This window comes from Octopus bimaculoides, chromosome 24, assembly GCF_046866305.1.
Source record: "Octopus bimaculoides isolate indiv1 chromosome 24, ASM4686630v1, whole genome shotgun sequence".
Taxonomy (NCBI): domain Eukaryota; kingdom Metazoa; phylum Mollusca; class Cephalopoda; order Octopoda; family Octopodidae; genus Octopus; species Octopus bimaculoides.
Window position 1 is genome coordinate 5834096 of NC_142951.1, and position 117193 is coordinate 5951288.

At 36.6% G+C, this 117193-nt stretch overlaps 4 protein-coding genes and 1 long non-coding RNA gene across 6 annotated transcripts; 2 read left to right on the forward strand and 3 right to left on the reverse strand.

The window, feature by feature from the left end:
* Positions 1-1358: 1358 nt before the first annotated feature.
* On the reverse strand, positions 1359-61627 carry LOC106879255 (ubiquitin-conjugating enzyme E2-17 kDa). The gene is made up of 6 exons (XM_014928752.3): positions 61391-61627; positions 36926-36989; positions 18113-18144; positions 15838-15915; positions 5023-5128; positions 1359-2595 (listed from the first exon to the last, which is right to left on the reverse strand). The coding sequence occupies exons 1-6, from the start codon at positions 61412-61414 to the stop codon at positions 2456-2458; spliced, it is 444 nt and encodes a 147-aa protein (XP_014784238.2). The 5' UTR covers positions 61415-61627; the 3' UTR covers positions 1359-2455.
* An 8631-nt stretch (positions 61628-70258) lies between these two features.
* Positions 70259-77563, reverse strand: LOC149131174 (uncharacterized). Its single transcript, XR_016238208.1, has 2 exons — positions 77415-77563; positions 70259-73470 (listed from the first exon to the last, which is right to left on the reverse strand). It is a non-coding gene; the product is annotated as an uncharacterized LOC149131174 (long non-coding RNA).
* Positions 76296-86995, forward strand: LOC106879260 (CDGSH iron-sulfur domain-containing protein 2 homolog B). 2 transcript variants are annotated; one of them, XM_089341079.1, is made up of 3 exons: positions 76296-76556; positions 79555-79784; positions 81376-86995. In XM_089341079.1, the coding sequence occupies exons 1-3, from the start codon at positions 76460-76462 to the stop codon at positions 81469-81471; spliced, it is 423 nt and encodes a 140-aa protein (XP_089197205.1). In that variant the 5' UTR covers positions 76296-76459; the 3' UTR covers positions 81472-86995. The 2 variants fall into 2 exon arrangements, with proteins under 2 accessions (XP_089197205.1, XP_014784244.3); XM_014928758.3 differs by lacking the exon at positions 76296-76556 and adding an exon at positions 77562-78159.
* Positions 86996-87990: 995 nt separating this feature from the next.
* Positions 87991-105831, forward strand: LOC106879256 (alpha-2-macroglobulin receptor-associated protein). Its single transcript, XM_089341078.1, has 7 exons — positions 87991-88675; positions 97322-97463; positions 98307-98453; positions 100834-100929; positions 101550-101788; positions 102518-102676; positions 103579-105831. The coding sequence occupies exons 1-7, from the start codon at positions 88493-88495 to the stop codon at positions 103645-103647; spliced, it is 1035 nt and encodes a 344-aa protein (XP_089197204.1). The 5' UTR covers positions 87991-88492; the 3' UTR covers positions 103648-105831.
* Positions 105832-107809: 1978 nt separating this feature from the next.
* Positions 107810-115521, reverse strand: LOC106879262 (NFU1 iron-sulfur cluster scaffold homolog, mitochondrial). The gene is made up of 8 exons (XM_014928760.3): positions 115367-115521; positions 113552-113673; positions 112887-113022; positions 111731-111797; positions 110508-110619; positions 109859-109962; positions 108677-108811; positions 107810-108006 (listed from the first exon to the last, which is right to left on the reverse strand). Exons 1-8 carry the CDS (start codon positions 115438-115440, stop codon positions 107935-107937), a joined length of 822 nt encoding a protein of 273 aa, XP_014784246.1. The 5' UTR covers positions 115441-115521; the 3' UTR covers positions 107810-107934.
* Positions 115522-117193: the final 1672 nt, after the last annotated feature.

Here is a 117193-nt window from a genome sequence, read left to right on the forward strand (position 1 = left end):
TGAAAGAAATGCCACAAAGCATTTTGTCCAGTTTGGTAAATAATTCTGCCAGCTAACCACCTCAATGATAAGGGTTTCAAATTTTGGCACAAGGCGAACCATTTTAAGGGGTAGGAGATAAGTTTGATTACATTGATCTCCATGCTTAAACGGTATCAATTTACTGACCTCCAAAGGGACAAAAAGTCAGAGTCAACTATATCAGCGTCTGAACTCAGAACATAAAGGAGACAAAATAAACATTTTGTCTGATGCATAAACAATTCTGCCATCTCTCTATCTTAATAATAATAACCCTTTCTACTGGAAGCACATGGCCTCAAATTTGGGGGAAGGGATTAAGTCAATTACATCGACCCCAGTGCGTAACTGCTACTTATTTGATCAACCATGAAAGGATGAAAGGCAAAGTCAACCTCAGCAGAATTTGAACTCAGAACATAAGGACGGATGAACAACCAATAAGCATTTCGCCTGGTGTGCTAACGATTCTGTCAGCTCATCGCCTTAATAATAATAATAATGGGGGGGAGGGGGGGAATTTTTGGCACAAAGCCAGCAATTTAGGAGAGGAGTCTAGTCGATTACATCGACCCCAGTGTTCAACTGGTACTTATTTTATTGATCCCAAAAAGATGAAAGGCAAAGTCGACCTCAGCAGAATTTGAACTCAGAACGTAAAGAGAGATGACTTTATAATAATACGGCTACAGTTAAATTCTATTCAGAGTGAAGCCCCCGCCCCATTAAAATAATGAAAAAAAAAAAAAATTTTTTTAATGTATATAATTCAAAACTACAGAATATAGAAATATAAAGAAAATAATATTATTAACGTCAGAGGTAGAACTTAAAATCTTAGACTGAAATCCCACTCAGCCTGTGGAAATTGTTGAAGGCCTCAACATGTTTCAGACAAATTCTATAAGGGGTAGCACCAAGCCTAATGCCAAGTGCACAACGGCAGACCTGAGACTTTGCTAAAAACAAAAAAATTAAAATACAGGATTCACATCCATTAGCACACACACTGAACATGTTAACACTTCACCCGTGTCATTTGCTCACTATTATTCTTCACCTTCACCTGTTTAAATCTTAATTTCTTTCTGAAAGTTGTGAACCCTCCACAAAGCAATTTGTAAAGATATAGGAGAGAGAAAAGAGAGACAGAGAGGCAGAGTATGTAGTGAGTGCGTGCACGCATGTGTGTGTGTGTGTGTGTGTGTGTGATGAATAAATAAATATATATTCCAAGTGGTCACCCATTTTCTGCTGGATGCAAACATTATAAATCAAATGAAATAAAATGGAAAAAAAAAAAAAAAAAAAAGCCTCAATAATTAAAAATAACCTAATTAAATGTGAGGAAGTCATTTATTTCACAATACAGCCTTTCTTACTGAATCTGATATTTTTTTGAAATTTTTTTTTTTTTGCCATTTTTTTTTTTTCAAACTGAAGTTTACAATTTTTCAGGAATATTCCTGGGACTTTTAACAGCATCTGGTGGGATGAAGAAAACGTGAAGAAGAAGAAGAACTAGGCAATTTAGAAAGGAAGGAAGCAAGAGAAAGAAAGAAAAAGAGAATGACAGAGAAAGAGAGAGAGAGAGAGAGAGAGAGAAAGAAGGTCTATCCAGTTTGGTGTGCCAATTACATTTAGGAAAGAATTCTTTGGTTGTTTTTCTTTTTTCTTTTTCTTTGGATATTAACCCCCTGATACTTTGAAACACTTGTTGGTTTTTGTTTCTTTTTTTTTTTTTGTTAGTTCACCCCTCCAATCCTTTTTTTTTTTTTTTTTTTTTGTTATCCTTCAGAAATACAACAGCTGGACATGTAATGAAAGCAAACAAAGGTCAACAAAAGACAGAATTAAGTGTTTATTGCAGCAATACAACTGTTGGGGTAAACAGGTTTTACTGACAAAAGATGGCTTTTGTAACCATGCACATTTTTTTGTTTTTTCCTTACCAAGATGAGAATTGAAAGTCAAAGAGAGCCATCAACAGTGCACTACATTCTTAACAGAAGTAACCGTGGTTGCATGAGACATCAGTGGAATCAATGCCAGAACTAAGGGGGGGTGAAAATGGCCAACCAAATTACACGATATCTCAAGAAACCACGGCCAAAGACACCAAGACGCTACGCAGTTTTTCTTTTTATTATTTCAAGAAACTTTAGACATGGCTATTCATTCTACTTTACAAAAATTGGATAGTTTTACTCGAGTGAGGCATGTTTGAGAAATATAGATTTGTGTTGAAATGCCACCCAGCCCAACCCTGCGCGTATCTCCGCTGTCAAACAAGCTAGTTCTGAAAGCATTCATGCCTCCTTTGGCTCATTATCAATGTTGCACGATTTTTCAAATATTTTTTTTTTTCATTAAATTTTTTTTTTTTTTGTGTTTTGTTTTGTTTTAGATCCCTAAAAAGCGAAGTTTATAAATGTCACATCGCATACTTGGCTGTCCACTCTTTTGCAAGCCTTTCATATTTTTCCTTGTCTGTCTTATAAATTCTGGCTATTTCTGGTACTAGAGGATCATCTGGATTTGGGTCACACAACAGAGAACAGATTGACAACAGTACTGCAAGAGAAGAGAGAAACAAAAACATTTAGGAAACAATACAGAGGGGGAGAATAACAGAACAAAAAAAGGGGGGGGGGCAGTGACAATGAGAAAAAAAGGTGGGGAGAGAGAGAGAGAGAGAGAGAGAGAGAGAGAAAGAGAGGGATGCAATTTTAATAAACAATCGTCCTGAAACTACAATCGATACAAATTAAGAGAACTTCTATATGGCCACTAGATTTGCTAAAAATAATAGCCAATTCATACGCTACTTTTTTAGTATGGCAGTTTTTCTTTCCCCTACAGGCTTGCTCAATCTGCTCGGTATGGCAGCCAAATAATCCTCAAATTCCACACAATCTTTAACCCTTTCGTTACCATATTTCTAACCAAATTACACCCCTTATGTGTTTCAATTAATTTCTAACATAATCATAAATTTAGGCTGGTTTCATTAAACAACTCTAACTTTTTTATTTATCAACATATTAATGTGATTTTTGGAAGATAAATTAACGAAAGGTTCTCAACCAATTCTATACCAAAATTTTTGTCACAAAGTGACTTTAATTACAGGTAAATACAGGTAAATTCAACAAAATATAAAATTATTAAAATTTTTGTTCAAACATCGCTACAGAAAATGGGTTATTAGCTAATATACAATTGGGTATACAACAAAATATTATTATAGAAGAGTTGTGCACATTACTGGATTTATTACTGTCTCTTTTGCCAGTATAAAATTAAAATCCAGAGCAGTACCCAGTATTTGATTCACAAATCTTTTCCAAACTTTGATCCCCCATTTTGTGCGCTTTCCTGGCATATACTGTTGAAAACGCACTCGGCCTTTATAGCCCACCATATCCTTATCTATAAACTGTTTTATATGTGCTTTGAACACAGTCAATGAGGGGTCTTATTTTAAATAAGGGATCAAAGTCTGGTTTTCCACGTACTGGTGTACTGCTCGTGTCTCTTACATGTAGATATTGAGTCAATTTTAAAAACCGTATCCTCGTCATTATACTTGAGACATATTTGTCTCCAAAGCGTTCATCACTACTCCAGTAATTTGTTATTCTAGGTAACTTTCTAATGCCCATAATAATATTTATGGCAAAATATGCTTTAATTTCATTCAAGTTTATGGGAAACCACAAACTATCCTTTTTTATGCTTTGTTTACATTTAGCGTAACGGTTTGTTTCCGCCGTAATCAATTCAAATAGGCACATCGGAAAAAGCAAAAAGAAATAGTCGAAAGCTTTACTCTCCTGGGTAAGACTGTGACTTGGTCCAGTTTCTTCAGAAAAATCACTGAAAGAAGGAGTTTTTAAATTTTCACTCCATTCAGGTACTAATTCATTCTCTTTATGGCTATCATCGGAGCTCTCGGATTCACTGCTTTCATTTTCGGAAAATGAAACCTCAGATTCATTATCAAATACCACGTGCTTTTTTTTTTTTTGTTACAGTTAGATTTATCAAGGTCTTCAACGGAAAATCCTTCGATTCGTATCCATTTTTTTGTCAGGATTACAAATTTTGAAAACACAACAGGAACAAATTTGGAAAAAAATCTCCCAAAATTCACAAAATTAAAAAAACACGTCGATTGTTGTACAAAACTATAGCTGAACTGTTTACACAAATAATCACGTGTTTTCACGAATGTACTAACGAGATTTGCTCAGATATTCTCATTTAAATATGAATAGGTGATTACGGGCGGTTTTGGGCGGCTTGGTCACATGAACCAAAATTTTTTTCGGGCGGCTTTGGGCGGTTTGGTAACGAAAGGGTTAAGGGAGGGGTGGATGCTGGATAATGTTGCCCTAAATGTTTATCTTCATCTTAAGATTGGACAAGATGATCACAGTTGATGCTGATTTGGAGCTCACCAACAATGGGCAGGAAAATCTTTCGACCAATTTGGCCAGTTTAAATGCTAAAGGGGTTAACAAGACACAAAGTGAATATTCTGCATTGTTAAGTGGCTTTCATCACTTTCCTGTACTCATATGATCAGAAGATGGAGTTGGATTAAATCTCTCCTAATTCACCATGTCTTATATTTTCTCACAAAAAAAAGTGAAACCCACAATTTAAAAAATACAAAGAGAGGTGAAGCCAAATGTGAAATATTTAGTCCAATAGTCACCAACTTTTAATTAAGTTTTAGTGATTTCTACTTTCTGACCAGTTCAACACAACCACCTGATACTTCAGTACTTCAAGTGGAATTCTCTCTGCTGCTACGACATAGACCAGGCCTTTGAGTTGAGGTCAAACATGTATTAGCTCCAGTCCTGCCATACATTAACACTACCTTTTATGCTTCGATTAGATCATGGAGAGAATACGTGATGCGGGGAGTTAAATAGCAAGTTACTTTACACACGAGGACTTAGAGACAAATAAATAAATATAAAACTTCACCTTTTGAGATAGTCAATGCTGGTGACCACTGTGAACGTAGTATATCCAAACAGATACTGCCATTACTATTGATATTTGGATGATATATTCTCGTTGTAAAATTTATCTTAAAAAGAAAAAAAAAGAGAAAAGAAATTACAGCATGAGCAACATGATCAAAAACAAACAATTCAGATCAGATTGTTAAAAAACAGAAACTTTAGACATCAGATTTCTTACCAACACTTTACATAAGGTACAGCTGAAGGTTGTACATTATCTTTACATCTACTTTTCCAGGGTTGCATGGGTCAGACAAGTCTCCTCCTGCTCAGCATCTCACCAGGTCACAAAACATGTAATTTTTGCAAGATCAAGCATCTTCAGATCAGTTCTCAGACTTTCTGCTCTCTCTCTCTCTCTCTCTCTCTCTCGCTCTCTCTCTCTCTTCTTCCAACATGTTCTTTCCATTTGGTACTCTCTTTTTTTTCTTCTTTTCTACCAAGCTATTAACCATATGCATCACATGTCCATAACACACCGTTTTCTCTCTTCCACTATATATTCATCTTGACTCGGACTGTCATTTATGCTCTCTGACACTAACAACACATCCAGTAGAAGATGCTGGTCTCTTTCGCACATCTTCTGCCTCCAATGTCCACATTTTCTTACTATTTTGATAGCTATGCTTTCAGGAGCACATACCTTCCCTGCTAATTAATTCCCCAAAATCGCAGAAGCTATCAATTTCCCTTATGGAGTCTTCATAGTATTTGAAGGAATCCCTTTCATGGGTGCTCTTGCAGTTGACAATCGTGCAAGTTTACACAAGGTACACCATTTGCAATTATTACTTATCAAGAAACCTACCAACTGTAGACATTGTTTCCAGGTTTAGACATTTTCTTCTCTAAATTTGCAAAAGATTCAGTTAAGTGGATTATCAAGATACAGAAGACCCCACCCCAAGCCACTCTCAAGGCCCTTTACTATGGCCTGAATCAGCATAGCCTGTTAGAAATGTCTTTGCACACAACCTCCATCTCATACCTGTCAAAACCAGCCTGGAACCACTCTTGGTTCTACAATGCAAATTTACTGTTTTAAGCTATCTAAATTAAACCCCTCAAAAATTTCATGTTGAATTTATGGTCCAAACACTAGATTAATAATAAAATTTTACTGAATTCAACATATTTTCAAAATTAATTAAAACGAAAAGCACCCACTACACTCTTGGAGTGGTTGGCGTTAGGAAGGGCATCCAGCTGTAGAAACTGCCAAATCGGATTGGAGCCTGGTGTAGCCATCTGGTTTCACCAGTCCTCAGTCAAATCGTCCAACCCATGCTAGCATGGAAAGCGGACGTTAAACGACAACGACGATGATGAAAGTAGTGCGTTTCAACAGAAATGTTGTAACAAAAGAGTGAAACTGTTCCGAGTTAATGACTGCAGTAAAAGACATGCAAGGAAAGAATTTCAGAGGGGCAATGTCTTGTGAACTGGGTATAAGTGATCAGCACAGAGATGGGCGAGGAGTTGGTGAATGCAATACGGGTGACAGAACAAGGAAGCGAGACAAGTAGATCAAAAGTACCAAGTGAAGTGACAGGAGAGAACCAGTTTAGGGTAGTACCATCTCAGAGGTAGGAGCAGTGCTCTAGCAAGAATTAGTGTCTGTAAGGGACTGGTGGTTTTTTGAGGTGTGAAGAGAAAGGGCCCATTGTCTGTCTTTCTTTGTGATGTAGTCTTTGCCAGGAGGTCCTTAGACAAAGCCAGTATTTGAAATAATCAGCCTCTAGTTTTTTTTGCTTTTTTTTCTGAAGACCAGCCTGGCCCTACTAGGAATTTTTGAAGGTTTCCATTCATTAGAGGCAGTGAATATCTGGCATGAAATATCTGAAAAAGGAAGGATGTACTCAATAACTGAGTAGTTTGGCCATGGCTTAAACACTTTTAACCAGAGATCTATCTGGGCAGGGATTGCTGTGTTAGGAAACTCACTTTGCAGCCACATGGTTTTTGGGTTCTATCCTACTAAGCAACACCTTGGGCAAGTGCCTTCTGCTACAGCCCCAGGCTAATCAATGCTTTGCAGATAAAATTGAAACTGTACGGAAGCCCCCTTGAAAATATATAAAATGTAGGTGTGTGTGTGTGTCCATGTCTTGACATGATAATTGCAAATGGGTGTCACAGTCACACAAGCAGTGTCATTTATGTTTAACTATTCTGTGTAAAGATGTCTGGCAATGGAGAAATATTAATCTTGCTTGAAAACAGATGACAGTTACAGCCAGGAAAGGCACCTGGCCATAGAAAATCTGCCTCAATAAACTCCATTCAAGCAAGGAAAAGAGGACATTAAATGTTGGGTGGCCACATTTAACCCTCTAGCAATCAGATTTGTCAAATGTATTGCTTATTTGTTCACCTTGTTTTGAATTGATCAGCCATTATTTTGTAGCCTCAAGATTTCAATGGTATTCTATTCTTTTATTTGTTCCAGTCATTTGACTGCAGTCATGCTGGAGCACTGCCTTTAGTTGAGTAAATCGACCCCAGGACTTATTCTTTGTAAGCCTAGTACTTATTCTATTGGCCCTCTTTTGCCGAAATGCTTAGTTACGGGGACGTAAACACACCAGCATTGGTTGTCAAGCGATGTTGGGTGGGGACAAGCACAGACACACACAAACATATACATACATTTTAGAATGACATTGCAGGGTAGGTGTGAGAGGTTGGATCTGGTCAGTTTGAACATAAACAGATAGAATATTTGGGTTGGATATCGTTGGATTAAATGCTAAATGGTGAAGTTAACTGCCACCTGACAAGGTTGCATTTCAAAAAACGTTTCAGTTGCTAAATCTATTATTTTATAAAATGTTTCTAAAATCTCAAACAAAGAATAGTTTCAGAATTAATACCCCCATAGTAATGTCCACCGCCACCCAATATTTCTTGTGTTTAAACGCAAATCATAATTAAACAAGTAATTACAAGTGTAAATAAGAAAATCTAAATGTTTCTAAAATTCACAAAAAGTTGAGGGGGGGGGGGGAGCTTTAATTCTTTAGTATTTAAACCACCTATATCTGGCTAAAAGATTTTGTTTTATGTTCAAACTGGCTGGATTTGGGCTCTTACAATGTCATCTCAAAACTAAACAACCACATAATGAAAATCTTGTCGCTTTGCAATATTGCATGATTAATGTAAAACCATGTGAATAAATAAGCATTGCTTTTGACAGTAATCTGAATGCTAAAAGGTTAACCCTTTTGAAACCATATTTCTATTGAAATAGTCCCCACTTCCCAATTAATTATGAAAATAGTCAAGACTATATAGTAAAATTACTGTCATTGTTAAGCTGATGTCTGGAACACTAATATTAAATTTTAATGGGAAGATTCAATTTAGATCACTTTAAAACAAGTAGCTTGTATTATAAAATCACAAGGGCAGTCCCAAGCGGTTTGATATCAAAAGGTTAAATAAAAACAAAACTGCACTAAGCCCTTAGTCACAACCCCGAACCATCTGTTTTAGAGTTCTCTCACTTGGTTTGGCGGACATAAATTTCTTCAGTGGAAAATTAAGTTAGCCCAACAGCAAATAGAGAGAAGCATGTAATGGTATTTTGCTTCACAGACACATTTAGGTTACTGATAGCATGTAATATAGTTTCTGTGTCTCTCGCATTGAAATTTTTTGTGAATTTCCAACATTTGCTGATGAGAATTGTTGTTTAATGATCAAATGAATTACCTGCCCCTGAATTAATATGTAAATGACGGAGCATTCCATAGACGTGTACCCTCTAACAGGATTCTCAGGCAGAATAAACAATGACAATATGCGGTAAGGCAGTACCCTTTAAATCATAGCTACAATCCGTCCACATGTATAAGTCAGGTTGTTTGAGAGGAGGGTTACTGTTAACGTAATCTTTGCATGGCCAGCAACCAAACTGGCAACCTCAGCAAACTTGCTAGGTGAAAAAGAGTGATTTTAGCCACCCTACAGGATGAAAAACAAGACCTGTAAAAAAAGCAGATGAACTCCAGGAAGTCAGTGGCCATCCAATATGTACACATTCACGTTAAATGTGTATGTGTGTATTTAGTGGCATGTTCACATTTTGTTGAAATGAGGCATGGGAAAAATAAGCATCACCTGAACAACTCTAAAGTTTGCAGCAGTAGGCCAAGAGGAGTAACTAGTGCAGATGGTGACATACTGTCATGCTGGCTGGGGGAGCAATGTTGTAGGGTAGATATCATCTGGAACTAAGTTTTATAGCAGGGAATGCAAAATTTGGAAATTGTTCAACCACTTTGCATTCTCAGTTGTCTTGGTTTTGTTCTTGCAATTGAGAAAATTAATGCATGAGAATGGATCTGATGTGCAGTTCATTAACACTTTAATGCAGAATAATCAGCTATAAATCTTCATTGATTCACGATGGCTGAAACTTGTTGGCACTACATGCAGCAGTGGCGGGGGGGAGGGGGGTATCACACACCTGCAACAATAAATAAGTATAACTTCAGTTAGATGGAGGAAGATGTAAGTATATAAGTGGGGACAGTTGTGATCCTCTTGTCCCCTTCATAGGTGCATCCTCTGTTGAAGTGAAAGGTGTTCATCCTTATCGGCCATCATCTTTCTGTCTTTGGCAGCATTAACCCTTCAGCATTCAGATTAGTCAAATATAATGCTTCTTTATTCACATTGTTTTGAAATGCTCGCGCATTATTGTGTAGCTTTGAGGAGGCCAAATCTGGCTGATTTAAATATAAAACAAGAAAACTATTGGGCCAGACATGGCCAGTTTAAAATTAATTCTTCCAAGACAATTATTTGGTTTGTTAACCAAACACCATCTTCAGAGCCAAAAGATTTAATATTCACCCCTTTCACAACATTTCAATTAATCTAATCTTCAATCATCAAAATCACTACAGTCTTATTCCTAAATGTCTACATTGAAACAATAGACTGGATTTAAAAAAGAAAAAAAAAATTCATTTTCTAAACGAAGCAGGTTACTATTGTTACTTTGGAAATAAATGCTCCTCGTTTAAATTCAGTCTGCTGGTATGTAACACCTCCAGGAATTAAAACACCTGACAATGACCAGAGACTGAACCAATTAATTCTAAGTGTACATAACTTTTTTACTTTTCCTTTTTACACACCTAAAATGAGTCAACAAAATAATTACAATAGGCACAGGTGTGGCTGTGGTAATAAGTTTATTTCCCAACCACATAGTTTTAGTTTCAGTTCCACTGCATGGCACCTTCAGCAAGTGTCTTCTACTATAGCTCTGGGACCAGTCTTGTGACCAAAGCACACACGTCTGTGTGTTTTCTTGCTTTGGCCACGTAATACTGAGAAGAAACTTCATCCTATGCAAGCATAGAAAAGTGGGCATTAAAAATGATCTTAATTTACCCCAGACATTTAGGCCCTTCTCCATCTGTTGTTTCCTTTAGTTCTTCAATTAGTTTTATCAGTAATTGTTTGTACTACTGAACATGAATACCACCAAGTAGCTAAAACATTCTTTGCTGGTTCACTAATTTTATGTTACCCCCACCCCAAAAAAAACCACGTCTAATTCTCATTTTTCTATGAGTCATAAATGTAAATATCTCTTAAACATCACTTCCTGTTTTTATTTTTGCTTTTGCTCTTAGCCACATCACAACAATTTGTCTTTATAACTCCAGGACACACCACACACACAGCTATATTCAAGATATTTAAGAATTAAGCAAACATTCAGTACCGTATGTTATTCTACAACAGCCTACATATGTAACATACAATTGAGTTAGACAACTAATAAACTAAGGAACACCCTGCTTAAGAAGTCCCCTTTGCAACTGTGGGATTTAGGGTTCAGCACCATTGCCTGCCACCTTGGACAGCCCTGGGTAGATTCATGCTTTAGCCAGTTGATTTGTTGGGTGGAAACTGGGTGAAAGTTATTTACATGTGTGTAAAAGTGTCCATCTGTCGTCTACCACTTGACAACCTGCACTTGTTGAAGTCCCTATAACTTAGCGGCTGGGTAAAAGAACTGATAGGAATAAGTACCAAACATAACACTAGGGATGATTTGAACTACTAAACCCTTCAGGTGAGTGCTCCAGCATGACCACACGAATGACTAAAACAAGCAAAAAAAAAATAAATAAATAAATAAATAACGGTGATATGCCGTGCTTGAGAAGACCCATGAAGCATAGTGAAATCATAGCTGAGGTCGTCACATAAAAAGCACCTTTCAAGTGTTGGGCCTCACGGAGGCAATGTGGCCAATGCTGATGTCGCGTAACTGGCACCCATGTCGGTGGCACGTAAAAAGCACCTTCTGTACGCTGGGCCTCATGGAGGCAATGACAAATGATGTGTTTGAGAAGAAGATCCACCAAACCAAGTGAAATCCTAGTCATGGCAGAGATTGGTGGCATGTAAGCTGGCACCCATGCCGGTGGCACATAAACGCACCCATTACACTGAGTGGTTGGCATTAGGAAGGGCATTGAGCCATAGAAAACCATTCCAAATCAGACTTGGGTCTGGTGCAGCCCCTCGGCTTACCAGCCCTGATCAAACCATCCAACCCATGCCAGTATGGACAACGGATGTTAAATGATGATGATGATGCATTTGACATTCAATAAAAATCCACAACTCATTAGGACAACATACTTCTGGAGGGCATCTCTCTATGCCTTGGATAGATGTAGAAATATTGCAAGGGGTAACGTGACTCAGAAAATGTGGAGAATAGAATTAAACCAGCACTAAATTCAATTTTCAAACCTGCAATCTTATATTCAAGTAAAACTGTAAACAGCAATTACAGCATGGAAGACACACATAAACCATACAAAAACACACAAAGATGTTAATTTAAACACTATTTGATGTCAAAATTTATGTTGCGCCAATTGTGACCTGATCAAGGACAAGATGCAGTGGGATTGCATCACTGATTAGGTCACAGTTGGTGAGAAGAAAATTTTGATGCCAAATAATATGTTTAAGTTAAAAGTCTTTGCGTGTATTTTTGAATGGTTAATATGTGTTTTCGATGCTGTAATTGTTTTTAGTTACAAACACAGAGAGCAAATCACTTTGCCTGGCAAGTACATCTCTGTAGCTGTAGAGTTCGCTCCCTTCTCTCCTGAACAAGTGCAGACACAGCAGACATAGCAGAATGAAGATAGAGTGATTATAAAAGGGGGAAATCTCAACTACCAGACATTGTATTTATGTCCAAGAAACTTAACAGCAGAGTCAACCTAGATCTAGGAATTCCACACAGGGTATAGAATCCACTACAAAATTAGCAGGGAGTGGAGTTCAATAATCTCATGCACAAAAGAAAAGAAAAAAAAAAAAACCAGCTTGGGAGTTTATTCACATTTACTTAATTCTAGGGGGAGAAAATAAAACAGAAACTCAGAGGACTGCAGGTAACTCTGGAGGGACATATTGTCTACAACTGATAAGTCATTCGCTGGTTTTACAATTGTGAGCGAAAATTGTACATTGATCAGTTTAGATTAATCTTGCTAGAGAAGGTTAATAGAGGCAACTCAGTATAAGTGACATAAATAAGGATATTTTGTAGCAAATAGCTTGATGCTTTCAGCATATCTGCAACACACCATTTCATTGCCACCTGTCAGCATATACAAAAAAAGGGGGGGGGGCACAGTCCGTTGCATTATTTTGGCAACTGTCAACTGATGCAAAAAAAAAAAAAAAAATTGGCAGACTCACTACTTTTAAATGGCTTTAATTATTTCATGTAACCCTACTGGAGCATTCAATGAGTGGAATCGGCCAACTAGAACTGAAGAAATCATAAGTCGTTCAGGACGCCAGTAGAATGTCATTGAAAGACAAATCATGATTTCTATTTTAAGACTTAGACCATTAGAGACCAATACCATGAAATTTTGCAAAACATTGTAGCAAAAACTGCAACAGCACTGCACCATGCAAAAACGTACTCACTCACAACACTGCATTAACTACAAGTTGCAGCGATATCAACCAGACTGTATTACATACAACATCACCAAAACAATGGAATAGGCAAAACTGAAGCATAATTTTCATATCGTGTGTACACACACACACAAATAAATAACAGGCTTTTTTCAGTTTCCATCTATCAAATCTGCTCATAAGGCGTTTGTTAGTTAGGAGCTATAGAGGATATTTGCCCAAGGAACCCTGCAATGGGATGAACTCAAAACCACACGGTTAGGAAGCAAACAGCTATGTCTGCACTCATACACGTGTGTGTGTGTGGTTAAAAACGAAGCTATTACAGTAACCCTTTTTCGTTATTCTATTTCTATGGAGATAGATTACCTTTATTTCAGTCGGTTTTTAAAATAAGGAAAAAAGGAAAAAAATTAACGAAAATAAATGCCATTATTAAGATGGAGTTTGGAAAAATAAACATGAAATTTTGATGGGAGGTGTTTATTTAGATTACTTTGGAACAGGAAATCTGTATAACTGCATCAGAGCCAGTTTCAAGCAGGTTGGTTATAGGAAGAGCTACTGTCTGCATTACAAAACCAAGCTATTTACTTAATTGTGTTAATTAAAGATACCAATCATCTGAGCCAGATATTTTGCCCCTTGTTCATTGGTTCTTTATAAATCCTTTACATGTGAAATATTTCTTATCTGAAAAGCACTAATTATATAACACAACGTCTGCAAATTAACAAATTATTTTACTGCCAAAATTGTGCAATTACAGTTCTTTCAACCAACACAAGACTGGTTGCAACTGAAATGTGACATTTCACTTCATTTTCTTTCTTTCGATAATTTTTTGGTTTCAATTCAACTGTTAGCTAGCACTAAGTCACTAGTGTCATGTATGTAGCAAAAAGTGCTGGCGTCACATAAGAAACGCCCAATATTCACTGTACAGTGGCTGGTATTATGAAGGGCATCCAACTGTTGAAATGAAGCCAAAAACAGACCATGGAACCTGGTGTAGTTCCTCCTGCTAAACCATCCAAACCCATGTCAGTATGGAAATCAAAAAAATGATGACGTAAAAGCAAGCTAATGTTTTAGTGTGCTAATTAGGTCTAGGTATGAGATATTTTGTCATCATCATCATTTAACGTCCACTTTCCATGCTGGCATGGGCTGGACAGTTTGACAGAGGACTGGCAAGCTAGGAGGCTGCACCAGACTCCAATTTGATCTGGCAAGGTTTCTACAGTTGGATGCCCTTCCTAATGCCGACTACTCCAGGAGTGTAGCAGGTGCTTTTTACATGCCGCTGGCACGGGGGCCAGTCAGGTGGCACTGGCCTCGACCACGCTCAAATGGTGCTTTTTATCTCTCTAACCACCTCCCTCAATATTATTCTCCATTCAGTTGAGGGGTCTTGTCTTGCAAGTCACTTGGCAACTGTACTGGTGCCAAGTAAAAAGCACCCTACTTCCTGTCAAACCATCCAGCGAGAAAAATGGGTGTTAAATGATGATGATAATCGTTATTTTCCATCCATTATTTTTCTCTACTGGTATCAAGCTGGACAAGATTTCTTGAAATATTCTTTGGCTGACTGCCCTTCTTGGCACCAACCCTTGTTTCTAAGTAAGGTAATATTGTCCCACATCTTTGCAGGTCAAACTACTACCAGAAATTTCGTTTATGGGAGAAACAAAAAACATGTGGAGACACACACACACACACAATGGACTCCCTTACAATTTCCATCTACAAAATTTCACACATGTAAAATCAAATGCTTCTTTCAAACATTTGATTACCACTGCACTGAGATAATTCATACAAAACGGCATGTATGAGCAGCTACACACACACACACGCACTAAATAGGGATAATAGCAGATACTTAAAGTTACCCTAAATACCCTTTAACCAAAAAGCTCAAATGTGCCACTTTAATAAATTGTTGACTAAATACAAGAGCCCCGTGTGAAGGCCAGCAAATCTTGTTTGGTTGAAAGTGTAGTACTTAACTAAATGAACTATTTAGAAGATGAATAAAAGGTTGGTTTAACTGCATCCGTCTGCATCTGACTGTGTTTCCTTGCTAGCATGAGGCAGACAGTTCAATAAGATCCAACAAGTTAAAGAACTGATGTGCTTCAACGTCTACTTTGGCATGGTTTCTACAACTTGATGCCCTTCTTTACACCAAGCACTTTATACAGTGTACGGATGGGGGTGGTGGTGCTGGTTTTATGGCACCAGCAACTCGTGAGGTTTTCATGTAACTGGCAAGACTGGAGAACTTTCTCAAAGGAGTGTGGTTCTTTATGTTGGATGTCGATAGGATAAAATACAAAAAACAGGACAGGAACAGGAAAGACATGACTATTTTACAAGCTTACTCCTCCTACTGTTCTCTGAAACCACTACCATTTCCCTAACATTTCACATCTCAATACCCTACAAAAGGAAAACCTTCAACAATAGCAGCTTCAGAACTCTGCTAACGGAATAGACTTCATTCTTTTATGCCTGTAGATTCTATGGCTATTACTCTGATTAAACCAAGATGTATACTGCTTTAAATCCATTGTTAAAAACTGCAATTGTTTTTGCACCAATGTTACATTAAAAAATGCATACGCTCTAAGTCGTTTCTAATCCATCTAAATAAACAAGCACAAGATTCCAATCGTGATTCCATCAACTTGTTCACCAGAGCCTGAAACTAATCCTGTCAGAGTCTACATAAACCAGCAAAGGCAAAAAGCGCTTCCATTAAGTCTTAAGTACTCACCTTTGGAGGCTTGAATGGGTAATCCGAAGGAAAATGAATTGTCAAAAAAAATACCCCACCTTGGTACGGACTATCTGGCTGCAAAAGAAAAAAATTACAGTTGGTCACATTATTTGGCATTGAACAGAACTAGCTCTCAAGCACACACACGACTATCTAACTTAGATATCATTCCACAGAGGGAGAAGTAATCTAAGTAGCAATGATAAAGGGGGAAAATCTTCTGAAATGAAAAGAATAAATTAAAAAGATTAGAGATAGTCTTTCAGCTGTCAAAATTAAGAAATCTTTGGTTCTTTGATCCCCCATTACCTTCCACAGAACAATGTTTGAATTCGTCTGTTCCTAAAACTATATTTCAGATGGAACTTACAGTGCTACTAACCACAAACTATGCAGATTGTAACTGGGTAGAGACAACCCCAACTTTTAATGGAAAAGCTTCTAAACAGTTGTTCATCTTGAAAAATATGGTGAAATTTCCAAACTTGTTATTCTCTAATATCACAATGAAGTTCACAATTCCTAAACATTAATAAAAGTCAGAATAACAGAATTACTTCCTTTCACCAATTACCTCAGAGATCATCAGAGCCACTCAACATGGCCTCCTCTAGATTAACAAGACAAAAAGTCTGGGGTCAGGCAAGTTGCGACAGAAATTATCAGATGACAACTGAGGAGATGGTAATAAGCATGACTGTGTGGGCTCAATAAGTTCACTCTACAACTTCATGGCTTTGAGTTCAAGCCTACTATACATCCTTAATGTTAGTAAAAAAAATTGTATAGAGAACTTCCATGGAAACCCGCCATAGAGGCCCCTGTTCTTCTAAGTTGGTAGGCTTCTCCTGTCTCGGTCCTTGTGGTGCCTTTAACAGACTCCACCCTGTTGTAGGAATTTAGGTCAAGTCTGCAGTCTGAGAATAACTTCTTTCCATCAGTCTCAGCCGTTCTGAATAGGATTGTGGAAACTACCCTTCCTTATCTGCCCAAACCATTAAAAAAAAATAATAAATAAAAATGGACCCAAGTGTTACTTGCAAAGGCAAAATTGCAAATTTAGATGAGGGCTGTTACTTCCATTCTATAAATGAATCTTAGTATTAGAAGCAGAACTGAGGCTGTAGCAGAGCAAATATCTTAAACAGTTTGCTTGAACATCATTATATTCAGTTTCAAGTCCCACTGAGGTCTTGAACTTGCCCTTTCATCCAGCCCAGTGTTAAAATATAAGAGACCAATCCAATCTATTATAAACCACCACCCATGAATTTGAAGCATTCTGTCAACCCTTCTCTTATATTTCTAATGAGTAGATGGCTGCTTTGTTGATTCAGTTAATTTTCAACATAAAGTAGGTTTTGGAAGGGTTTCATTAAAATTTCTCTTACTTTATACATTTTAAGTTAAGTTGACAACTGAAATCTCTTTGATATCACAATATCATCCAGGTTTTAATTTAACTAACATTTTAGTTTGGGTAGTCACGGGTGGATTGCTATTAAAAGAGTTAATTTAAAAACCATAATTAACAACATATATATATACATATACATATATATATATATCTCAATTTCTTATACTTCTTATGTTCAGTTTCAAACTACATAAAAATCAAACTCCTGAAATCCAAAAAGCTTCATCATAAACAGGTTTCCTCCTTAATGACGTTTACCTGTAATCCAGTGCACCTTTTATTAGTCTATGCAGTTCACATAAAACCCATGTCAGTCACAGTACTTTCAAGCAAAGACATGCCTGATACCGCTGCAGTTACACTTCACACCATCATACAGACTGCAATGTGAGAGGATAAATGAAAGGTAAGACAGCTGAAGTGAGGTGTGACACTGAGACCCAACAGATAATCACTCCTAATCCTCATCAACTTACAGTAATGAGTTACTAAGTGGAGTTTGTGATAATGACTAGAGTGTAAAGGAAGACAACATGCCATACAGACCTCTAAACTTAAGCAATCTTTCACAAGTATGTCTCACTGTTCAGCCACTTGAGAGGTTGACGTAGCAACAATAGCTTACCTTTCTACCAGCGGGTTATGTGTATCTAAGGTGTCAAGAAAGCCATCTCCACATGGTGAGCTAGAGTCTATTAAACAGTAGTTTACAGGGGATTCCAAACTTTGAAACACTCTGCAATCTGAAACAAGCATTTTAAATAAGGAATGCTCAACCTATTTTCACAAAACTCAACATCAGAAAGCAACAATGGTACAAAAATGTTCAGAGAAAAAAAGAGTAAAGGTACTTACTGGACCCATAATGGTAGCCTGCCAGTGAAATACTGCAAGAAAAAAATTATTTCAATTAATAAAAAAAAATTTTAAATGCTTATTTGCCAACTGTTTATTATCAAAAATGTAACCTTAAATATAATTAATATAATGCTATTTGAACAAAATTATACAGAAAACATTTCAAGTTTATACAAAACAGAATTCGCTACACATTCCGAAGATCGAACAGTAATGCAATTGTTTATAGAGAGACTTCTATTGAATCAAAATAGGAATTGTTAGCTTATCTCATGACCAACCGAGGAATTGTATTGCTGACTGTAAATGATTATGCAAATGTTTTATCAGCATCATAAACATGAAATATCTTTGAAGATTTTTTTTCCACAGCCATGTTGTCAGTACAGTTGTTGTATAAAGAAAAACTGGAATTTACTGGTCAAAAAATTTACAGGTCAACTGTCTCACATTCCACTGTATATAAAAATTTTCAAACTGCTTTCAAAATCAAAGGTTCTCTTATCATTTGTAGAAAGGGGATCAAGGGATCAGCTATGCAGATGCCAAAATATCTCCCTCCCACCAACACATAACAAGCTGACAAAATAATGATTATAATTTTGGCACAAGACCACCAAGTTTGAGGTAAGGGAACAAGTTGATAACATCAACTCCAGTATCTGACAGATATTTTTTCCAGTCTTGAAAAAAACTTTAGTTGAATTTGAACTCAGAGCATCAAGAGCTGGAAGAAATGACACTAAGCATTTCGTCCTACACACTAAGGATTCTGCAAGCTCACCACTTTATTACTACTACTACTAATAATAATAATAATAATCTTTTCTACTCTAGGCGCAAGGCCTGAAATTTGAGGTGGAAGGTGGGACAGTACACAACTGGTACTTAATTTATCAAGCCTGAGAGGATGAACAGCAAAGTCGACCTCAGCGGAATTTGAACTCAGAATGTTAAGACAGACAAAATACCGCTAAGCATTTCGCCCGCCATGCTAACGTTTCTGGCAGATCTGCCTAACTTTCTCTTGATTTCATCTAAACTTCATATCATATCATTATTGTGCTGTTGTTCCAACTACCAATCGCTGTTGTTCCATTTCATTTGCACACCTGTACCACCACACGACCCAGGGTCACTTACTAAAACTAATCTGTGCCACCAGGTATCAAAAAAAAAAACAGCAAATGTTAAAACAAGTAATACTATAGTATAAAGCTGCTCAACGAAGCACTTCGGAGCAACCCTTTAATTAACTCTCACACCTTTAATCAGAGAGCATGTTGTACACTCCATTAAGCTCATCGTATGGCACACTGTTGCAGCAAAAACAAACAAAAACATGGCATTTGTGTCTGGTCTGTTTGTAGATTAACAAAATTTATGTTGGTGGCGACAGTAGAAGGGGGATAGTCAAAGTAGTCCTCAGACAGGAAGTGGGAGGTTCATGAACTACAGATTTGGGGGTCTCGTGTGCTAAAAGTATTTTGCAGTTATTTAAGTGTTTGTCAAGATTAAATACAAGAAAGTTATATAAATAAAGAGTTCCCGTATCTTTGTCGTATGTTGTTTGAACATTTAGTTAAAGTTTGTAGGTGACTGGGTATGCAAATTCTAGAAGCTACGAGGATAGATGGTGCAACAATATAACTGTCACTTGTCGAGTTAAAAATATTAACCTCAAGTGGTTTTAATTTAGGAGTAATAATCTTAAGCAAAAGGTCAGATCAATGTTAAATTACACTAGAGATTGTACAAGACTGGATGAGACAGAAACAACATTCTGAAAAGATTTGAGAATGAAAACCAGAGAAAAGAAAAAAAAAGTGCTTTAAGATTTTATGTTAGTAAACCAAACTGATGAAGGACATTAGGTAGAATAGCAAAAATAATTATAATTATGTAGAATAAGAGAAAAAAGTGATGATATAGGCATAGGAGTGGCTGTGTGGTAAGTAGCTTGCTTACCAACCACATGGTTTCGGGTTCATTCCCATTGCGTGGCATCTTGGGCAAGTGTCTTCTACTATAGCCTCGGGCCAATCAAAGCCTTGTGAGTGGATTTAGTAGACGGAAACTGAAAGAAGCCTGTCGTGTGTGTGTGTGTGTGTGTGTTTGTCCCCCCAACATCGCTTGACAACCAATGGTGGTGTGTCTACGTCCCCGTAACTTAGCAGTTCGGCAAAATAGACCGATAGAATAAGTACTAGGCTTACAAAGAATAAGTCCTGGGGTCGATTTGTTCGACTAAAGGCGGTGCTCCAGCATGGCTGCAGTCAAATGACTGAAACAAGTAAAAGAGTATATCAATTAGATTTTAAAGTTTCTTCATAAACAGGTGTCTTTTACTTGAAAATCAACCGACAAACTTTGTAAAACAATTAGGTTTAGAATGTTACAGAAAAGAACTGCTTAATGGATTCTTCAAACTCAGCCAACGGGTAGGACCTAAGGGTAGACCAAGAACAAAATGGTTGGATATTAGTCCATAGACGCAGTTGGTCATTTTTGGGAATTGAGCTGAAAACTGTAATGATGGCGGCTGCTTATTGGATCCTATGGAGGATGAGTCTGAGGACTAGCCCCACAACCAACCCACCCCTGGAATAGTGGGTGGGGATAGATGAAAGAAGCAGCAGCATAAGTTTGAAATTTGATTCTACAGGAGATAATACAAGATGGTACTGTGTTGGTGGTACTAATAATATCTTTCATTCAATACACCAAAGCACTTTGAGTTACATGAATAAAGAATAAAGTTATTGGTGCTACATCAAGCATTTTTAATGAATTCTAGGAGCAGATATTTTACAAGTGGACATCAACTGATTACTGGTTATTGAACAGTGAATTTCTAACCTATTTTCAAATACGCAAACACGTCGCAAGTAAATGCAACATCAAAAAAAAGTCATCCAGGAGTGAATTATTTACAATAAAAAGTTTTAAAATAATCATGCAGAAACCTATAAGGAACCCTCTATGTAATCTAAAATAGCCAGATGCCCTCAAATCACATCCTACCATCTTTAAAAAAAGAAAAAAAAAGGAGACAGGTTTTGAAAAGTTCCTGACTTTAAGGGTATCACAAAAGGCCTGGTTGGAGGCCCAACCTTTGAGTTCTTTTACAGGGCTTAGAAAATCTGAAGGACTGCTGTATCGAGAGTGTGAATCTAAGAGAATGTGTTGCCTAAAATTATAACGGACTGATCCTCCTGTATTTTCTTTTACCCAAAGCCAGGAACTTTTCAGCACACCCATGTACATTAGCCTATGTTGACCTAGATATACAACAACATGGCCATGACCAAAATAACTTTAAAATAACATTGTTTAGATTTTAATGACAATGCTGCTAATTAAATGTTACTTTCTGTTTATCTAATCAATTATGATTCAAAAGAGTATGACATAATGCAATTTTTGGCAGTGCCCTATTAAGGTCACACAATGAAAAGTCACTTCATTGCGTGACCATTTTAGAATAGAGTATTTTAATTTTCATGTTATCTCCCCTACAGCAAAATCCATATTCCTGTCCCCCTCAACACCTGGCACAAAGCTACCTCTCCCACTACTGCACACACGCCACCGTCAAGGGCTCGTTTTGCAAGCTACTGGTAATCTCACTAGTGCCGGTACCATGAAAAAAAAGCACCCAGTACACTTTCTAAAATGGTTGGCATTAGGAAGGATGTCCAGCCAAAGAAGACCCAAATCTCAACGCAGTCCTCTGGCTCCCTGGATCCTATCAAACTGTTCAACCCAAGCCAGCATGGAATACAGATGCTAAATAATGATAATACTATACTTATAATGAAATAGTTGTTAATAGTTTGTCTATCATCTTTTGTGAGGAGTAAACAAAAATGTTCAGTGATATCAAGAATTGTCCAACAGCAGAAACTTTAAATGGATTTTCCACTTTAAAGACTTAGAAACTGATGCTCACTTTGCTGTGAAGACCTTTGATAAAACCGGCAGCAATATATGGTGACCTTTTTTTCTGTCAAACTAACCGTGGAAAAACTACTGAAAGGGCAAATCAATACATCCACCATTTGTTGATGAAGATCAGGAAAATGACTACCACTGACATTTTCATAAGATGTCCAACAAAAATACTACTATCGGCAAGTTGGTGTCACTACCAATCAACAATCAAGCAAAATGGTTTAGGCTGGTAAGACAGGTTACGTGGGGAGAAAAAAAATCCTCTACAAAAAGGAGACGTCCATAATTAGTTCCCTCAACAGCACAAGAATTGGACATTATCAAACTGGTCACAAATCTTGTAAGATTAATCAAAATTTAATTTGTTCACTTTCATGTCTCACAGGAGAATTTCACCCAGGATGCATAAAATCTGACAGTTAGGCGTGGCAGTGGAAAGGTTATGGTTTTCAGGCTGTTTGTCAAAAGAAGGGGGCCAGCCTCATACATCAAATCAAGAACACCATAAACAATCCAACTTAGAGGGAGGCCTTGGAAAAGTCAATTTCAATTGCCGAAAGTTATTTGGGCCACACATTGATTTTTATTTTAGCATGATGACAACTAGAAACATATTGCAGGAATAAATGAAGGAATTCATCACAGAAACAGTCCAAATATTGTAGGGGTCAATTGATAATCTCAATATTTAAATCTGTACAATGGAAACAAGTTGCTATGAGCATCGAAAAAGGAAATCCAAAAACTGAGTTAACAGAATGATTATATTTAGCAAAAAAAAAAGGGGGAGGGGGCCAGTCGATTAAATCAACCCAGTACGCAACTGGTACTTAATTTATCAATCCCGAAAGGATGAAAGGCAAAGTCGACCTTGGCGGAATTTAAACTCAGAACATAAAGACAGACGAAATACCGGTAAACATTTCGCCTGACTTGCTAACTTTTCTGCCAGCTTGCTACCTTAGGCAATTCTCAATAATGTAATCAAACATGATTTCAATGCCTAGGAGACGCAATTCCATTTTCAGAAATTTTAATTACCTGACCAACTGTCGATGCTACACAATTATATTTTTCACCATCTTTAACATACACGATTATATTTTATTGAAGGGGGGAGAAAAAAGAAAAGAAAAAAAGGTTTTAAATGTTCCAAAATTAAGACCCAATTTGCAATGCTGTTGACACTATCAGTATTCATATTAGGCTAAATAAAAAATTTTATATTTAAACGTGAAGTTATTTAAAAGACTTTCTATTCATATGTAAATAGGATTAATATTTAATTACCAGTACAACACCAACCTTCTGGACAATGATGGTGCAGATTACTTCATTAACCACATTAACTTACAAACAGGAACTTCAAATTCCTGTGGCTACCAAACTAGTTTACTAATTACCTTACACAGTACAGTACTAACAAACTTGTATCACTTATACAAACGTAAAGGTGCCTGTATTTCATTTCAGGAATGATCAGTTATTTCGGAAAGCCCTCAGAACCAAATGTTACAGAAAACTGATGTTGTATGCGTATTAGTCTTTAAGTGATGTCAATGTGTGTCTGCTCAACCAGGGATAATCTGTGACAAAATAACTATTTAATCAACAGAGGCAAAGCAGAAGTGACTTCGATTTTAGCTTCCTTATCAAATATCAGGCTCCATAGAATTTGTTCTTAATAGCATGAGGCCATGGATTGAACATATGCAATACAATAGCTCTCCGAGTATTTTTTTTTCTACACTCGGCACAAAGCCTGAAATTTTAGGGGAGGGGCCCAGTCGATTAGATCGACCCCAGTACACAACTGGTACTTAATTTATCGACCCTGAAAGGTTGAAAGGCAAAGTTGACCTTGGCAGAATTTGAACTCAGAACGTAAAAACAGATGAAATACTGCTAAGCATTTTGCTCAGCATGCTAACGTTTCTTATTTCTTTATTGCCCACAAGGGGCTAAACATAGAAGGGACAAACAAGGACAGACAAAGGGACTAAGTCGATTACATCAACCCCAGTACATAACTGGTACTTAATTTATCGACCCCGAAAGGATGAAAGGTAAAGTCGACCTCGGCGGAATTTGAACTCAGAACGTCACGGCAGACGAAATACTGCTAAGCATTTCGCCTGGCGGGGTAACGTTTCTGCCAGCTCACCAAGTATTATTTCATCTACGATGTTCCACACTTTCAAATCTGTTCAATGTGTGTGTATTTGTTCTGCTACGAAAGCCAGGCATGGTTCAGCTGAACAGACAGTGGCTATCCAAATCCCACCAATTTGTGGTCACATGGAGATAGTTATTGCTGTATTACAATTAGGCCAATAAGGACTGAAGAAAGAGGTGGTTGTTCATCCCCAAATTAGCCCTGATCAAGTAGATTGTGATCATGGCCTTTCCAGCTGTGACCATCCAGTATCTCCTTTCATCATCTGCTTGTTTCAGTCATTGGACTGCAACCATGCTGAGGCACTTATTTTTCTAAATTCTGGTATTTATTCTAACAGTCTCTTTTGCCAAACCGCTATCTTACGAGAGACATGAACAAACCAACACTGGTTGTTAAGTGGTGGGGAAAGAAACACACACACACACACACACACACACATTTTGTCTACCAAATTCACTCACAAGACATTGGTTGGCTCAGGGCTGCACCTATGAAGTTTCTAGAACTATATTACACAATGCTATTCTTTCTAAAAACTGCTGAGTGTAACAGGAGGAAACTTTAACTGCTATTCTGAGCAGATTGAGCAACAATCAAGAATGACCAACTTAGGAAAAGGTAGAACTAACAAAAGAAATGCTTGTGTGATGCAAGAATGCCACAATAGTATAAAAGCTCTTTTGAAAGCAATAATTTCTCCTTGTTAAAGAGGACACCTGGGTTTGAATCAAAAGGTTACTTTTAAAACATTATTCAGACCCAATGAAGACAATTACATTGTAAATCTAAAGAGAAACCAGAGCAATGCCAAAACTTTAAGCAAACAATTAGAAATATTAGCATAAAGTTAATTTGCTTAAGATTTATTAAGGAAAAGCCCACCACTGAAATTTAGCATGGAGAGAGCAAGAAGTAACAACATTAATTAACCATCAGATAATGTCCCAGCAAATTCAAAATACTAGTTTCCGAGCAGCTAATGAGGAAGCCTTTTTGTAATCACTTGATTCACTAGAAACAGCATCCAATAGAAGAGAATACGTTCTGTATACACACTCTGGAAAGGGGCAAAGATAGGCAAGACAGTCACACCCGGAATGTTTCAGAACCAATGTTGACAGGGATCAAAAGCAACACGTACTAGGGTTCAAAATTATCGGCTATTTCCTTTACTAGAACTAGACATAGTTCCTTTACCAATGGTGGTATGGAAGTAAAAGTAAATAACATTCCATTAGTTTAAAAAAAAAAAGTCACAAATTGTGATTACAGTCAGTAGCGTAACTAAAGGGGGCAAGGGGGGAATGTGCCACAGGTGTTGATGGGGGGGAGGGCACCTCATCAAAAGCAAGAAAGATAAGATTTTAAACAATTCTACCTTGCCACCATCTATATTTCTCTTTTCCTTTACTCAACCATTCCATTTATATTCTGATCCCCCGTCCCTTGTGAATATGCCCGGCACTTGGCCACCATCTCTATCCTGTTGTCTCCCACTCTCTCTCCTTCTCCTGCATTTCCATCAGGTTGGGTAACCATGTTTTTCCTTTGTGGCAGCGCACCTGTTTCTGTCTTCATTCCTGATCTCTCTCTCTCTCCCTCTCTCACCAGGTAACCTTGTACCTCCTCTACAGCAAGACACTGTCTCTCTGTCTCATAACCTTTCATCATCTGACACAAAATCACCTCTGCCAATGACCCCTCCTCTCTCAAATGGAATTTTTTTTTTTTGTCTTCCAAGTACTTTGTGATCCTGTCAGTGCAGATGCCACTTAAAAGTACCCAGTCCACACTGTAAAATGGTTGGCGTTTGGAAGGGTGTCCAGTTGTAAAAACCTTACCAAAACTGACCTTGCCTGAGCCTGTGTCACATAAAAAGCACTGAGTGGTTCGTGTTAGGAAGGGCATTCAGCTGTGAAAATCCTGCCAAAACGGTCACAGAAGACTGGTGCAGGCTTCTGCCTGGCTGGCTCTTGTCAAACCGTCCCACCCATGCCAGCATAGAAGGCAGACATTAAATGATGATGATAAATACGACCCAAATTCAAGCTTAAATAAAGAACTCACCCACTACACAATACATAAATTATTAAAGAATACAACAGAACATTCAACCTCCTTTAAGTTTGCTAAATAAATCAATAATCAAGTATTTCCAGTGACTAATAGAGGTGATAGGCATGGAGACACTACTACTGAAAATATCTCCCTCTGGGAACAAAGAACGGGAGCCAAAAGTGTTACTAAAATTAAGATTTGGTGAGCCCTACTCCACCAAATTAACTGTTTTCCCCTAAATATGTTGGGCATTATGATTGTTTTGTTTTGTTTAAAAAGGATCAGGAGATGCCAACTGGAAAATAGCATCTAAAAGAAAAAGACAAAAAGAAATTATCAGAGTCTCACTTGTAGTAGAGACTGAATCAAGAACTGTATTTATAAATAGAATACCATTCCAACGGTGTTTTGCACAATTCATTGTTTTAGGGAATTTCTCACTTCAACACAAACTGAGCTTTCTGTTAATGCGGACAGCCGAGGAAGTGCCAGTTAGAGAAAATAGTTCTTTCAGACCCCAAAACAATGTCTGAAGAGGCAATGTCCACATTGGGAAATACAAAGAGGTTAACACAAGAATTGATTAGTTTTCACTAAAAGCTAATTACGATGCTCTACAAAGGCACATATTCAACGGAACAATCTCGAGATGGCAATACAAATTTCTTTGAAACTGTGGCAAAAGTTCCACAAGACAACACTTAACACCCTATATCTTCATTCGCTTGGATTATTCTCAGAACTTCTGTCGGTACCATTAAAGACAATGGATTCACACCACATCCACAAAGGACCAAAATCACAGATGCAGATTATGCCGATGATTTTGTGCTTGACAAAGGGACAAGCATATATGTCAATTTTATTTTGAAGAGGGGGTAATAAGAGAAATGGAAAAGTAGCACGTTTCATTAAGGGGCTTTCTTTTCTGAAAAATAAAAAAAACCATGCCACCCATTCACTGTAACAGACAGACTAGCAATCCAATGATCTTTTCAACAGAAATGCCTTTAGATTTCGGTTGGGATCTTCCTAAGAGTTACTCCATACAATGATGTCATTGTGAATTCAAGCTTATTCAAGGAGATAATACAGTTCATCATTTGTTGAAAACATACCAGAATATTCATAAAAGGCCAAATGGGAGTTTTGTATACTGAGAGAATAGTTCCAAGGTTTGAAAAGCAGTATAAGGACAGTCTTTAATAATCACCAGTGGTTGTTTCATGCTGACCTTGCCAAAATAGGAAGACATGTTGTTGCATTATAGCATATATATTAAATCGTCAATGATAGACACTGGAACAGCATCAAGAAGAACAAGAATGTCGATAGTGGTTGAGAAATCAATGAAAAGCTATCATTTACAACTTCCATTTCTCTTCTTTTTTATTATGACCTAAGCTCTCCACGAGTTACTGGATTCTAGGATGCCTTCTTTGGCTAAATAATTTATTTTTTGCTTTATAATTTCACAATCATTCACAGAGTACCTTCAAGTTGATATGGCAACAGACAATCACATTTCGTAAAGAGTATAACTGGTGAAATTTTTAGGAAAGCAATGTTTGCCAGCACTAAGGAGGACAGGAGGGCTTCTGGGCCATTAAATTTAAATACAACAGAAGAATGCTTGATCATGAAACTGTCCCAGGATTTGATCTGAGCAGAGAGACAGAGAGAGAGAGAGGGCAAAACTAATATCAACTTCAAATACTCCCATAATTCAAGAACAAAGCTGTGTAGAACACATCAAGTTGCCTTTGAATAGTTTAATGACTAAATCATTCCACTTTGCAATGTCAACCAAAAACTGATTGATTAATGGTTAATTACAACATCAGTGAGTGCACAAAACAGAAGAAATTAATAAAGCAGAAAAAATAAATACATATAGTCCAACTGGTTTATATTGGTGGCCTAAATATTTAGTACAGGATTTACAAAGCATAGGAAAAAGAGTTTTCCTTTCAAATGGGGGTAGGGAGTTTCCACCCATCAAATACTTCTGGGAAGCAGCCGCTGAAAGAGGTTCCCATTTATTGTGTAGCTGTGTAACTATAGTAATGGTTATGAAGACATCTTGACTATAAATGCTGGCATTAATTAAAAGTCCAACGCTATGGCTTCTAAAACTGCTTTCCAAATCTAGCGTTGTTTTACTATTAAATAGTCCAAGTCTTAGACCTGTTGAGGTTATTCCAGAAATAAAAACGTCCTTTATTGAAATGTTTTGTTAATAGTTCCACAAAAACTACCTTTAAGTTACATTCTTTAGCCAGTGAGTTTCTTGGCTTGAAGAAAGAGATCCTGGGGTTTAATTGCCTGTTTGTCTGCAAGTGGCAAACAGGTGTTTTGCAAAAACCTTGTTCATCGGTTTAATGTGGACACCAATTAAGAAATCTAAGATAACTCAGTAGTGGTTACAATCAGGAGCAAATTTGAGTATTTTGTGGGAAACCAAGTTAACAAGGAAGTATTCACTGGGGAGATCAAGAAAACTTGCAAAAAAATTTCTAGACAGTTGTAAGCAGTGTTTGAATTCCAGAGAGGGTAGTAAAGACTGTTTGCCAACATAACATGGCAGTCCTGGTTTAGGACTAATGTTGCTGTAATTTAGCCCCAGGAGACAATCTTTACTACAAAGTACTGTTGCTGAATATCTCACGAATAGTAATTTTTTAATTTATAAATCAGTGACTAGTAGTCACTTTGAAAACAATATATTTCGAATGGGAAACACATGGTAGGCGTCTTTCAACAAACTTTGTCAACCAAATCCACTCACAAGGCTTTGGTCAACCCGGAACCGTAGTAGAAGACACTTGTCCCAGGTGCCTCGCAGTGGGACCGAGACCATGTGAGTGAGAAACAAACTTCATACCACACAACCACACCCATACCTATTAACCATAATTATGAGCCACCATTCACAGCGATATTTGTTTTTTTACTGTCAGCAAATTTACATTGATTATCAATCAGATCGGGACTGAGCTGTATTGATCACTCAGCACCAGTACAAGACTGGTACCGAACCCTTAACACTTGCAATTCAGTAGCAGTTACTCTCACTTCATCAGGCAGCCACATAGCAAAATAATTTTGCTTTTTTTTTTTTTTTTTTTTATCTATAAATGAATTGTGTGAAAGTATTTATTTATATATTTGTCAATTTAATCATGATAATTGAGCTGCTGAAGCACGGAAGATGAAGTACTGTAACCATCACTTACAAATTACTAAACAGCTGCTAGCAACAACACTGTTTCCCCAGAAGAGTAACAATGAGACTCAACAAACAGCCAAAGAAAGGAAATATAGTCCATTAAACAACTGGAGCAGTGTTACATTGTCGTCAGCCCAGGACAAAGTCTTTTGTAGCATGCTATGATGGCAACATTGTGTTGTCATTGATACAAGACAATAGAAAGAATAGAGGTAGGGTTCAGACAGAGACAAGTATGGTGTGAACAAATTAATAGAATAATGGATAGTGTGAGTAGTCCCAACAGTCATTCAATAGTATTCGAGAGTGAGAAGCATCACAAAACCTTATGGGATCCGAGAGTAAATCTTTAGAGAGATTTTTTAAAATCCAGTTGTTGTTGTGTGAAGGAAAAAAAGCAAAAACAGAAATATTAGAGACTATTATTTGAATTATGCAACATGTATTTGTTGCTCACATGGTTGTTTCTGGGGCAATTTCGTTCTGTCTAGCTTTGAAGTATTTTTAACACGGCAAGTCTAATCAGGAATTTTTCCTGACCGAAAACCCCAGCTTCTGGAATTTCAATTATATAAATACATTAAGTGTGTTATATAGAGAGAGTTTTTACTGGATACTTTGACATCACCACTGGAGATTCACCAGGGGTACATCTTATCACCATTCTTCTTTCTACTAATCATGGATTTCGTCAGAAAAATGACAGAACACAATCACCAAAGAGGAATGCAGCATCCAGTAGAGAGATCAGAGACAACTGCCTTGATATTACACTGTCGGCAGCACCCAGAGTCAATATAAAAAGATCTAACTCACCACCTGAGAGTAGTGGCATAGAAAACCGGGACTAAAAATATATACAAAGACAAAAGCATGGAGATCAGCCAGATGTGGGGGCACCAACTCACTGGTAAAGACCTGAACCAATTTGTATACTGTATTTTCCTGCATACAAGTCAAATTTTTCAGACAAAAATGGTAGGTCAACTTTCACACCAAGACAATTGTGGAAGACCAAAAATTCCATGTGAAATGCAACAGGATTTGGAAAGATAGCAAAGTTTAAATGTTAACACAATATACATCAGCTTGTATGCTGGAAAATGCTAAAGCACCATTCTCTGTGTGGTGGCAGAGACACTGAAACTAATGTTAAAAGCAGAATTGGGAAGATGGCAAGAGCATTTCAATGAATGTATAAAATCTAGCCCGGAAAGAGGTCAACCACTTGTACAATACCACTGTACTACCCTATGGTGGACGCTACATGCAAGTGAAACAAGAACAAAAACTAGGAAAAAGATGGTAGTCTTCCAAAAGTTTTTGAGGAAAATCTGGAGAATGCCATACCATCAGAAAGAAAAAAGTCTTAAGAAGAATGTCATGATAAGGTCTCCAAGTGACAGTAACACAACAACCATGTGAATGGTTGCCACAAGAAAAAAGACAGAGAAAACCAAGGGTCACAAGACCGAAAGGCTGTCAACAGATGCTGGGAAAAAAACTGATGCAACCAATCGAGAATAGCAGAGAGTTGTCTCTTCATGTAGATATGCGCAGGATGGACTAATTTTGTTACTCTAATTACGAAATTTAATACTGTTTAGCCATAGGTTGTCCTAGGTAAAGACAGTACTATGATCAAAAGACATTCCAACATGACCATCTAATCCCGTTTTTCCAAACAGAATAGGCTACATTATTTAATGCATGTATGTGTTAGTAGTCATTGAAGTGAATGCTATTTCCAGCAGGTCCAGCAACCATGAGATGTAATATTAAATATCCTTTACATATGGAAGAAACTGAATCACATTCCAAAATACAAGCAGAGATGACAGGTAGTAATGGGTTAATAGCTAAATTCTTCTAAGTGGTGCCCCAGCATGGCAGCAGTCTGATGACTGAAACAAGTAAAAATTTAAATAAAATCTAAGCAAGTAATTATAAATGTAGATAACAAAAAGTTTCAAAAACTTGCAATTAACTGAACACCCACTTTTCAATGATTGCACACAGGTCAGATGAAATTTGTTGGGGGAAGATTTTTCAACAGCTGGATGCCCTTCCTCACTTGTTTTCCAAGTATGGCAATATTTCCCCCCTGACCAGACATGTTTCCATAGAATATTAGGCATAAAGGACACCACTTGCATGATGGTGACATTTGTTTACAACTACCCTGCAAGGTCAAAGCTTCTTTTCATTTTCTGTCTGTCACAAGGCTTTGGTCAGCCTGGGTCCACAATAGAAGACATGTCCAAGGTGCCACATCGTGAGACTGAACTGAAAACTATGTGGTTGGGAAGCAAACTTCTTACCACACAGCCTCAAATCAACAAAAATATATCCCAGTTTCATGATTTTTTTTTTTGTCACTTTCAGATGGCCACAGCTTTCTCCATCTCAATGCTAAATATCACAGCAGGGTCGTTGGTGTTAGGAAGGGCATCCAGCTGTAAAAACCATGCTAAAACAGACACAGTAGTAGCCTGGTGTAGTCTTCTAACTGGCCAGTTCCTGTCAAACCACCCAACCCAAGCGAGCACAGGAGGAAGACGTCAAATAATAATGATAGTCCAACCCCTTTCACCTCAAGCTTTGCTCAAAATGGGAAATGCTCTTAAACAAAAAGTAACATTTAGGACAAACTGCTATAGGGAACCTTTACATTGACAGCATAAAATAGCAGCCAGATCTCTTTCAGAAATACCCTATCATCTTACTAAAAGAAAGACATTTGATAATGTTGTTCAAGATACAAACTGTAAAATGGTAAAGAAAAAAAATGGTATGGTCACAGCTGGAAGGCTTTTGATCAGAGGTCTCCAGGATAAATATGCAGTAGCAGTTTGCTCTTCACAAAGTACACTCAGACATAGAAACAGGGATTAATTACAGAAGGATATGTTAACACCAGATCAGGGTTCATTTAAGTCACCCTCAACAAAGCTGGCATTGAAATTAAAGCAGTTTCAGATTTCTGGAGAGGTGGATGTAACCCGTCACCCATTTGGCCCTTAACTGTAACTGAATCCATGGTTTTATATTATGAAACTATATGAACTCATTTTCGTTTATGATGGCAAGACATAGGGAAAGACACTCATAATCACTCAGTCACTCAACTAAGAGTAAAACCGGCTTTTACTTTCATGAAGCAAACTAGAACAGTTGAAGCTATACATTTCACATAGAAAAGGGGAAAGTCAGGTTTCTGAAATTAAGGATTAAATTTGTGAACATTATTTACATTTGACGGATATTTGTCCTCATCTTGTTTGTTGTTAACGTTTCAGCTGATATACCCTCCAGCCTTCATCAGGTGTCTTAGGGAAATTTCGAACCTGGGTTCTCATTCCTAAGGTATTTTTCGATATTATTATTATTCAGGTCACTGCCTGGATTCAAACTTGAAATCTTGGGCTTAGTAGCCCGCGTGCTTAACCACTACACCATATACCCATGGTGGTTAAGAGCACGGGCTACTAACCCCAAGATTCTGAGCTCAATTCCCGGCAATGACCTGAATAATAATAATGATAATAATATCGAAAAATACCTTAAGAATGAGAACCCAGGTTCGAAATTTCCCCAAGACACCTCATGAAGGCTGGAAGGTATATCAGCTGAAACATTAACAACAAACAAGATGAGGACAAATATCCGTCAAATGTAAATAATGTACATAATTATTCATCTCTTAAATATAGAACTAAATTTGTGAAGACAAAAAGGGATCTGGGTTTTCACAAGAAATTGAAGAAATTTAGATAATATAGTGTTAAAACCCTCACAAAAATTCAAACGTTTCCTTCAGTAATATAACAGTTCAAAAGTACAAATTTGTGGAGAAAATAAAAATTTTAGAGGAATATTATGTATTTTTATTTTCAAAACAGTTGCAACATTCCTCATCCAATGTGCCACTCACCATCTCATCGAGGAAATTCCAAGTATTATTCTCCTTAACATAAAGAATTTAGATCTCACTTGATCACAGACCCTTCTTTCTATGCATTAGTGAGTGAGGATAAAAGCCACCTGGCTATTTAGTCTGAAGCATTCTAAAATAATATTCCAATGTCTAAAAACCAAAACTAACCCATTCAGAAACAACCTATTCAATCTGCATATAAACCAATTTTTATAAACACACACACACACACACACACACACACACACACACACACACACACACACACACATACACGACCATATAACCACTGAAACAATTGTATATAGATTCAAAAATCTATTATGGCAACCAGCTGGAGCAACAACCTCTCATGAAGAGTCCAAAAGAAATGTTTCAAGTAAAAGAATAAGTGGAACTAGCAAACATAGTAAACACGATTACACAGAATATCACAGCAGTAAACTCAACAGAAGTATCTAGAAGAAATATATTTGTTATAATGAATTATAGGTGATAGACCTACTTACAGATGGTAAGGTAGTCAGGAATGAAATATAACTAAAATGTTGTATGGAAAGTCAATTGTCAGAACTATCCCTATTTCGGGATGGTAGAACTAATCCATGGAACAGTTTAATACCACCACCAGGCCCACTGGTAACTGTAATATAACCCCAGTCTCCTGCTGAGGATGTATAAGAGACACAGAATGAAGTCATAGGGATGTCCTTTCCTATGAAAATATTTTTAAGGTGCAGGCCTGGCAACCATGTGGTTAAGCAGCTCGCTTTGCAATCAAATGATTTTGAGCTCAGTCCACTACAGCACATTGGACAAGTGCCTTCTACTATAGCCCCAGGCAGACCAATGCCTTGCAAATGGATTTGGTAGGCACAAACTGTGCTGAAGCATGTAATGCATGTGTGTATTTATCCTTGGGTCAGACTCCATGTGTCAGATGAAATTTGTTGAAGGAGGTTTTCCACAGCTTGATGCTGTCACCGACCCTCAACCATTTCTAAACATATATCCCCCTAATTCTTCAATTATGGACACCTTTGTGGAAGATTGCAAACAAAAAACACTTCCAGGCCATTTACAATTAGTGTATGAAAACAAAAAGAAACAAACACACACACACACACAAATGCTTATACAACAGATGTCTAAGTTTCTGATTAACAAATTCACTCACAAGCCTCTGGCTGACCTAAAGATATAGAAGACACTTGCCCCCCAAGTTGCAAGGCAGTGGAACCAAACCAAAAATCATAGTTGCAAAGTGAATTTCCTCAACACACAACCATGCTTGAAACCACTTCATACAAAAAAAAAAAAAAAAAAAAAAGCTTAACCCCAATTAGTACAGGCCTATGATCAATGGTATCCCTTTTGTAAATTTATTTCTGTTGAAATACAGATTTTGTTTCAGTTTGAAAATCAGGAAGAATTTAGTAAAATTATTCATTATTAAGTTGTTGTTTGGAAGATAAACCTAAAAGGATTAAATTAAGATCCTTTAAAACAGAAAGCTCATATCATAGAACAGTTTCAGGTGGGTTTGTATTAAAATGGTTAAGACAGTTGAGTATGATCTGAGAGAGATACAGCTGCCATTTTTGGCAAGTGGAGCAACCACATAGAGACCTCCTCATGTATTTGAGGCAGATTGCATTGATTGTATACTTCTGTTGTCATTCACCTTTTGAGCCGACTCCAATCAATGAATCCATATCAATGCACACAGAAAACAACCACACCCAATGATCACAAATCATCAACCAGTCGTGCTTCCAACAGCAGACACCATACATGCAAGGACCAGAGATCCAATGAAGATCCAACTTAATCATACCAATTCACATTTTCAGCTACCTATCTTACTGTTTCTACCAACCAAGAAGGAGTTCTAGAACAACTGCGTCATGGATGAATCACCCCCCATGGATGACAAATTATACGATTAACCAATAAAGACACCCTTTCGGCAAAAGGCGTGAGAAGGAATTAATCCAGCAGTAGTGAAAGTCTTTGTCCAAAGCACAAACACAAAAACTGTGCCACGGCAAAAGTGGCCAAATAATTCCAGCCTGCGTGAGTCTACCACTCCTATTGGCCATGTCTTACAGCTGTAGAGCAGAATGGGGTGAATGATCAGTTAGAAGATGCAAATTTTGGTAACTATGTGGATCTCTGATTTCAATCAAAGTCACCTTTGGCAATAACCCACACACTCGGCTGATGTAGACATCTGGCTCATCTTTACCATAAATAACGGCAGAGAAAGTAACATCAAAATACCAAGGTACAAAATATTTTTGATTAGTTTCTTCCAGAATTTCTCTACTGAGTACAATTGGAGACCCTTTTCAGAGAATACGGTCTTTGTCATGGCTGGATTTGACTTTCATGCAGCCAGTAGACACTACAATACTCAATGGCGGAGTGTAGTTATTGCTAATTACTGCTAGGGCATAAAAAGAGACAATTGTTAACCAGGACCAGATCCCTACAAAGTGAATTCATACCGGATAATGTATAAGCGAAGGGGAAGAACAATGCTCAGAGCCCATTTACAGGCCACCACCACACCTCTTAAAACAAAGATAATACGGTAACTAATGTTCAGTTTATACAGGGGTAGATGAGTAACTGAAGAGAAAAGATGGCTAGAAGAGTTCTAGTGGAAGAGAGATTACATGAAAATAGAGGAGAGAGAGAGAAAGACAGTAATGCTTACAAGAGAAGCAAGGACACTGTAGAAATGTAAGTTGAGGATAGCAGAGAGAGAGAGAGAGAAGAGCCAAGATCATTTCAGTAAACAAATGATAGAAAAGTGAGGTCCTCCTAACAGGCAACTAGCCAGGCCTTACATTAGATACAATCAGAATGTGTATGAGAGTAGAAGAGTGCCTGGTGGGTTATGTGCAAGTTGTATTAGTGGTGTATGGACACTATAAAGTTAAGCAGCTGTTCTGGGCTATCAGTATATATATAGAGAGAGAGGTTTTTATATAATGTTAAAAAGATATCTACAATTTTATTGAGCATTTCTTGTCTATTTTTGCCCAGCTAAGAATATACTTTCTAATATATAAAATAAGAAAAAGTATTTCTTCATTCTGCACATTTTGCACCACCCAATGTTATTACAGAAATTTTTTTATATTGGGCGGGTGGGGAAATCATCTACCATTTTTAAATGTTCAATCAAATTATTCACATGTTTAGTAAAATATAAAGACAAAACATAGTATGATTGTATGTACATATGACTTCGACCAATTAGAACTAGCAGATTCACAAAAGATGTTGAGTTTAATCTTGAACGTTGGCACACTTCCACTGTGCAAATTAAAATAAGATTAAAGAAATTAAATTTGCTTTCTATTTCAAGAGTTTTTCACTAAGCTAAGCTGACATCTATTGATTAGTTTAGAGTTTCAATAAAAACCACTGACAGATACGTACAATCATCGCCAACGGGCCCAGCAGAACACTGAGCTGGAGGATCTCGACCTAAATCCTGCAGTTCCTGCAAAAAGAGAAAAGTGAAGAAATTTAATAGAGTTAAATAACAAACATTAAATCTAAAAGACATTACTTAAAGAAACTTCTTATATTCTATAAAGAAATAAAACAATACCCCAAAAAAGTATCTTTTAAAATGTCAAAGAAAGGTAATAACACATTTTATTGTTTTATATCTTTTATTAAGAAAATGCTTTTTTTTTAAATTTTTTCTTTGTCTTTATTTTACCATAGAGAGAAGTGCAACATACTATAATATAGGAAAGACACTACAAACGTCTGTAATACAAGAACCCCATTAAATTAATCACACACAAATTAAAACACTCCATTATCAGTGACCTTGTTATGGTTGCAGCTGTAATGGTTAAATTACTAGTCTGATATTCCTTGGTAGCATTAGAATGCAATAGGGCTTTGGTGATCTCGTTGCTTCTCAGACCAGGAAATCAACAGGCCATATTGACTGCTAAAATAACTATTTGTACATAGATACCGGGAAGCATAGCAATGACCAGTAAAGATCATGTTTGCCTTATCAGCTATGTAGTTAGAGGGTTGTGTAGTCAGAGATTTGAAGTTGGAAGCAATTATTGGGCTACTGGATTGGGTGACATAAAAAAAAAAAAACATCAATTCAAACTAATATGTAATATAATACAGAGAAATTTCCAATTTCACCAGGCAACACTATATCTTCATTTTAACACCCACTTTTCCGTTTTGCAAGGGTCAGACAGAGTTTATTTGAGGCATATTTTCCACAGCTACCTGCCCTGCCTGTTTCCAAGCAAGGTAATATTTCCCCAAATCCAGAGATTGCAGAATATTGGAAATGAATGACGCTGACACTGCTTGTGTGATAGTGACAATCATTTACAACCATCATTCAATGCACAAAGCCAAGACAAGAAGGTATACACACACACACACACACACACACACACACACACACACACAGGACTTCTTTCAGTTTCTGTCTACCAAATCCATTCACAAAGATTTAGTCAACCTGAGGCTATAGAAGAAAACACCTGCCCAAGGTGTCATGCAGTGGGACTGAACCCAGAACCATGTAGGTGAGAAGCAAACTTCTTACCACTCAGCCTGCACCTATAATTTTACAGATACTGATTGTAAAAATCCGCTGCTTTCTATGAAAGGGGACCTGCTAGAAGCAGTTCCCTTTCTAAGAAGAACAAGATGTTAGTAAATTTTGATGTTAGTAATTTTTTCTTAATTCCTATTCCATAGCTGCTATGTTTCATTCATTTTTATTGGATAATTTTGGCTTTATTTAATAACCTTTCATTAAATTACATTAAATTTTATATTCAATCAATGCTTTAATCTTGAAAAAGAAGGGTTATCTTACGAGTTTGTTTCTTTTAAAATGGTCGTTTGGTAAATTGCTTTAGGTGTTCAATCTTTTTTCAACTGGTAAACAAAAATGTTCCTAACTTTATAATGCATTTCATCATTTAACGTCCATGTAAGGAAATATAAATAAACCAGCCATCATATACCTTAATAGTATTTTGAGGAAAGACTGCCCCCCCCCCCCACCAGTCTTTCTTGGATGCTTCGTCTTAAGCTTAATTGCTCGTAACTTCTTTAATGAATTATCTTTTACTGGTTTCAGTCATCAGACTGTAGCCATGTAAGGGCACTGCATTAAATAGATGCTCACAACACCTGGGTATCCAAAGCAGTCAACCATCCAGGTACGAACTAGGCTCAACATTTAACTTTGGTGATCAGATGAGAACTGGTGCTTTCAGCATGAAATAGTCATTAAGCAGAGCAGGACTACTACAGCCTTGGACCCTTTCGATACCAAACCGCCTGAAACCGCCTCTGTAGTACAAATGTCTTGTTTTCATAAGTTTTGAATTAAAATCTTTCCCCAAACCTTAGTGACAATTTATGTTCCTAACATTAGCTTAGTTATTTCACTAAACTCTGTTATATTTAAAATTAATTAAAAGAAACACAGAGCATCTCAAGAGAAATATGGTAACAAAAGGGTTAAACCCAAATTTTAACAGGTTAGGATCCTAAAAAGTAGTCTAAAGATTTATTCATTTGCATTGGTAGACATCTATGCGGTAGATTTTCAATCAATATAAGAAATATATCATTAATTCTAATTACAGATAATGGAGCCAGAGTCAATGGTATCATAAAACTTTAGAATGGAGGATTTTGTATATCAAACCGACAGTCCTGTAAAATCATGAATGAATTTGTTAGGCAAAAACTGGAAGAAGCATGTATGAATCTATGTTACCACCACTTGACAGCCAGTGTTGGTTTATTTATATGTTCCCAAAATTTAGTGGGTAAACCCTTTCGTTACCAACCCGCCTGGCTCTGAGTACAAACCCAACTGGCTCTGAGTACAAATGTCTTATTTCCATAAGTTTTGAATTAAAATCTTCCACCAAGCCAGAATTTATGTTCCTAACACTAGCGTTATATTTAAAATAATTGAAAGAAACACAGAGCATCTCAACAGAAATATGGTAACAAAAGGGTTAAACAAAAAGAGATCAATAAAACAATAGAATAAGTATCAGGTTTTAAAAGAAAAGTACTGGGGTCAAATTCTTTGACTAAACCCTTTGAGGCAGTGCCTTGGCCAAAGCCTTAAAGAATGAAACAAGGTAAAAGTTATACTTTAGAGGAACAAGGTAAATGTTGCTGAGTAAAGTAAAACTTTTAAAACATTCTTAAAGCAACTGTGAAACATTGATAATGTCAATTTAGTGGGGTACCTTGAGTACACGAATACACAATGGTAGAGGCAAAGCTGACAAGAGACAATTGCCAAAGGAAAGCAGTCTGTATAGTTGCTACATAAAAGAGCAGTAGTAAGAGAATCACTGCCACCAGCCTACCTAAATTGGAATGCCAGCCATACAGGTTGGTGAAACATGAGTAAGCACTCAAAGAAAACAAGACAGGTAAGTCAAGGCAGTAAAGGATTATTTGTAGAAGATACAGATAATAATAAAAAAGAAGAAAAAAAAAAGAAACAACAGAAAAAAAGCTTTCAGTTATTGATTATTTTCGAATTAACCAATACAACAGTTAAAATTAGCATTAACGAAAACAGCATGCTTGCCATGAAAGCTGATGTGACAGAAACAGAGGAAAGACTAGACAAGGTTTATGAGAAAAAGAAAAAGGTCAACGGTTTATCACAATGACTAATGGTATTTTAACCAAGATTATTCCTTTTTGTATACCTAAGCCTACATTTTCCATGAAGGAATTTAGCTGCTCTATCTAGCGAGTCGATTATAGAAAGATTGACAATAGATGATGGTAGTAGTTGAGTTTCATATATCTCCAGAGGATTGTAAATGTTAAAGAAACTGATATACAAAAGAATGCATTATCAGTGAACTAAATTTAGGACCTGAAGAACAGGATTCCATATGCAAGATATTGAGAGGACCGACTGTATTCCATTATCATGTTGTCCCTTCAATGTCAACCCCATAAACTTAGAAATGTATACACCCATGAGAACTTTTCTCTGATTTCATTGTAGACATCAAAACGAAGAGATTAAGGAGAAAATCTGTATGAAACTAATAATAGTAACATTTTTTTTACAGACCAACTTCATAAGAAGCAGAGTTAAGTATGTAGGTAATACAACTCTAATAGGTACATAAAGTACATTGGTATTAAGTGTACTGGACAGCTGATATTAAGAGCAGCTTAAGACCAAAGGTTACGGCAGGCATAGTTTGTAGTAACAAACCAATTCTATTACCTAATTTGATTCAGTGCTGGAATTAATGCCAATGATAACGAAGTTTGAAACAAGTCTTGAGAATACAAGACTTACTATGATGATCAAAAGTTTAATAAACAATACAGTTTATTAGATATGTGTACATGAAAAAGATTGGTTTAAAGCTAATTATCCATGAAGAATGTTGAGGGGAGGGAAGGAGAGAAAGAAATATAACGGTTTTGACATACAAGATCATGATTTCAAGAAAAGCATAACCAACAAGGTCTGTAAACTAACATGGTATTGATTGCTTGGTAGTGAGCATGCAACTTAGACAATTCTATAATACAATGGATGCCCACAAGTAAAAATCTAATTACACCAAATAACAGATAGATTGGATAGTTTATCAGAATGAGATTTTCATGAAAGACAATATTTGCAATAAAGCTTTTAACACAAATGTAGATTTGACCTTCAAAATATTTGACTGTTTTTGCTTCTTTTTTTTATATAAAATCTTGTACTTTTAAATCAGAAAACTTTAATAAAATAATTGAAAATTTATTTTTGAACTATCGATATCATAATATGCATTATATTAAAATCAAGACTGCTAAACAGGCTTTCTATTTTAAGGAAACAGTTCAGCCTTGATTAACTGCCGATCAACTCATTTAAAGTCCACTTTTCCATGCTTGCATGGGTTGGGCTGAGTTTATTTGATGTATATCTTCTATGGCCAAATTCCTTCTTGTCATCAACCTTTACCCATTTCCAAGCAAGGTTAATATTTTCCTCCCCTGGCCAGACGTTCTTGTAGAAATGACACTGCTTGTATGAGTGACACTCATTTACACCTAATTAGATGTCAAGACAAGGAGATACAAACACACACAAACCCACAGGCTTTTCTTTCAGTTTCCACCAACCAAATCCATTCACAAGGCTTTGGTCAGCCCAGTGCTATAGTAGAAGACACTTGCCCAAGGTGCCTCACATTCCCTAAAATTGAGCACTGCTCTAATAAAAAATTTTAAAAAAACTCATCAATAATCTCACATCAACACCACATTCTTAAATCATACCTTATCTTTAGAGAAAAAAAAAATCAGGTTTCATAATATAATCCTAAATACACAAAGACAATATGGTTATGACCAGAATGGCTTCGATTGCAAGGTCTACTTCATCAGGACTGATTTAAGCAAAACACTTCTTTGCATTCAAAACCATTTCATCTTGGACCACTTCCACAGTTGCAGTCATACTAACCTGGTTAACCATTATTCCCCTTCTTTTTATTATCCATCTACCTCACTCCTTAGAAATAAGGAAACAATGTTTTAAACATTATTCCAAGAACAACCATCCTGTGGTGCTTCTTGCCATGTATTTTCCACACAATATTAACTTCCAGTTTTCTCAAACACGAGATTAATCTTAATCTTAGATTAAGTAATCTCCGAAAGCTCCCATAGGCCCTAATTTTTCTTCCTATTCAGACCGACCTATCCTTTAAGATTGATATCATCCACCTACAACTAATGCACAATACGATGATATTTTCGCAATTCGTAGCAATGAAAGGGAATGAGTCATTGTCTGTGTAGTAAGAGAATCTGTGCTACTTTAGTAACTTCACCCATCAAATGTCACATTTTCTTTTTAACCCTTTAGCATTTAAACCGGCACATCCGGCCCAAATATGCCTCCCGTTGTATGTTCAAATTGGCCAGAAAAAGTCTCACACACACATCCTATAACATCATTCTAAACATCGTCAAAATCTCAAATCTATGAGATAACACATAATTATGAACAAATAAGCTTTACACTTGTCAGTAATTTGAACACTAAAGGGTTAAACAACTTCTACTTCTCCAATTCTCTGTTTTGCAGATTTTGAAAACACTAAGAAGAAATGAGCCTCCATGTGAGCTAACAAGGACGGCTCTATCTATTCACTTGTCCTACAAGAATACGGAAATCTCTCAAACCACACTTGACAGTCTATAAAGGGAAGGGGAATAAATATGGTCCTAGGAATTGTAAGTCTGAAAGGAAAACAAGTGGTCATAGTATAAAGTCTGGTTAATTTATTGGATCAAACCCAACTAAAGGATATACTACAAGTACATCAGCCCATCCAGAACCCAGTCTATTTTTTTTTAATGATTTAATCAGGAAGGGAGGGATTTATTCCCCAGATCAGAAACTTAAAGAGGATTCCACCAAAGGAATCCAAGGACCAGATGAAAGTGTTAAACTGAGCCAAGAACTGGAACAAGCCTCTTTAACAAGCTTCTACACAGTTTCCGTCTACTACTGGGATTGACTCCAAAATCACATAATTGTCAATTCCAAATGTCTACAGTAATACTGCAGCAGATTCCAGGAGTGAAGCCAGAGTGTTGACGCTTTGAAGATAAAGGTGCTTTATCAATTAAACAAGACACTAATCCAGACAAATTATCAACAAGATTTATACATTTTCAGATTTAAATCCAATTTCCAATTAGCTGCTGAATATTTTTCATGTTAATTTATAGATGGTTAAACTTGGTGTATAACCTTGCCAGTTATTAAACTAATCTCTCTGCATACTCCTCATTCTCCTCCTCCTCACACAGGACCAGAAGTTCATTGCTAAAAACAATAACCACCAGATGTAAACTGGAATAAAACCAGTGTTAAGAAGTTTTAAATCAAACTATCTGCAAAAACAGTAAAATAAATTCAGAAAGACAGTAATTACAAAGCGTGACAACGTTAAGAAAATCTATTAATATATAACTGGCATGAATAACCTTTTCCAAGAAGTGGGTTGCATGAGACACAGCTCATTATCAGGCGGACAACATTACTAAAAATATTCAGGCGTGCCATTCAGAAAGTCCCATGAGTCACAGGGTGTCCACGACGGATTGAGAAAAACCATGTCATGAGATAAGACAATACTAATGATTCCAAACAAAAGAATTCAGCCTAGAAACATCACTGTTTCTTCACTTTTTAAACATATTGCACATAAGATGTACCATCCTGAGCGTGACCGTTGCCAGTACCGCCTGACTGGCCTTGTAGGGTTTTCGAGCGAGATCGTTGCCAGTGCCCCTGGACTGGCTCTTGTGCGGGTGGCACATAAAAGACACCATTTCGAGCGTGGCCGTTTTCGTGCGGGTGACACGTAAAAGCACCCACTACACTCTCTGAGTGGTTGGCGTTAGGAAGGGCATCCAGCTGTAGAAACTCTGCCAAATTAGATTGGAGCCTGGTGTTGCCATCCGGTTTCACCAGTCCTCAGTCAAATCGTCCAACCCATGCTAGCATGGAAAGCGGACGTTAAACGATGATGATGATGATGATGATTGCACTCAACCTGCTTGAAATAAAATCTCATGGGATATTTTAACCCTTGAACTCCTTAGCAGTCAGATTACTCTGGCAAATGTAACATTTATTTGCATTGTTTTGAATTAATCATGCATTATCTCATAGCTTCAAGATCTCAACAATGTGATTGTATATTTCTAGAATGACATGGTTAAGTAGGTGTTGAGAGGTTGGATCTGGCCAGTCTGAATTGAAAACAGAATATTTGGGCCGGATATGGCCAGCTTAAATGCTAAAGGGTTAAGCATTTAAACCATATCCAACCCTAATATTTCAGTGGTTATATGTTCAAACCAGCCAAATCTGACCTCTCACACCTAACCTACAATCTGTTTCTAACAATGAAGTCACATCATCAAAATCTTAAACCATGTGAGTAAAGAAGCAATATATTTGACACAGTAATCTGAATGCTAAAAGGGTTAATCCTTAATACACCCAATAAAAGACCAGATGAAGAGAGAGATGGGAACACGTGTTCCAAGGTTTGTTAATTTGGGGGCTGACTAGGCTTAAACATCTGCAACGACCAGAAAATGGGATTTCAATCTATTCTGACAACCATCTGAATTACCTACTCATTGAATTAGCATGTAAGTGGCAGAGTATTCCACAGGCATCTGTTTGAATTATTAACATAGACGCAGGCATGAGTATGTGGTGAGAAGCTTGCTTCCTGATTACATGGTTCTGGGTTCAGTCCCACTGCAAGACATCTAGAACAAATGCCTTCTATGATAGTCTCAGGCTGACCAAAGCTAGATGGAAAGTGAAAGAAGCCCATGTATATATCTATGTATTTGCGCCCTCATTATCACTTGACAACCAGTGTTGGTGTGTTTACATCCCCATAACTTACTGGTTCAGCAAAAGAGACCAATAGAATAAGTACCAGGCTTTTAAAAATAAGCACAGGGGCAATCCATTTGACTATAAATTCTTCAAGGCAGTACCCCAGCATGGCCACAGTCTAATGACTGAAATAAGTAAAAGATAATCAGGATGAATCAATGTAATATTGTATGACAGTGTTACACTGAATTACAGGTACAGTCCATCTGATAGGCTTCCTTATAGTTTCCATCAACCCAAGATAACCTGCAATGGGATCAAATTTCAGGCTTTGTGATTGCAAAGCAGACTTCTTCCCTATTTGGCCATGCTACACTTCTTAATCAATCACTTCAAATTCTAATATTTAATAACACATTACTCATAACCTAAACGAGAGAATTTGTTGAACAACGTTTTCTAACAATGAACATTATTATGTTGCCCACTGCCCCTACCATTTTTTTAAATAGGAAATTCAAACAATTATTTTATTTTCTCTCTATAGTCAACATCCATCCTGCCATGGCAGACGGAAAATACAGATAAAACAGTCAATAAACCAAAAACGTTTTCAATAATTACAAAGAAAATGTTATCTAAATAATAAAATTGTTTAATCACAAGTCAACCTTGACTGAACAGCTTCTATGGTCAAATGTGTTTAGACATCAAACATCCTGTCTTGTACATCTAGGACTACATTTGGCCAATATGTCATCCTGTGTTTTAAAACACAAAGGAATGATTTGGCTGCTATTTCAAGCATAGCAGCCAAATCACTCCCAGATAGTTGTTTTCTTGTTGGCTTGATAATATGTCATTTAGCAACTTATCAAACTTGGTAGAGAAGATTTGTGATCAAAGCCACTACAAATGTGACCATCCCATCTTGCTTTCCCTATGTGCAGTGAACTCAGGACCATATTATTCAATGTGCTTTTTGTCTTTTGTTTCTTGGGGGGGGGGGGGGGGGGGGGTTAAGATGGTAGGATGTGATTTGAAGGAAATTTAGCAGTTCTTTCTAAAAGATGCTCCGTTGTTCATCAAAAGTCCTATTTGTTCTGATAAAATTGCACCAAATACCTATTAGTGCCCTAATCCATTAGCACTCAGATTACTGTCAAATGTAAAGCTTATCTCTTCCCATTGTTTTAAACTAATCATATATTATCTCTTCGCTTCAAAATTTCGATACGATCGTTTTAGAATGACATTGTAAAGTAGGTGTGAGAGGCTGGACCTGACTGGTTCGAACATGAAACTAGATAGACTATTTGCGCCTGAAACACTTTTGCCAATCCCAACAGCCTTCCACAATAATTAGTACTGCCTTGTCAGTCCGGCTCCCTTTAAACCCTATAGTGATCTTTTAAGGCTCCCAGTTAACTGTAATCGAAGTGGACAAGTAACCTGAGGTGGTACAGTTGTGGATTAAGCAAAACAACCCTTTTTCAAAACCTGACATCATCAAGCAGAAAGCACTTCTCAGGCATACCATTCAGGAAGTCCCACTGACCACAGTTTGTCCTTAACTTAACCAAGGGAATTCCAGTTGCCCTTCTTTGTTTTTTTTTCCCCACTCTTTAGCACTTAAACCAGTCGTATCCAGCCAAAATACTCGACTTGTTTTATGCTCAAATCGGCCAGATCTGGCCTTTTATACCTACCCTACAACATCAATCTAAAAATAACCAATCACATCATTGAAATCTCAAAGCTGTGCAGTCAAAACAAAGCATTACATTTGATAGAGTAATGTGAATGCTAAAGGGTTAGAGCTTGATTTAATAGCCAACCAAAGAACTATATCTAGCAGCAGATCAAAATGCTAGACATAACAGTTACAGCTCTCCCAAACCACATCCTTGGCCCTATGATTTTACATGGACAATTCAATTCAGAACTTAATTTTGGAATTGTAGCAGCAGATGCTTGTACAAGTTCACAGATGAACCAATGAGGAAGATTCTAGAAATAGCAGGCCTGCTTCCCTCAAAACACAGCCTGCCATCTTAAAAAAGAAGAACCAGATATGACCCTAGCTACAACCATTTGTGAGAATAAAGATTATAAGGTCACAGTTGGAACACGTAGTTCTGCTCAATCAAGATTGATCAGAGGTTAAAATAAATCAAAGTTTATTGATAACAATGAACAGAACTTTTTTTTTTAATCAAACAGGTTACCTTTCTGGTTTTACACACAAACTGAAATATGTTTATACTAAATTTAAAGGCCCTTAAATAAAACGTCCTTATTTTAAAGTGGAAACCAGCTTTAACATCGAAATGTGAAATTAAAAACACTAATTTTTTTTTTTTTTTTGAAACCAGTCGTTAGATGATTTACCAGTTAATGAATGTCATACTCTGTTAATTGTTGTCGGGAAGCAGAAACTGCGAGGACAAACACATTAAACAGAAAATACATCATAGGTCTTTATAGATAAGGAAGGAGAAATGCTTTAATACATAGGATCTGTTTAACCTTCACAGACTCTCTACATGGTGACTTGATCCGCTAGAAAAAACAGCCTACTCACACATAATTATCTTACAGAAGACACAAGGTCATCTTAGATAACAGGAGAATGTACAAGAGATTAGATTGGCTTTTGGCCATAGGTCTTCTTGATCAAGGGTTGAATTGGAGCTAAACAAGTTCCCCTCACTCTATGGCCACCAACACTCAATCGGTTCTGTTCAAGTCAAGTCATTAAAACTGAGGGCAAGTCATTCAAAAGGATTTAATCACCAAATTATAAACAAACACCATTGTGAAACAAGAGACGACCAAAGAAGGTTGTAATTGTCTTGTTCTAAGTGAACTCTTTGTCATCACACACACACACACAATGTAATCAAAATCGTTCCAGCCATGACCATCCTGTCTTTTGCATTTCCTGACAGTGTATCTAGAAGGAGGTGGGATCTTTCCTCGTAAACACAATACGATGCAAGTTGTGGGAAATTCAGCTATTTCTAGCACAAAGATTAATTATTCCTTTAAGGGGTAAAACTGGTTGCTCTTTCATTTGGACTGAGCAACTGAGAGACTCCTTTACTGGAATGCTTTAGTGGATAACCTACTTATTGCCAAAGTGCTGTACCACACACATCAGACACAACATTGTGCAAACAGTTTTATATCCAGATCAAAAAAACAAGCAGCAGCAGAAGATAAACCACAGTTATGCAATTTAAGTGATGCATGTATTATCTAGAATGGTAGAATAAGCTGCATAATTCAATCAGTAATCTACATTTATTCTTCACTCACTTCATAGTGTTAAGAGATTGGGTACTTTTACAAGACAGGCAAAGAGAAGCACTTACATGGTCACTTCACCTGCTACAAATAGCCAAATCTCTCACAAAATCACTCCCATGGGAGAGGGAGGGGCTTAACATAAATATATATGCATGCATGTACATATATGTGAATCTACATGTGTCTATATTCGTCATTGCTTAACGTCCGTTTTCCATACTGGCATGGTTTGACTGGGGTCTGGGAAGCCAAGAGGCTGCACCAGGCTCTAGTCTGATCTGGCAAGGTTTCTACAGCTGGATGCCCTTCCTAACGCCAACCACTCCAAGAGTGTAGTGGGTGCTTTTTTTTATGTGCCACTAGCACAGGGGCCAGGCATCGACCACGATTGGGTGGTGCTTTTTACATGCCACTGGCACAATATAAGGCATTAACCCTTTAGCATTCAGATTACTGTCAAATGCAATGCTTATTTGTTCATATTGTTTTGAATTAATCATGCCTTTCTCTCTCATAGCTTTGAGATTTCAATGATGTGACTATTTATAGAATGACATTGTAGAGGAAGTATGAGAGGTCAGATCAGGCTCGTTTGAACATAAAACAGAATATTTTGGTTGGATACAACTGGTTTAAATCCTCAAGGGTTAGAGAAGTTCACTTAGAAACTACATGGTTTTAGGTTCAATCCCACTGTGCAACACCTTGGGGCAAGTGTCTTCTACGATAGACCCAGGAGGACCAATGCCTTGTGAGCGAATTTGGTAGATAGAAACTTTGCAGAAGCCTGCCGTATATCATTGATTTCATTTAATATCTAGTTTATCATTTAACGTTGACTTTTTTCCATGCTATTTTGGCTTAGATGGGAGGAATCTGAAGCAGGATTTTTACAGCCAAATGCACTTTTTGTCAACTCTAACCTTTTTTTTCAAGTAAAAGATTTCAAAAGCATTCAAAATCACAGAATTTGTCAACAGGAAATGTCAACAACCAATTGCAGCCAATGAGATCAACATCCACAGCTTTGTAGTTTTGTAAATATTTACAGACAAATGTGTATACATATATACACATACAGGGCAAGTTTATTTGTTTCATTTAACCAAATTCACTCACAAGAGCTATAGGAAGCACTTGTCCAAGGTGCCATACAGCAAGGCTGAACCCAAAGCTACACAGTTGAAAAGCAAACTTCTTAACCACACAGCTATGTGTTTGTCTTACCACTTGAAGACTGGTGTTGGTTTTCTTACATTCCCATTAAAAGTTTGGCAAAAAGAAACAATCCTCATATATATATATACATATATATATATATATATATATATATATATATACATACACTAAGGAGTTACTGAAAAGTTCTTGGCTTTGGGTAAAAGAAAATACAGGAAAATCAGTTAATTATGATTTTATTCAACATCTCAGATTCACACATTTATTGCAGTGGTCCTTCAGTTTTTCTAAACCCTGTAAAAAAAAAAAAACTTGGAAGATTGGGCCTCCAACCAGGCCTTTCACAATACCCTTAAAGCCAGGAACTTTTCAGCACTCTCTCATATAGAATCCTACTTTTTTGTAGGATTATGTATGACTAAATTGTCATAACTGTCTAATCCAAACCAGCAATGGAAAAATAAAACTTGAATGATGACTATGACTGTTCAGTGTGTCCCTTAAATTAAGGTGGCAGGGTTTATATGTTATTTCTAAGAGTGCAATATGTGATGAAAGGAAAGGCTGACAGTATTTCAGTTACGTATATTAGATATACTTACATAAGCTCCAACATACTGATAAGATTTGAAAGGTCAAAAGGCCTCTCAAAAGACATTCACATAGAATCAAAATTAATATGGAAACTATGTCAGTAACCAAGACCAACTTTAACTTTGACAAATTAGGAAATACATTGAGCAAACTGCCCTTTCTACCTCAAACTTCCATTGTAGGAAAACCAAAGCAATACGTTTTTTCAAACCTCATGGGACAATCACATTTCTGTAAAGACAGATCTCTCTCCAGCACCTGCAACTATATTGTTTGGATTTGGGTTGACTGAGCACAACTATGAATTAAGTCACTGCAATCATGACCATCTTGTCTTTAATCTCTTTTTCCTTTTTGGTTGTGGGAAGAGGGAAACATAAATAGGCCTACATATTTAATATGTCCTCTTATTTGAGAGAAGTGTGACTTGACTGCTATTTCTAGCAGGTTGAATGACCAGAGGCCATTGGTAGACTTTAGGGCAGCTGTTCTCAACTGTGGATCTCAGAGCCACAGGCAGCCCTCAAGCATCCTTCTCCTAGTCCCCCAACAGTCTTCTCTCTATAAATTTTTCTTTGACTTGTGCTTTACTTTTTTTGGTGCAGCCCCCTAAAAAAAAGTCCAGGTTTTGGATCTGGCCCAGATATCAAAAAAGGTTTAGGGTCTTTTGAAACTGCAAAGCCAAGAACTAGTAGACCAAAATTACCCAGTGCCAGTTTAGATAAGATGGCAATTCACACAAGAAATGAGTCAGCACAATTATGACTGCTGACCCAAAGCAGCATTTAAATCTTGACCGCTGGACAAACAACCCAACAGAAAGACAAAACTGACTGAAAAAGAGATAATGACGAAACCATTCAGTTCAAGGTTGAGTAGAGGTGGTGTTGTAAGTGCATCCAGTTGTAAAATACCTGCAAGTCAGACTTGGCAAAAAAATTGGCTCAATCATCCAACCCAGGGTGGTAGCAGCAACAACAAAAAAAAAAAAGAATACAAAAGAAAACGTGGAAATCAATAAACAAGATACTGATGTCTAATGCAGTATAAACTGCAAATATAACTTTAAACAGAACACTCCTAAAACAGGAGAGAGAGGGGGGGGCAGGTGGGTGAAAGTTCTGGAAACAGAACTGATTCTTTGACCAAAGAGAGCAATTGTCATTTATTTCACTTTTCTTCTAGTTCGTCCTGCCTATAAATAGAAGCTGATTAAAATCATTAAGAAAGCTCTAAATAAATGCCTCCATACACCAAAACTGGTAGACGAACGAAAATGTCCGTAAACTACTGGATACTTAAAACAAAAAAGACAAGAAGCTGGTGGGCGATTACTGCACTACAAACAAACTGGCTTAATTCCAGATAGTTTTTTTTTAATTTTTTTTTTTTATCAAGAACATTGACAAACTTCGAAACTACATATCTTAAACGTTTTTTAAAAACCACACACACACACAACCACACACGTATATATATTGTTCATTAGATACAGATTCATTTGTAAAACATTTAAGATGTAACTTAAAAACGATATTCTAAAACAACGAATAATAGAGCTCAGTCAGACAGGTCTGGCAAACCCAAGCAACAACAAGGTGATCTATATACTGCAAAACAAAGTTCATTGAACCGCCCAGATACGTAACAAAAGGGGGGGGGGAGTTCTAGTTTTTTTTCTTTCTTTTTTTTCAATTTCTTTTACAGTAGCAGCAAAATAGCTAAAAATACAATCTTCTTAATCATATTTTTACATGTTATATACTAGAATGGTTCGCTGGATTAGTATTAAAAAAAAAAAAAAAAAACTATCCCGGTCAGTTTTCTTGGATAACCTTAGTGAGCTTTTTGAGGAAAGAGGGAAGGGCATTAAAATTCCAGGCCCGCCAAATTCCCTAAAATGGTTGCAATACTCTTGGCAAGTATCAAAAGATAAAAAAAAGAAAAAGTTTTCTCAGACCTATTTCTACATCAAACTAAAAAAAAGGTGCCTAACCTACAATCTTGATAATTTCCCCCAGATTTGCAGCTCTGGGCCCATGAAGAACAAGCCATTGGTTTTTCAACCAACAACAACACCAATCTAGACATTATGTATCGCCTACATCAATTGATTGTTTTTCAAGCTTAAACATTATTCGGCTTTGGCTGTTGTTTCTAACAGGTCGACCGATCATGTAGAGAGAGAGAGAAAGAGAGAGAGATAGCCAAGTATTGCTTCAATGAACTTAACAGAAGATACCGGTCTTGCTTTAATATCATACCTTTTGTACTAGTGCCTATTGAGAAATCCAGACAACCATATCATGCACATATATATTATATACATGCTGTCTGAATAAAACCACAATATACGGTTATTCCCCAATACATTTATTTCTATACAAAGCGAAACTTAACCTTTCCTGATGCAAATATGAATGGGAAGAAGGAAGTTGAAGGTATTATTTCAATTAGCTTTAAAGCAATGTTTTTCTAAACTGACAATTGCTATTATAGAGAGAGAAAGCCGAAGCAGGCAATTGATGAAACTAAGCACTACCAATAGTATATTAATAATAGCAATCAATATAGAATACTTGGCAGGGACGGAGCCAACCACTGGAAACTTGAGAGACTTTTCCACCAGGTCTTAAGTTTTATTTCGTTTTAGAAACCAACAACAGGGCGCAGGCGGGACTCTGTGGTAAGTTTGCCTCCCTACCACAATGGTTTCAGGTTCAATCCCACTGCATGGCGCTTTGGACAATTATCTGCTACTAATAGCTCCGAGTTGATCAAAGCTTTGAACGGATTTAGAAGACAGAAACAGAGAGAGAGGGAGAGTGTGTGTGTGTTTTGAGCCCGTAACTTAGCGGTTCGGCAAAAAGAGACTCACAGAATAAAGTAATCAGACTTTAAAAAGTCTAAACCTTTCAAGGTGGTTCCCCAGCATGGCCGTAATCAAATGACGAACATGATTTTTAAAAAAACCGTATAACAAAGAGAAACAAGCTCACGAGAAAGATAATGGTTGTGCGACGGGTTAGAAATAGCAACCAAATTTCCTTTAAATCATACCAAGCGTCTTTCAATGGGGGAAGGCCTAATATAAAACATTGTCAAGATTGAAAAGAATGTAGATTATGAATTGTTGGCGCATGTGTATATAAAGAGAAGAAAACGGGTCGACTCCAACTGCTTTTCAACTTATGCGGCAAACCGACGAGCAAAACGTGGGTGCTTATTACGTTTACTAAACTGAAAGAAATAGCAGCCAAAAAAACGAAAACCACACTAGACAATAATAGTCCCCAGTTACTTACTATATAAGAAGAAAAAATTATTAAAGAAATCATAAAACGAGATGGTAGATATCTCAGACCACAAATATGCTCGATCGGGGCCATTGGCCTGTAAAGACCGAAACAAACTAGCGACATATGTAACAATGTTACAACACACTAACCGAACAAAAAGCTTCGTCCGAAATCACAAAACAATTGAAACTTACATACACTGAATCCTAGCAACCGCCAGCCTTCTCTTTTCATCATATACTTTTATTTAATATATAGAAACATCTACACATTAGCTTCAGGATATTAAACCAGCTTATAATCATACTAAACTATCTCCCATGATTTTTATATTTAAATTCTCACTCTCTCCCTTTTATATTTCAATATTTCTCCGAGAGAAAGACACAACCATCCTTTTCGGTTATAAACTATTTCAAAAAATCATATATAAATAAAACAGATTAAAACAGAAGTATAACATTTCAGGTATAGAATAATAATAAAAATAATAATAATAATAGATTGTTTAGTGTGTAACATATATTACTTACACACATGCAATCAGCTGATAATGAATCGATCGGGCACAGATAAAAGCTAACCCAAAAACAAAACAAAAAAATTAACATGCTTATAATTCTTTTCAAGGTGGAAACAAAAAAAATAAAAATTATTAATTACAGCTTTTCTTTCCTAATCATCTATTTATCTGGAATACCGCTCCCAACTACCTTTCACCGCCTCGATTTCTTCTACCCACTTCGAATCGTTTAATGTTAGCAGCAGAGAGAGACAGACAGACAGACAGAGAAAGAATGGAAGCCAATTCCAGCATCGGAAGAGAAAACCGGGACCCATCCTCACCACTTGTTCGTGTAGTTACGTAAGGAAATCTAGAAATGCCATTCACACCAGAACATACACTAACACTGGTGTGTATGTGTGTATAAGAAGCACTCACTCAAAAAATATTCTCACAGTGAAGTCGTCCATTCATATTTTTTTTTTTCTTTTCACCACACTCCTATTTCTCTTATGTAGGAACCTCATGATTTACGAGCCAATGACTGTGACTGAAGGATATATATATTACATAATGTTAAACTGAAATAATAATACATAATCAAAAAAAGAGGGGATGATCACGGCAGATACGCCTTCTATCGTAAACCGATTGTAGTCTATAACTACACACATAAGAGTTTAATAAAAGGACACGTCAAACAATAAGACAGGATGGTCACTGACGGGACGCCTTTGATCACAGGTATATTCCATCAGGGTTAAACAACAACTCTATAGTTTGGTCGAGTTAAAATTAAATCTAGTTGCTTTGTACAACTGAGATCGAGCAGGAGGACTACAGGATCCAAGCTAATAAGATCCAGTCGTTAACATCCGGTATTTTTCGGGGCGCGGAGGACTTACAGAAATTGGGATTTTCCTTATTTAACGACACAGTAGGGTGTGATTCGAGAAATTTCGCTGCAACTTCTAGGAGTGACTCCGTGGAGATGGGCATGTGTGTAGTTTGAGATTAATATTTAAAAAAAAAAAAGACAGTAACTGTGAAAACATCATTATCCAAACATTTAAACATATCTGGATAAAATAATAAACATTAGCTGTGTGTGTGTGTACACATACATACACAAACACTACACGCAAGCCACTGTGTAGATTCGTGTTTTAAAAAATTAGTACCCACAATCTTAACAGATTAGATATGACAATGCAGTCCTAGGTACATAAAAATAAGAGATGGCCACGACTAGAATGACTAAGTCCATAGGTTTGTCCAACAGCTAAACGGTGTAAAAGCCTATACCTCGCAGTTCTATGTGCTAGGAATTGGCCAAATAATGCTTCTCATATATAATGGTTACACCATTTTTCATAACTGTACACAAGTGTTTAAAGAATACACGAGATGGTCCAACATAGACCGAGACAGACAATCCTTTCGGTACGACGCCATTCACCCACACGACCATCCCCCTCTTGACATAAAGAGGTTAGGTTGAAAAGAAATGGGTGGATGACATTGTCTCCTCATGCTGACACACTAGACCAATACCGAAGGATCGCACTGGACGTCGATGATCACAGATCATTTACTCTATGAAGCCTGACTGGAGACAAAACCACAATGTGTATGATTATATACATATATATATATATATATATATATATACACACACACACGACTGAACAAAGAGTTTATACTCATGCAAGTTAAAGAATAACCAAATTTTCCTCAAAACATACTGGAATGTTTAAAAAAAAAACAAGGCAACATTAGACCCTCAACTGAGACAAAAGAGACGGCTGGATGCTTTAAATAGTTGGAACAGCTTTGATCATGGATGTGGGTCAATAAAAAGGTTGAACCAAACCGAGTTTATACAAGGACCGTGTAAAATGTTAAACCCGAACTCCCTTCTCTTGGTTTAAATGAGAAACTACTATGGCTGTAGGCCCCATTGCGCGGCACCTTGGGCAAGTGTCTACGGTAAATTTAGAGAAGCCCGTCCTTGTATGTATGTGTGTGTGTGTATATATATATATATGTATATACATATATATATATATATATATATAATATATAGCATTATGTCTGTCCACCACCACCACCACCACTGGACAACCGGTGTTGATTTGTTTACGTCCCATAAATTAGCGGTTCGACAAAAAAGGAATGACAGAAGAAGCGTCAGGCTTAATAAAAAAAAAGTAATGGGGTCAATTTGTTCGACTACACACTTCAAGGCGACGCCCCAGCATGGCCGTAAGTCCTATAACTATGATTGAGGCAATAACACACATAGATAGATAGACAAATAGATAGATAGATAGATAGATAGACAGATAGATAGACAGATAGATAGACAGATAGATAGATATGCGCCACATTTCTTGATCCTCTGTCACCTTTGTAAGGTTTAGCATGTAGATAGATAGAATGTGAAAAGATAAAAGCTTGCCGGTACACAAGGCATACGAGTGAAAACTAGCATGTCTAAAAACCAACAAGGTTCACCTGCAATAATAATAACAATAATAATGATACTAATAATAATAATAATGATAGTGGTGGTGTATCTGCAGTAAAACACAAATCGACATCTTTTCCCTACTCCTGCCGCTCCTCGTCCATACCACCGTCATCATCGCCCTCCTACCACCGTTATGATTATCACCACCACGACCACCACCATTGCCTTCCTCCTCCTACCGCGGTGGCGGTGGTGGTGGTGATGCATAAAGCAGTTGGGGAAAACGATTTCTGTGTATGTGTACACACATGTCGGAAAGCTATATATATTTTATATATATATATATATATATAGATATATATATATATATATATATATATATATATATATATATATATATATATATTAGGACGAACGAATGATAATGGTGTTGGAGAAACATCCATTACACATCAATGGAAGAGGAAAACGTGCTATCAGTGTAGCAATGTTGAGAGAGAGAGAAGGGGAGGCTGACAGAAAGTGAGAGGAAGGGCAGATCTCCAAGACTGAGGTGTATCAGAATCGGGGTGAGGAGGAGGAAGAGAAGCGAAATGGTGAATGAGAAGGAGGTGGGAGGAGAGGAGACGCTAGTGACTGTCCGTGGAGAGGATTGCAGATCGATAAAACTTAAATAAAGACAGGATAGATGATAGATAGATAGATATATAAATAAATATAGGTGCTAGTGTTTGTGGACATGATACACACACACATATATATATATATATATATATTTATATATATATACACATAGAGAACGGGAGAGAGAGAGAGAGAGTGTGAGAGGGGGACATGTTTTATATATAGAGGGAGAGAAAAAATAAAAAGAAAAACTAGACGATGATCCTTTTGGGGTTGGTTTTAGCGACGAAGAATTATCAGAAAGAGATTAGAGAGATTATAAAGAAACAAAATAACTGGGACCATGACGTCATGGTAAGCGATAGAAGAGCGACACTGACATATCACAGATACAGGATTATATAATATATATCTTCATAGTATCGCCTCGCTATACATTAGCATACATCTATATATATATCTATATATACATATGTGTGTGTGTGTATAAGAAAAAGTATGATACACACAAGATGAGAAAAGCCGGTCGGTTACAACGAAGAAAAGGTTTGCAACGTCAGAGCTCAGCATGCACCACAAACCGAGATACAAACAGAAGGTTCTGTTTCCAGGATGAATCCCGGCACAACGTTTCATAATTTTTTTTTTTTTTTAAATGAGCGGATAAAATTAACAAAGGCAATTTATATTTTACAAACTATACACCCCTGGGATATAATTTATATATACATATATATCAATACACTCAGCATAGATTACAATATATACATAAAACGGCACTATATATATATATATATATATATATATATGTGTGTGTGTGTGTGTATTACACATTATGTGAGTGTAATTTACACGCAACATACTCAGAGAAACGCGTACACAGTCAACAGAGTAACACATACGACAGACGCACGTACTCAGTGATGCTCATCGGAAGCTCAGACTGAGTGATGCCCATAAATGGGGCAGCAGAGTAATATCATGTGCAGCAGAGTAATATCAATGTGCTCAGCATAGTAATGATACTTTGAAAGTGTGGTCAACAGTGTTGCACGTACACTGAGCAGAGCGACAAATATACACTGCACATACTGCATACTCAGCAGATCGGCACACACACACACACTGCTCAGCAGAGTGCGCGCGCGCACACTGCATACTCAGCAGTTACACAAATATTGAGCATCTCTTCTCCCACATTCACTTAACATAGTTGAAGTATTATGTATACATACATTACACAGAGGCTCAATACAGAGTTATATACAAGCACACGAGAATATAGTTCAGTACTAACATATTCCATACAGACATACCCATTATATTTCAGTCATATTACTCCATACAATCCCAAAGCACATATTCCATTATAGTCAGAGACCTGCACACATTCCATATCGTCACACACATTCCATATAGCCAAACATATACAGGAACATTTTCCATATAGCCATACACACGTTCCATATAATCACAGACACATCCCAGTAACTAAGACATTCTATATAGTCATACACATTCCATATCATCATGCACAACATACCATAGTCACTCACAATTCCATAGTCACTCATACACACCATATTATAGCCACACACACACACACAGAGGAACATATTCCAGATAGCATAATCATATTTAAGCAGAAAACTATTCCTTTTAGCCAAGCCTAGCAAGCTGTTTCTCTCACTATACACGCAACACCACAAAACATCGAACAGATGGGGAAATTTATAGAATTATACATCTATAACACGATTAAATTTTATATACATCTTTTCATATCAAATACACAACGTCCATTAGAAAGAATATATAGACGAGAATGTGTATCGAATGTTGAGCAATTGCCGGCAAGTATAAAAGGATATATTTCCTTACACAGAGTCAAAAAATACTGAATACACACACTATATATATATACATACACACACACACACATTTCCTCCCTCAGTCACAGCCTCTACATTTAATATTTCTGTTTGGTTTAATATGGAACATGGGACGCATATAGAGATCACATCAAACACACACATATGCCTCTTAGCAAATACAATAGCCGGCATATATATATATATATATATATATATATATATATATATATATATAGATAGATAGATAGATAGATAGATATATAGAACATTATATTATATAGAACGTACAGGAACATGTACAGATAACTTGGAATAATGTAATAAATGGATGTCAGAAGCTAACACGAGAATATCGCTTCGTAAAATCTGAATCATTATTTTAGTAGCCGGACTAAAAAAAAAGTAGTATGCGTGTGTGTGTATATATATATATATATATATATATCTATACATACACACACACGTGTATAGAATACATTGTAATGTAGGTTTCTCTATATATATGTAGAAAACCTACTCACATGTCCATTTAATCATACCTACCTACATATACCTGTACCTAGGAATTATCATATAAACCATCTAAATAGATATATTAAAAGCATACCCCTTCACATGAAGATTATACATACGTGTGTGAAGATATATACGTAACATTTACAATATAGCTCCATATCTCGATTTTTAAGCAGCCGGGTAAAGACCGACATATGTATAGAACAAGACGATTACATATAACACACAATGAAACATATCTATGTGTGTTTGTGTGGATAGGTAGATAGATAGATTGAGATAGATCTGTGTGTGTGTGTGTATGTATGTGTATATATATATATATATATATATATATATATATATATTAGATAGATAGATAGATAGTTACACATACATAAATGTGGGTGGAAAAGACAGTATTTAGCAGAGGGCACACGCTATAAAAGATCTAAAATTTATACAACAGACTTTTTTTTAAATAAAATACAATGATGTCTAAAGCACTTGCTTGTTTTTCATGTATTAAAAAAAAACGGCTTCAATATTTAAAAGATCTTAAAAAATACAGAGAACACAAAAGAGAGAGTACACATATATATATATAAACTTATACCTTTTATACTCTCTTTCTCTCTATAGATAGATAGATAGATAGATATATCGGTATGTGGCTATTATATAAATGCATTTGAGAGGCGGTAGCTGCCGCCGGCGGCACACATTCATCAATTTTTGTACAACTGTTAAAAATGACAGTGAAACTGCCGCGGCTCTGGGGGAGGTGAGGCATTTTTCCTCTTCTAGGCCTTCTTCGTTTCAATTCGACATTATTACATACATTCAATACATCCATTATCAGACACTTAATAAAATACAAATGGGGGATCATTATACAAATAAGTACGGAGATATATAGATATATATGTGTATATATATTATATATAACCGACAAAACGGCGATGGATATTAATAAAAAAAAGAAGGGGGGAGAGAAGACATCTTAAAAGACTTTCCCCCCCTCTACACTAAAAAAAAAAAAGTATTTTCGCCCCATCACCCTTGCTTATATTCTTTCTATAGGTGTACAGGATATATATATATATAAATACATGCATAGACATAGAGTTAGGAGACGTATATACAATGTAGCTGATATATATATGGATATAACCGACAAACGACAAAACGGTGATGGATATATAAAGAGAGGGGGGGGAGAAGACATCTTAAAAAAGACTTTTCCTTTCTAAATCTCATCTACATTTTGCCTCCCGAATAAACCACCACAATGTAATTCTTTTTTTCAATCCAGTATATATATATCCCCCCCCCCATCCATATATTAGATATAATACAAATAGATATATATATATATATATATATATATACACACACACACATATAACGATGTGTAAAGTATATCTAAATACACACGAGTTACATATATATATATATGTATATATATTTATACATGGAGCGGATATAAATATATTATACGGATTGTTACATATATAATATATATATATATATATATATATACACACACATACAATGATGTGTATAGCATATCTAAATACACACGAGTTACATATATATACATATAGCTGATATAAATATATTATACGGATTGCTATATATATATACACACACATACAACGATGTGAATAGTATATATATCTAAAGACACACGAGTTACATATATATATGCACATATATATATATATATATATATACATGGAGCGGATATAATAAATATATTATACGGATTGTTATATATATAATACATATAGATATATATATAATATATACATATGTATAACCGACAAAACGGTGATGGATATAAAGAGAGGGGGGGGAGAAGACATCTTAAAAAAAGACTTTTTCTTTCCTAAATCTCATCTACATTTTGCCTCCCATATAAAACCACCATAATATAATCTCTTTTAATATACTACACGCATATTTCTTTCCCTAGCCACACAATATATATCCATCTATATACACACGCATACATGTATATTAATCATATATATATATACACACATATATATATACATGGATGTAGCATTTCATTTCATGTCTTCTTTATCTAAGAGCAAAGATCTCACCTTCTGAATTCTTTTCAATGCCATTTCTGTTTTTGTTTTGTTGTGTCTGTTATTTTGTGAATCTTTTTTTTTTTTCTTTTTAAAGAGGGAGGGGTGTGTTGTTTTGTAAGGGGTTCTTTTTTTTTTTTTTCAAACTGAATTTCAAAGCAAGGAAGCAGAAATTTTTTTTCCTTTCCTTTTTTTCTTTCGCCGAAAAATGTTACGCAGCTTTTCGCCTTTTTATTCCGGAATAACTACTAAGGTCTTGCTTGTCATGCGTGGAACACTCACACCAGCGGCATCTACCGGCAGAACCGACAAGCTCACGAACGAACGACAACTCGGGAGAAATTTTCTTTACCGATGCATGTATGTGTGCGCATGTACACACACATATACATATATAAATATATATACACACACATTTATATATATATCTACATATATATAGATATAGATATATATATGCATATATATATATATATATACACGCACACATTATATATATATATATATATATATATATATATATATACATATATACATTCTCATGTATATATACACATGAACATATACATACTTATACATACACATATATGTAAGCATATACATACATATACGTACCGACATTCACGTGTTTGTGTGTGTATATATATATATATATATATATATATATATATATATATATATATATAAACACACACACATGTATACACTCACATACATAGTATACATATATATATATATGCATATATACGATATTATATACATATACATTATCGTACATGTATATATATATATATATATATATATATATACACACACACACACTATCATACATCGTTCATATATATATATATATATACACACACACACACACACACACTATCATACATCGTTCATATATATATATATATATAAATTATTTTCTATTTATATATATATATACACATATATATGTATGTGTGGAGGAGTAAACTCTCGATCACTCAACCTTTCCATCGTTCCGCGTTTCTCTCAGTCCTTTCTTTCTTTCATGTTTTAATAATTTTTTCTTTGCTTTATTTTTTCTTTTTAATTACCAACACGAAACAAACCTTAGCAGATCACAAATCGACTCACAGCAGTTCACTTGAACTATGGAAGACGATCGGTGTTTTAATTATTTCGAAAACTCCATCTACACCGTCACCTTCGCCCATTATTATTAGTCTTCATACACATGCAACCGGACTCGCATTCAAATGTTAATACTCATCGTGTAATTTTTATATTCCGGAATTAGAGGGGTGGGGGTGGAAAAATAATAACTTAGGTAAAATTTAAAGATTAAAATAATTATAAATCATAGTAAAAATAAATAGATCTTACACGTTCGCTCCTTTAAAATTTATGATAAAAGTAAATATATTTACATTAATTTATTTCTCATATTCGTTTTAAATAATTAAAAAGATTTGAATATATATATATATACATATATATATATATATATATATATATATATATACATATATCTATATATATATATATATATATATATATATGCATACATATACATACATTCATACATACATACATATTACACACAGTATGTTGAGTATAACAGACACACGCGTTTAAGCTTTATTTCAATGAGCAATAATACCTTCAGTTTAGCGACAGTAAACATTAATTACTTCATTATTTATTAAAATAAAGAGAAATACAAAATTTATTTCATTCGTAAATTTTTCTTACGAATACAAAAAAAAATCCGACCTACATAAAAAAATAATTTTTTAAAGCGCGAATGTTATACCATATTTTTTTGGTAGAATTTCCCTCCCATACATGGCTTCTAACAATTTCTATAACAGACACCATACTTTTGAGAAATTATTCACCGAAATTACCCCCCATTATCATCTTAGCTAACCTTAATATAATTATTAGAGATGAATTTCAACAGAGGTTAGAGATTTAAGAGATAAATCGATGATACAGTTAATAAACATGTCACGGAAAAAGCCATCACTTATTCAAGACTGACGAGGTTATCTTTCCTTACTTTCAACCGTGTGACTCCAGCATGTATTCTCTCTCTCTTTCTCTCTCTAACCCTCTGTCTCTCACACACACACTCTCTCTTTCTCTCCGGTCTGGCCTTCATAATTGAACCAGCCGCTCTATCGCTTTCTAGCTTCTCACATCAGTTTCTCATTTGGTTGTCTGCTTCTCTGAGTTTAAGAAGAGAGAGACAGTGAGAAATAGGCTTTCGAATAAATTCGATAAGACATCACTTATTCCCGACCGACGGGGTTATCTTTCCTTACTTTCAACCGTGTGACACCAGGATGTATTTTCTCTCTCTCTCTCAGGTCTTGCCTTCATAATTGAAGGCCTGAGAATGAGAAATAGGCTTTCGAATTCGATTTAACCTCAGAAAATCTTTTAAGATTATTTACACACGCGCAAACCTACCTACATTTCAATCTATATGAGTATGTATGTGTGTGTGTGTGTGTGTGTGTGTGTGTATCTATCAATCTGTCTATGTATCTCTCTCTCTCTCAGTATGTATACATATGTGTGTGTGTGTGTATACATATATATATATGTTTCTGTGTGTGTATATATATATATATATATATATAGATATGAATATATGTATGTATATATATATATATATATATATATATATATACATATATGAATATATGTATGTATGTATATATATACATGCATATATATATATATGTATGTATATATATATATATATGCATATACTTATATATAACATCATTTTACATCTGTTTTCCCTTCCTCCATTGGTTGGACAGGCCAGCCCCAGTGCACATCTGCAAAAGTATTGGTTGCTACTTTCTGTATATAAGAGCAGGAATTCCAGCTTAGCTCCAAATGACCAAGACCATATCTGCCACTGAAGAGGTGATATCACACCAAAACATTGTATCTGGTAGTCTCCTGACATCACTCAGTGCTTGATTTGATGTTTTCACTCATAAAGTTTGGAGGGAGAATATTTTTCTGCAAAACACAATTCTGCACCAAATGCTTTTCACATTCTACTGTAACTCATCACTGCCCACTTTTCGATGCTTGCATGGGTCAGACTGTTATGAAATACATACTACCCTAACTTATGGCTTGGGTGCTATCTTCTTTCATTTGTTCAGTCACTCGTGTCTATGTGAGTGTGTGTATGTATGTATGCATGTATGTATGTATGTATGTATATATATATATATATATATATATATATATATATATATATATATATATATATATATATATATATATATAATTCATTTAACATATGCGTTTTACTCCATTTATTAAATTTATATATTTACTCAAGTACCCAAAATAACAGGGAGTTTCTTCCTCATAAACAGGAGTTACACCACAGTCATTTTGTGATCTTTGCTATCCTGGTATCTATTAACCAATTTATTTTGTCTGAGTTAATTATTAACTTAGAGAAAATAAATACATATAATAAAATATATATATATATATATATATATATATATATATATATATATATATATATATATATATATATATATATATATATATATGTATGTATGTATGTATAAATATATAAAAGGATAAAGAGAACAATGGTAAAGTTAGAAATGTACTTTATTGAGTCTAGAAATATAATTTAGACTCTATCCATAAAATATATTTCTAACTTTACCATTGTTCTCTTTATCCTTTTATATATTTATACATAACACGCTAATACACGACTTATAATCCCCAATCCTGTTCATACAACGACTGGGGCATAACTAGCTGGTATACAGCACTTACTCAGTATTACCTGTATCTTTTGGGTTTAGTTAAATCCAATACCCTCCTTTAACCTTATATATATATATATATATATATATATATATATATATATATATATATATATATATATATATATATATATATATGTATATACACACACACATTGCTACATATATAACTTAAGGTTAGCAATGAAAAACCAGGAGCTGCAGTTTTGGGGCCAGGAGAATCCCTTTTTTTTTAGAGGTATTGTATTAATAAATCACAATGTACTTCAAAGCAATGCAAAAAGAAATCAACCCAGATGTGATCATGAGAGGAACAAGTTCATTTCACTATTGTTGTGGTTTGTCAGCGACAGATAATCATGTCACTTCTGAAACATGGGTGAGTCAGCAGGTGTGAAGTACGTAGAGAAGTACATAGTCTGAAGTACGTAGATATAGTGTATACACTGGTTTTTAAAGGCACTGCATATGCTGAATAAATTCAAACTCTGCAACAGAAACAGCTCCAGAGCCAGACAGATAGATAGATAGATATACATACAAGGATCTTCTTTCAGTTTCTGTCAACCAAATCTCCTCATAAGGCTTTGGCTGACCCAGGGCTATAGTATAGTAGAAGATACTTTCCCAAGGCATTACGCAAAGCAGACTTCTTACCAAACAACCAGGCCTGCATCTTTGTTCCCCATATTTTCCTCGTGTGACCAAGCCTGTCTCTTATAGCATTATCTACAGCACTTTTCTACCACAATGTCACCTTCCAAATTATTACTTCCTTACACCAATCACAGATCTCTCCTGTCTTGCTTTCAGCAGGTTGCCATGTAGAAATTCCCATTTTTTCTCTATGTAGTCAGTCTCAAACTCTATTTGATTTTTCAAATGCCATATTTTCAGTGTATTACATAACGTAAACATGTAGTACAAACATACAAACATCGTCACTATCTTTCCAAGTCCTGCTGCATTTCACATGGAATTTTTTGGTCCTCCAAAGGTCTTTTTGGAACATAAATCGACCTACCTTTTTTGGCTAAAAAATTCAACTGATGTACCAGAGAGTATGGCACTCCAAATACATGTCCAAGAACTCTTACAGCTCAATGGTGCATTAAGCTTTCATATCTTCCTTCTCCAAACCATTTTGTTTGTATAGGTCCGAAATTACTAACCCCTAAACCTATATTGTGAGGTACATTCATTGACAGGAAAAGACTATCTGTCTCTTCCATTTTCTGACATGAATAAACTTTACCCTAATTTCTTTATTTCGATGACTGGTAGGTCATAAGATGCTACAGAAGTTACTTTTCTACATGTTTAGGTCATTTACATTGCAGAACTAAGACCCTTGATACTCCACACTCATTGTACCATATCCATGGCCTTCCGGTATACATTGGAAGCTATTATTGTGTGTTGTCCTACATGTTCAATAGCCACATGTTTGTTAAAGTTGCCAGGGGCAATAATGAGATCACTGTCATTCATCAATGAGGTCATCTGCTGAAAGGCCTCTTACAAGTTGTTCTCCAGCTCACATACATGTCTGGTAATGGTGTGTATGTGGAAGTTAATGTCACTATTGGATTGTTGAATTGTCAATAAATAGCCTAAGCTTAATTATCATGTGCATGCATGTGTGTGTGTGTGTGTATGTCTATCTATCTATCTATTTATCTATCTATCTGTCTGTCCGTCTATCTATCAATCTATCTATCTATCTGTCTATCTAACTATCTACTTATCTATCTCTATATAGGCATTAATAACTATATGTTTGGTTGGTAAGAAGCCTGCTTTCTAATCATGTGGTTCTAGGTTCAGTCCCACTGTGTGCCACCTTGGACATGTGTCTGAGGGAAACTGAAAGAAGCTTCTTGTATATATATATATATATATATATATATATATATATATATATATATATATATATATGTATATATATATATATATATATATATATATATGTATATATATATATGTATATATATCTGTAAAAATATGTGACACTTATTCGGTAGCTATGATAAAACTCTGTGTTTCAGATGCCGGGGCTGGCCAGATAACTGAAGAGATGTTGGCGTGGGTTCCCACCCCGGCATCCGAAACTCGGAGTTTTTATCATGGCTACCAAATAAGTGTCACATATTATTTACAGATAAATTCCTCTATTTTCATAATATCGAGGTCTCTTTCTTTCTTTTGTTGTCTTTTCTCTCTTTCTCTCTCTCTCTCTATATATATAGATGAAGGAGTGGCTGTGTGGTAAGTAGCCTGCTTCCCAACCACATGGTTCTGGGTTCAGTCCTACTGCATGGCACCTTGGGCAAGTGTCTTCTACTATAATCTCAGGCCGACCAAAGTCTTGTGAGTGGATTTGGTAAGACGGAATTTGTATTTGTCCCCCCAGCCCCACATCGCTTGACTACCGATGTTGGTGTGTTTACGTCCACGAAACTTACCAGTTCGGCAAAAAGAGACCGATAGAATAAGTACTAGGCTTACAAAGAATAAGTCCTGGGGTCGACTGGTTCGACTAAAGACGGTGCTCCAGCATCGCCGCAGTTAAATAACTGAAACAAGTAAGATCGAGGAGGAAAGTAAAAAAAAAATACATGCTTTTATTGTTAATTAGCAGAACATCACAAAAAAATCAACAAAAATAAAATCGGTATGTAATATAATTCATCCATTAAGTAATATTTCTGTTTGTTCCACCAAAGCTCTGCGTGTTTGTGTATAGAAAGAGAGCTGGAGAGAGGAAGAGAGGGAGAAGAAATGTCATTGTTGGGTCTTTGCATTTCCTTGGATTTAAATCCACCAATGCATGGAAATGGCAGCGTTTTAAAGTGCAAAGCACTCTGAAGGAATGTTCTACTAAGGCTTTGTACCCTAATACATGCCCGCGCGAACACACTGTGTGCGTGCGTGTGTATATATATATATATATATATATATATATATATATATATATATATATATATATACAGGGTGTCCACAAAGTCTGGGTACATGGAGTAAATAAAATCATGATATAAACAATTAAATATAAGAAATAATTATTTCTTAAAGTACGTGTTAATCCCCATGTACGCAGAATTTGTGGACACCCTGTATATATATATATATATATATATATATATATATATATATATATATATATATATATATATATATACATGTATGTATGTATGCATATATTTTAATGGGGAAGGCCTTCCCCATTAAAATATACACTACTCTACATCTTAGAGTGTGCTTCTCCGGATTTGTTTTATACAAACTATATATATATATATATTTACATACATACATACATATATATATATATATATATATATATATATATATATATATATATGGGTGGGGTGTACACACAATGTTGTATTAACAAGCGATGTACCGATTGCCCTGCATACACACACACAGACATGTTATATTTACATCATATGTTATATTATATCATATCTTTCGTTTTAGCGGGCACCCCGTTGTTAAGTGGGCGGGTGGTTATTTCGGCGAATTGAAACACGCTAACCCACTCCAATTTTTGATTTCGTGTTCGAAGGAACCACCTAATGTGTGTAACCCTTAACGAGCTTCAAACCAATCTTTTCTGTTTGGAGATTTGCATTCAAAGTAATTACAATATTAACTAGGTTAAAAAACAAAAACAAATCCAATTAGGTAGGTAAATACAAAAAAGAAAAAATGTTCTTTACGCGAGTATCAAAAATAAACAAAAATTATTCATTTAAATAGTAAAGGTGGTTTTATTGTGTGTGTACGTGTGTATTTATTATAACATGCATTAAGAATTAAGCCTATACAGACTTTTAACATCACAGCGGTAGTCTTTTGTCAGTAAGTTTAATGCTTTTAATGCCATGCCGAGTTAAAATCCGGTTTATATATGTCTCTAAGAATTTTATGAATCGATTACAAGTTTACTCGGAAATTTTACACGATTTGAACCTATCACGCTATGTTCCAAGTTAAGCGGAAGCACTGTTTGTCTACTTGTCCAACAAACGATGTGTGTGTGTATATATACATATATTTATGCCTACACACAATTTATCTCTCTACCTATATGTATATATACACACACAGAGGAACACCCACATGTGTGCGTCTCTCTCTCTCTCTCTCTCTCTCTCTCTATATATATATATATATATATATATATAAGGAATGAATATTGTGCTTATATTGAGAATTTTCATCACATATGTAAAGGAAAAAAGAATGTTTATAGTTATATATAAGTTTGTGAATGATGCATATACGCTCGTGTTTGACAAAAACCACCCGGGTGTAAAGCGGGTCACCATAGAAGGTTCGAGTTTGTTGAACCGTTACTCAGTGTTTGCTGCTTGTCTTTCTCATTCGTTTTGGTCATCACCCCTCCCCTTCCATACATGGATTCTTTTTTTTTTTTGTTTCACTGCAGACCTGACTTATTCATGAGGAACAAAAACCAGTTTGAAATGAATGAGAAGAAAGTATGTAGTATGTATGTGTCTTGTTAACAAAAACTGAACCCTCGTTTAGGCCGAACATTTACTCCGAAATACTTTAAACATTTTGATATTAATTTCTTTTGCGGCGTACACGATGAGCCGGTGCGAAACGAGAATCTGGGGGCGTTCAATCTCAGAACTTTTATTTTCTGTATCTCCTTTCTATATTTATTTCTTCGTCTTACACAATCTTTCATTCACGGTACCCCTGTCACTTCCTATCTCTCTATAAAGCCATATTTTTATCGGCATATCTTTCGCTTTCCACTTGCAGTCTGTTTCTCTCTCTATCACTCTGGCTTTATCTCACTTATGCTTACGTTGTTTCCAATTTTCCACTTCCCCCTCTCGCTCAATCTCTCTCTCTTTCTCTCTAATTGTTTACTCTCGCGCATACCATCTCTGCATCACTGTAAATTCTTTACAGAAGAATTTAAATTTAGAGGTAGAGAGTGGGTCGTTGAGTTGACGTGTGTGTAGCTGGAAGAAATGGAACCCTTGCCTTCGTCTGTCAACGAATCCGTTAACCATCACTACCATCTACATTAAGATCACAACCTCGACCACCACCTCAGCCCACGAAACGGAAAGAAGTATGGTAGGCCTAACATGCCATCTAGTTTCAAGGGAAAGCCTAAGTGATCATTCATCCGGCTATAAATAGCGGCCAAATCTCTCTCGAAATGCACCCTACCAAACTTCCCGAAAAATAAAGAACATTGTGAACGTGTAGTCCGAGATATGTTAGGCCTAAAATTAAAATGGCAGGAATACCTTTAAAACAATAATAACACCTAACTTTGATGATTTTAGTAAAGTTTGATGTTTCAAAATTATGCAATCTGCTGCCGCCTGTAACTGTACATACTTTTGAGTGTTATGGCCAAATGCTTCCAACAGAAACGGAACCACCACTAAATATAAGGCGGAGGTAAAGAATACACACACCACACGTTTTCGGTGCAACCCTAACCCTATCCCTAAACGCCGGGTGTGCATATTCTTTACCTTCACCTAAATATGGTGCCCAGAAATTGTGGCTATTATGATCGCATAGTCTATATTTTTCTACAAATTCCTCAGACTACTACAGGTGTTTATACCATCTCTATTTCTGCACCATTGAACATGTCTGCTCCAACACACTTCCTACAGAATGCAGAACAATGGACGAACCAACAAACAGCTATCAATTTTGGTCACTTGATTGGTTAGAAATGTTGTTGAATTTGCCTTCAAATCATGGCCTGCCATTTTGAGAAAGGAAACGTCACGGAGTATAATGTAGGACATGTCACTTTAGTGTGCAGTCTACCTGGCCATTTGCACTTTAACATAGTGCCTAATCCTGACCCTAACTCTAACCCTAACCCTAACTCAAGACCCTGACCCTAACCCAAACCTATACCTCTAACCGACTCATAACCCTTAATCTTAAACCTTAACTCTAATCCTAACCCAGATCAAGTTGTTTTGCAATATAGACTACAGCTAAGGCAGCGAGCTGGCTGAAACGTTAGCACTTCAGGTGAAATGCTTAGCGGTATTGTGTCTGCCTTTACATTCTGAGTTCAAATTCCGCTGAGGTCAACTTTGCCTTTCATCCTTTCAGGGTCAATAAATTAAGTACCAGTTGTGTACTGCGGTTGATCTAATCGACTGGGAAAAGACCATAGACTACAGCTACTCTCGTAGACCACTTGCTAAAGTAGCAACATGATGGATCCTTATTTCTTTCAGTAATCAGTATTTCTGATATGACTATTCAACTCATATCAAGAAAACATCACTGTAGTGCACTTCCTCTAAACATGTGTGATGAAGACCACATGGTTTAGTGGTTAGGGTATTCAGCTCATAAGCTTAAGGTCATGAGTTCAATTCTTTGTGACATATAGTGTTCTTGACAAAGACACTTTATTTCATGTTGCTCCAGTCCACTCAGCTGGCAAAAATGTGTAGTACCTGTAATTCAAAGGAGCCAGCCTCGTCGCGTTCTGTGTTATGCTGAATCTTCCTGGGAACTAAGCTAAGGGTACACATTTCTGTGGAGTGCTCAGCCACTTGTATGTTAATTTCATGAGCAGAGTGTTCTGTTCATTTGATCAACTGGACTTTTGTAATTGAAACTGACAGAGTGCCAGTTTAAAAAAAAAAACATGAGTGGCACTTGATACTGGAACTTACTATCACAAAGGATTCCTCTTGGTGAAAGCATATCCTTTGCATAGCAAAGACTGCACCCACTAACCTAATCTTCTTTAGGAACAGAAGATATTTCAGACCCCAACAACTGCCGACACTCTGCAAGGCTCAAGTGGGGCTCATAATGGAGTAAAAGGGTAAATGACTATAGGATTGCACTTAGAAAGTTCCCCTCCAAAGCACAAGTTCAAACCTGTGCCCGTGGCACGTAAAAGCACCCATTACACTCTCAGAGTGGTTGGCATTAGGAAGGGCATCCAGCCATAGGAAACCATGCCAAACCAGACTGGAGTCTGGTGCAGCCTTCCAGCGTGCAGCCCAGTCAAACTCTCCAACCCATACCAGCATGGACAACAGATGTTAGATGATGATGATGATACATGTATATATATAAGGGCGGAAAGCTGGTAGAATTGTTAGCATGCCAGGCGAAATGCTTAGTGGTATTTTGTCTGCTGTTACTTTCTGAGTTCAAATTCCGCCGAGGTCAATTTTGCCTTTCATTCTTTCGGGGTCGATTAAATAAGTACCAGTTACGCACTGGGGATCGATGTAATTGACTTAATCCCTTTGTCTGTCCTTGTTTGTCCCCTCTATGTTTAACCCCCTGTGGGCAATCAAGAAATAGATATATATATATGTATGTATGTATATACATATAACAGCATGAACAAGAATGGAGAAAAATCACATCCTTATTTGATGTTTGCATCATTCATTACCGACTATCATTTCTATTGTGCTAACATATTTAGATACAGAAAAAAATAAGGTACAAAATACCAATGAAACCAATATATCTGGAAATTTGTGGTAACACAATAACACCAATGTAATCCAAAACAGGTTTAAGTTAAAATGAACTGAAATATTGTCTCTAATACATGAATGCATACAAAAAGGAAGTTAAGAAGTATAATAGGCTCAGAAAAGCCAGTTTAGTATTAAAAATTATGATGATGTCGGTAGATAATGAAAGAATAAAAAGGAAACATAAAATTTTACATTTAGTTGTACAGCTTTTTATATATACTCTTTTACTTGTTTCAGTCATTTCACTGTGGCCATGCTGGAGCACCGCCTTTAGTCGAGCAAATCGACCCCAGGACTTATTCTTTGTAAGCCTAGTACTTATTCCATCGGTCTCTTTTGCCGAACCACTAAGTTACGGGGATGTAAACACACCACCATCGGTTGTCAAGCGATGTTGGGGGGACAAACATTTACACACACACACATATATATATTTATATATACATATGTACGACAGGCTTCTTTCAGTCTCTGTCTACCAAATCCAATCACAAGGCTTTGGTCGGTCCGAGGCTATAGTAGAAGACACCTGCCCAAGGTGCCACACAGTGGGAATGAATCCAGAACCATGTGGTTGGTAAGCAAGCTACTTACCACATGGCCACATGTTAAAATATGGTAATTATTTTCCAATATTCACATGGCTACCAGCCCTTCATGTCAGCTAATTTTTTCGCAACTAAAGCTGTAATAATCTTCATGCTCTCCAATGCTGTTGACTGCTCACCAATACATCAAGTTGTTCCTGAAAAAGGAAGACAGAACAAATTGTCAAATTTAGCTCAAACACCCAGTACATTCATTAAAAGCACATGACCCAGTGGTGAGGGTGTTGCACTTACAAATGAAAGATCCCGGTTTCAACTCCTGAACTGGGCAGTACATTGTATCAGGGACAGACTGAACTGTCGGTCAATGGGGCACTGCCCGAGGGCCCGGAGCTGTGAGGGGTCCACACTCTACATGTTAACTCTACTAAAACACACCTTCAAAGGGACCCAGTAAACAGTTATGCTTGAGGGTCCTTAATACTCTCAGTCTGCCCCCTGCATTCTATTCTTGAGTAAAACACTTCATTTCACATTGCACCAGTCCACTCAGCTGTAAAGGAACAACCCAGTGATGGGCTTAGATCCCTTTAAGGGAGAATGCTGTGATCTTGCACACAAATACACCATGTGAAAATTGTACTAACCAGCCATCTGCATACTCACAAGGCCCCAAATCCTAGGACGAGTAGATGGTCCCCACTGGATCAACAGTCAAAACACTGACCCTACAGAACATCATGTCTTACTTAAGGAAACTACACCCTGACACAACGTCCTGTCTAACCACACTGTACTCTACCCAATATCCCCTGATTATCCCATTACACTGCATACAACAAGTCCTCACTAGCACACTAAATCCCTTATGTGTACCCTGATTTCTATGCTACCACACTAAACCCCTCACTGCCACAAACATTCTACAGGGTGTCCACAAAGTCTGTGTACATGGAGTAAATAAAAACATAACATAAACAATTAAATATAAGAAATAATAATTTCTTAAAGTATGTGTTAATCCCCATGTACCCAGATTTTGTGGACACCCTGTAGTTTCAGCTTCTTTTAGTAGAAATAGCAGCCAAATACTCCTGAAATTTAATCTTATCTTTAAAAAAGTAGAAGGATGCATAGCATTATTATATCAGCCTTGATAGACCTTGCCAAATCACCACTTTAATATACATCGTCTATAATAAACGTTGTCGTGTACATCCGTTATATCATCATCATCATTTTAACGTTCACTTTTTCAGGCTTGCCAGGGTCGCAAGTTTATTGAGGCAGATCCCCCCCCCCCAGCTGGATGTTCTTCCTGTCGCCAACCTTTTCCTGTTTCCTTGCACAGTAACATTACCCCCCATGCCCAGACCTGTTCTCCTAGAATATCGGAAACGAATTACATTGCTTGCATGACAGTGAAAATAATTTTACAAGTATCATGCGATATCTAGGCAAGCATATATACGAAGGGCTTCTTTCGGTTTCCGTCTACCAAATCCACTCACAAGGCTGTGCGTGTGTGTGTAGTTTTGTGTCGCCTATCGTTAGGATTAACAAAGAGAACACGTGTTGTTATTTTTTATAATAAATACTGCCGAGTAATTTACATGCTCGGCTAATTTTTCACCTTACAGTTTAGGGGCCAAATACGTGCAAGCTTAGTGGATCATTCCCTTGACGATTTAGGATTTTCGATAATCCCCTTTGTAATTCCTTTCCTGCACTACATATTTGAAAAAGAAAGGAAAAAGAAAACAAAACGATGAGCTGGCTCACTGGCGTGGAATAGCGAAGTCGGGACCCACTATCACCACCGGCGGATCTCCGTCGATCGGCCACGAAGATTCTTGTTTGATCAACTGAATAACCTGCCCCTGAATTGTGTAGCCTTAATGTAATTGTCAGCCAGAAGCGGGGTGTCACGGTTTTGTAAATGAATAACATAAAACACGGCAATGTTTCGCCCATAAAACTATCATGTATCACAAACCACATTGAATGCGGAAGGCGAGCTCATTTTGATTACTGTAACCTACATACTATTATCCAATATAGGTATACTTTTTTAATAGTGACGTCCCCTCCACATCCGATAAATACCATCCATGGTTGACACCTTTTGTAGTGGACGAGCCAACGAAGTGGCTAGGTGCGTAGAGAAACCTCTGTACGGTTACAAAACCGGCAAGAAATAATCAGATATCTACTCGAATCCGTTTAAATCTAAAACTAAAGGAGGGACATATTGAATAATGTATTCCGAGGTATATTGTTTTGAAAATAAAAATAAACATATAACTGGATGCTCACGGTTGGAAAGCCTTTGCTTGGGGCTTTGTACTATGAGGACTGGATAATGTAATCACATTTCACTAATGATAAAGAAAAGTACTAAGTGAAAATAATATCGGTATTTGATGTGAGGCCTACTCATTTTAATAAATTATAAATAATTGCACCAATGGGTTGAATTGAGAAAAGAGGAAGAAGCATGGATTAGATTAGTAATAAGAGAATCTTCGATTATCATCGAAGTGTTAGATTATCGATAGACATCGTAATGGGAATAAGGGTAACATTAAATACGATTAAAAATAACCCCTCCTCAACGTATCTAAGTATATGTGTGGTGCGCGCGCTAAAACGCACGTACATACATACACACACGTATGTATACACACTGATATGTTAGTTAATATTTAATTCCAGGATCTTTACCCTTTGGCCGGCAGATTTAAAAAATCTAATTTCAATATACCGAAATTCTTTCGTGATTAAAAAAAGTCCTTTTGTTGCATTTTAATATTTTAAATTTATTTAGTTCATTCATTTGTGCATGTGTGTAGATGTGTGTGTAATATATATATATATATATATGTGTGTGTGTAGAGAGAGAGAGAGTGAGAGAGAGAATATAATATAATACGGAGCTTTTCTGACATTTTAGAAAAAAATGTCTAGAATGAAATAAATGTACATTTCTTTTTTTTTTCCGTGAAAACGTTGGCATTTCGCCAAATTCAGTCCGTATTGTAACGGAAGTACCAAAGCAGAAGCAGCGGCTCAATTTCAAAATCTGCCAGAAGCCACTAATGTCAAGGTCGACCCCCTTCATTGCTTAATTTACCATAAATCAGCATTGCAAATTGTTAGATCGCAACCGAATCGAATCGAAACATCATGAACATCGTTTCGAATCTGGTGACAGTAAGTCTTCCAAACTATCTGAAGAGTTTACCAGTTCCGAATTCCTTCACAGATTTTGCCAAACTCTCAGGTTAGTTTGTTTTTGTTATGTATAAGTTCTATGTGAAACAAAACCGTCGTGTATCTTTCAGACTCATCAAAACAAAACACACGAATAGCGTGTGTATGCATATGCGATCTAGAGACACACACCAATATAATATAGATCTCATTCTGTTTGTGTATATATACAAATTAAATGTAAATATATATATATATATATATATATATATATATATATATACACACAAAGCGAGAGAGCGGTATTGCAGGTAAGATAAAGAGAACTTTAAAAATGGGCGTACGCATGATTAAATTTAAACAGATATATGTACGTGTGTGTATGTATATATATACATGCATACATACATATGCATGTGCATATGTATGTATATATATATATATGTGCATACATGTGTATATATATACATATGCATGTGTATGTATATATATATATATATATATATATATATATGCATACATATGTATGTGTATATATATACATGAGTATATATATGTGTGCGTTTGTACTAAACTGTTAATGATGAGTTATCGATCTCTCGTTTTCATCTTATTACATCTGTTTGAATATTTATTTTATAACTATCAAACCGTCTCTTTCTTTCACACACACACACACACACACACACATATATATATATTGTGACTGGTTTAATTTTGTCTATACCTGCACTTACTGTTATATCTATAGGCAATCTTTCGATAACCAAAATGAAAAAGACGAGATACACAAAGGAGACTAAGCATGGCTTAGCCTATTTCATCTTAGTTTTAATGTTTTAACAAAGAAACACCCCTTTCGTTAACTCCTGAGTAGGCGAAAGGTGAGTGCTAAAAGACATTAGAACTGTAAAAACGAAACACGTACATACTTCGAAGTCACTGTCAACACGATACTCGTAAAAGAATAATATGGGATTGAGTAATCTTTCGTTTTAATACGAAATTGTTTTATAACTCGACTTAAAAAAACAACCTAGAAATCATGCTTCAATGGCAGAAGGACAAAGAGAGACAAGTACAATGACGGTTATTAGAGCAATACATTGTAGGCGGGTGTGTAACTAGAGAGGGGGGAAGAGTTAACAAAAAAAAAATGAGAGTTATGTACATCACCCTCACGTATTCAAGTTTATTCAAAAACATTGGTTTTGTATTAATTTTTACCAAGAGAAAAATGTTTTTCTTTTGTGTGGCTGTTGCAGTTGATCTGTGGAAACTATTTCATTCACTATTTTAAACCTGATTAAACTGTGTTACATAAAAATAGTCTATTTATGAATGTATAATCTACTTATATAATCCTCAAAGAGAAAAATAAAAGGCGTCGCAGTGGTTTGAATTACTGAAACAGTCTATTATTATCCAGCAGGCTTTCACACTGGGTCTGTGTAACCCGCAGTTTTTACTCACAAAAGGCTTGGGACGATCATAGATTGACCGGTACTCGGGAAACCTCATGATTCTCAAGTAAACAGTGATCGCTCTTAGCCAAAATAACAAAGTCAGTGTGGAATTCTTTAAAGGTTAAACATCACCAAATACACAGAACCTATATAGATATTATAAAATGCCTGTTATGTTTAAAGGAGACGTGGGTTCGTGTACCACAGGTAGCCTTCGACTTTTTTTTATCCAGAAAGGGTTATTCAACGCAATATTTACATGCTGTAATTTATTGCTTCATGTATGTCTCAAGATCTAATGTTGTTTTTTAAAAAAAAGTATAGATACACACACACACATACATGTAACTCTTACATTTCATGCCAATATATGGACAGCTCAGGACAAACACTTGCACATCGTGGGGTTTAAAAAAAACACTAAACACCCTTAGATCAAGCGTTGCTAGTTGTACATTTCTTCATTCATCAATTTCTTTTTTCGAAAACTTTATCGAGCAATATAAAGTAATATTAACCAAGCAATTACTTCCTGCGAACATTTTTTTAAACTACTAATTACTAAAATTTAAAATATTAATAAACAAGATTTTTTTTAATACAGCATTTTTCTTTTCGAAGGTTTTCATATCATCTACTTTTAATTGTGGCGAGTTCTACTTTCGGATAATATATATATATATATATATATATATATATATATATATATATAGATATATCCAAAGTTTTAAATTTTTACATTTAAGAAAGAGATTTGACGCCGATATCCATATCAATGTACGATCCTTAAGGAGTCTAATTTAGATTTTTTGAGGTGAAATCTCATGCTATATTGGTAACGATTACAGAGTTTACTTTGAAAAATTTTATATATATATATATATATATATATATGTATATATATATATTATTGTCTGGGTAGAATCGTTCTCTTTTAATGCCTTATTACTTAACACACACACCGGTTCGATTTCTATTCATTTACTTATCTATTATTTTTTTCTAAAATTTTCGTTGTGACTTGCAACATCTTCAATAGTCGTTGACATATATGTATATGTATTGTGTTATATCGTTTTCACCTTTAGTATCTCGTTATGCAACATTTTGCTTGCGACACTCTCCCCACCACACAACACACACTTTTTTCTCCAACGTCCTTTCTAATTGTCCTCAAAAAAAGAATTAGGTGAGTTTTTCGCCTCCTTCGCTATCTCGTGGTTCGCATATCTATTAGACACTTATCCATATCAGTGTACGTAATGTAGATGTAGAATATATATTTATCAGAGAGATAAAAAGAGAGTGTGTGTGTGTGAATGCGTCTATCTTCACACACACACACAATATAATTTGGGTAACAACCTCGTAATGTGCATTTAAGAACTGCTATACCGTTATTGGCTATGATATGCCACTCTACAGCAGGATATTTTCCCACGGCTGGATAAACGTGTGGAACTCTGCTATTGTATAAGAGTAATTTAAGAATAGCGAAATCGTGATGGGACCTGTGCCCAGCGTCGCCTTCCTGGCACGTGTAAGACATTCGATCAGGTTCATCGCACGAATAAATTGTTTTCCTGTTTTGTTCCATTGCAGTTAAAGACTGTTTGAGTCTGATGCCATTTGTCGGGACCGTGTCCCTCATTGTCTACGTCACGTCTCACACATTCCAGGAGAAATGGGAGCAGTATCAGGGACGGAATCGCGATAACCTTTGCAAAGTCAACCTGTCCATCAAGAAATGCAGCGACAAAGTGGTTGACATGGTCGACATCGAAGACCTCGGGGATAAAGTTGTATACTGTCGCTGCTGGAGGTCAGCAACGGTCAGTTCCGCTCCTATTCAGGACTTCTTTATGCTTTAAAAAATAACTTTTTGTATTTTATTTTGTTTTATATCTTTTCTCTTGTTCCGGTCATTGCATTGCGGCCATGCTGGGGCACCACTTTGAAGGGTTCAATTGAATAAATTGACCCCTTTCTTTTTAAAAAAAAACTTGTATTTATTCCACTGGTACCTTTTGCTGAATCACTAAGTTGCAGAACATAAACAGACCAGATCTCCAGAGGCTTAATGTCACCTTGGAGGATGCAGAGGAGCTGGTACAAGACTTCCAGTGATGGAGAGCTCTGGTGGACCTGTTTGGCTGTACACATAATAACACTTCTGGGACCACTAACTTGGAATGATCCCAGCCCCTTCTTACAAAAGCATGAAGCCAAGCCATTCAAATTCCAGTGATGGAGTTTTGTTTCTTTGTTAGAAGCCACCTCTTTCCTTGCAGGAAGAATTCATATAATTTAAAAAGAAAGGAAAATGCATCACCTTCTTTTAACTGACTCATCTTCATCACCATCTTCTCTTCTCTTTTTTTCCAACTGGGTTAGCCATGTGTCTACTCTACAGCAAGACACTTGTTACTGTCCCTCTATTATACTTCAACCTCTCATTACCTGGCTTAAAGCCACCTCCCCCAATACTACACCCAAGTCAGCTGAGGTGGGTCTTGTCTTGCAATGCGAGTTACCTGGTGACCTCACTGGTCCAGGTGCCATGTAAAAAGCACTCTGTAGAGTGGTTGACGCTTGGAAGGTCTTCCAGCTGTAGAAACCGGTTCTCTGGCTTGCCAGCTTCTTCTGAGCCATCCAACCCATGTCAGCATGGAAGATGGATGGTAAATAGTGGTGGTGGTGATGTCAATGATAATTATGTCATATATATATATATATATATATCTATTACCATAGTGTATATATTGCATGCTTCTTACAGTATGAAGAGTTTTTCACTTGTATTTCTTGCATTATAGATGCTTCGGCACCCTCAATCAGAATTAGGTATATATAAATACATACCTTTTTAGCTTTTGCTTGTTTCAGTCATTACACTGCGGCCATGCTGGGGCACTACCTCAAAGAATTTTAGTCAAACAAATCAAACTTGAGTTCTTATTTTCTAAAGCGCTTATTCTATCAGTGACTTTTGCCAAACAACCAAGTCATGGGGATGTAAACACACCAACACCGGTTGTCAAACGATCAGGGACAAGCACACCCACCCATGCATGTGGTGAGCTTCTCTCAGTTTCCTTCTACAAAGTCCATTCACAAGGCTTTGGTCAGCCTGAAGCTGTAGTAGAAGACGCTTGGTGAAGGTGCCGTGCAGTGGGAATGAACCTGGGACCATGTGGTTGGGAAGCAAACTTATGTGACCACACACCGGGTCACACAATAATGGAACACATTTAATTTGTAGTTTCCAAATCATGGATACTCACCCATGCCTGTCCCATTCCTAATTGCTTGTGTTTAAAATGCATCTCATCAATACAAGACACCCTGTATTTTGTATATATGTGTATATATTTATATTTATAATATGCTTTTATTTATTCATTCATTTATTTTCCATTTCAGTTTCCTTTCTGCGATGGCTCACATGCCAAACACAACAAGCTTACATCTGATAATGTTGGGCCTCTTGTCTTGAAGAGACGAGAATCTGGACAATGAAGTTGACCCTGGCTTAGTCTCAATGTTTTTTTGGTGGTGGGGCAGGGGTTATTATTGCCCAAAACAACTTTTTCTTTGACCCACTTTATTTTTTTTTATTATTGTAGTTGTGAAAATAGAAGTATTTAAAGACAGAGAATAGTTCTTGATTGAATGAGGTATTTTATTTACTCTTTGCTACCTCCTTGGCCAGCTTAATTTAATTAACAATACTTTTGCATTGTTCCTGTTAGGAATTGTGAAGAAATCATTTTATATCTAAAGTATTATATATATATATATATATATTTATATATATATATACATACATACATACATTTCATATATATTATATTGATATATATATACACATTATTGCATATATATATATATATATATGTATATGTATGTATATATATCTATATGTATGTATATATATATCTATATGTATGTATGTATGTCTCCAGTATTATTTTTATTTCGTTTTTTTTTTCTTTTTTTCTTTTGTATTTATATAACAAAAATGTTAAAAATCATAAAACAATCAAACAATGAAAAACAAGTGCTCACACCAAGAGAATGAACATTGTTGTTTTAGCTCAGGGGCTGGGCAAAGCTGTGACCAAAGGCATTCCAGCCATGACCATCCTGTCTTAGTCATATCTAGGACCACACTGTCGTATGTGTCTGACCTTATTCAAGACGACAGGGTTCTGTTTCATAGGCAAACTCTGCATGTTCCGCAATCACGTAGACATGTCCAATAGCCTATTGTTTGTTACAGGAAACATACTGGAAGAATTTCTCAAAACATTTTGGTGGGGTTTTTTTTTTTTTTTTGAAAGAAATTAAATTCAAACTTTGAACTGGTTAGTGCTTCCCTTCACATATCATTTCCTAAGGGTATTCTTTATATATTCTCTTGGGGTAAAAAAAAAAAAAAAAATTAAGAAAACAACTTTTAATAATAATTAAAAATCCTTTTTTTTTTTTTCTTTTTATTATTTATTTATGGTACTAGCTGAAAAATTTGAACATTGGAAGTGATGCATACGGGGTACTAAGAACACACCGAACAGTATTCCCATCTACTCAAATGCTGCTGATTTTGCTAGTACTGCTGCTGTTGATGATGATGATGTTCTTGGGCATTGGTAGGGATACATTTTTATCTGTGTCAGTGGTTGGTTGGTTGGTTGGTTGGTTGGTTATACCAGTTTCTGATGGTATAAAACTCAGAGATAGAACATACTCAGTACTATGTAAGTGTGTATTTATATATATATATATATATATATATATATATATATATATAATAAATATTTGTGAAAAGGGCGGACGTTGTTTCACAAGCTGTTGCTTGGGAGTTTGCATGGCAACATTGAGTTTGCTCAATTGAAAGGCGTGACCTCTAGGGCAAAATACCTCATCTTTAAAATGTGGCCAGAGTAGACCTGAATGAAATCAAGTTATAATACTAGTATATATATATATATATATATATATATATATATATATATATATATATATATATATATATATATATATATGTTTATATATACATGTATACATACATACATATATATATATATATATATATATATATATATATGTTTATATATACATGTATACATACATACATATATATATATATATATCTTTCAAGAGAAATAGCATGCAGGAGTGGGCATAAGCCCTTTAGCGTTGAAACCAGCCATATCTGGCCCAAATATTCTTCCTGTTTGATGTCCAAACCAGCCAGATCTTGTCTCTCACACCTACCTCACAATGTCATTCTAAAAATAAACAATCACATCATTGAAATCCCGAAGCTACAAGATAATGCAGGATTAACTAAGAAAAGAATGAACAAGCATCTGCATGCTAAAGGAATAAATAAAAGGTATATGTGAGGGTCTGTGTATATCTTTCTGTTTATTTGTCTATCTAGATACATATATACATACATACACATACACAGATTCTTGAATTTCTGAGATGGTTTATTGCTAAATTAATTGAAAATTCCTGAGCTAATTAACCTCATCATTTGGGTGTAAGAAAAACGTTAGTGGTGAAGTTTCTTTCCAAATAGATTTCAATCATTTCATTTTCTCTTATTGTCTTTTGATACCCTGTTGCTGCATACAAACCTATCTTCAGGCTGTGTCTGAGCTCAAATTCTTTATTTGTAACACAAAGCTTCACTACTTTTAACTATTATACTGCTATGGTCTCGTGTGGAACTTAATGGTTAAACAAGAGTTCTTTTGGATTCAGGCTCAGCCAGATGGGATCTGTGTGTAGGAACTAAGTACCTTTAAAACTATCAGAAAATGAATCTTTTCAGGTGTAGTGAAGAGCAAAGAAACAACCAAATTGGGGTTAATGATCTCAAAATATGTTTAAGGGTTAGCGTGATTTTTTTCTTTTTTTTTTTTGAAGACTACACTGTTCAATTTACAAATGATGTATGAAGTATGACAATCAGAGTAAATGGCATTCTTTGTAGTTTCAAGTTCAGGGACGGTAAATGTTTTTAGCCTGATATGTCAGTATTTTAATTAATTTAATTATCCTGTTATTAGAGGGCTATGTGTTTTAGTTTCAAGTAAATGCTTACAGATAAGCTTTTCATAACATGATATTGTAGGGGAATTTTTTTTTTCCCTCCCAAATCCATTGCCTGTCATCATAGGTTCATCATCACTCTGTTCTAGTTTAAATCTGTACACTTGGGACAATTATGCAGCAGCTATGCTAATAAAATGTTATACATACCACCAACTCTCACCTTCCATTTTACAGCTAATAGTGGTAATTTTTGCTTTTGGCTCCAGGTCAGTCATGAAACAGCAGACCAGTGTCCAAAGTTGCTTCCATCAGTGGCTACTTCATCTTTTTTGTATGCTCACAATTGCATCAGCTAATGTGTCCTTCCTTTTAACTAAAGTTACAATGTGTGATTTGAGAGAGATTTGGCTATTTTTTTTGTTTTGACTGAGTGTATTCAGGATCCTTCGTTAGCTTGTTCATTTGCTCATCACAGCTAATGGTTTCAGCCAGTGATAAATCCACCCACAACTTCAACATTACAAAATCTTTTTCACTTTACCCCAACCACTCCCTCTGATTCCGATGTCAATTACTCTTTTCCTGGCAAGCTTCCACCCTTATAACGAAATGTCCATGAACAAAACCACCAAACATCATTTAACCCTTTTGATACAAACTTACACGAGACCACACCCGGTTCTCTGATACGCATTTCCTGTTTAAAGAGATCTTGAAAATTCCCCCCCATCAAAGTTTGATGTTGATTATTATCCAAACACCAGTTTAATAATGACAAAGTCATTTTGCTAAATTCGTCATTATTTTCAAAATTAATTGAAACAAACATGGTGTATTTCAACAGAAACATGGTAACAAACAGGTTAAGGACATTATTCTATGAAAAAAAATTTAAAAAAAGAAACGTGTCTGTTTTAAGACATTTACTGGACTTATTAAACATCTGTTTACACATCAGTTGCTTATTAATAATCTCTGTTTATCTGGGTTGACCAGAGATTAGTCTTCAATACGTCTTCCTTGAACTGAGCACAGATGTTGCTGACCTGTTTAAGAGGTTGGCTTCTCAACCATGGGGTTCTGTGTTTGACCCCATTGCATGTTATCTTGGGCGACTGACTTCTACCATCATTTTGGATTGACCAGTAACTCGAGAGTAGAATTTAGTTGATACAAGCTATGTGAGAGCCTATGTATGTATAAAGGATTAAAAGTCCTTCCCAAGCCATAGGCTTGTATGGCCAGTTACCTGGATTCTGTGGTGTGGCATATATATATATATATATATATATATATATATATATATATATATATATATATATATCCTCAGACAGGATGCCAGTCTATTGCAGGATTACTCAATTTTGTTAGGTGAGTGGACTGGAGCAACATGAAATGAAATGTTTTGTTCAAGAACACAATGCATTGTGCAGTCCAGGAATCAAACACACAATCTTACATTCATGAATCCAACACCTTAACCATGCAGCCATATACCTGCATTCTATGTATGTGTGTGTGTTGAAATATATATATATATATATATATATATATGTATGTATATATATATATATATATATATATATATATATATATATATAATGTGGTAAGGCTTCAACAAATAGAATAGCATTTGATCAGCTAAGAGAGCAAAGATGATGTTATAATAAAAAAACTACAAGTCTCAACAAGTCTTGTGGGTTTTTTTTATTAGAACATTATATATATATATATATATATATATATATATATATATATATATATATATATATATATATATATACATACATATATATATACATACACACACACATATACACAAGTAGATTATAATCTTTTGATGATATTAGCTAAAGGTATAAATACTGGTGAGAAGAACAAGCAAATGTTTATTTTAGGCCTGAGGTCTATTGAGTGAGAGGTACCCTGTTGTCAGTCCCATCTTCATAAATGCTGTGAGCCAGTGATTGGCTCGTTTGAAAATCTGTAACCAATGACAACACATGATGCTAATGTTCACAAATTGTGATGTAAAATAACATTTAAAAAGTGAAAATATACACAAACAACCCCCACCAAAACGACTGAAGCTTGTTTTCAATTATTTATAATAATTCACGTAATTAAATGAAAGATAATTGCTAAAATGACTGTCTTTCTCCTGGCACAATTCTGGAAGTAAACGGAAGGTTGCTCTAGTCTTTTTGCACCTTATTTATTGGTATTACTTAATTAGAAAAACCAGTAAATTAGCTGAGTCAATAACATGACATATAAAATAATTTATGTTCTAAGTTCAAATCTCGCCATGATCGACTCAGCCTTTCCATTTTCCAGGGTCAGTAGAATGAGTACCAGTTAAAAGAGACTGCTTCAATCAACTCCTAACATTGCTGCACCTCCCCAAAAGAGTTTCTGGGATTGAACCAATGTTAGATAACAAAGATAATACTTGCTCAAGCTAATGAGGGAGACTGTGTAAGTGAGTGTTTGAATTTGCTAATACGAACAGCTAAATCTTGCTGAAAACACATCCTAACCCTATCGTAAAGGAAGGATATAGCTATCAGATGATGTAGTCCTAGATAGGGAGTGTCACTGATGGATAATGAAACCAGGAATCTCCTTCGTTAGAAAATCAAAAATAATACTTCAAACTAATGAGAGAGCCGCCTTCAAATCTCACCTTACCATCTTAAATAAGAAAGGACACAATTAGTTTAATGTAGTCCAAGATAACCATGGCTGGGAAACCTCTTATCACAGGTCTGCTCAATCAGAGCTGACCTGGTGCTAAACAACAATAGCAAATAATGTCTTTACTTACCCAATCAGCTATTGATTTTTGATCTAGTCTAAAGAAGAAGGAAAAAAAAAAATACTTTATTGTTATTCAGAATTTTTTCTGAAAAAAAAAATATTTATATTTAAAAAAAACTAATCAAAATAAAATTGAATTTTTAGAAATGTTTTAATGTATTATTATTTATTTTATTTATGTTTGTATATATGTGATTATCTTTCATTCTTTTGCTGGTTTTAATCTTTAACCCTTTCGTTATCAGAGCCGGCTGAAACCGGCTCTGGCTCTGTCGTACAAATGTCTTGTTTCCATAAGTTTTGAATTAAAATCTTCCACCAAACCTTAGTCACAACTTATGTGCTTTACACTAGCTGAATGATAACTAAGTTATTTTATTAAATTCTTTGTTATATTTAAAGTAATTGAAAGAAACACAGATCATCTCAACAGAAATATGGTAACAAAAGGGTTAAAATATATAATAGAGAAACAATTCTTAACCCTTTCGTTACCAACCCGGCTGAAACCGGCTCTGGCTCTGAGTACAAATGTCTTGTTTTCATAAGTTTTGAATTAAAATCTTCCACCAAACCTTAGTCACAATTTATGTTCCTAACACTAGCTTAATGATAACTAAGTTATTTTACTAAATTCTTTGTTATATTTAAATTAATTGAAAGAAACACAGAGCATCTCAAAATAAATACAGTAATGAAAGGGTTAAACTTTGAAATCGTTAATCAGTCTTAACTCCCCACCCCCAGGCTGTTACTTATATTAGAAATTATAGGCACAGTCAGGTGGTTTCGGGTTCAGTTCCACTGTATGGCACCTTATGCATGTCTTCTACTACAACCCCCGGCTGACCAAAACCGTGCAAGTGAACTTCATAGACAGAAACCTCGTCATTTGTGTGTGTATATTTCTTTGTCTTAATGTCATGGAATCAATGGTAAACCTATGGAGTCATTTCTGAAAAATATTTCCATTTTATTTTAGTGTCTGACTCTAAGGCAGAAATAGCCTTTTCTTTTGCAGGACCACCCCTCAAGAGAAATTTACATTTGTCAAAGTGAAAGAACTACCAAAACAATTTTTTTAAATGTAAGAAAAAAAAAAAATCAATGGACACACCCAAGAAAAACAAATGTTAGAAAATGAAAAAAAAAATTCTTGACATTTCAATGAAAAAAATGTAGTTGAAAATTATGTTTGATAACAACAACAACAACAGCAATAACAATTCACAAACTTCCTCAAATGAAAATAGTTCAAACAGTAACAAAACAATCATTTGTAAACAATCTTTTGAACAAACCTCAATGTGGAAAATTTTTCTGAAAGAACAAAAGCCTAGGATATTTTCTTCATAAGACCAGTTTCAGCCTATCACAATTTAACTCTTTCACAAATTTCCTGTCAGTTACGACTTCAGAGATACACACAGACACACACACTCACGCACACAGTGGGAATCGAAACCGCGAGTCCGCTGCCCTAACCACTGGGCCATTATACCTCCACCCATTCATCTCTAGCTAAGCCGTAAAATGAAAATATGATTTTAAAAAAATTGTATCACTATTGGGCTTCCATATAAAAACCAAGGGAACTAATTGCAGGAGTAACGTTTGCAGAGTTTATTTTTTCTTCTGTTTCTCAACAATGTCGACTTTCACGTTTTCCGCGATTTATTTCATCTCGCTGGTTTTTGCCATAGAAGCTAATAAATATCTTAAAGATAAACAGAAGATAAACGTCGACGCAAACAATCTCATGTATAATGCAGCAATCGGACGTCACTTTCGAATGATTAAAGTCCAAGAGATTTGGAATAAAGCCGAAAAGGTAAAAAAAAGTCAATTACCATCTTCCTAACTTTGCAGAGTAAATGTGTGTCCGTGTGTCCTTATCTTTACATAACATCATTATTGATGCTTTCTTTTTTCGTTTTTTGTTTTCTTTTATTAAATGAAAGTCTTCTGTTATTGTTTAGAAATCGTTAATTATTTGTTTATGTCGTAAAGGGAAGCAAGGCCCAACACATGGTCTTTGCGTCGTGAAACGGAATTAGTTATTCTTACCACAGAACACGCTTGGTCTGAAATATCTACCAGATTGGATTCGGCGGCTAAAGGTACATAAGAAAGAACTATAGGTGATAGCATCAAATCTGGTGATAAACCTATTATTTATTATTATTTGAGTCTCTCTCTCTGCGCGACTACGCCCTCTTCAGATTACGAGGTGTATCTAAAGGAACACACCCCCATAGTAGAAAATATATGGTTTCTGAAATTGATTATTATTGTTATTATTTTCACATTTTCATTGTTGTTGTTTGTTGTCGTTTCTCATCACTGATCGAGCAAACCCATGGTTAAAGGTATTCCCACCGTGACTATCCAATCTGTTTACTTACCACACATCTACAAATGAAAATAATAAATATGTCTTGGAATACCCACACAAGTGCACATACTCGACCATGTTTCCTCATAACTCGGAAAAAAAAAAACGGATGTTTTGAAATGAAACCTAGTGTAGGCATATCTATATCTTTATAGTATGTAACTCAACTGTTGTTCGTAGCATCTTGAGATATCAGATAACGGTTCCTTCTGGGGGGGGGGGGGTTATAGTACAATGTCTCTGTTATTGTGTAGAGGTATACTTCGTCTTCGTGAAAAACAAGAACCTAATATATTTATCATTAATGTTTGAAATTGTTAAACATTATAAATAAGAGAAACTGCTATTATTAGTGTTATTTTATTGTTAGAGGGTCAAAAATAAATACTTTGCGTAATTTCTTCCGGCTCTTTATGTTCTCAGTTTAAAGCCCCGTCGAGGTCTGTTTTGCTTTCCATTCCTCCAAGGTCGATAAAACAATTTATCGGTCTAGTACCGGGGTCGGTGATATCACTTGACCCCCTCCCCTCAAAACTGCTGGCCGTTTGCCTCCGTCGGAGTCAACTTTGCCTTTCATCGTTTGGAGGAGATCGATACAATAAGATAGCCAAATATTGATTTCGAATTGTGGCACAAGGCCAGCAATTTAGGGGAAGGGGATGGGTCGATTACATCTCGATCTCAGTGTTCAATTTGTACTTATTTTATGGGCCCCGAAAGGATAAAAGACAAGTCGACCCCGGTGGCATTTGAGAAAATAGCCAAATATTAAAGATCGATTTAATATCCTTTGAGAGTATCCTGGTTGTCTGAAGGATTATGATATTAAACGAAGACACTTTCCTCCTCTCTCTTTCAAGCCTATGTTTTTGTTGTTATTTAATCACAGGTTAGCTATGAATAAGCAATCTTATTATCGATGACAATACAGCCATGCCGTCCCGTTTTACCTCTGTGTAGAGGGAAGTACATGAGCCGTGTCCTTTCTTTTTTTTTTTAACACGGCAGAATATGATTTGAGAGAGATTCGGCTGCCATTTATAGAACGTCAAGTGAACATGTAAAACCTCCCTCGTTGGTTCATATCTTTGTATTGTTGTTTAACACCAAGCCAATCCTGATCGAGTAGATTTATGATCAAAGACACTCCATCCGTGACTATTCTCTTTCTCTCTCTTGATATATATCGTTTGTAGAAAACATAAATCCGGAGAAGAAGCGCACTCTAAGATGTAGAATGGTACATATTAAAAAAAGGGGAGGGCCGGCTTATGGGATTATCTTATGATCCCCGTCCATAAAGGGTTTAGCTTTATGGCGGATGGTCAGATCCCAAAATCTGTTGGCCCAAGACCTCTTAAAAAGATTTCCTCCTCCATATTTTTAAGAGGTCTTGGGCCAACAAAAGCTAAACCCTTTATGGACGGGAATCTTAAGATAATCCCATAAACCGGCCTTCCCCATTTTTAATATATATATACAGGGAAGCCGGGATCCCATATAACACGTTTGTTTGTTTTAAAAGGGTAAGATATGATGAGAGGGACATTTCACTGCTATTTCTAGCTAATTGAACACCCCGCATAGGCCATCTGCTATTAGTTAAGTATATTTTTAATGTTGGCATGGTTGTCCACGTGTGTGTGTGCGTGCTTTATTGTTTGGACATCATAATGCTTATGGTAGACTTTGTTATTGTTACGATTGATGTGTTCTTTTCTTCTTCTTCCTCTTCCCTGTTGGCATCAAAGAGTGAAATGATTCTAATAATAGACTTATTGATGTTAATCATGGCGTTAACTATATGCATAGAGAATCCCCATCACTACCAAAAAAAAAAAAAAAAAAGAAAGCCTATTGTTTTTTACGGGGAAACAATAGTGGACTTTGACGAAGTGAGTCAGCTTTAACAAATACTAAGCAAAAAAAAAAAAATGAGATTGAGGAGCGAAGGGAGAAACCGCAATAAATTATTTCGCTACGAGATGCATATTATTGCTATTTAATGGGGTGGGGGTCAACTATCACCCTCTCATCTCTAAAAGTCGTGCCTTTGTTCCAATGTAAAAAAAAAACATAATGTTGAACAAAATCCATGGTAATATTGGTTCCAATTAAGCTTTAGTCTGAATTCGAATTTCGTCATAGGGGTTTCCATGAATCTTCAAAAGGGTAATCAGAGGAAACCTGGTCCATGTGTGTTGTGCTGGATGCTCCACCGACTGGGTGGTGCATTTGGTTGTAATCTTCAAGCAGAGTTTGTACCCCATTCCACATTTGCCCAGAGGCAGGTGTCACAATATATAGAAAGTTGAATTGCAAGGGTTGTGGTCAGGAACATTGGTAAGGGCATAACAGGTGCAGGTTTGGCTGTGTGGTAAGAAGCTTGCTTCTCAACCACATGGCTCCAGGTTCCATCCCACTGCGTGATACCTTGGGCAAGTGTCTTCTACTATAGCCCTGGGCTGACCAAAGCCTTGACAACCAGTGCTGATGTGTTCATGTTCCTGTAACTTAATGGTTCGGCACCAGAAACTGATAGAATAAGTACCAGGCTTTAAAAAAAAATTAAGTACAGGGGTTGATACATCTGACCAAAAAATTCTTCAAAGCAGTACCCCAGCATGGCTGCAGTCTAATGACTGAAAGAAGTATAGGATAAAAGATAACTCTTGGTTTGTCATCAGCTTTTGTATTATGGTCAGAGCAGGTTTTGGGTGCAAAAGTGATCGGTACTAATGCATAGTCTTCATCACCCAGAAGACCTGGTGTTGTAATCTTATGGGGACAGAGTGGAAGGCTGCCAGACTGGTTCCACGGCAGAAATCCCAGTTACGATACATACAGGAGACGGAGACATTTGAGGGACTTTCTTCTCAGAGAAGTAAAGAGGAAAGTGACAACAATAAAGGCAAACAACAACAGCAGGTACCATCTGTCGAAACATAAGGAGGTGCTAGAACGGAAGAAATCGTCTCATTCTCTGTGTTGTAATTATTGAAGAGATGATGAAAAGGTTGGTTATGACTTTAAGTGTCCTGGGTATGACTCAAGGCTGCATCTGGTAGTTGAGCCCTGGTTTGGGAATTTCAGGGTGTTGAGGAATGTGGGACCACTTCCTTGCCACTGTTGTTCCCAGGTCTACTCTGACCAGGAGCAGTAGCACCTGACAGGTTCCCAGTTATGGGGTAATTACCATTTTATGGAAGAAACTTCAAACAAAAAAAAAACCTCACTGTTCTGTGAGTGCCTTGGAAAAGGAAAAAGCCTGGAGAGTTAATCTGGACAGTATATCAAAGAGGAGAATTGCCTAAGTGGTCTAGTGCTCTCTTTGCCATCCTTCTAGCAACTCCAGGTTGGTGGAGGTTTCCAGCTCTGTAAAGAAGTTCACTAAGGAGAAGGCTGGTCTCCACAGCCATCTTAGCCCAATGAGCCACTGTGATCAGATCTCCAAGTCTAAAGAATGAAACTGGTTTGTGCAGAGTGACTCTTACTTTAAAACCACCAGATGCAAGCAGGAAGCAAAGTCCTGCAGCAATGGAGAAGTGGCAAAATCAACAGGTACTGCATGGTGCTGACAATTACAGCCCCAACTCCACATGTAGATGGACTCTTTCTTCCTCATAATCTTTGGACATGAAGAACTGCCATCTTCATCATGAAGAGGCTGAATACAAGATATCGAAGAGTCTCTGCTTACAGCATGGAGCAAACCAAAAACAGTGACCAACTGCGTTATTCCATCTTGCCCTGTCAAAAGCATCATTCGAGCGTGGTTGTTACCTGTGCTGCCTGACTGGCTCCCGTGCCGGTGGCATGTAAAAAGCACCTACAACACTCTCGGAGTGGTTGGCGTTAGGAAGGGCATCCAGCTGTAGAAACCTTGCCAGATCAGATTAGAGCCTGGTGCAGCCTCCTGGTTTGTCAGTCCTTAGTCAAACTGTCCAACCCATGCCAGCATGAAAAGTGGACGTTAAAAGTGACCGATAGAATAAGTATCAGATTTAAAAGGGGGAAAAGAAGTACTGGGATCGAATCTTTCGACTACAAATTCTTGAAGGCGGTACCCCAGCATGGCCGCAGACTGTTGGCCGAAACAAGTAAAAGATAAAAGAATATGTATATGTACACAAACACACAGACACACACACATACATAACATTGTTTAACCCTAGGTAAATTCTGATCAAGCAAACCTGTGATAAAAGTCATCCAAACTATTTCAATCCCGTCTTAAGTTTTATTCCATTTTTTTAGACATAATAATATATCTCACCTTATATTACGTAACATGTCTGTCTTTTCCCCACCTATTTTTAATTTGGAAAACGAGAAGGTATTATTTCAATGAATATCGGAATTAAGCGGGTTTTTTTTAGCAGTTTGGTACAACAACGTGCAGTATCTATCGTTGTTACTCGTATAATTAATAGTTACTCGTGAATGGGGGCGGTGTCAGACATGATGAGACGAAGCCATGTGTTTTATTATCTAGGACGTAATTAAGAAACTGAGAAGAGTGGTTTTGTTGTTATTAGCCCTAGGTAGGTAATCTATGAATAAACAAACCTACCACGATCATAAACATTCTAGCTGCGATCTCCCGTCTATTTTATTTTTATTTTCTCTGATTTTCAAATACATTTGCATCCAGGTTTATACTATCAAGTATATCCATTTTTTTTTTTTTGAGGAATCAAGGTAGTGATTTAAGGTAAATTTAACTGCCATTTCTAACAGTGTTCAGCAGGCATGAGTAACCTTTTCCGAGAAGCGGGTCGGAGGAGACGTGTCTCATCAAGAGGCGGGCCGCTGTATTAAAATTATTGAATGTAATTTTTTGTTTTAAGGCTTGCCATTCAAAAAATCCCGTGGGCTGAAATTTGTCAAGTCATTGGAAATGGCCATTGTTTGGTATTATCTAAGACACGTAAGGCGGGCGAGCTGGCAGAATCGTTATTACGCCGATCATAGTGTTGTGTAGCGGCCCTCCGGCTTTTTTACGTTCTGAGTTCAAATGCAGCCGAGGTCAATTTTGCTTTTCATTCTTTCGGGAGCGGTCGATGTAATCGACATGTCCCCGCCCCCGAAAAATTGCTGGCCTTGTACCTGAGACACGTGTGTTGTTTATTCAGCCCAGGGCAGCCTTGTGATCAAACAGTCATATGATTAAAAGTACTTCGGCCTTGACCATCCCGGGTATATAAGATCTAAATGTTTTTCCCCACTCTCAAGATAGCAAGGTGTGATTTGAAGGAAATGTGTCATCAAACGATCGCGAACAAACTTCCTGCTTCCTCTCAATGGAGAGAGAAAGAGAGAGAAAACGTATGCATACACTCACTCACACACATAGACACACATACGCGTACACACACTTGTGACCTGAAAGTAAGTTTTCATTAATGGAGAGAGCTCGTCACCGGTTTTAAAGCCTTATAATGGTAGGCGGCAATCAAGCCGTGACCATCCACTCTTTCCACGATCACTGTATTCAAATTGACACAGGCTGTTGTCGTTTAACCACAGATCAGTTCTAATTGAGCGGCAAGCTTATGATTAAAAGCGTTTCAACCGTGACTATCCCGCCTTTCTGTATATCTCGGATTACATCGTGTTCGTTTAAAATGTGGATTTTAGCCCACCTTCAACTTTTTTATACGATGTCCCCTCCTTGTTTTTTTTCCCCATAATCTACCCAACCCGATGTATGTATTCTTATATTTCTAGAATCTACAGAAAAATTAAAAAAAAAGGTTCTTTAATAAAGTCGTGTAAACTACAAAAAAAAAAAAAATGACATAGTTACACAAATATGTTTCAGATCCGACCCCCCCCCCCGCCATCATAACATTCAGAAAAATTTATATTCTCTAATGAAATTTTCTACAAATACCTTTCGGATGGTGTAAATTATTCCGATTATATCGGAATAACGCTGGACGTAGGACCGTACCCACTTCAATTTTTTTTTTTTTTTTTTTACAGAATCCCTCATTTTCGAGTACGGAAATTATGATTCTGAAAAAAAAAAAAAAAAAAAAAAAAAAACGGCATTTTAAAACTTTTTCCCCCCCCACCCAACAAATTCTTCAATTTTCACATTTAAAAAAAAAAATTGAAATTTTACAAATTTTTTTTTTTTTTTTCCAGAATCATAATTTCTGTATTTTTCTACGTATTTCGCAAAAAAAAAAAAAAAAAAAAAAATTTCTGAAAAAAGTGAAAATTGAAGAATTTGGTTTATAAAAGCAAACACAGTAGCCTGGGAGGTAGTCTTCTACCTGGCCAGCTCCTTTCAAACCACCCAAATAGATCCCTGCATGGGAAGATGGACATTAGACGATGATCATCATGATTACCCGAAGAAACATCAATTTGGATTTTCTTTGGGTGACGAATTCTTCAGCTTGGAAATTGTCCTGGTCGAGTGGGTGTGGGGTTTGATTGGGGGTTGATGAATCTTCAGGTGATAATTTCATCATGATTACCCGAAGAAACATCAATTTGGATTTTCTTTGGGTGACGAATTCTTCAGCTTGGAAATTGTCCTGGTCGAGTGGGTGTGGGGTTTGATTGGGGGTTGATGAATCTTCAGGTGATAATTTTTTCAGGTGCGAATCAGGATCTAGCCAGAACAATGACGCATTTCATCGACACACCAGCCACCACCACCGCCAACACCAAAGACACTTCTATTACCATTAACCATTGTGCTGATGGTGGGTGGTTGTGATGATGTGTCAATCTTCCTCTGACTCATCATCCACCACACCTGAAAAACTTAATCACCTCCATCACTATCATTGGTCATTATCATCTCCACCACCACCACCACCACCACCACCACCACCACCACCACCACTGTAAGCTTCTTGTCTAAGGCAGGGGTTTTCAAACTGTGGTCCCCGGACCACAGGGGGTCCGTGAACAGCAAATACTTTTTATGGGCAATTTGATTTTATATGTTTTTTAATCAAAATCTTTTAATTGACAATAAACCTATTTGTTAAATACTGTTAAATAAATAAATGTAAAAATATATGTTATTTTAGGCAAATATTTATGTATAAGGTAAAGCCTGAAATATAAAGGGGTCCGCAAGTCAAAAAGTTTGAAAACCCCTGGGCTAAGGCAGTGAGCTAACAGAATCGTTAGCATGCCAGGCAAAGTGCTTAGCAGTATTTCGTCTGTCTTTATGTTCTGAGTTCAAATTCTGCCGGGGTCAACTTTGCTTTTTATCCTTTCGAGGTTGATTAAATAAGTACCAGTTATACACTGGGGTCGATGTAATAGACTTAATCCCTTCCCCCAAATTTGAGGCCTTGTGCTTCCAGTAGAAAGTATTATTATTATTATTATTAATGCTTACAGCCAGATTACACTGAAAGCACTGGTTCTTGTTTGATCACCAAACTTAAGCAATATTGAGCCTCGTTAGTGCTTAGACAGGTAACCGCTTGAGAAAACTAAGTGCTGTGAGCTACTTGTTTGAGGCAGTGAGTTTGCAATATTTTATCAGTCTTTATGTTCTGAGTTCAAATTCCACTGAAGTCAACTTTGCCTTACATCGTTTCGGGGTTGATGAATTAAGTACCAGTGAAACACTGGGGTCGATCTAATTGACTAGTCTCCCTCCCCAAAATTTCAGGCCTTGTGCCTTAGTAGAAAAGATTATTTCAGGTGACGAGCTGGCAGAACCGTTAGCATACTGGGTAAAATGCTTCGTGGTATTTCATCTCTTTTTTACATTCTGAGTTAAAATTCTGCACAATGGGCTTCTTTCAGTTTCTGTCTGCCAAATTCACTCACAAAGGCTTTGGTCAACCCAAGGTTATAGTAGAAGACACTTAATTGTCCAAGGTGCCATGCAGTGGGACTGAAGCTGAAAGAATGTGGATGGGAAGCAAATGTTTTACCACACAGCCATGCCTGCATCTTTGTTTTTTTCTTTCTTTTTTTTTTTACTTTAATGTAAATTTTTTCCTGCAAAAGCGCCAAGATTAAATGCAATCTGTAGAACTTCACTGTTGTTCCCACGTGTTATGTTTATGAATTCTTTTTCAAAATTGTCTCCCTTAGCGTCTCACCGGACAGCCGTTGGCCGACTGCTATGCTGAGCTGAAAGTTCAAGACAAACTCCACTATGACCTGAAGTGGTTGAAGCATAAAAACAAACACAAAGCTTTGGAGAAAGAACACGAAGTGAATAAACAGCTAATGAGTAAGTAGGATGCAAGGGGGGAGGGGGAAATGGTTGAGCAGGGTGGGTGGTGGGGATAGTTGGGTCTTTCTTTCTCTTTTTTTTTTCCTTTTTTTTTTCTTTTTTTTTTTTGGTTTGCCAATATTCAACTCTTTAGCATTCAGATTACTCTATCAGATGTTTTAATTTAACTCTTGAGTGTTTAGATTACTCTGTCAAATGTAATGCTTATTAATTCACATCATTTTAAATTAATCATGCATTATTTCATAGCTGGGAGATTTTGATGATGTATTTGTTTATTTTTAAAATGGCTCTGTTGGGTAGGTGTGAAAGGCCAAATATGACCAGTTTGAAGATAAAACAGGTAGAATATTTTGGCCATGGATATGTCTGGTTTAAGTGCTAAAGGGTTAACGAGAGTCTCTCAGTCTGAGAAAGACAGTTCTGCACTTTCTTGCTGAATGACCTGCACAGGTGATTAATTAGTTTATAGTGATCAAATGTTTTGTGCTGCTCATAAACTCACTTCCCCCCATCAAATCAACATTACCTGTCTGTTTGGGTAGTCATTACTGGAGAGGATTTTAAAAGGTCGGAATGCAAATCCTACCTCATCTTCTTTTTTTAGTTGTGTTTTATAACATGCAGAGGAAGTGTTGGGTCTACTCTTTGGCCTACAGGTCCCCACAGAGCACTAGAGCAGTGTGAAATGAAGTGTCCTGCCCTGGGATTGAACCCACAGTCTGGTGATCATGAATGCAACACGCTAACCACTAGGCCACACACCTTGTCTGCTTGATAATTGCTCTTTCAACTTCCTAGGTTCCCTGTTTTCCTAAACTGTTACTCTTGCCCTTTCAGCTATTGCAAGGAAGTACGACTTGGGTGAATTCTCCGAGATGAACAAACTACATATCCCAGATCCCCACATGAACAGGGAGGCTACAAAATTGAAGAGTAAACATCTCAAGAAACTCTGGAAACAAGCTCATTATTCGGGTTTCACTGGTGAGTCAAGGGATTCTCAACGTTCTTTTCATTATTATTTTATGTTTGGTTTTCCAAGTCTCACCCAGAGACCTCAAGAGACAACAAGTTAGAAGTTCAAGTTGGTGTTATGACTCGGGTGCCATATGTTTGGTTTTGCACAGAGTGATGTTCCAAAGAATGTCTGTGAAAACACAAAAAAATTAGAAGTTTGTCTTAAAAGTAATTTGGTGATAAGACGATAGTGTGATCCTAAGATGACACTGAGATTGACTGCCCACCCCCTGGTGGTGGTGGTGGTGGTCATGGTGAATTTTTATGTCCTGGATTGAAATTTTGCTAAAGCCAACTTCACCCTATGTCATCTTTCTGGGGTTTGAAGAAATGAATTCCAATTAATTACTTGGAATTGATTTAATTGGCTGTATCCCCACTCCTCCTCCTCCAATGGCTATCATTTTGTGTCTGAGTTAGGACTCAGCAACAACAACGACAACTTTCTCTTTGTTATTTTTTTTATACAAAATGATTTCCTGGCAACAACAAAAGCAAAAACACTAAAAGCAAAAATAAGAGCAACAATAACAGCAGCAGGTGTGATGCCTAGCAACAACACCAACAACAACACCAACAACACCAACAACTCTGTGGCGACCTACCAACCGACTAACAAACCAACCAACCTAACAACAAACAATCCTTCCAAACAAGATCATATCACCAGGCTCATACCCCCCCCCCCCTTCACTGTGCATAACCTTTCTCCACTGCTGCCGTTGGTAATATTACCTTCAACAGCATGGTCGTGAGCTGGCAGAATCGTTAGCACGCTGGGCAAAATGCTAAGCAGCAATTTCATCTGTCTTTATGTTCTGAGTTCAAATTCCGCCGAGGTTAACTTTGCCTTTCATCCTTTCGGGGTCGATAAATTAAGTCCCAGTTGCGTACTGGGGTCGATGTAATCGACTTAATCCCTTTGTCTGTCCTTGTTTGTCCCCTCTATTTTTAGCCCCTTGTGGGTAATAAAGAAATAAGAATCGTTAGCACACAAGGCAAAATGCTTAGCAGTATTTCATCTGTCTTTATGTTCTGAGTTCAAATTCCACCAAGGTCGACTTTGCCTTTCATCCTTTGGGGGTCGATAAATTAAGGACCTGTTGATCACTGGGGGTCGATCTAATCAACTGGCCCCTTCCCCCAAAATTTCAGGCCTTGTGCCTAGAGGAGAAAAGAATATTTTGCATCAATTAAGATGATAAGTCAGCAGAACCGCTACTACACTGGAAGAAGTGCTTAGGGGTGTTTCTTCTGACTTTATGTTCTGAGTTCAAATTCCACCAGGACTGACTTTGCCTTTCCTTCTTCCGGTGTCGAGAAAATAAGGACCAGTTGAACACTGAAGTCAGGGGGAAGGGGGTCAATATAATTGACTTAACCCCACCCCCAGAATTGCTGTGTTAATGTTTCTGCCAGCTCACCGCCTTAATTGATGCGAAATATTGAGAAATGATTGGTAATGTACAGATGCATTGGTACCAGTAATTGGTGCATGGAAAGACTGATGAGGGCCAAAGTGAAAAAGCATCTGAAAGCAATGTGAGATTAAAAAGAAAAGATCTTGTGAATTGCAGCTGGTGGTGTGATGGTGGTCGCAAGATGAGGGACCATTGTACAGATATGGACAAGAGCAAAGAATCCAAACTAATTCTTTCATGCATGACTTGGTGAGTGGTGAGGGTGGTGGAGGTGCTGCTGCTAGAAACAGACATCAGATGGTAGTCATGTTGATCGATGAAGAGGGGAGAGCGAGCCTCTTTGAGATTAACAAGTTGTTATACCAGGAGAACTGGTTAGGGATAAGCACAGAGGCCTCTAATCCAAAGAGATCAGAAACTCAAAAGTATCTTTGACTTGATCAAGTTACCAAATGACACCCAGTTGTTTATAGTTGCAGAAAGTAAAACAACATGAATATAATATGTATGGTGCCATATTTCCAAGAAATTTGTGGTCCCATACATCTAAGAGATCTGTGGTTCCATACTTCCAAGAGATGTTCCATATCTCCAGAAGAACTGTGATTCTACACCTCCAAGAGATGTGGTGCCATACCTCCAAGAGAACTATAGATCAGTATCTCCAAGAGATGTGTGGCTACATAATTCCGAGAGATCTGTAGTTCCATACTTTCAAGAAATCTGTAGTTCCATACCTCAAAGAGATGTTCCATATCTCCAAGAGAACTCTGGTTCCATACTTCCAAGAGATATGTAGTTGTATACCTCCAAGAGATGTGTAACTACATACCTATCAATTTTGTCAATGCTGCCACCTTTCCGCTGTCTTTTGATAACTCGTTAAATAACGATAAAAACTAACGATGGTAATGTTATTGTTGCAGATGAAGAGCTCAGTAAATTACAGGATGAATTTCTGAAACACCAACAGAAACTCGATGAATATGAACAGATGAAGGAGAAACTTGCTGAATTAGAAAGTAAGTAATTAAATAATTCATTTGTTAGTTAAGTAGTTTGTTGATTTATCAATCAAATAATTTTAATGGAGAAGGTAGTTCAGAAATGGAAATAAGCAATAAATTAAAAAAACAGCCCTGACTGTAGGTATTTCAGTTGTGACCCCCTTGGCCTTATTTATTTTGTTTTTCAGGCAGTGAACAACATTGAACTCTTGTCAGTTGGATGGGATTTGAGGGATATTTGCCTACTATTTCTAGAAGGTCAAGAAACTATGTAATGGCTCCCCTCATTGATTCACTATAACTAATGTATAGTTTACCTAGTTGTAATTATATTAATTTTTTTTTTAAGACAGTTGGTGTAATGTATAAGAGATTTGGCTGCTATTTCTAGGAGATTCAGTCACCTCATAAACCAGTCATGGGCAAACTACAGTTTGAAGGGTTTTCTGAATATCATGTCTTACAAAAAATTCACTTCGAATTTTTTTTAGCAGTGTGAACCACCTGATGATCATTCATGTCTCATGTGACTCACTTCTTGAAAAAAGAAGGTTTATACCTGGTGTGGATGATTTTCTCGTTTGCTTGTTGTTTTTTTTTTTTCTTGAAAACTTTTATTGTTGTTTGTTTTGCAGAAGTTACTGATAACAATTTGGGCAGCGATGACGAATTGAGGCTATTACATAAAGAATTCAAGGCCAAAAATAAAGAAATGAAATCAGTCCATCGAGAACTTAATAAGAAATTTGATGGTTTGAGCAAACAGGTGAACGAAGGCAAAGTTGACGAGGATTTCACTGATTTCCGAGTGTACCAGTTATATGCCATGGCTAAAAGGACAGCAATGTCTAAGCAGGAACTGGAAAATTTTAAGGTCCGTTTAAACATTCATCTTTATTTCCTTTCTTTTAAATTCGATTTCTTCCTTTTTTTTTTTTTTGCAATCACCTTTTGTCATCGTCATTGTTTTGGTGTCCACTTTTCCATGTTTGCATGGGTCACAGGTCAGACAGAGATTGTTGAAGCAGGTTTTTCTATGGCAGGATACTCTTCCTGTCACCTACACTCACCTGTTTTTACATTTTATCTTTTATCTTTTATTTGTTTCAGTCATTGGACTGTGGCCATGTTGGGGCACCACCCTCAAGGGTTTATTACAGGGGTTCTCAACTATTTTTACCTATTTTATTTGTTTGTCATTTGACTGCGGCCATGCTGGAACACCGCCTTTAGTCGAACAAATCTTATTCTTTGTAACCCTAGTACTTATTCTATCGATCTCTTTTGCCAAACCACTAAGTTCGCCACCTTCTGTGATAGTTGTCAAAGAACGTCAGCATCATGCAAGAGGTGTCCTTTGTTTCAAATCTTCTCTGAAAACATGTCTGGTCACGTGGAATATTACTTTGCTTGGTGACAGGAAGGGCATCCAGCTGCAGATAATCTGCCTCAACAAATCCCTTCTGATCCATTCAAGCATAGAAAAGTGGACGTAAAGTAATGATGATGATGACGATGGTGATTAAAATCTTGGCAGATGATTAATAATAATTTGTAAAATTAACCCTGTTGTTTTCTTTTTCATTTTTTTTCTTTTCTGTAGGAGGAATTAAAATCTTTCCAGCAACGCATCACTAAACATGAGACTCTGAAAGAAATGGTGATGCAGTCGAAAGAGTATTTTGACAAACAAGTTGATGATGGCAATTATCCGAAGAAACACACAGATTTAGTAAACAAGGCAAACCATTATGAACATGTGGTAGGTTGTTTGGATAATGGAATGGGGCAGTGGAGCTAAATAAACTACACACAGTGTGTGTGGGGGCTGTTGCTTTTGTTTTTAACCCTAGATCAGGTATGGGCAACCTTTTCCACGAAGGCCAGTCAGGCGGTACTGGCAACGGCCACGCTCAAAATGGTGTATTTTATGTGCCACCCGCACAAGAGCCAGTCCAGGGGCACTGGCAACGATCTCGCTCGAAAATCCTACGATGGCCAGTCAGGAGGTACTGCTTATTTATTCGCATTGTTTTTGCGTTAATCATTCGTTATCTCATAGTTTTAAGATTTCAATGATGTGACTATTCTTAGAATGACATTATAGATTTAGTGTAAGAGGCTGAATTTGGACAGTCAAATTGACAAAAGAGATGAGAAAATAACAATTGGAGTGAACAAATATAGTAGTTAAGTGATAGGTCTGTTATTGTTATTCTCCTGGACCTTTTTTTTTTTTTTTTTATGATTCTGTCCATTAGTTCGCCTGCAATTGTTACCCTTGAGCTGTGTATGCAACTATTTATATTTTTGGGAGAATTTACGAAAAAAACAACAACAGACAAGGACAGGTGGTGTAAACAACAAAAGGATGTATTAGTTTAACGCTCGGGAATACAGAAAGTCTTTAACGTTTCGAGCTACGCTCTTCAACAGAAAGAATACGGAGAAAACAAGGAGAAAAAAGATTGAATGTTTTGGTCAGCGATCAATCATGGCGACCATGATAAATTCATATTTATATTTTTGCTCAGGAGCCCAGGTGAAGTGTAAAGTTAGACATAGGGGCCCATGTCTGAGATGGTTAACTTTCGATATAACATTGCTTATTGTTTGTTTATTCTTGGCTTAAATGTTAATTGGATTACGTGTTTTTAATTTCAGGTCAAGAAACATCACAATGAACTTTATCATCGAGTGGACAGCATGATATTTAAACACACAGAACTTTAGAATTTCCACATTTTGGTTTGTTTTTGCCTTTTTCTTTTGTTTTTGTGTCTTTTCTTTTTTTTGTCTCTTTCTCAATCTTCTACCCATGCCATGGAGGACTCAGTAGCCTTCTGCTCCATGTGAAATCTCATTCACTTCTTTCTTTATAGAGACTGTTATCCGATAAAAGTCTGTGGAACCAAAGAAAACGCTGATGTTCTGTGCACCATCAGTGACAGTAATATTATTCCGTAGCTGGAAGTTTCTAAAAGAGATTCACAAGCTCAGTTGCTGCGAGGGGTCGAGAATCTAACATTTTGGCTCAGGAGAAAGTGAGGTTTTGATTTTAATTTTTCTGACTCTCAAACAAAGAGTAAGAGTCTGAAGTCATGAAATTCTTGACTCCTTGCACCAATTTAGGTTATTTTCTACAAACTGTTATACGTCCTTCTATTTCATAATTTTAAATCCTCCACTGAGGTCTACTTTGCCCTTTATCCATTTAGGGTCAATAAAATAAGGTATCAGTCGAGCACTGGGGTCAATGTAATTGACTAGCTTCCCCCTTCCTAATTTTATAAATGGTTATTATTATTATTATTATTATGGTGGCGAGCTGGCAGAATTGTTAGCTTGCTGGACGAAATGCTTAGTGGTATGTCGCCCGTCACTGCGTTCTGAGTTCAAATTCGACCAAGGTTGACTTTACCTTTCATCCTTTCAGGGTCGATAAAATTAGTACCAGTTACACACTGGGTTGATGTAATCAACTCAACCCCTCCCTCAAAATTGCTGCCCTCGTGGCAAAATTTGAAACCATTATTATTATTATTATTATTATTACTATTTTATTTTTGTCTAAAGAATCTTGTTTATAATACAAAATTAGAGATTATTTGCAAAGTTCAATGTTAAGGAAGCGGGTTAGGGTTGGTGAGTGTGGTCGTAGCTTATCAATCTGCCAAATAGCAATCTCTGTCTGTCGCATTTAATATTCAAGCACCCAGGAGTATGACTGGATGGGTCTGTTTTTATATTGTTATTTTTAAAAGAAACACAAGAAAAATATTTGGAAAAAAAAAGACAAACAGAAAATGAGATTATTTAAAAAAATATTTGCAACAAGATTTTTTTGTGTTAACAGATTAAAAACTGGAATAAAAGAAATGTTGAACTAGAAATTTCTCTCTCTCAAATATATATATATATATATATATATATATATATATATATATATATAATGCATGCACATACACACACATTTGTACACACACACACATCTATATATCATATCTATACACACACACACCTATATATATATATATATATATATATATATACACACACACACCCACACATATATAGTTTTAGGGAAAATAACCAAGTTTCAAGAACTCATCGATGAAAATCCACTATCACATATAGAAAAATTAACAATTAAAAACACAATAAATGAGTATAATATAAAACAAATTAAATATCATAAGATAAAGATAATAAAATCTGTAATTTTGGATTTTGTCCCTAATATTATTATATGTATCTATCTGTCTGTCTGCCTGCCTGCTTGCCTATCTATCTATCTATCTATCTACATACATACTTATATATATAGTTGAAATTTACAGAAAAACAAAAGATGATGACAGGTGTACAAACAACAAGCAGGTGTATTAGTTTGACGCCCAGGAAAGTGTGAAAGTCTTTTACATTTCGAGCCAAAGCTCTTCAACAGAAAGGAACACAGAAATAAACAGAGAGAATTAAAAAACACTTGTGGATTTAGCAATCAATAAATATATATATATATATATATATATACATATATATATACATACATACAAATATAAAAGCTATTAGTGACAATAAGTATTGGGTTTACAAAGAATAAGTCCTGGAGTCGATTTGTTTGACTAAAGGCAGTGCTCCAGCATGGCCGCAGTCAAATGACTGAAACAAATAAAATAATAGAATATATACACACATACACACACGTGTGTGTGTCTGTCTCCTTTATAGATTTATATATATTCAGGGAAAGTTTATTTTTATTTGCTTTGTCTTTCTTTTAGCTTTTTGTTAATGATGTTTCGCAGTTGTAAATGGCAGTCGGTGACTGGGTAGTGGGTATCTCTGAATTCAGTGAATAAATGAACCGAATGCTTTATTTTGATAAATAAACGGAATAATTGTATCACTTTTAAATCCTAAGAGTTCTTGTCTCATTTTTTTTTGTATATTGTTTCCTGCTTGATGAGGGTCATGTGACCTACTACACACACACATATAAGAAGGATAAGCATCAATGCATTTGGGGTAAGAGGGGGCATACTGCTTTCTCCTGGCATGCATTTTTTTGTGACCAGTGCATGGTATACTACCCACCTATTCGAGTTATATTGTAAGGAGTTAATGACTTGTAGGGACACTGTACATTGTTATGCAATCATAATATACAGAGACCCTTTTTGGTCATGACTGACCATGGGATTGCACCCAGAAAGTTACCCTCCGAGGGCACAAGTCCGGGCAAGGTTGTTTATGGAAGACCAGCAGTCACCCATGCATACCAGCCTCCTCATCTCCACACCACTGATGTTATCCAAGGGAAAGGCAAAGGGGCCGATACAGCTTGGCACCAGTGACGTCACAACTCATTTCTACAGCTGAGTGAATTGGAGCAACGTGAAATAAAGTGTCTTGCTCAAGAACACAACATGCAGCCTGCTCTGGGAACCGAACTCGCAACCTCACGATCGTAAGCTCGACACGCTCTAACCACTGAGCCATGCATCTTCATAATATACCACAAAGTATATTAAACACTTTTATAACTCAACACTGTGTTCTTCTGTGTTAGCAGTGTTATTACATCTTAGCAGTGTTATTACTTGTTAGGGATATCTCTGCAGATTTTCTATAGTAAATCTGTGGAGATAACCTTAACGAGTGATAAAAGCAGGAGAGATTGGAATAAGTTCCTCAAGACCTACTCCAATGAAAACAAACATTCTTTGTCCATGTTTCCAAGTAACAACAATTCTTTGTTTAAGGTGATGAATTAACAGAATCAAGAGAACATTGTGAAAAATCCTCTACAGCCATGATCCCCAAACATTTTTGCACCAGTTTCATGAAAGACAATTTTTTTTTTTTCAGACTGGAACATCACACTCAATAACAATACAATACAATGCCTGTGGGCAATTATGGAGTGAATTTTTAGGGGTTATAAATCACACCATCATCATGGTGGTGATGGTGTAGATTTATAAGCCTTACAACAACAACAACGAAAAATACCTTAGGAATGAGAACCCAGGTTCGAAATTTCCCCAAGACACCTGATGAAGGCTGGAGGGTATATCAGCCGAAACGTTGTGTTAACAACAAACAAGATGCAGACAAATATCCGTCAAATGTAAATAATGAACCTTATTTCATTATTACAATTCAATTACATATATAATGCAAAATTACCCTTGCAGATTGTGACAGTCAATAAAAGAGAAATAAGAATCATTCCTTCTGTGCTGCCCGGTACCAAATGATCCATGGACTGTTACTGGTCTGCAACCTGGTGACTGGGGACCCCTGCCTTACTGCATTTGTTCCAGCTCTGTATTTCTGAGTTCAAGTCCTGCTCGGGACAACTTTGCTTCCTATCCTTTCAGGGTTGATAAAATAAACCTTTTCCAATGTTTAGTCAGAAGGAATGGCAGCACCTTTGACTTTTTTTTTTTCAGTATCTCTGAGAATGGAGAAAGGAATAGAGAAAATTGTCTTCAGCCTGAAGACGAAATCCTTTCAACTGCTAAAGGTAACGAAGGACCAAGTGGTGGTGATGATGGTGATGATGGTTGTGGTGATGATGATGGTGTTTTAAATTAAGCAGCAGACTGAGTCTATGATTCCAAAAACAGAAATGGTGCTGGTGCCAGGCTTTTGTCTACCAAATTATACTCTCAAAGATTTCGTCTACTTGAGGTTATGGTAGAGAAGACTCGCCCAAGATGCTGCACTGCGGGATCAAACCTCAAGCCATATTACGGCTGTAAAGTAAACTGCTTAACTACACGGCCAATGGCTTGTTTGATTAGGGTTCACCTGGGGTAAACAACAACAACAACAGCAGCAACAATTTTATGCATTTGTAATTGAAATACAAAGAAAACAACTGAAAAACACGAAGATAAGTTTTATTATAACATTTAGTTGGGTAGACTATGTACAATAAACAGGGTGGAAAACAGGAATTTTGAAGAGGGGAAAACTTCCTTATTTTTTCTCTTCTTCTTCTTCAGATCTTCATACATCACCAAGTTTCTCTTCAATTTTCTGGAATTCTGAATTGGAAACTCGATCCATTTCATCCTCGACCTACACCAAAGACACAACGCAATGTTTGAATTATCTATGTGGCTTGTGAACCTGCTAGCAATAGTAACTAAATCCTCACTTGCTGTTTTGAAAGAGAAGTCTCATACTGGATAATGTACTTCTAGCTACATTATGTCTACATATAAAATTAACGGGGGATGGTCATGAGCAGAACCCCTATGATCATACAACCACGACTGGTCTGGCTCTAATTATTGATATCACAAGACAATAAAACAATCCAACAAAGGAACCTCTTATGTTATTACACAACCAGCTAGAAATAACAGCCAAATTCCCCTCAAATGACACTACTAATAAAAAAACAAACATCACATAATACAGTCCTGGATAAATGAAAATAGAGTTGCAAATAAATTATAATAATATATGTAATGAGTTCACTTCTGCTTTCCATGCTGGTATGGGTTACTTGGGTATCACAATTGTTTTCTGCAGTCTTGATGGATTTTTTTCTTTTCTACTCTTGGCACAAGGCCAGAAGTTTTTGGGGAGAGGGCCAGTCAATTAGATTGACCCCAGCACGCAACTGGTATGGCCAGTTGAAATGTTAAAGAGTTAAACTTAGCTTTACATTATTGTAACCTCTGCCAGCTATTCTAACCTGCAAAATAATGGTAAAAGATTCTGTCAATGATGGAAAATTTACCTGTTCTACTTCCTTGACTTCTGGGATATAAAACTGTAACATGTTCTGTACACCACTCTTTAGAGTCACAACTGAACTTGGACAGTTGGTACAGGAACCTTGCATTTTCAGTTTGACAATTCCATCTTCGAATCCCTGCATTTTGTAGAACAACAACATTCCTGATTATTAAAAAGGCAAAAACCACCCCACAACAAATAGTTCTTAAATTAATTTTTTTCTGAGAAATAACTGAGGATTAATCATCATCATCATTTAACGTCCGTTAAGGGAAGGCATCCAGGACCCTTGTCACAGCCTCCTTTATCTTCTTTTTCAGCTTGAGGAACAACCAAAAGTCACAGGGAGTAAGGTGTGAACTGTAGGGATGGCGTTCAGGTGGGGTCCAAAGAATATTTTCAAGAGAGGGCACAAGGGCACAAAGGAATACAATTCCAGGAGAAAAGGGTGTAATAACATTATTGAGAAGGGCACACTTCTTTTCTTGAGGGGGAGGAGGCACTTGGGTCTGCCCCTGGTGATGGACAGTTTTGATACCCATCTCTGTCAAGTAGTTGGTTACCAAGATAGAATTGTGTATTGGTGCAGGTACTCTGGCCTTTGGCGATGGAATCTCTTCCTGAACTCCTTCAAAACTTCCACAAAGTACTCTTTGTAGACTGCCTGGCAAGAGGGAACCCAGTGGATGTAGATGATATCCTTGTTGTCAAAACAGGGGACCATCACGAGCTGCCCACTGGACTTGTTCTCCCTGGCCTCTTGCACCACTAAAAAACATCCTCAGCTTATACAAGTTAGTCCATGACCAGCCTGGAGCATTTCATAAGTTTTTTGCAGGTGAGGGAATAACAAGCAGGTATATTAGTTCGATGCTCAGGAAGAATGGAAAAGCCTTTGATGTTTCGAGCCTATGCTCTTCGACAGAAAGGGACGAAAGGAAAAAAATGTGTTGGGATTAAGAGTTTAATATGATATACACATGTGTTTGTATTAGGATATACCTATTGGCATACTTCTTTTGTTTATACAAGGGAGTTAACAGTCTGCGTAACACCCAGTGGAGTACTCCATAGAGAATAGAAGAATATCTGGAGGTCTTCAACTTAAGTCATAGGTGTGTACTGGGGTGGGTGGGAGAGGAAGACCACTAAACAATAAAAAACAAAGTAAGACAAAACAAACCATGAATACGATGTCTCCACCATCTTCTTGAACCGTGGGTCTAATCCGGGTGTCAAGCAGCTCCTTTATCATAGCTACAGTCTCATCATCTTCAGGGTCAATAGCTGAAATTAAGAAAAGCAGACAAGCTGTTTGTTTATACACTGCATTCCTTCATGTAATTTTGAAGTTATTCCCCCTACCTTTTTTGATCATCATTAACACTTAACGTCCTATACAGTTCAGTACAACATAGGGCTACATTGGTTAACCACTCCTGAAATGCATGGTATCACAAGATTCATACTAACCTTGTTTACATTCATTTTGAAGGAAGTGAGGAACTCTCTAATATAAGGGACAAAACTCTAATCTTTTATTGTGTCATTCATTTCTGTTGTGTGACAGAACCATTACATGACTGTCTTCTGAGCCAGAAAAAATTTTCAGTGGGAGAAGACCCGGCAAATAAAGTGAGTCCATGGCTGTAACCTACACCAGTGCCATCGATTGCCCTCTACAAACCCAACCCTTGCAAAAATCAAATAAAATGCAAAGAATTGTATAAAGAAACGGTAAACTGTCCAACTGTCATATAACCGTTACATTTCAAAGAATCGAAAGAAAAAGAGATAAAATGTGGTAAGAAGTTATTGTTTTTTTTTTGTACCTGTTTCTGCAGAGGGTTGTTCCTCTGTCAGAACTGGGAGGCCACTAGCAAAGAAATCCATTATAGTAGCATAAATGTTAGGTTTAATAATAGCCCAATCTGTATCTTCAATCTAGAAAAACAAAATATAAAAAAGGAGAATTATTAATGACAGAAGCAGTAATAATAACAAAAGGCAATCATTACATCTAACTTAATGTGGACGTATTGTTAGAGTGCCAAATGGTGTGCTTTTTACCTTGAGACGTCGTATATATTTATATATACTTGTGTGTCTGTCTTTGTCTCCTCACCATCGCTTAACAACCGATGTTGGTATGTTTACATCCCTGTAACTTAGTGGTTCAGCAAAAGGGTCCGATAGAATAAGTACTAGGCTTACAAAGAATAAGTCCTGGGGTTGGTTTGTTTGACTAAAGGCGGTGCTCCAGCATGGCCATAGTTAAATGATTGAAACAAGTAAAAGACTATATATACACATACACGCACACAAACACATACATATCCGTTTTCCATGCTGGCATGGGTTGGACGGTTTGAATGGAGCTGGTAAGGCTGGTGGCGCTGCACCAAACCTCCACTGTCTGTTCTGGCATGGTTTCTATGGCTGGATGCCCTTCCTGACGCCAACCACTGACAAACAAATAAAGGTTAATTAGGAACACGAGAACACTTCGACTCTGGGCCCTGTTGAATGCATGCAACACAATACAATAAACTGTAGAAAGTTGTAAAGATCATTTATGAACCGCCTGAGGAAGAAGAGGAGGAGAAGAGGAGAAAGAGGAGGAGGGGTGAAGAGGAGAAAGAGGAAAGGGAGAAGAAGAGGAGGTGAAGAGGGAAAGGAGAAGAAGAGGAGGTGAAGAGGGAAGGGAGAAGAAGAGGAGGTGAAGAGGAAAGGGAGAAGAAGAGGAGAAAGAGGAAAGGTTGAAGAGGAAGAGAAGGGGTGAAGAAGAGGAGGAGGGGTAGATAAGGAAGCAGAGAAGTAGTTGGAGGGGGAGGAGGAAGAGCACAGCAATGACAATATTGATGATGAGAACGATGATGCTGATGATGATGATGATAACAAAGTCTAAGTTTGATGACAATGATGATGACAGCAACAATTGAAGATGAAAACAATAAACACCACAACAACAACAACAATGACGATGATGATGATGATGATGATGACGACGTTAAAGTTAACAAATTTTCAAACAACAACAACAACACCAACTTACCTTGTTGATGGTGATGAAATCAGAACCAAAAAACACCGACCGCACACCTTCCACCCGAAACAGTTGTCTGCGGAAGAAGAAAGGCAAAAAAAAAACATAGAAAAATATAAAAACGAAGAACTGAGATGAAATGTTGGCGTTCCTTCGATATAACTCGACAAACTAAATATTTGACAACATTTGACTTCGGGTATTTTTGTGACCGTGGAGGCGCAATGGCCCAGTTGTTAGGGCAGCAGACTCGCGATCATAGGATCACGGTTTCGATTCCCAGACCGGGTGTTGTGAGTGTTTGGTTATTGAGCGAAAACACCTGAAAGCTCCACGAGGCTCCGGCAGGGGATGGTGGCGAACCCTGCTGTACTCTTCCACCACAACTTTCTCTCACTCTTTCTTCCTGTTTCTGTTGTGCCTGTAATTCAAAGGGTCAGCCTTGTCACACTCTGTGTCACGCTGAATATCCCCGAGAACTACGTTAAGGGTACATGTGTCCGTGGAGTGCTCAGCCACTTGCACGTTAATTTCACGAGCAGGCTGTTCCGTTGATTGGATCAACTGGAACCCTCGACGTCGTAAGCGACGGAGTGCCAACAACAACAACAACAACAACATTTCTGTGACCGTTGCTGAAATGGGAGGAGGAGGAGAAGAAGAAAGCTAATGGGTTGTACGTTATGCCAAACCCTGTAGTTATGCCGTTATGCCTACGTGCGTGCTTGTTCTCGATTCTGTTTTCTGTTTGGAAATTTGTGGATTTTACATACACATACGAAGCAGGTTGAAATTACCGAAATATGACAACTTTTTACGTGAAATAACTGCGAATGCAAAATTTTTTATCTGTTCTATAATACAAAATATACAAGTATACGAAGTTTAAAAGTGTTTCGGTACCAAAAACACTACATAAAACATTAATGAAAAATGTTGCCCGTCAAACCAAAAAGATCCGTAAGAACAAATACGCAAGGCTATTTTTTTCTTGAAGTTTAAAATTATGCTCAAGAACACAATGTGTCACCCAGTCAGAGAACTGAACCCATGATCTAGTGATTGTGAGTCCAACAGCCTAACCACCATAACTATATACACATGCAGGCACACACATACACACTAACAGAGACATACACACATACATGTCATGTTATAAACTTACCTGGCTAAGGGAGAACAATGGGCGGAGGCCATATTTGGAAAGTCTTTGGTACCTGCCTCAAGAACCTGAGTACCTGGGATGAATTTGAGACTGTTCGGGTTTGGCGTATCTTGTGTTTGAATAAACATGGTTCGGACTGTAAAGAGAGACAGAGATAGAAAAGAGGAAAACAAAGAAATTAAAAAGAAAACAAACAAATATAAATAAATAAATAAAAACGGAAATTTTGTTTGGAAATGGCACAGTAGGCGCAGGAGTGGCTGTGTGGTAAGTAGCTTGCTTACCAACCACATGGTTCCGGGTTCAGTCCCGCTGCGTGGCACCTTGGGCAAGTGTCTTCTACTATAGCCTCGGGCCGACCAAAGCCTTGTGAGTGGATTTGGTAGACGGAAACTGAAAGAAGCCTGTCGTATATATGTATATATATATGTGTGTGTGTGTCTGTGTTTGTCCCCCCACCAACGCTTGAGAACCGATGGTGGTGTGTTTACGTTCCCGTAACTTAGCGGTTCGGCAAAAAGAGACCGATAGAATATGTACTAGGCTTACAAAGAATAAGTCCTGGGGTCGATTTTCTCGACTAAAGGCGGTGCTCCAGCATGGCCACAGTCAAATGACTGAAACAAGTAAAAGAGTAAAGAGTAGAAATTAGAACGTTTCCCTACCATTCTGCTGGTATGGAGAGATGACTGGCCACTGTCTATGATGGATTCTCGAGAGGCTGCTGGACAATGTCCTTGGTTTAATCACAGAGGTCGCTGTCACTAAGGATGACAATGAACGGCTCCTGCAACAGAGAGAAGAAAACCAAATTCACAATAAGTCAACAAAAAAGGGCCTCTGTGCAGTCATTCATTCAGCAGGAAATAGCAGCTAAATCCTGCCATTCAAATCACACCCTATACTCTTATTAAAAAGAATACGAAAGAAAAGGAAGAACTCATTGGATAATGTTGTCTCTGGGGGACACTAGGATTAGAAAAAGACAAAAGAAAAGAAAGTAAGAGTAGAAAAAATCAGGATGGTCATGGTTGGAATATCCTTTGATTAAAAGTCTGGTTAGTCAGGTCTGACCTGGGTTAAATAACCATGACAACAGTTATGACCTTGACCGCATTACACACAGTTGTAGGGGGTTTTACGAATTCCCCAACTAATATAAATTATACATCTGCTCTGTTCCTTCCCATCTTCACGACCGTGGCTGTGTGGTAAGAAGCTAACATCCCAACCACATGGTTCTGGGTTCAGTCCCACTGTGAGACACCCTGGCCTGAGGTTATATATATATATACACACACACATATATATATATATATATATACATATATATATATATATATATATATATATATATATATATATATATATATATATATATATAATTATTAGAAAGGTTTGAAATGTAATAAACCTTTATATATATATATATATATATATATATATATATATATATATATATATATATATATATATACTCGTGCCGGTGGCACGTAAAAGCACCCCACTACACTCTTGGAGTCATTGGCGTTAGGAAGGGCATCCAGCTGTAGAAACTCTGCCAGATCAGATTGGAGTCTGGTGTAGCCATCTGGTTCGCCAGTCCCCAGTCAAATCGTCCAACCCATGCTAGCATGGAAAGCGGACGTTAAATGATGATGATGATATATATACATACATATATATATATATATTGTTTAAATAAAATAAGTTTTATATGTTAACAGGAAGTTAAATAGTTTTTTTCCATATTTTTTATATATATGGAAGTATAAATACAAAAATACATTTTCACATAGACGTTATTACTCTATAATAAGTTTTACTGAGAATATATTTGAATATGTTTTCATAGGGTGAGTTTTACAGACATGACACAAGAGAGAGAGAGAGAGAGAGATCTTGTTATTTCAAGGGTTCTGTACGAAAAAAAAAATTAGTGCAAGTTGAGGCCAAAAGAGATTTTGTAGTCGAAGAAAAAATTACGTGTTTGTGTGAGAGGGAGAGATTTTTAATGAAATTTTCTACACATTCATCTGAAAGTCGCAGGGAGCACATTTGTATAGTTATGATATTCTATGCTATGTATGTATGTATGTGTGTATCTATGTAATTTCGAAACAGACTAGCTGTCAAGGCTTACGTAATAAGTTTTGTAATTAGTTATATTATAAATGGGGGGAAAAAAGATCCTATAAATGTATTTTCACATCACAAAAACTGATTATAAGCGGATATGTCAATAGTTGGAATTGCTGTAAGTAGAATACGGGAAACTGCTGATTATAAACGGGATGTGACTATAAACAGAGGATGTATAAATGCGTGTGTTTGTTTGTATTCCCAATATACTTTACTCTCCTATATGACCTCCGTTGAGTTGTAACGTTAGAGATCACAGGAAGATATGGGACGGATGCTAGAACAATTACTGAAGATATATAGGGTACATCAAAGGTAAATTATAAGTTTCTATTCACCGAACAACATTGTTGAAGGAAGAATTCAGCGAAAAAGATTTTAGCAGACGTCGGAACACGACAGTGTTGGCCATGATGGTGAATAAACAACTAAAGTCAGCCTCCTAACTTTAGTTTCGAACAAAGAGTGATTGCGTTGCATATCTGTTCGCGTAAAGAGAAAAAGAAAAGTTTCAAAAATGACCCGTAAATATCCATTGTAATATTTTGAAAATAAAACGGAGTAATTATTTTCAAAATGTGCAGATATTAAAATGTCAAAATTTCTTATCGTACATGAAGTAAATTGACAGTTATAACCAGTTTCTGAGTCTTAGTTTCGAAATGAATCATTTTGATATTTTAAATGTCATTTAATTATAATTATTGATCTTAACGTATCATTTATTATTAATAATTTAAATAAATTAACGACTAATATAGATAAAATTGCTATATTTAATAAATACAGTTATCTGTAATAATTAAAAGTCTTTCTATGACGATCTTTGGCGTTTACAAAATCTGTATTTATATTTTAGTTGAAATATCGATTTTGTTTAACCTCAAAAGGGCCCTGGTCAGCCCTGATCAGCCCTGTGATCAAAGGCCTCACAGCAATAATCATTTCGTTTCGGTTCTGTTTTAAAGGCATAGTGTACCACAGAGTATACTATTCAAAGTATCAGAGACAATATGGCAATATAAACCCAAGGAAGATTTGGTGGCTACTTCCAGCAGATCGAATGGTTTCACGGTTCCCTGTTAGGTCTGACTTTATAATCTTTGGATTATCACAGAAGATTATCCCACGCATATTATAGACATGTTACGTAATCTACCTGTCTAACACTATCGTTTACTTGTTTCAGTGATTGAACTGCGGCCATACTGGGGCACCACATTGAAGAGTTTTAGTCGAACAAATCTACCCTTATGCTTATTCTATCAATGTGTCTTTTACCCGAACCGCTACGGTACGGGGACGTAAACAAACCAATATCGGTTATCAAGCGGTGGTTCGGGACAAAGATACACGTACATATGCGATGGGCTTATTTCAGTTTCTGTCGGCCAAATCTATTCAAAAGCTTTGATTGGCTCGGGACTATAGTAGACGACACTTGTCCAGGTGCCAAATAGTGGCACTGAACCCAGGACTTCACGGTTGGGAAGCAAACGCCTTGCCACACAGCCATGCCTGCGCCTAATCGTTAAATATTTGAATTTCATTTCTTTCCAAATAAGAAATTTCTAAGCGAAACATTTATTTTCTTTCCATCTCTTTCTTACTATAAAAGAATTTATTGTGATAAAAATGAATTCCTTTTCTTAAAAGATACTGGCCTAAGGGACATAACTCTTTCCCTCTCGTGGGGGAAATAATTGCGAACCACAGTGATTTTGCTAAAAATAACAGCCAAATCTCACACAAATAACACTGGACCATGTCAAATAAATACGGACACCGTAGTTCTAGATTTACTTTATATGCTAAGTATAAAAATAGTAGAGGTAGTTGCTGAATTTAAGTAGATCCCGGGGGATAAACAACAGTGGACCCCTACAATTTTGCTTATGCAAATAATGAAGGTCTTATTTAATCTAGTGACCTCAAACAGTCTGTAAAAACTCCAAAACTTTAAAAGGCAGATTCAGAAGGACATAGTTAAATTTAATGGCATTTTAAATTTAAAAGGGCTCAATAAATCAAAATAGGGTCCAGTAATTTTGAAAGAAATCTATTGGATGAAAAAAAAAAAAAAATTACAAATTATATATTTTACGGTTACTCTTTTACTCAAACCTAATAAAATTTTTTTTTTTTTTCGTAATTTTGTTATAGAA

What these genes read in the sequence shown, in the direction of transcription:
- LOC106879255 (XM_014928752.3), bottom strand. Translation starts at nt 61,414, where the DNA reads ATGGCATTGAAAAGAATTCAGAAG. An exon ending in TGGGCCCGTTGGCGATGATT is followed by an intron (nt 18,145 to 36,925) that starts GTACGTATCTGT and finishes TTTTTCTTGCAG; the next exon opens with TATTTCACTGGCAGGCTACC. An exon ending in ACCCATTCAAGCCTCCAAAG is followed by an intron (nt 5,129 to 15,837) that starts GTGAGTACTTAA and finishes TTTCTTTTTAAG; the next exon opens with ATAAATTTTACAACGAGAAT.
- LOC106879260 (XM_089341079.1), top strand. Translation starts at nt 76,460, where the DNA reads ATGAACATCGTTTCGAATCTGGTGACAGTAAGTCTTCCAAACTATCTG. An exon ending in AGATTTTGCCAAACTCTCAG is followed by an intron (nt 76,557 to 79,554) that starts GTTAGTTTGTTT and finishes GTTCCATTGCAG; the next exon opens with TTAAAGACTGTTTGAGTCTG. An exon ending in GCTGCTGGAGGTCAGCAACG is followed by an intron (nt 79,785 to 81,375) that starts GTCAGTTCCGCT and finishes TTTCCATTTCAG; the next exon opens with TTTCCTTTCTGCGATGGCTC.
- LOC106879256 (XM_089341078.1), top strand. Translation starts at nt 88,493, where the DNA reads ATGTCGACTTTCACGTTTTCCGCGATTTATTTCATCTCGCTGGTTTTT. An exon ending in TTTGGAATAAAGCCGAAAAG is followed by an intron (nt 88,676 to 97,321) that starts GTAAAAAAAAGT and finishes TGTCTCCCTTAG; the next exon opens with CGTCTCACCGGACAGCCGTT. An exon ending in CAAACCATTATGAACATGTG is followed by an intron (nt 102,677 to 103,578) that starts GTAGGTTGTTTG and finishes TTTTAATTTCAG; the next exon opens with GTCAAGAAACATCACAATGA.
- LOC106879262 (XM_014928760.3), bottom strand. Translation starts at nt 115,440, where the DNA reads ATGGCCAACACTGTCGTGTTCCGACGTCTGCTAAAATCTTTTTCGCTG. An exon ending in CTCTCCATACCAGCAGAATG is followed by an intron (nt 113,023 to 113,551) that starts GTAGGGAAACGT and finishes CTCTCTTTACAG; the next exon opens with TCCGAACCATGTTTATTCAA. An exon ending in GTGGAGACATCGTATTCATG is followed by an intron (nt 108,812 to 109,858) that starts GTTTGTTTTGTC and finishes TACAAAATGCAG; the next exon opens with GGATTCGAAGATGGAATTGT.